This window comes from Rutilus rutilus (genome assembly GCF_951802725.1).
Source record: "Rutilus rutilus genome assembly, chromosome: 15".
Taxonomy (NCBI): Eukaryota; Metazoa; Chordata; class Actinopteri; order Cypriniformes; family Leuciscidae; genus Rutilus; species Rutilus rutilus.
Window position 1 is genome coordinate 27,490,376 of NC_140220.1, and position 144,179 is coordinate 27,634,554.

At 38.0% G+C, this 144,179-nt stretch overlaps 4 protein-coding genes and 1 long non-coding RNA gene across 16 annotated transcripts in view; 3 read left to right on the top strand and 2 right to left on the bottom strand.

The window, feature by feature from the left end:
- Positions 1-3,246: 3,246 nt before the first annotated feature.
- LOC311304765 (uncharacterized protein) lies at positions 3,247-13,131 on the bottom strand. The gene is made up of 14 exons (XM_084432001.1): positions 13,073-13,131; positions 11,458-11,611; positions 11,263-11,361; positions 10,745-10,843; positions 10,536-10,634; positions 10,338-10,401; positions 7,480-7,532; positions 7,129-7,227; positions 6,686-6,862; positions 6,487-6,585; positions 4,265-4,363; positions 4,091-4,189; positions 3,822-3,999; positions 3,247-3,482 (listed from the first exon to the last, which is right to left on the bottom strand). Exons 2-14 carry the CDS (start codon positions 11,587-11,589, stop codon positions 3,448-3,450), a joined length of 1,332 nt encoding a protein of 443 aa, XP_084288127.1. The 5' UTR covers positions 11,590-11,611; positions 13,073-13,131; the 3' UTR covers positions 3,247-3,447.
- A 2,444-nt stretch (positions 13,132-15,575) lies between these two features.
- Positions 15,576-18,263, top strand: LOC311304439. Its single transcript, XR_014629923.1, has 2 exons — positions 15,576-15,652; positions 18,045-18,263. It is a non-coding gene; the product is annotated as an uncharacterized lncRNA (long non-coding RNA).
- A 4,651-nt stretch (positions 18,264-22,914) lies between these two features.
- On the top strand, positions 22,915-41,302 carry l3hypdh (trans-L-3-hydroxyproline dehydratase). 8 transcript variants are annotated; one of them, XM_084431505.1, is made up of 8 exons: positions 22,944-23,010; positions 23,564-23,589; positions 24,566-25,054; positions 25,166-25,335; positions 26,416-26,538; positions 26,682-26,819; positions 26,970-27,128; positions 41,037-41,302. In XM_084431505.1, the coding sequence occupies exons 3-7, from the start codon at positions 24,574-24,576 to the stop codon at positions 27,093-27,095; spliced, it is 1,038 nt and encodes a 345-aa protein (XP_084287631.1). In that variant the 5' UTR covers positions 22,944-23,010; positions 23,564-23,589; positions 24,566-24,573; the 3' UTR covers positions 27,096-27,128; positions 41,037-41,302. The 8 variants fall into 8 exon arrangements, with proteins under 8 accessions (XP_084287626.1, XP_084287632.1, XP_084287628.1 ...); XM_084431502.1 differs by lacking the exon at positions 41,037-41,302 and having other exon boundaries at positions 22,929-23,010; positions 23,561-23,589; positions 26,970-27,234; XM_084431501.1 differs by lacking the exon at positions 41,037-41,302 and having other exon boundaries at positions 22,933-23,010; positions 26,970-27,234.
- daam1b (dishevelled associated activator of morphogenesis 1b) lies at positions 27,362-103,684 on the bottom strand. 4 transcript variants are annotated; one of them, XM_084431497.1, is made up of 26 exons: positions 103,505-103,684; positions 65,162-65,434; positions 58,390-58,479; positions 50,251-50,322; positions 49,836-49,930; positions 47,565-47,898; positions 47,363-47,473; positions 47,052-47,155; positions 46,881-46,947; positions 46,533-46,650; positions 45,699-45,837; positions 45,470-45,528; positions 44,531-44,718; positions 44,130-44,441; positions 43,416-43,523; positions 42,342-42,371; positions 41,197-41,294; positions 38,126-38,210; positions 37,198-37,304; positions 35,213-35,301; positions 34,450-34,618; positions 34,251-34,358; positions 32,490-32,550; positions 32,285-32,416; positions 29,846-30,016; positions 27,362-28,711 (listed from the first exon to the last, which is right to left on the bottom strand). In XM_084431497.1, the coding sequence occupies exons 2-26, from the start codon at positions 65,342-65,344 to the stop codon at positions 28,499-28,501; spliced, it is 3,243 nt and encodes a 1,080-aa protein (XP_084287623.1). In that variant the 5' UTR covers positions 65,345-65,434; positions 103,505-103,684; the 3' UTR covers positions 27,362-28,498. The 4 variants fall into 4 exon arrangements, with proteins under 4 accessions (XP_084287623.1, XP_084287622.1, XP_084287625.1 ...); XM_084431496.1 differs by lacking the exon at positions 103,505-103,684 and adding an exon at positions 78,146-78,461; XM_084431499.1 differs by lacking the exon at positions 42,342-42,371 and having other exon boundaries at positions 103,505-103,638.
- Positions 103,685-139,098: 35,414 nt separating this feature from the next.
- The window catches only part of nmu (neuromedin U), a gene marked incomplete at its 5' end in the record, with an annotated part of 12,200 nt that continues 7,119 nt past the window's right edge, over positions 139,099-144,179 (top strand). The window contains 5 exons of one of the 2 annotated variants that reach the window (XM_084431717.1): positions 139,099-139,272; positions 141,532-141,587; positions 142,007-142,054; positions 143,190-143,249; positions 143,667-143,696. In XM_084431717.1, the coding sequence (XP_084287843.1) occupies positions 139,158-139,272; positions 141,532-141,587; positions 142,007-142,054; positions 143,190-143,249; positions 143,667-143,696 (309 nt within the window). The remainder of the gene's footprint in view (positions 139,273-141,531; positions 141,588-142,006; positions 142,055-143,189; positions 143,250-143,666; positions 143,697-144,179) is intronic. The other variant, XM_084431716.1, reaches the window with a different exon arrangement.

Here is a 144,179-nt window from a genome sequence, read left to right on the forward strand (position 1 = left end):
CAAAACAGGAGACTCGCTTGATAATTCAAGATGCGCATTCCGCTCGATCTGAGGGGAGAAAGCGCTGTGTCCACACCCTTTGAAAAGGTGCGGGGGGCCAGGGCCAGGCCGAACGGAAGCACTGAATACTGATAAGCTGTGCCTTCGAAAGCAAATCTCAGGAAGTGCCTGTGGCGCGTCGCTATTTGAATATGAAAGTACGCGTCTTTTAGATCCACTGAGGCGAACCAGTCCCCGGGCCGTATCTGTGCCAAGATCTGTTTCAGTGTTGTCATTCTGAACGCGCGCTTGTTCCTGGAGGTCCACAGTCCTGCAGAGTTTAGTCCCAACCCTGCTCCAACACGCACACCTGTAGTTTTTAAAAAATCCTGAATGACTAGCTGTGAGGTGTTTAAATAGGGTTGAAGCTAAAATCTGCCGGACTGTGGCCCTCCAGGAACTGAGTTCTGTACCCCTGCCCTGTAGAATTGAAAATAATCCAAGATATTTTAAATGAACAAAGATATTTGCTTGACTGTTTTTCTACCCCCTCTTTCTACCACAGTGACCATTTGGAGTTCCCAAAGACACAGATAGTGATCAAGGCCTGTAGCCAAACTGTTTGTACTTTGGGGGTCGATGAATTGTCACACCTTTAGTACAGTGGTGGAAGTGTAATTATCTGATTGGTCAATTTGAATGTCTCACAATTGGGTTTTAGTCACATGGTCAGGGAAAGTATAAAAGAATATTGAAACTGTTGTTCTGGCTCTTGGATGCTCTGGCTCTCTTCTTCTCTGGGTCCCTTTCTTGGGGCTCTCTCCTTTTGCATCCTCTTTTCTTTGACTCTCTCTCTCTCAGGTAACATTTTTTCATATATGCTGGGTACAATTAATGGTATAAAATGGATAAAGTTATCATCATCTCATACATCTATTTTGTAACTATTTTAAGTGTAACCATAAAACCATATTTTGTCATTAAACCTTTTCAATTACAACTAACGTGCTAACTAGTTTTGATTTGGTATTGACTTTGAAGTGCTACCTATTGCAATGCAATATCGTCACTCTCTATAGCAACGCTCTCCCACAAATATTAAGCTATTGTAACTGCGCTTATTTCCGTCGTTGGTATAAGTGTCAGTGGGTGGAATAGACAAGAAATGTGCAGTTTTCTACCATCTTGCTAATAACATTTCTTTAGTCATTCGGCATTTCTTGCAGCTTGAACCACTGCAGGAATTCCACCCTTACAGCCCTCTTGTGGAAATCAATACACCACATCCACTCTTTAGGACAGGTCACAGGACCTCATTTTAAAGGTTTTACAGTTTTATGCAGAATGTGGGCAATTGACTGGCAGTGCACGGGTGAGCAGAAGCTCCAGGTATCCAATATGTCGGGCCAGACAGGTGCTAATGACCCATGCCCAGTTCCAACTTTCGCCCTCACGCCTGCTCCCAAAGTACACAACCACTGTGTAGAGATACAGAATATACACACATTCACTCATTCACAATACCTTTCAAGGGTTATTAATTTGATTTGATTTTGATAAATTAAGTTGGCTTGAGAGAGCCAACTTACTGAAATCCTATTTAAACTTAATATTATTATTATTCTTCTTACTAAAAAATCTGACTCAAACTCCTCCTAGAGCTTTAACTCTACATACTCCAAAATCGGCTCAGACACTCAAACAGATCTGACTCGGTGTGCTATATCTTTTCAGACTGATCGGACTTACGGTTTTCCTAAAAATGACGATCAAAACTCGGAAAAACTCCCATTGACTTACATTGGGGAGTTCTAAAAAATTCAAATCCAGATTCAAACTCACCAACCGACAAAAATTTAAATCTAAACACCTTGAAGACTAAACCAAACTGCCGTTCTATATATATTAGCCAATGAAACTCATTTAAACTAATAAACTCTAATCTCATACACTTATAAACTAATTAACTTAAATTTAATAACTAATTAACTAATAAACTCATGAATTCATAGACTTATGAACTCTTAAACTCATAAATTAATAAACTCTGAACTCTTAAACTCATTTAAACTTATAAACTCTAAACTCAAAAACTCATACACTTATAAACACATCAATTTATACACTTATAAACTCTGAACTCATAAACTCTGAGTGAGTGTGTGTGTGTCTGAGTGAGTGTGTGAGCGAGGTAGTCTGAGTGAGTGTGTGTGTGTGTGTGTGTGTGTGTATCTATATAACTTATTTATCTATCTATCTCTGTCATAAACTTCAAACTACTTTAAACTTTAAACCAATTTAAACTTCTTAAGTTTAAAGCTCCCAGCTCCCAAGCAACTCCATAGCAACCAAACTTGAGTACCCTAGCAACCGTTTTGCAAGACCTATATCTCTGTATCAGAACATCGTACAGAGATGAGGTTTGGCTCTTTTGACTCATGCTAGCAAACAGCACTTCCAACATGCTACACATGCTACCAGTGAATAGCTACATGCTAATAGCGATTAGTTAAGTGTTAAATCATGCCAAGATCATGCTAAGAACTCTATAAAAACTCCATAGTAACCATCTGTGACAACTACCAACCACCTAGTAACACCATATCAACCGCCCTGAATACCATAGCAACCCCCCAGAACACCCTAGCAACCGCCTAGCAACCACCCAGAACACCCTAGCAACCACCCAAAATACCCTAGCAACCGCCTAGCAACCACCCAAAAGACCCTAGCAACCACCCAAAATATCCTAGCAACCGCCTAGCAACCACCCAGAACACCCTAGTAACCACCCAAAATACCCTAGCAACACCCTAGCAACCACCCAAAACACCCTAGCAACCACCCAAAATACCCTAGCAACCGCCTAGCAACCACCCAAAAGACCCTAGCAACCGCCTAGCAACCACCCAGAATACCCTAGCAACCACCCAAAACAGCCTAGCAACCACCCAGAACACCCTAGCAATCGCCTAGCAACCACCCAGAATACCCTAGCAACCACCTAGAACACCCTAGCAACCACCCAAAAGACCTTAGCAACCAGCCAGGACACCCTAGCAACCACCTGGCAACCACCCAGAACACCCTAGCAACCGCCCAAAATACCCTAGCAACACCATAGCAACCACCCATAACATCCTTGCAACCGCCTAGCAAAAAACGTTCTGCTCCAAACTTTCTCAAGCCAACTTAAAGTTTGTCTCGACGAACTTTCGCATCTAGTTTTAATTTGATATCAATCATAACTTAATTATGACCAAAAGTACAGATTTTTTAAGAACTTATGTTGAAACACTGAATAATGGACCAGTTTTTCTTATGAAAGAACACATAAAGTAGTGCTAGGATGCTGAGAGAGATGGAGATAGCCAGCTTGGGATCCACAGTGAAGCCGAGCACAAGCGCTACAGAGCCGCACAGCAGGACAGATAATAACACAACCAGCCAGGAAAACTGGAACAACGACTACACCTGCTGATCTGCAAGTGTCTTCATCTCATCTGAGAAAGAAATATGAAGATTTATCCACTTCATTTTACTGCCAAAATGAATGACTCTGAGTCGGTTCTTTAAATGAACAGTTTAAAAAGATGAGTTAATGATTTGAATCAGTCTGAAACACTGCCGTGTATTTGCAGAGAGAGAATTTATATGCAAGCAAAATAAACATGATGACTGAAATAAACCCAAATGTATGAGAATTTAATCAAACACAGAATAAACTCAAATGAATAAGAATGGAATTAAATAGAATCTTGTGAATCAGAATGTAACTGAATCAGGAAATCTGTATTGATACCCATTCCGAATGATGAGTATTAATCTAGTCCCAGACTTACGGACTCCAAAATTCTGGGTGAGGATGCTCTTCTGGTAACGGCAGTCGATTTTGTAGGGTGTCTCTCCAACGTTGTTGGGCCTGTAGAGGAGATGGACATCTTTAGGGTTACGGAGAAGGAGCTCAGTCAGCCTGCGGCTCCGTCCACGTATGGCGAAATGAAGAGGGGTGTCCCCTTTCTGTAGCCAAAGAGAGCAGAGACTTAAAGTGCAATATAGTCTCATCATGTTAATGTAAATTATGTACATGAAATTGTGACTGATGTTTTACCTTGTCCACTGCAGAGACTTTGGCCCCTTTGTCCAGCAACAGCTCCACTATATCTCTGTTTCTCATCTTGGTGGCTTTAATTAGTGGTGTCTCAGAATCCTAAATACACAAAAATACAGACTCAACACTAGCTCATAACAGCAAAGCAATCTCTTGAACATGAGTCTTCTTTACTTTAGTGGTGATCTCTGTGTCTGGATTGCACTGCAGTATGTCTCTAACCATGGTTGCATTGCCTTTCTCTACTGCCCAATAGAGAGCAGTCTTATTCTTCTGTAAAAAAACAACAACAACAGTACAGTCATTTCAGTTTCCCATAACTTTTATACATCTCTCATTTGTTGTCTATACTATAGTAGGGCTGCACGATTAATCATTTAAATCCTGATCACAATTTCTGCTTTTCTCGATTAATTAAGCATAATCATTTGCGATACTGAACCGCTGGTAATGAGCAATTATCTTGCACTGGAACCAAGCCTACACAAGCTTTTAAACTTGGGGTTGCCAGATGTCAAATGTCTTAATCCCCCAATCAGGGCTTTTCACTTAAATGGATTATTGTACATTTTCCAAACAGTCTTTGATCATCTGAAACATCAACAAACAATTATGTTGGCGTTTACTGATCTCCACAGCAATATTCTGCTCAAATAAAAGTTTAATATAGTCAGTATTTCCTCACAAGGCCTCGACTACATAGTTTGCAAATGTGTTTGCTGAATAAATGCTCTTATGCATCCTCTGTGCTACAAAATAGTTTTTGTTGTCTTAATAATAAAGACATTAACATAGTTTGTAATTATTGGAATGAATAAAAAAAAAATGTAAAGAGTGTGTTAATGTTTATGATAAATATATTAAAGCAAATTAGATAAAATTAGAGATGTATTTGTCGTAATTGGAACTGGCCAGTTTTTGCTCCAAACACATGATCGGCAACCGGACAGGGCACTATACTTCAATACCTCACCACTATACTTCCTCGCTCCTGTCTCCGCCAAGAAGAATATCCTCATTCGCCTGGCGGTCATCGCCGACGCCTAGTAGGCTACGGTGCGTGTCCACTACAGCGGCAAAACTCCGCTCAGTGCACTGGCAACGCTGTAACGTCTCCGCTTTGGTTGCGAGTGTGTTTAATCCAAGTTTTTTTCAACACACGGACAGTATAATCATCAGTGATGCACGCGATTACATTTAGAAATAGACAAGATTTGTTTCCAAATGCACCAAGCAAAGATCATTTCAATTTTATAAACTTTTATAAACCCAGCCAATATAATCACAATGAACACATCCCAAATAAAATCTTTAACACATATATAACAACTGCAAAACCACTCAACTGACATCTGTCCATTTTGGATTTAGATTCATTTTCTGTAGCCGTTAAAAAAAAATGACACATTTGCATGTACTTGTTGTGGACCAACTCAACTCTGACAGATTGGGGAGGGGGGAGGGGGGAGGGAGGAGGGAGGGGGGGGGGGGGGGGAGGGGGGGGGGGGTGATAGTGGTCATGTAATCTTTATTTATTTATAATTTATTATTATTATTATTATTATTGTTAAATTAGTGTTCATAAACGAGTTATGTATGGTCTTTCAAGAATTTCAAGTTAATAATATAACAATTTACGAAAAATATTTTTAAAGCTTGTGTCATGTGGTGCCCCCCTAGTGGTTGTGAATGCTGGCCCAAGTGCCCTTATGGATAATCCGGCTCTGCAACCCGATCTCTGTTCCGGTCTGTTCCCTTTAATGTTAATAAAACAACCAAAAACAAAGAGAAAATCACTCACTGCTCTGAGAACTTTAATAGTAGCTTTAATAAGTATCAATGTATAATTTATACAGTGAAGTCTATGTAGTGTTTTGTTTGTATATTTGTTCATTTAATTTCTTTCTTGAATGCTTCTGTTAAATACACCTACTGTGGCTGAAAAAATAAAGCACTATTTATTTCATTTGTATATTATATGTTGTGTATATGTAATGTGTATTTTTGTTCTTATCTTTTAATAACAAAGAAAATAATGACAAAGATTTTTATCTTCGCCACTTTGGCCTAAATGTCTAAATAGGGGCTATGTTTAAATAGGGAAATTAGTTTGGCTGTGATGCTCAGTCACTTGCAAAGTAGTAAAACCAACATGAAAAAGAATTGTGATAAAATCATGAATCGTGATTTTCCTGAAAAAATTGTGATATGATATTTTTGCCATACTCTCTTGTTTTGTACTTTCATTAAAGTGCAATAATTCTGATGAAATGTAAAAGGAAATTTCTCAATAATCACGAATGATCATTTTTGAGCAAAATAATCGTGATTATCTGTTTAACCATGCAGCCCTAGTTTAAAGTATTTTAATGCATATGATGTAACAGGCATGTTACCTGGCCTCCAATGTCGATGTCTGTATACTTATGCAGTAGTTCCCTCACAATCTCAACATTCCCATCTCTCACAGCTCTAATCAGCACACTGTCTTCACTCTAGAGTTTTAAACACAACACACAATGAAAATACTTTCTCATCCAGTATATCCGTTTTACAAATATCCATTTGTACGGTTTATTGTGAGGCTCAACCCACCGTGCCGGCATCGAGCAGGTCCTGCACAATCTCGGTGTAGCCCTCTTTATCTGCGATCATGAGAGCTGTGGTTCCATCCTTATCAGTCAAGTTTACATTGGGGTTCCTCTTCAGAAGCTCTTCAACCACCTCTGTGTATCCTCCCTTCAAAGCTACGATCAGTGCCGTCATGGAGTTCTGAGTGGGAAAGATGAACAAAATAAGAAACAGTCCATTAGGCCACTGATGTAATGCTTCTAAATCAGCACAGCAGTACATCAGTTTTTCTAGTTAAAACAAAAGCTCAAATATTTTATACGGTAGAAATTAAGGGTAAGCAAAATATTTATGTATCCTTATCCAGTAAAATCACAAATTGGAAAAGTCATATGGCCTTTGAAAATGGTTGTGGACAAATCGGGAGCCCTAGAGACAAAAAGGCTGAGTGAATGATGAGCACATACCGCCCCCTGCCGGTCAACATCAGCTCCGTTTTCCAACAGGTGCATCACGCAGTCGTAGTGGCCCTTTCTAGCAGCCCAGATCAGTGGGGTGGTGCCAAACTAAAAGTACAAAAAGTACAAAAATGCTGGTTTAAAGTTAAATATGCTGGTCTTTACCTTTAATATTTTTACCAGTAACACAAGTTTAACTCAAATTAAATCTATCAACAGCAACTGTGGCATGCTGTCGATTACCAGAGAAAGTAATGTTGACTTCAGCTTGAAAAACAGAACAATGCACTTACAATGGAAGCTTGTTTTCAACTCAGAATATTCATTTAATCGCAGTTAGGCAGGATTGGTTTAGCTCACCTCATCAGAGCAGTTGACTTTAGCTCCATGCTCCAGCAAGAGTTTCACAATCTCTGAATTATGGAAGCAGATTAGTCTCAAATATAATTCACGCAAAAAACATGATTCACAAATGCGTAGACAATTTCACATGCATGAAACCTAATTCACGTGCGTGAAAAAAATATATATATTCACAAAAAGCAATTCACATGCGCAAAATAAAATTATATACTCAAAAAATACATTTCACAAATGCAAAACACAATTCGTAGGTATACAACTGTGCACAAAAACCTTTGAATGTTTAAAATGTACGAGTGTATCCTTGCATTTGAATGTGCAAATCGCCATTCACGTACGAATCGCCTTAGATATGTGTGTGTGTGTGTTTTTGAGACTTTCCTGGCAGCATAACACTCGTAACACAGAGCAGTCGTACTCTTTAGCCAATCAGATTTAAGCTTATCAATCGACCAATCAGTATCACGTGAGGGCGGGCCTACCTACATGTTACGTCATCAGCTTTCGACCAGTTCATGGCTAAGCAGAGGTAAGTGCAGTTAATCGTTAATTTCTGTGTTAACTTAAGTTAAAGAAGTTTGAGATCAGTTGAAGCAATACTTTAAGAACTATTAACTGATGTAAGCAAGTGCTGTTGTAATCAGATGTCCCATATCGTGTCAAAAATGAAGAAGAATGATGCTTGTTTTGTTGTATTTTAGCTGAAGGTACAGACAGCTCTCACAGCTACAATCACGCTAATGAGTGCAAAACAATCATCTGTGGTCAATACCCATCGAGATTGTTCTTTAAATAGTGAATAGACCTATTTTAATGAGGACCCAATGTTTTTTGCCATTTGTGTATGATGTTAAATTATTATTAACACTTGTTTCCCTGCATTTTATCAGGATTACTCACCTTTGGTGTGACATCTGGATAGCAGTCACGAACATCTTAATTCATGTTGTTTCTTTATTCTCTTTTATACTTTTTTTTTGTATTTATGTCTTAATTGGTAACACTTTATTAAAACGTTTCATTAGTTAACATGAACTAATAATGAACTGCACGTGAACAGCCTTTATTATTTTTTGTTAATGTTAACATTTACTAATACTTCATTAAAATCTTGTTAACATTAGTAAATGCACTGTAAACTAACAATGAACAGCTGTATTTTTAACTAACGTTAATAAAGATTAACAAACACAGCAACAAATGTATTGCTCATGGTTATTTAATACATGAACTAATGTTAACTAAGTTATTGTACCTTATTGTAGAGTGTTAGCAATATATTCAACATGCATTTCCTTATGTTTTGTGCTGTATTGTGATCTCAAGGTTTTTAAATAAGGTTTTTTATTGTCATCTTAAGGTCTCAGGACAATATTGTGAAGCATTAATTTTTCTTTGCCTAGTAAAATAGGCAAATCAGATTTTATGCTGATAAGACAAAGGTACTTATCATAGAGAGGCAATTAAGATTATGCGACTAAGATTACTTCGTAAACTCTATTCAAATACCATCACTTAATTTCCCACGTCCTCTGTCTGCACCTCTTGTACTATAGGGTTTTTAGTACTTTAAATATCAGGACAAAATCTTATATGTCCTAACAGAGAGGTCTACTGATGACCGGACTGAACACAATTCATTTGTTAACTTTTCACTTGATGTATTGCACTTATATTTATATACTCTAAAAGCAAAGTACACTCTGACTGGATCTCACAACTCCTGAAGAGACGTATATTTCTCTGTACTGAATATTGTGCTTCACAGTTTAGACTGTCAGTTCATGATCTTCATATGTAACAGGAACATTAATCATGATCAAGTCATTTTATATATTTTATTCCCAAAGGATTCAGAAACTTTCAAATTAATAAAACGTGTACATCAAATTGAACTGTCTGAATCTTTTAATTCTTACAAGAACATTTAATAATGCATGCATAGCAAGGCTTTATTCCTAAAGCGTGTACATATAGTCCGCAGGAGACAAATGAATACAGTAACAATGCATCACTTTCAACCACTTGTTGAAACAACTCAAAATGGATGGCTTGCAACATGACTGTTTTCAAAGAATTACAGTAGAAATGGTAAGATCACAGTACTGGTTGTCTGCAACTTCATACATCATCTGTCTTGGAAATCTGAAACAATAAAACTACATAATATATGCAGATCAAAACATGTCTCCTATATATGCACGTCATTACATACATTATCATAGGTTAAATGTGTGGTGGACAGGACATGAAAATCCATCAATACTAAAAATAAATGTTTATATTCACATGTGGACTAAACAGCAGTTAATAAACTATTGCTTCAAATGATCTCTAACTTCTGAACACAGAAATGAACGATTAACTGCACTTACCTCTGCTGCTCAGCCATGAACTGGTCGAAAGCTGATGACGTAACATGTAGGTAGGCCCGCCCTCACCTGATACTGATTGGTCGATTGATAAGCTTAAATCTGATTGGCTAAAGAGTACGACTGCTCTGTGTTATGAGTGTTATGCTGCCAGGAAAGTCTCAAAAACACACACACACATATCTAAGGCGATTCGTACGTGAATGACGATTTGCACATTCAAATGCAAGGATACACTCGTACATTTTAAACATTCAAAGGTTTTTGTGCACAGTTGTGTATCTAAGAATTGTGTTTTGCATTTGTGAAATGTATTTTATGAGTATATATAATTATATTTTGCCCATGTGAATTGCTTTTTGTGAATATATATTTTTTTCACGCACGTGGATTTTTTTTGTGTGTACGTGAATTAGGTTTCATGCATGTGAAATTGTCTACGCATTTGTGAATCATGTTTTTTGCGTGAATTATATTTGAGACTAATCTGCCTCCATACTGAATGGCCTCTACCGGCTGCCCAGATAATGGGGTAGACTCTGTATTGCTAAGGTAACCACATCAAAAGTATGATCAATTTTAATCAATGATTGCATATATTACATTTGGATTCATTGTATGATTTGTATGTCTGTGCTTCTCAAATGTGGAAAGGCAATTGATAAGTTTTTCCATCTTTACCACTCCAGTGGTGATTTGGTTTGCCCCAGTGTCCAGCAGGATCTTGGCCACCTCAACTCTATTTTTATATGACGCCCAAGTAAGGGCGGTCCAATTCCCCTGCACGACACAAAGCCACCTCATTAAGTTGATAAGGTAAGAATGTGTTCTTTTTTAAATGTGATTATGGTACTAGATAAAGTAGATGTATTCCTTTTTGATTTTCTCACCATGTCTCTGTGCTCAATATAGGCACTGTTTTCCAGCAGCTCTTTCACCACCTCCACATGCCCCTCTTTAGCTGCAGAGATCAGCGCGGACCAGCAGTCCTATCAGGGAAAGGCACAAAGATGGGCCGCTATGGAAACTATTGAACCACTGGCAATGTCGCCATGGGAACAGTGATGGAACTACACTACAAAAAACAGCCCTATGGCACAGTTATAATGGGCACTTCACCTTATACAGATTATAAATATATAACAAAGATAAGTCTGAAAATAAAATAAGGATATAAACAGGCTTCAGGATATTTCAGGATATTGAATAAATAATAAAGGGAAATGCTATGAAGATGACTGCTGGTGTCAATAAAGAAAAAAGGGACAAATTTTACCAAAGAAAATCAGAAATTCATGTGAATTTTTTATAAATATATAAATAATACATACATATAAATATAAATATAAATGTAAATATATATATATATATATATATATGTAAAGCAGTTATGTGGGCATTTTCTCACCTCATCTTCCAAGTTGACGTCTGCTCCCCTTCGGATGAGCTCTTGAACAATCTCAAGACTGCCCTGCTCCGAGGCCAACATCAGAGGAGTCTGTCCATTCTGTCAACGACACAACGAGAAAGACATATATTTGATATCTTAACAATTTAGCTGAACATCTTAAATCATGTTTGACTTTTTTCCGATGCAACTTACATCGCTTCGACCATCCACCACTTTGAACTTATCTAGATGGGCTTTTACAGCAGCCAGATTTTCTTCTTCCACGTAGCTGAAGAGGTTCTGGATGGCCAGAGTGGTCATCTTGATGGAGATTGGGATGTCCATGATTGCCAGTACCTAGGACACCCTGAGTAGAAACTCATTTAGTCACTTTCAGTACATACATTTTGTAAAGAGACCTAAACTGCATATCACAATAGGTTGTAACATTAATTTTGTCCAACATCTCCACAGACACACTCACAAATAGGTTTTCCCAGAGTTATGTTGAAAATCTAGGTACGCCTTTTGAGTTGCGGGTCAAATTTACCCTAATTGGTTTCCATGCAATTCACCCAAAATCAATGCTACCAACAAATATTTTTTAAATTTAAGAAATTTTTTTTATATTTTTTTACAAAATTGTAGCTTGTCGGTCAAAAATAATCTATAATGAACTTTAGGTTGCTATATAATGTTAAATCAGATAGAATACATGTGTACAATAACAATTTTCGGGAAAAAATAACATTACGGTGTCCAGAAATCAATTTCAGTACATTGGGTCATTTTGGGTACATTTGAGAATTTCTACGTGACTAAATCCATTGATACTTAATCCAAAAATCGTGTATTGTAATGGTGTAGTAGTGGTACAACTTTTGCCATGCGTGTCAGAGGTTCTGGGTTCTAATCCACACTTGTATATTTATTTTTTTCATCAAAACCGAATATGTTCATCAGTGGTTGTAGGCTATATCAAGCAGGGCTTTTGTGTGCATTTTGTTTTGTAAGATTTCAACGAATAGAAAGTCTCCGCAACGGCTATAGATTGAAGCGCGAAACTGCGCTGCTTTTAAGAGGACCAAATCTGAGGTGAACGAGAGAGCTCGTCCGTTGCGATACATGTGTTATAATGCGTTGCTATTGACGACTGTCATTATAAGGAAGGAAATGCCACAAAATATAATCTTGCTTAAAAAAGTGCATTGAGTTAAAACACATAAAATACATATTTATGACAGTAATATATATCTTATAATATAATAATAATATTATAATAATATAATATTATTTTAACAGACATGTTGATCTGCTTTATCAATGCAGAAATGTTCTCCATGAACACCTGCAATTGCTGATAAAGCACAAACCTAATTAAAGTCAAGGGTCAAGAGGCCAACTAAAGCAAACACTGATCCCCATAATGGTAACCTCAAATGAAACATTTTCAATAAGACATCAACATCTAAACCTCTGTTAATTCTCAATAAGAACTTCTATAGACGTGTGACAGAAATAAAGTCAGTCTGGTTAGTATTAAGTGAAGCTGGTAATGCTGTTTGTGGAGTTGTTTAATCAGATCTTGAGAGAGTTAATGTCTTTTATCTTCAGTTTATCTAAGGCTGTGTCTGAATATAGTTGCAGTTTGTGTTCTTATTACTCTTTAGAAAGATGATTGAAAGAATGTTTCAGGAACATCACACTAACCTTTAACATTAAAGACACTGGACATTTTAATGTTCTTGGAATGTTAGAAATCAACATTCCTATAATGTTGAATTTTAAATCAAAATTAAGTTGAAAGAACGTTTGAGGAACATTATACCTTTTAAAACACGTTCCTCTAACGTCAAGAAAACTGGACATTTTTCACGTTCCCAGAACCAACACTGAATATTTGGAGAACGTATAACAAAACTCTGTTAGATGCATGGGGCAAAGCTGAGATGTAGGATGACTGGTATGTATGACTTACAACAAGCAGATGGAAATCGAAGAAGCTGAAAAAGAGAGAAGAGAATAATTATTTTATAAATCATAAAAAGGTTCAAATGTATAAATTGTATAAGATCTGAAAATAAGAACAAATAAGCTATATGAGTTCACGTTCACCCATAAATGAAAATTATATCATCTACTGAATAATTGTGGTATAAATTCCAAAAGTTAATAAAGGCTCTTGAATCTAAAAATGCTTGAGAAGAATGCACCAATGCATCTGATGCGACTTTACAAATAAGAAACCATATTAAGTCAGTAAAATATATTTTCATTCTTGAAAATACTACTACTACTACTATTAATTAGTATTATTATTCTTAATACTGTTAACAGTAGGCTAATAATAAAATATAATAATAATAATAATAATAGTAATTATTATTATCATTATTATGAATAGTATTAATAATACTAATAACTTTTATTTGTATTTTATTTATTATTATTTCAGTTTATTTGTTATTAATAGTAGAAGTAGTAGTAATACTATTAATAATTATTATTATTAACACTGTTAACAATAATGATTGAAATAAAAATAATAATTATTAATATTATTGTTATCAAAAAACAATATTAATATTATTACATATTTAAATATTATTAAATGAAGTGGTATTAATAATATGAATAATATGAATGACGGATGGCCGATTTCATATCTGATCTCATCTTTACAAGCTTCCCAACCCAAACAAGAAGAGAACAAAAGGAGCGCCACGTTTGGGTGTTTGCAGATGAGACATTATACTGCAAATAATCAGTCAAGTAAGTATATCTTGATGCTTTTGTGACACCCCAAAGTATGTGCACATTTTGTGTAAAGTTGTTATACATTAAGCAGAAATTTATTTTCATTTATGTGAATTGTAAGAGATGTGAAAGTAAATCATTAACTTACAGGATTAGTGTAAGAATATAGTCTGTTGTTATGAGAAACCGGGACTCTTATTATGAAAACTGAAAGGAGGACTCTTATTTAGGAGGTGTGTGCGCCTGCGCCCTCACATCTGCTCTCTGCTGAGGATTTGGTGCGACATGACACAGTGGCTCCTGTCTTATCAATTTTTCCTGTTATTTTGCAGGTATACAACAACTTAATAATATGCACACGAGATCTGTAATGCAAATGTATATGCCGCAGATATTTCGAGTAATGACGGTCGGGTTGTGAATATGTCGATAACGTTATGCAGACTGTCCGCCATTTCGTGAAAGCTGTAACACGAGGTGATTGTGAAATGCGTTTAATTCGATTCAAATTGACTCCAGTTACAAGGTTATAGTGTGCATTATGAGTTTGCTTTAAAATTGTGTTTGGTTTATTAAGTTATGTATACATATAAAGATCGGATGCACTTTCTCAGTCAAATGTTTCAGACATACATTCAGCCGATGTAATACTGTGTTATTTCCTGCTGCTGCAGAAAGAAAAATTTATGTTAAATATGTATGGTTTACATATGTTTATATCCAACCGTCTCCATTGACTGCATTGCAAGAGCCTGCCTCCTTGTCATTTCTGACTTGTAACAAAAAACAAAACAATGTCGAAAAGCTGCTATGTGACAAGGTGTACAGCAAACAAGCTAAAAAATCCAGAAATAAGTTTTTATAATCTGTCGAACCCAAAAAACAAGCATTTAAGGACACAAAAGTGGAGCGCAAGGTGTCATATTACTCTGAGAACTACGTCGACTGGAGCATCGGCGACATTATAGCTTAGCTTACAAAAATATAATATATAAAACTGACATTTGGATATTTGACTTCCCAGTGACAAAATGTTTACTGCATTTTTTTAGTGCATACTGAGTGTCAGGATCCCAATTTACCCATTCGTTCCAGCCTGTACCCACTTTTGTGTCCTTAAACACTCATTTTTTGGGGTCGACAGATTGTAAAAACTTATTTCTGGGTTTTTTAGCTTGTTTGCTGTACACCTTGTCATACAGCAGCTTTTAGGCATTTTTCTGTCTTTTGTTGTAAGTCATAAATGACGAGGCAGCCTCTCGCAATGCAAAGTCAACGGAGATGGTTGGATTGTCCCACCCCGGTGGGCGTGGTCTTCAGATTATGACGTGTTGCGCTCTCTCTATTGCTGTGTCAACCGTGGTAAATAGCCAGTCAAATCCTTCATGAAGATGGCTATGTGCGGCGAGTTTAAAATTCAAGATTACCTTTCTCAGTTTGCATGGGTCTTGGGTTTGCATGGGTCATTTATCTATATTTGTGTAATTGATAGTTATGTTTAATTCCCTGTAAAGTAGCAATACAAATGTTCTCTATTTTTAATCACTTTAAGCCCAGTGTCAGTGAAGATGGCGTGGTCAGTGGAATCCTGGTGTTTGTGGGAATTAGAAGGAACCTTGCCCAGCACTATGATGTGACCCTGATGACTGAGGTAATTCATCACATCACACATTCATCAACAGTTAGCAGTCAAAAGTTTATGTACGCTTTGCAGAATAAACTGCTTCGTAAGGGTAGTACTAAATAAAAAGAGAACATATACATTTTTGTGATCCCTCTTATTGCTGAAATTAACATTTTGCAGATACTGCAAGGTGTATATAAACCTTAAAGCGCAACTGTATATCTATCACTTTCATTCATTTGAGCCAAATACAGTGGTGGTCAAAATTGATGGCACCCCTGATAAATATGATAAAAAATGGCTGTAAAAAATTAATTTTCATTGTTTATCCTTTTGATCTTTCATTCAAAAAATTCACAAAAATCTAACCTTTCATTGAAGTAAAAGAATTGAAAGTGGGGGGGTAAATCACATTATGAAATAAATGTTTTTCTCTAAAACACGCTGGCCATAATTGTTGGCACCCTGTTATTAAATACTTTTTGCAACCTCCTTTTGCCAAGATAACAGCTCTGAGTTTTCTTCTATAATGCCTGATGAGTTTGGAGAATAACTGACAAGAGATCAGAGACCGTTCCTCCATACAGAATCTCTCCAGATCCTTCAGATTCACAAGTTCATGTTGGTGCTTCTTCTCTTCAGTTCACTCCACTCATCAGGTCAGGGAACTGGGACGGTCATGGCAGAAGCTTCATTTTGTGCTCAGTTACACATTTTTGTGTTGATTTTGATGTTTGTTTTGGATCGTTGTCCTGATGGAAAATCCAACCACGGTCCATTATAAGATTTCTAGCAGAGGCCGTCAGGTTTTTGATTTTTTTTTTTATCTGTTTGTATTTGCTAGAATCCATAATACCATGTATCTGAACAAGATGTCCAGGACCTACAGCAAATAAATAGGCCTACAACATATAAGATCCAGCAGTATATTTAACCGTAGGCATGGGGGACTCTTCATCCCTGTTTGCACCAAACACATCTGCTGGGTTTGCTGCCAAAAAGCCCTTTTTTTCGTTTTATCTGACCACAGAATCCGGTCCCTTTTGAAGATCCAGTCGTGTCTGACAACTGAATATGCTGGAGTTTATTTTTGGAGGAGCGAGGAGGATTTTTCTTGAAACCCTCCCAAACAACATGTGGGGATGTAGGAAAAAAAATTTTTTTTTTTTAAGGCTTTCTGACCCCCAATACTCAAGTAATCTCTGCAATTCTCCATCTGTGATTATTGAAGAGTCTTTGGCCACTCAAACTTTCCTCCTCACCGTGCATTAAGACAATATAGACACGTCCTCTTCCTGGCAGATTCGTAACATCTTTAGTTGATTGGAACTTCTTAATTATTGCCCTGATGGTCAAAATGGGGATTTTCAATTCTTTAGATATTTTCTTACAGCCACTTTCTATTTTATGATGCTCAATCTTTTGCTGCACATCAGAACTATATTCTTTGGTTTTACTCATTGTGATGGATGATTCAGGGAATTTGGCCTTTGTGTTTCCTCATATTTAAAGGAGAACTTGGTAACTTTTTTAACTTAATAAAACTGTCTAGAAATCATTTGGATGGTTAAACAACCTGTTCTGGTGATATTGGTGACTTTTCCCGCTCCCCCCAGCGTTCCCAGGCGGAAAACCAACCTTGCAACTTGGGGACTACCGTCCCGGCAAGATAGAAATTGGAAGTCTCGTGAGAAGCGAGAACGAGAGCGAAACACGAATTGCTTTACGGCAATTTGACATAAACACAAACGCATGTATGATGTATTACCCATAGTTACCCACCTCGGTAGACATAGCTCCACACGATACAGTTGGCTTGCTCCGATCAAAACAAGCGCACATGAGCAGCGGTAGAGAGGGGGAGGAGGCCGCCGCAAGTGAGTTTTTTACCACCGTGTTGTGAAATATACGCCCCCCCACAGCTGTAGGGGGAGCTCGTGGGGAAAACATGCGACAACAAAAGGGAAAATCAGCGCAGAAGTGACTAGAGTTCGCTAGAGTTGCCGAGTTCTCCTTTAAACTCCTGTGAAACAAGAAGTCATAGCTAGACAATTTCATGTTCCTAGTCACCCTGGTGTGCTAAATAAAGGTAAATATTAATGGGAATATACTTCAGAGATATTTTTCTCATAAAAAAATTCTAGGGGTGCCAACAATTATGGCCAGTGTGTTTTGGAGAAAAACATTTATTTCATAATGTGATTTACCCCCCAATTTCAATTCTTTTACTTCAATGAAAGGTTAGACTTTTTTGAATGAAAGATCAAAAGGATAAACAATGCAGATTTATTTTTTACAGCCATTTTTTATCATATTTATTAGGGGTGCCATCAATTTTGACCACCACTGTATAATAATGGACTGGATCTGTTTTATAAACAAATGTTTTCCTTCTGTTTTTTTTTTCTTTTTTCTCAAGGTATTTTTTCTGACTTTCCTGTCTCTTTGGAACACTTCCATTCACATTTACTTTGGAGAGCACCTGGGACATTGACATAAACAGCACTTTCCAACAACTTGGCCTTTTGGATTTCTTCAGTTTTTGTTTTGTTTTTAGACAAACTTATATTCACTGTAATGCTCGTAAGCATTTTGTCCTGTTTAATGTTGGTGCTATGTAAAGGTTTAAGAGCTAAAATTAACAAGGTTTGGTAACACTTTAATTAGGTTTCATTTGTTAATATTAATTTATGTATTAGCTAACATGATCTAACAATGAGCATTTTTTTTACAGTATTTATTAATCTTTGTTAATATTAGTTAATTAAAATATAGTTTGTTAAAGTTAGTTAATACAATTTATAGTCATTGTTCATGTGAGTTCACAGTCAGTGCATTAACTAGCCTAATTGTAATACACAACTTTTGAATATAATAATACATTATTAAATGTTGAAATTAACATTAACTAAGACTAATAAATGCTTAAAGTATTATTCATTCTTAGTTCATGTTAACTGAAGTAATTAACTAATAATACCTTTTTGTAAAGTATTACCCGTGTGAATCTTAGTGTTGTACATGGAATGATACTTTTCTTCACATTTTGTTTGTATTAATTCATGGGGTGTGTGTTTGAGGTACTGTGTGTTTGCTTCTAAAATGATGTGTATACTGGTAATCCCTAGGTTATGGGGACCAAATTAACCCAAAAGTATAGTAATACCAGTAAATTACATGGAAACAATCTTATAAATCATACAGAATGATGTTTTCTGAAAATGTAAAAATGCTAAATGTTTTCTGTGATGGATAGGTTTAGGTACCTTTGTATGAGGGAGAAAATGATTGTGCATAATAAGCATCATTGTCCTCCAGACTCTTTCTAAATGAGTTAAAGGGATCAACATGTGGATTTACCGTGGAGCTGGACTTTTTCTCCTGTGGAGTGTGCTCTGTCATTTTTTGGCCCGTCTCCCAGTACACGGTGAAACGTTGCAGTATTCACGGGAATTTCTTCTCCTGCTCTGTAATGCAAGAGGTGGTTCCGTGGATCCAAATGTGGTCTTCCCTGAGGAGATCGTTCAACCGCCGGTTCCTATTCCCGTGGCTCAGAGCTGGATATTGCCTCGGGTGAGGAGGAAGAGAGGGAGACGTGGAGGTGTACGGCAAAGGCTTAAAAGACTTGGACATCGCAGAATCCCTCTTCCCTCCATATTGTTAGCGAATGTACAGTCTCTCCACAATAAAGTGGATGAAGTTCGAGCACACGTGAGGTTTTTGGAGGAGTATAGAGACGCGTGCATCCTCGCCTTCACAGAAACATGGCTCAAAAATCACGTCTCCCAGGACACTATGGAAATCGAGGGCTTTGGAGCACCCTTTCGTTTAGACAGAGACCCTGCGGTGACCGGTAAGTCACTGGGCGGAGGTTTATGTTTATACATCAATAAACGTTGGTGCAACACAGTCATCATTCGTGAGTCCTTGTGCACACCTGATATCGAGCTTTTAGCAGTGTCGCTACGGCCATTCTATTTGCCGAGGGAATTTCCCCAATTATTTGTGACTGTGGTTTATATACATCCCAGGGCTAATGCGGACATTGCAATACAATCCCTGACCAAAGCAGTGCAGAGTTTCCAAGCACGAGCGCCAGATGCTCCGATTTTTTTAATGGGAGATTTTAACCATTGTAAACCTGGGAAAGCGCTTGGTCACTTTTTTCAATATGTCACTTGCCCGACTCGGCATTCTAGGTGTCTTGATCTTTGTTTTGGGACAGTCAAAGGAGCTTACAAATCGCTCCCGAGAGCTCCTATCGGTGCGTCCGACCACAGTGTTGTTTATCTTGTCCCGGAATACAAAACTGTTCTGAAGAGGAACAAGCTTGAGAGAACTTTGGTGCCGGTCTGGTCGGATGAATCGGTGATGGATTTACAAGAATGTTTTGCAGACACTGACTGGGACGTTTTTAAGAACATCTCTACAGATATAAATGAACTAACAGAAACTGTTTCTAGTTATATTTCCTTTTGTGAGAACATAATTGTTCCCAAGCGATCCCGTTTGATTTATGCTAATAATAAACAATGGGTTACAAAATCCGTTAAGCAACTAATTAACCAAAGGAATATTGCTTTTAATCAAGGAGACATGCTAAAATACAGGGAGCTCTCTAAGCAAGTTAAGAGAGAACTTAAACTTGCAAAGTTTGCTTATAAAGATAAAGTTGTAAACTTATTGAGTGCAGGGAATGCATGCCCTGCTTGGGAAGGGGTAAAAAATATGATGGGTATGCCAACAAAGAAGAGCGTAGTTTCACTTAATGGGACAAATGACCTTCAACTTTCAAATGAATTTAATGTTTTTTTTAATCGTTATGATGAGCATACATTTTGTAATGAGGTGTCTGTTTTTAATGACTCTGCTTGTATTTCCCCTAATGTCCATATTGACAAATGTGCTGTTATCAAAGTATTTAGATCAGTTAAAGAGCGGAAAAGCCCTGGTCCTGATCTTATTGGAGGACGACTTCTTAAAAACTGTGCTGTGCAGCTGGCTGAAATTTTTACTTATATCTTTCAATTATCATTACAGTTGCATATGGTCCCCCGTCTCTGGAAGGACTCTATAATCGTTCCAGTCCCAAAAATAAAAGCCCCCAAGCTATTGAACGACTTTAGACCTATAGCACTCACTTCTTTGGTGATGAAATCATTTGAAAAACTTGTGAAGACTGCCATAATGAACTCTGTGCAGGACAAATTAGACCCTTTACAGTTTGCGTATAGGCCAGGTCGGGGTGTGGATGATGCTACAGGAACACTTTTAAACTTGGTTTTAAAACATCTTGAGGGGGCAGGTTCTCTGGTCCGTTTGCTCTTTGTTGATTTTTCTTCCGCGTTCAACTGTATTAAGCCTTATGTTTTAGCTGATAAACTAAAACAAAACTTTAATATCGATCCTGGCCTGATCAGTTGGCTGATGGACTTTTTAACAGAGCGGCCCCAGCGTGTTAGGGTGAACGGGGTCCATTCGGATGTTCTTTCATCATCAGTCGGATCTCCACAGGGCTGTGTCCTGTCACCGCTTTTATTTATTTTATACACTAATGACTGTCAGAGTAGCTACCCAGGTCATCATGTTGTTAAATTTGCAGATGACTCTGTCATCGTTTCACTTTTAAGTCAGAAAAACTTTGAGCACGGCCCTGTTTTATCAGACTTTGTTGAATGGTGTGAATCTTCCTTTCTCAAAATAAATGTAAACAAAACTAAAGAAATGCTTATTAACTTTGGTAGGTCATCTGTGCCTCTTACTCCAGCTCTTATTAACAGTCAAGTTGTGGAGCAGGTAGAGACCTACAAATACCTGGGGATAGTCATTGATAACAAGCTGCGCTTTGAGTCACAAGTAGATGCAGTTTGCAAAAAGGCTCATCAACGTATGTATTTTTTCCGTAAACTTAGAAATTTTAACTTGGATACTGTTTTTATGAAAATGTTCTACTCTTGTTTTATTGAATCAATTCTTACTTTTTCATTTATTTGTTGGTATGGTTCCCTCTTGGAGAAGCAAAAGAATAGCCTGACTGCTGTAGTCAAAGTGTGTAGGAAAATAGCTGGAACTGCCTTAAACGACCTCAGTGAGGTGTACAAGGTTAGATGTGTGAAGAAGGCTAAGGCTATTATCGCTGATCCTTCCCACCCCTTGTGTCAAGAGTTTTTAATGCTCAATTCTGGGCGCCGCTATAATGTTCCACGGTGTAAGACTAACAGATTTAAAAAGTCTATGATCCCAAGAGCAATTAGTTTTTTAAATGATTGAGTAAACATATTGTATTATTATGTGTTCTGTATGTTTTATGTAACTGCTGCTGTAAACCAAATTGCCCCATGGGGGACAATAAAGTTAAACGAACGAACGAACGAAAGGGATAGTTCACATTAATTCTGTCATCATACTCACCCTCAAGTTGTTTCAAACCTGTATGAATTTATTTCTTCTGCTTAACACAAAGGAAGATATTTTGAAAAATGTCAGTAACCAAACAGTTGGGACCAGTTAACTGGTTGGTTACTGACATTTTTCAAAATATCTTCCTTTGTGTTCAGCAGAAGAAATAAATTAATACAGGTTTGAAACAACTTGAGGGTGAGTATGATGACAGAATTTTCATTTTAAAGTGAACTATCCCTTTAAAGTGTTGTAACTGTTTGTTTATGTATAGTGTTCCTTTGGTTTTTCTTGTGCATCAACAGAAAGGTTTTTATGTATTTATTTTAGAGATTTCGTCAGTAAATGTACGTAGAGGGTTTTAAATTGATTTTTTGTTGATTGTAACTAGGTTAAGATATTTTTTTTATTCAAATTTGAAATAAATTGTAACTTTATTATTCATTTTAATTACAAATGTATTTAATTATATAATCGTGTACATGTATATTACATTAAAGTATATTTGAGTTCATATTAATTGCTTGTCAGTATATTTGGAAGTACACTTTTATCATATTTCAAAGTTCATATAAAAATTTATTAAAGTCCCACTTAAGTTGTTCCAAAAAATCACTCTTAATTTCAACTAATTGCATTTAATTTGAGATTAATATTTGATACATTATATGATGATACCTTGCGTTACCTTGTCAAAAAGTGATAAAAGTATAAGTCAAAATAATAAAATAAAGAGATCTAAGTTATATATATAAACTTTAGAAAATAAAAATATTAACTAAACTGGCAAGATTAACGAAATTAAAATGAATCAGTTGTGCAGTCAGTGTTGGATACCTGGAAGGGATGGGAAAATAATATACATAACATAATTTAATATTCAACAACCCATAGGTGGCGATATATGCGAGTCGCCAATAAGCCAATGCTGAAAGAGAAGAAACCACTCTGTTTTTCTCGATGCGTGGCATGCAAATGTTTGAGAGGTAAGTATATACTGTAGTATGTAATATGGAATAAGATGTGGAAATTTATGGTTTTATCATAGTATGATAATTTGTGGGATTGTGAGCGTTTAACTCCAGAGCTGTCTAACGCGATTTGCACGCGGCCCTGTTAAAGGAGGTTATAGGGCCCTATTATACATTATATATAATGTTGAAAATCTGTGAATGTAAGTCGAACATGTAAGAGAAGTGCAAGGTGCATTCATATGTAATCAGGTGTGAATGAAACCGTTTTCCTTACAAAAATAACCTACAGGAAACCTGCATTTTTTTTTTTTTTTTTTTTTTTTGCTGCAGGATATTTGCAAGTATATACATTTACAATATGAATACATTGACATTTCTACAGGTTTTAGAATTAACCCTTCAGTACAACAGAAAACATGCAGGGACATCCATAAAGAGCCACTGTACATTGAAATAAACAGTCGTAAATAAACAGTTTTTTTAATAAACAGTCGTAAAAACATAAAACATTAGATAATATTTCCGATGACGTGTTTACTAAACTTTCTGTCTTTCTCATAAGTAGCCTATCAACAGTGCAAAGCTGTGACGGTAAGATGCTGCTTCATATCTCAAATTATTTCAGTAAAACTAGCGCTGGACACAATTCTGACAACTGTGTTACTGTGTATTTCTGCATAAAGGCTTTAGGATTAGGGTACAATGGGGCTAAGTTCCCCTTTTAGGAAAATCTGTTTGTTTATGGTACCAAAAAAATCAAGAAGATTTTGGACAATGTGGACAATCCTTTTGTCCATGCATCAGTAATAGAGCTACAGTACTAAAAATCGTATGGCCTTCTTAGATCTCAGGGATTTTAATCATAGTACCATATTCCACTGACAGCTTTGATGTTACCAGAAAGACATAGCCTACATAAGGTTGAGTGTCAATGCAGATTCAAAGCATCGCAATAGCTTCTTGTTATATAGTTTGCCGAATGTAAAACTTTTACATTTGACCACTTTTGTCAATAATGGTCTGATATTAATGTAACTGTGATGATTGGACAACAGTTGTAGGAGGATTATTACTAAAATCACATTTAGCAGTTTGACAGTACAGTTTTGATTACTGTACGTTGAGAGTCCATTACAATGAACATCATAAAATCTTTTTGGTTAATGTACCTCTTCAGTATTATGAGTTATCTTTACAATGTCACCTGTCAGCTTTACTTTAACCAATTAATTTTTTTAAGCTAATAAACTATTTACGCATGTTTGAGCATTTTTATTGTTTATGTACAATTATGTCATATTTGAAGACTTTATTTAATTTACTTTACTTTGACTTTATTTATTAAGTTTTTTATATATACTTGGTGGCACAAAAAAATGTGCACTGTCTTTTGTCCTAAATTTCATGTGACAGTTCTCATTAGCATAAATCTGCAACATTTAAAAAATCATTGCATGTTAAATCAAAGTACCCTAAAAAAGATGGATCAGAAAGATACAGTTGTTTTGAGACTATTGCAAATCTGTTTTTCATTATTTATGTATTCATGAATTTTTTTTTTCTACAGCGTGATCTATGGAGTTCCCAAAGCTGCCCCCTCACTCCGGGTCTGTTTTATCAGTAGTGGACATGCACACAGGTGGAGAGCCGCTGCGCATTATCCTGAGCGGGTTTCCAGAAGTGAAGGGGGACACCATCCTTTCCAAACGACGTTATGTGAGAGAGCATCTCGATCATCTTCGCAAGGTCTTAATGTTTGAGCCCCGTGGTCACTATGATATGTACGGAGCCCTTCTGGTCAGAAGTGAGTTAGCAGAGGCTGATCTCGGCGTCTTGTTCATGCACAATGAAGGGTATAGCACTATGTGCGGCCACGCTGTCATTGCGCTCGGGCGCTATGCGGTGGATTATGGTTTGATTAAAGAGCCCACTTCACCCGAGACGCAGATAAACATACACTGCCCCTGTGGCTTAGTGAAGGCCTTTACACAATATTCCAATGGGAAAACCGGAGCTGTCAGATTTCTCAGTGTGCCAGCCTTTGCTTTCGCTACAGGTATAGACAACTATGACCAGAGCATGGCAATGCGATCATAAAAGAAATTGCACGTTTGAATTTTATTATTATATTAGTCAATTTAATTCTTTGCTATCTTTGTTTTTCTAGATGTGAGTGTCTCTGTACCAGGATATGAGTCCATCACTGTGGACATCAGTTATGGTGGAGCTCTTTATGCTTTTGTGAGTGCTGAGAAGTTTGGATTGGATGTCAACAAGTCCAAAACTAGAGATTTGGTGGATGCAGCCACTGCTGTGAGTGATGCTGTCAAATCCCAGGTAACTGACCCAGTGTTGTTATTCTTAACTAAGACTAAAAATATAAAAGTGGTTAATAAAGAGAACTGGTCAAATGAATCCAATCACATCAACGTGCAGGAGCTTTAGCCTATCATCATTACTATGCTGTGAAGCAGGGGAGTCTTAAGAGAAGCCAGGTTATGCCGGTATATTTTTCTGTTGATATAAAAAATCGGGCACATTTAGCAATATAGCGAGTTAATTATGTATAAGATTATGATGTTATAAACAATTTTACTTTCTCCACTGACGTTCTGAGTTGTTCAAAGCTTTAAGGATACTCATTTTTAGAAGGCAGCTGTCCAACTCTGAGATGGTGAACGGGAACATGGTTTTTGTAACATTAGCAACACATTATTATCTGTTTGACAACATAGTCAAGCCAAAGGTTAATCATATTAATTACTGTTATGTGTCCGACGTTGTAGAGAGCTGTACATAAATTGCATTACCATTCTGATACATCGATCGACTTGTAGACGAGCTTGTATAATTCACTCTTCCACTTCTTCTTCTGAATCTGGTTCTGGTTCAAACATATAGGGCTGGATTAAACCAGTATTTCCACTTGGTATTGTGCAGTGTTTACTACAGTAAAGTTGAGCGAGTGGATCTCTGAGCTGCTGCGAGTGAGTGGAGGCGGGACTAATTTGCGTATTCATGGATCTGCATGTTCTTAATGAAGCAATGGTGTGGAGTTACATTCAAGCTATTTGAAGGCATGAATAGAAATTTTCACAGGAAAAAAACATTAAAATGTAATTTTGGTGATCAAATCTTAGTTATAAAATTATTGACTACAAGGGGGACTTGTAAGAATCACCTTTTCTAACTAATCCCAATGGGATCAAACAAGATTAATCTATTAATTGAATATGGTGATACTGGATGAAAGTATTTATTTCGGTTTGGTTTCGAATAAGACCTTATTTGATTCTTTCATTAAAATGTAAGGGTTTTTTTTTCTAAAGAAAGAAACACAAACATACTTTATTCCACATTGTGTTTTATTAATCTATAATTCGCATAATTTAGTGGACTAATTATTGTTGACCCTAGGTAAAGCTGTACCATCCAGTCAGTGAGGATCTGGCCTTCCTCTATGGCACAATCCTTACTGACGGCAAAGATGGTTATTCTGAAGAGCCCACGACTAATGTGTGTGTGTTTGCTGACGCGCAGGTAAAACCAGCAGTGACCGGCTGACATGTTTATATCAATCCATAAACAGGAAGTTCTGCCCTTAAATACTGTTCCTCCTAAAATAATATCAACTCTTTTGCTCTTCAGTCTATGTGACAGATGTCTGTTATATGGGTTGTCAGGTGGATAGAAGCCCTACTGGGTCTGGTGTCACCGCTCGTATCGCTCTTCAGTACCATAAAGGCCTGATCGCACTGAACCAGGCCAGAAGCTTCCAGAGCGGAGCTACAGGATCAGTATTTACAGGAACAGCAGTAGAGGTACCTGTAGCAAATAAAAACAGATTTTCAAATCCGTTTATTGTTGTAAATAAGTGAGGTATTATATATATGTTACTAGTCCTAGAAATGTATTTTATATGCTTGATTCTTTAACAAAATCAGTCATTTGCAGCTGTTCTGTTGTTAAAGGAGACCATGTGTGGGGACTTCAAGGCTGTGGTAGTAGAGGTCAGAGGTCATGCTCACTACAGCGGTGTGGCCAGCTTCACCCAGGAGAGCGACGACCCCCTCTGTGGAGGCTTCCTTCTGCGCTGATTTAATCGTCTATCAATTTCTGCCTGATTTCAGGTACGGTTTCTGAGCGTGGGAGCACATCAATCTTCTGATGTAGATGTTTTGTAAAGGAAATCATGAAAACACTTTCAGACATTGAATAAACATTGTGCTGAGATCAGTTCTGGTTTAAATTATATTTTTGACATTGTTTGAACTGTGAATAATGGCCACCAGGAGGCATCGTCTGACTATATTTGATCCAGCAAAAACTGAATGAACAGTGTGGTGACAGTTTTTACAAAAAAATCATAAAATCCGATTGCAACTTAAATTGACAGCATGTAACAGTAAATACTTTTCAGATTCTTCCATTTATTCTCTTATGGTTCATCTTACAATGGAAGGCTGAGTTTTCCTTAAATTATAAAAGTCCAATGGAGGTATCTTGCACTTAAAAAGGAAACTTTGTCATACAACTAGGCTGATCATAAAAAAACCAGGAGAGACTCCAGACTGTAAGGGAAGAAGAGTATTGCCTTGATCTGATTACTTGCAGATCATTTTAAATATGACTACATTTCACATCCTCAAACAGAGAGTCCAACACTTGACATCAGAGAGTCATAGAGTCTGTACAATGACCGTCCACAGTGTTTAAGACACAACATGGGCACCAGAGGCCCCTAAAAATCACACCTTTAAAAAATCATTCCCAGTCAGCCTGTACCGGATATCACAATGCAGTTAACTTTCTGAAATAAGCAACCCACAGCCCTGGTTATTGATGTCAGTAATATTCCTTAAAAACACTCTATATGTATAAAAAAAAAACAAAAAAAAACACCCTTAGTAGAAAGGGCAAAACCCTCTCTTAAAGGGGTACAGTCACTTTACAGCTTTTCAGTGACCTATATACAGACACTTGTCATTAAACCTCTTTAAATAACCATCTGTTCCCACTTTGAGAGAAAAGCAGTCAGAAAAGCAAGAAATGGAGTAGTTCACATGGGTGCCAAGAGCCATTGACGCTTCTGACGATTTGTTTTGTTACAGTAAGAAAAAAGGGGTTGACAAGAATTGCAAGTTTATGTGGTCAAATGAACATAAGCTTCTGACTCATAACCAGTCAGTAAACTCACATTTATCAAAATCTCTGATAATAATCCTGGTGCTCCAGCACACTTGATGAAATGAATCATTAAATTAGGTTCATTTTGCAGCAATATTCTTAAGTTCTCTGCATGTAGACAGGTGGCCCATTACAGTCACATGACACAAGATAAACTGACTGTCTTTGGGTAAGCATGGTTTTCTCCGCTACCAGTGATGGTGTTTAATATGAGGAGAGGAGCTAATGAGTGTCCTCCAGACATTCACCACTGCAAGGAGGTTATTTGGTTGCAATGAAATGCGTCTCAGTGGTTGATCAGCATGACTGCCATTTAGAAGTTAAGTTTGGTAATTGGACGCTCCCTGCCGGTGTCTGATGTCTGGCTGTTTATGCGTTTGCGATTGCGCTTCATCTTTGACAGGTCTTTATCAAAAACCTCTCCAGAACGCAAAGCGGACACCAGATCGTCAAACTCCCCCCCGTCGTCCTCTCCGTTCTCTTTGGCTTTTCGAGCCTTCCTTTCTTTCTCCCTCTGCTCTTTGAGCTGAAAGACATAAAAAAAAAAAGAGGACATCATATTTAGCAGTAAATGGGTGAAGAATGAAGAGATGAGATATGGACCTGATGAGATGAGTTAAGCGGTTTGGCTTGAGCAGAGGCTGTCAGTTACTTAACTTTAAAAGTTAAATATATATACACACACAGGCTATTTTATTAGGTACACCTGTTCAACTGCCATTAACAATTTCACATGGCAGCAACTCAATGCATGTAGGTATGCAGGCATGGTCAAGACGATCTGCTGAAGTTCAAACTGGGCATCAGAATGGGGGAGAAATGTGATTTAAGTGACTTTGAACGTGACGTGGTTGTTGGTGCCAGACGGCCGGTCTGAGTATTTCAGAAACTGCTGATCTACTGGGATTGTCACGCACAACCATCTCTAGGGTTTACAGAGAATGGACTGGAAAAAAAGAAATATCCAGTGAGCGCCAGTTGTGGGCAAAAATGCCTTGTTGATGCCAGAGGTTAAAGGAGAATGGCCAGACTGGTTTGAGCTGATAAAAAAACAACAGTAACTCAAATATTATTATATCATTACAACCGAGGTCCGCAGAAGAGAATCTCTGAACGCACAACACGTCGAACCTTAAAGCAGATGGGCTACAGCAGCAGAAGACGCACCAGTGCCAACCCTGTCAGCTAGAAGATTGGAGAAAAAAAACAAAAACAAAAAACGTTGCAGTGTCTGATGAGTCTCGATTTCTACTGTTGGATATTCTGTTGGCACAATTTGGTCCAATTGAGCATCGCTGAAATGCCAAAGCCTACCTGGCTCAATCAGCTCAAGCTGGTTTCTTGAACATGACAATGAGTTCACTAAACTCAAATGGCCTCCACATTCACAAGATCTCAGTCCAATAAAGCACCTTTGGGATGTGGTGGAATGGGAAATTTAATTTGCATCATGAATGTGCAGCTGACAAATCTGCAGCAACTGCGTGATGTGATCATGTCAATATGGACCAAAATCTCTGAGGAATGTTTCCAGCATCTTGTTGAATATATGCCATGAAAATGAAGACAAAAGGGGTCCAACACTGTACTAGCAAGGTGCACCTAATAAAGTGGCCGGTGAGTATATTCATATAAAACTTCATGTATAAGGTTCACCGACCTGAGCCTCCATTCGTGCCCTGCGTTCCTCCTCCTCTTTGCGTCGGCGCATGTTCTCGTTCTCTTGACGGGCATCTGCAAACGACTGCAGGAACTGGTCGAATATCCCAAAGAACTCGTCAGGCTGCATCTTATCAGCATCCTCCGCAAAGTGCTTGACTACCTTTAAGAACTGGTGAACAGAAGCACTGGTCATATGAAAGCCATTTCCTGCTCTCTTTACATTCAGAGTAGTGACATGAACATGAATCCCTCAATAAAATCCTGAATAAACACTAAGCACAAACCTACTGTGGCACAACAATGGATTGCAACATACAGTATTTCTTTGCACTGTTTGTAAAATAATAGCTATAAATGACTAGCTTGTTTATAATTTCCAGACCATTAGTGGTTTCTGAGACTTGAAAGAAAATGAAATTGTGGTTACTGCTCCATAATGCAGAGACAATTTTCTAGTAAAAAAAAAAAAGTACCAAAAGTAGTATTTAGAGGAAAAATTGTAAAAGTAACATGTTAAATACACTTAAATAATTTACGTCACTGAATAATGTTGCTAAATAATGAACAGCACAGTTTAACAACAATATTCAATTTGTCACAAAAAGCCGTATTTTTACTTATGTCATAAAACCAATGAATGATGTAGTTGACAACAGAGTATTCAAATGGCAAACCCATCAATTTTTTTTATTTTTTTTACATTGCAAAAAAGGGCAAACCGAGAGGAAACACAAATTGCAGTGGAATGGGCAAACAGTAGCATAACAAACTGTGGGGGTCTAATGAAGTTCTAGTAAATGAACTGTGTGACGCGCTGCTAGTTATCCGGTCACCGGTAGCAAAGCATAAAGTGGTCTTGTTAACCAAGGTTTCTCCAGTGACTGATTACAGCCTAAACACAGGGGACTGGAGTCTTGCCATGGCACTGCTGTTGCCTCGTGCTGTCTCACCACAGGGGAGGAGGCCTAGCCTTCCCACAATGCCTTTGATGTGCCTTTATCACTGCCATATGGAACAGCTCCTCTTTGGGCCTGTACGTGCCTGAGAGCCAAGGGGCATATTTTTATTCCTCCTTTACCCTGCTTTTACATCTCTTCTTATCTGTCTCAGACTTCAGGCAGGAGGCCTAGGTTAGGTTGGAGGTAAAGATTTTCTGCTATAGAGTGCACACGGCATGTTATTGTGTATTTACATGCATGACCTTTATATCAAATGCAGTTCGTTCATAAGCATAAAAAAAAAAAAAAAAAAAAAAAAACTGTCATGATGGAATAATCAAGACAAAAGAAACTGTTTCATTGCTTATTAATATTTGAAACCCTTGAACTTTTGTCCGCTGTGACCAACATGCAGGGGAAAAAAACCCTAAAAACAAATCAGAAAATGATATCATAGACGACTCCTGCATACCCTCATGGCTGTGTATCAAGGTCAATAAGACTCTTAAAATGTCAAATGATTTGCAGTGTTGTTATTGTTAACTACAACTATTAATCATTTTTTTAAATGAATCTGAAATTAAAAAATAAATGATGAAAATTTTAAAACAAAAATGCAACCTTGGCAACTGACTGAAATAATTTAAATTAACTAAATTACTGAAATATTAAAAATATATGACAAAAACAGATACAATTACAAAAATTTAAACTAAAACTTAAACTAAACTTAAAACTAAATAATTGAAGAATAAGTCAATTCAAACGATGAATTATTACTCCAATAGTATATAAATAATACTAAAATAACAGAGTTATTATCCTGGTTAACATTTTAGTAATTTGACAATTTTTTGTCAAGGCAAGGTTAATTCAGGTTGTCATGTGGTGTGACTCCCCAAAAACTTGATGAAAATAATATCTATGCATTATTAGTTAATGATTATTGAAGAATATATATATATATATATATATAAAATAAAATAAAAGTAACCGTTCAGAATCAGATACCAACATGAATACAAATGGTTTGAGGTGGGCTGTCCCATTTATCCAAGATTTTTACATACAAAACATTCACAATCCTGTCATAAAAGCACAATACATCATGAATTTGCTGCATTTTGGCTTTCAAAAACCTTGACATTTCATATACTCGTTTCCTCTCACAGGACTGGAAGATAATATAAGGTGGGTGTGTGTGTGCCTCCCTCTGCACAGATGGGGCTTGCAAAAGCAGTAACAGTTGTATGTCCTTTTCCTCCTCGACGTCCTGTAGGGCCCCCAGGGCCAGTGAAAGTGCCAGGGTCACTACATAGGAAGCGTTCACAGTAAGAGGTTGAAGGTCAGCTCAGGCGTGCAGCAGGACATCCAGGGTAACTGCAGCCTGTTTCTCCAGCTGGCCTTTGAAAGAAGCTCAGCGAGCACCAGGATGTGCACCTTAAAGATAAACACACAAACAAACACATGCAGTCCGGCACACACGCGCACACACTCACCAGATCTTTGGCCTCACCGAGGGAGTCCTCGACATCAGAGAAGCTGAAACTGGCCACTGTGATGAACTGGCTGACTACAGACACAAACTTATCCCCAAACTGCTGAGGACTCTTCTTCTGGTATTCTAACTCCTGCATGAGAGAGAGCCAGTGTAGATGATTTGCTTTTAAGCTTGTGAACAAAGAGGATTCATGCAGCACTTACACTCTCTACGCTCTTCAAGCCACTGCGAAGATTGTTGATCTCCTTCTCCAGTTCAGTCATGCTAGAAAAAAAACAAAAAAACACCACAATCATTTTATTTTATGTGTAGTCAAGAATATCCTCTAAGGGGAGAGTGGGGTAAGCTGTGCCACTTTTGACTTAACTTGTTCTCTAGGTAAGGAAAATTAGATGTAAACTAATATTTTAGTTAGGATGTCTGCTATAAACTGAAATATATATATCTAAAATAGCGGGCATGATATATGATGGTATATTAAAAAAGATATAATTAGGGGTTAATATATAACTAATTAGGGGTTAGTTGTGGTCAAGTGGATTGAATAATTGAGGAAAATGTGAACAATATCATTCTAAATGCCCAATCCCATTCCAAAGTCTTATTTTGCAGCACATTTTTCATATTTTCAGTAAAATAAGTTCAATACTAATAATAGATGTGTTGTGAAACAGTTTCCAAACTTTAAAATTTAAACAGTTATATTAAATATGAATTAACATATTCTAAACGTTTTATATATATTTTTTAAATAAAACCATTTAAAAAATATTTTATACAAATGTGGCGTTTTGTATTTCAATATTTTTCATATGTACATCTCTCAATCATAGTCAGCTGCATATGATGGGCCCTTTTTAAATATATGGTCATGTAACAGAAACAATTCAAAGTTTGCTATATTAAGTGGTGACACATCTTACCCCATTCACCCCTATGCCATTTAACACAATTATATCCATATGCCATACAGGCTACCCTTCAAACTGTTCCAAGTTCCAAACCGGTCACACTGATAAGAAGCACAGATATATATATATATATAACAGCCATTCATCTGAACTTCAACCCTTGTGATAGCACTAAAGTGACTCCATTAATAATATAATGTGTGTGAAAGGCTCTGTTTTGAGCTGAGCTATTCATAGCTTCAGAAATGACCTCTCTGTGGGACTGATAGCTGCTTGTCTTCAATCTGTGCCGCCTTTATTCCTCCCTACACACAACAGACTGAACTATCAAAGTACACAGAGACATACTTGTGTGGTTATGGAAAAACCTGTCCACTCATTGTAGCTTGTGACCCTTTCAGCATATTTTTCATTTGTAGTCTGAATAAATGACACTGACTGATTTGCCTGAGGCAAACAGAGTTCTTCATTTAATTCTTTCTACCCCGTCAAATGAGATCACAGGCAGAATTTGTCTTGTGACTTCACTTGTGGACCGATCATGATCACATTAGTCTCGCTGGCGCGACTAAAAAGTAGTTTAGTGGACATCCTACTGTACATTTGGACGGTCCCTTTAAGGCAAAGTAATGAGGAATGACTCAAAATTAGAAACTATCTTCCAAGGGGGAAAGTGTCACAAGTGTATCACTCACATCTTGGCCCATATTTGTTGGCACGCAGAACTCGAGAGGTCATGGAGTGGAGCTGTATTCACACTCTCTCTGCTATGGTGGCCATGTATCTCTCTTCCACTTATATATTTCAGCACCTAGAGCCAGGAGAGCCGAGGGCCCCATTTCTTCCGACTATAACTTAGGGTTTTCCTCTGCATATGCGAGTAACCAAAAGCTTGTATGACCCACAGCATGGATTTAAGCCCAGTGGTGGGCGGGAGTGACACCGCAAAAACTATTTCCAAAATCCATTTAGCACAAGTAGACCCTACAGGCCTGTAAATCGTAAAGCTGACGAAAGAAGCGCACGCTATAGCCCATCCGCAGCTATACCTACTTGACTTTTGCAGCTTCCGGCACATTCTGCAGCTCCTCTGAGAAGAGCATGACTTTTGAGTACTTCTTTTCCAGAATAGTGATCAGGTAGTGTAGGAGAGTGATATTCCTGCAACGGGACAAAGGCAACAATAAAAGTTTGAATATAAATCACTGTGTGTTCTTTATTCTTCTATAAACACAAAGATAGATTTTCTCACTTGTCAATGCTGGACTTGGTGTCTGCAATCTTGTTGAGCGAAGAGATTTTGAAGCCATATGCGTTGCCTCTCTGTCCTTTGTTCATGTAGTTGCCAAACGCCAGCACCACCTCCAGCAGCTGCTTGAGATTTCGACTGTGCAGCACCTCTTTTGAGGCCTTGATCAGTGCTGCAAAGTGAAATACAAATAGTCACGCAAGGAAAAAAAAATTAAATCCTAAATGTTTCATGTTCATGAACTATACTGTAAATAATATTTATCAGCATTATATATATATATATATATATATCTATATATATATATCTATATATCTATATCTGTATATACAATAAATGTATACATAATTATAATAGATTTATTTTATATATATTATATATATACATACACACATACACTATACATGTATACATCTATTTTATAATTTTAATAGATTTGTATTACAAATGTAATTTATGATAATACCTATTTGACAAGCATTTTATGATAATACTTTGATAATATTTCACAATAAACTGAAACTAAAAATAATAAGATGCATGAAACGTAATTTTTCATCACCTTATTTTTTAACATTATAATTTACATATATTACGGTATTATTATTCTTAATAATTAATTAATATTCTTCATTTGAATACAGTATTTTCTTAAGCTAAAAATGGGACCGTTTAAAATAAACTTTAGAAAATGTAATCTACTAACAGCCCTATTTTTTGCAATGCAAATGCATTTACCATTTAATGCAAGAGCACATGAACACACCTTCAACTTTAGGTTTAATTTCTGCAATCCTTTCAGCAAACTTCTTCTTGAAGTACAAAGACTGTAACCTCTGCTGATAATGGTTTATTCTGTTGGAAGGACATAGAAAAGGATTGGGTCAGGGAAAAAGGGAGAATACATCAAATATAAAAGAAAGGCCCATTAAAAAGACTGCACACTACATCACCCATAATAGATTCTAAATGAGCTGTAGAACTTTATTGTCCCGCTCAGGACACGATAAAACGGATATGATCTGTATACACAGCATTAATGGTTCCACTGAATAAAGAACTGAATCTGAAACTGACGCTGCTGTGTTACATTCAGCACACTTGTGCCGGGGACAATAACCTTGGTGACCGCACTTGCCGAGGGCCCAAACACAGCCTAGGGACTAAAATCTGACGACCAAGTTGATTCTTTGAAAGATTTCTCCTTCCACCCTCTATATACTAAAAACATCAGCCACAGCGGAGTGAAAAATTCACCAGGGAAAAAGCAAGCCAAGGCACCTGTGCTTTGTTTGGCTCAGCTCCTCTGTTAGAAAGTGTAAGGCAGCTGCATAGCTACGATGAGATAGTACTTATTTAGTTACAGCAAATATTGATGCTGAATAGGATTCTCAGCCTGACCAGATCAATGTGTCACCCAGGATTCATAACCCTTTTCCTTCCTTCCTGCAGGAAATCGCATTTGCTCCTGACACTGTGTGTGTTTGTGTGGAAAAAACTAAACAGATCTGAATAAGTCACTGTACAGTGGTGGGTGGCCTTCATGGATCAGATACTCCTCACACACAACGTACTAGACCAACATCATGAAAGAATCCATGCCAATCAGCAAAGGGGCCCTTCTGGGTATCGGCCACTTCATGCATTTTTTTTTTATTATGGGATAGCTATCAATTTTTTTAATCTCTTCCATTTATACATGACCACATAAATGTGTCACAAAACGAATATAAACCCGATCTTCAATTCCAGCGCTATATGCAAATTTAACAGAGTATAACCAAAGGACTTTTTGATTGGTAAAGTCATCTCGTCACTGCAGCTGCAGTTAGAAGCTCCGGTTCTGATAGAAACAGTCAGACTGCGCATTGTGCACTAGCGTGTGTAGAAACAAAATGAGACAGTTGTTGTCAGATTTCATTGGTAATTTCAAATATGAAATTTAATCGTTAGCTTGGCGAACAGTTTTGGAGAATTTGATGTTTCCCCAAAAGGGAAAGGAGCTGCACTTGCATGGCCGAGAGGAATTTCAAAGATGGCCGCTGAATTAAACGACTTGTCTTAAAGGGGCTTTGCTACAAGTCAATGAAAGCAACAAATATGAGCTGCAATTAATTTATCATCAACTAATTTCAAAGACCACAACAGGAGAGACAGCAGCATCAGCACTGGCAAGATAATTTAGTCTCGCTACTTTTAAAGAAGAGGACTGTGTGCTGAGCTTCAGGATGTGCCGACGAACTCATTTGCGGCAGTTTGCGCGTCAGCTTGCTGAAGAGAAAGGCTACTTTTCTGTGGCAGGTTATGTCTGTATTACAGTAGCGCTGTCATATGTGACTACCGGGAGCCTGTAGCCTATAACATGCTCTCACACATTTATTTATTTTTTACCATTTTGGGAGGAGTCAAATTTGCATATGTGGCTTCAACAGCCATATGTATTTACATTTGTCCAGTTTTATCTGAAATTAAACTATTCACACTTGCCACACATGTTTTTTTACTTATTTTTACTCAAGGTGCATCGTAACGGTCAAAGACGTCCAACTAGTGTATGTTTACATATACCAACAAGGACCAGTTGCATAAACATAGCCACAATGTTAAGACTGTGTCTTAAGAACTAGTCCAACCAACTAGCAGTTGGGTAATCAGTCATACTTTTCAGATTCAAATTAGACCAATATATGAACGGGACATTAACTGTCACAATGACCTGTGAAAACCCCCATGTTTGATTAACTGTCATACCTGCTCATTTCATAGAGGAAACGATCTGCCTTTGCCATGCGGTCCAACTCATGTTTGTGCTCCTCTAATAGGTCCACATCACTCTTCTCTGGGACAAACTTCAGCATCTGGAGCAGTGAAGAAACACCATTAATTACAACAGAACTAATAATAGAGAATAATCCTCCACCAGTCTCGTGACATTATTTTGAAAGGCCGTTTCTGTTTCAGAGTATTAAAAAAAGGAACTGTAACTTAGTTTCATAGAATTACATAATTTATCTCATAAATGCGACTTTATATCTCACAATATGACTGTTTTCTGTAATTATAAAATTGTTTATTTTCCATAATTGCAATTTTACAGTATATCTCACAATTACATTTAGGACTTTATAGCTCACAATTGCAACTGTCATCCATAATTGCGACTTTATTCCTCACAAGAGCAACTTTATATTTCACAAATGCAACTTTATATCTAACAAAATAGCGACTATTTCTCACAAGTGCAACTTTGTATCTCACAATTCCAAATTTATATCTCACAAATGCGACTTTTTTCCTTAATTGAAAATTCATCTCACAATTGTCAATTTAAAAAAATCTCACAAGTGCAACTTTTTTCTCTTTGCAAATCTCACAATTCCAAATTCAAAAAGTTTCCCTAATTGTGACTTCACATCTCACAAATGCAACTTTTTTTCTATTGCTCACAAGTGCAACTTTATCTTACAAATGCAACTATATCTTGTAATTGTGACTTTTCCGTAATTGTTTATTCCCATAATTGTGACTTGCAGATCTCACAGTTGACTTGACGTGACAGTTTTTCCATAACTGTGACTTTATATCTCATAATGTGACGTTATTTCTCATTTTAAACTCAGTGTCACTATGCTTTTCCTTTTGTCCCTCACATTGCAGTCTGCTCACACTTGCCACTTACCTGCTCCAGCATGTCTTTGGGCAGGTCTTCCTGTTCATCCATGGTCAGAATGGCTCTCTTTATTTCCTCATTGGAAAGTTTCAACCTGAAACACAAGCACAGGATATACAGATCAAGCAACCTGGGACAAATAAATTCATTTGAAATGAATTCACAAATTAAATTTGAGTGATAGATCCACATCAGCACAGAACTCAGTGAACTCAAATTAATCACATAGAGAAAAGGAAATTGCTAGGGAATTTCCTCCGCTTGCATCAATTTTCCTTTGGCATACAGTATAAATAAATTAGTGTATGTTATTTAGAAGAGCTATTAATCTTGCGGCCCGATGTTGAACCCGTGTGTTTGTTCCAGTTACCAGGAATTTCCTGGCTAACACTATATATCATTACTGGAGTGAAGAAGTGATATTATAGCATGACTCATATAAGTTAACCCAGCATTTGCCTGCTTTAAATAATCTGTGATCATCACTGGTTACGTCTCGACAGTAACATTACATTTGTGGTCAGTTTGTCGTATATGAGTTCCTGCTCTTTCCACCAATTTGTTTGAACTATTTATGAGAAGTATGCTGTTAAAACATGTTGAAAATCTAAGGAAGATAAATATCTTTCTCCTATAATTTGCAGATCTTTTTAATAGCCCTCCAACAGAGACGGTCAAAACAGCCCAGGGGAAAATCCACCAGTCAAGCCCATCATCCTAGATAACAAATTAATGATAGAGAGATGCATCTAATCCAGGGATAGCTATGTTCGGACTTTAGGCCAAGAAGAACAGGTGTTTGACGGGTCTGAGATCAGCGCTGGAGAGCAGCCTTCGTTCCCCTGCCAGGATCCAGAGAGACTGCAAACCACAGCGCTGACGTGAAACACGGCCAGAGCACTTTCCATGTTTGAGTCTAGGTGTTTGTGCCAAGCAGAGCTTCCAATTCCTAGCATTCTGTGCTACTAAGTTCTTTCTAACAAAAGTTCACATGCTTACAGGAGTCAGTGAAGTTGAACTCAGGAAGGAAAATAATGAAATAATGGCAGCCTCAGTTCATTCAGAGGCAACCCAACGTCATTATTAGGAGGTCATTAGCGTAACCGCAGGACTCCCTGGTTTATTATTTAATCAGCAAATAATAAGCCGGAGACACAGTCGTGGAAAAATCTTGCAGAGGACGTTCCATTTCTTGTGGACACAGATACTTTAACAGGATTGCGAGATGCCATTATGCAACCCAATGAAATCAAAATCAAAGCTTTTTAACCTTTAGTCCATGCGTGTTGGCTTTTGAGGCCATCTGTATGCTAGTGACGGTGCTGACAAAATTCACTTTTAGCAGATATATAGGCATTTTCCTCATCCAGGAAAACAGACAAAAGTATTTATGACTCATCTTGCACAACATACTATAGATTTTTGTCCAATGAAATGCTCTCTAGAATGAGAATGATGCTCTAATTCCACGTGCAATCACAAATGAAAGTTATTGGCTATCTAAAATAAAAAGACATAAGTTTCAATAGCATACATCAGATTTGTCAAGAAGTGTCCTTTAATGGTGGAAAATATTTTTGTTATTTACAAACCAAAAACCTGACTACTTGAGTTTTTTGATTGGTCTCTTTTGAATTGTTTTCTATTCTCAGGCTGCATGTATACAACAATACAGTAAAACAGTAATATTGTCAAATATTATTACAAATTAAAATAGCTGGTTTCCATTGTGATATATTTTAAAATGTAATTTATTCCTGTCACGACAAAACCGAATTTTTAGTGTACAGTCCTTTCTGACCTATTCCTGTACAACTGGCTTAGTAGGTTTCAATTCCTCCTCTAAATGAAAACGTTCGACACTGAGTTGATTAATATGAACTGAGCTCTAATTAACAATTATTGAACATATGTTACTCCTCAGTATCATCTCCCTCTATTTCCAGACCACCATCTCACCCTCCGCCGCCTCGTCGTCCAGCACCACATTTACCATTCCCAAACCAACACTAATGACTCTACAGGCTACAAGCGAAACTATTTAAATCCCTGTGAATCTCAGCTTGGGTGGTCCGTTCGGTGGCTGTACAATGGATTACACCCCAATCTCTGCTTGTGGAGAATCCTAAGAGACCATTTAGGGAGGATGAGAGTGTAATAGAACCAGAGGCCGTGATCTACAGATGGTGCTGAAGACAGCTGTTAATGTGCGCTAAAGAGGGTCTCAATGTCAGTTATTCACAAACTGTCATTAATACAAGTTTGCAGTGGGGATTTCTTTTATTTAAAAAAATGTTTGAGTGAATCTAGAGACTTTTTATTTTCATGTAGTTTGAAGTTTCGTTTTACGAGAACCTTTGGTGTTTGGGTCCAATGCCAAACCACAGTCAGTCAGTGAGACGTCATATATCCGAGACCGTCTGGATTGGCAGCTGTCACCAACTGTTACAGTTTGCTTTGTGGGATTCGTTTCATACTAAAAGGGCAGTCCTGAGGTAAAAAACTGATATTTTAACCTAAAATAAGAATTTGATCCTCTAGTAAAACTATGTACAAAGACAACATCACCACTGAGAAGAGAAACTCAGTTGGAACCCTGGATAATTAAAGTGTTAAGCTCTCTTTTCATACTTCAGTCACATACTGTACGTATAAAGCTATAAATGATAATCTGCGGAGCTTCTGCAAGCACAGAATCCTTGGGGATTCCTTGTGTGTAAGTCAAATATCCTTCCTGGCATTGACAACCATGTTTTCAAGAGTGAAAACATATTTTTTAAATGATTTAAAACTTTAATTAATGAGGAATGGTTCCTGTAAATGTTTAGAGACACACACTGCATTGATTTATAAAGAATTCAAGGAAGCCACCTCCAACATATATGAAGAAACTAAAGAGTGGTATTTCTTTCATTGATAGGAAATACAATAACCAAGGTGGAGGTTACAGTACCAAACCAGGACAGAGGAACCACAAGGTTTAACCCACAGGATATGACATTACATCTGGAGGTCAGTGAGTCCCACACACACTTGGCAGCCAGTGGTGAACTCAAAGCCGGGTCAGACACATCACTCACCGTGAGAGAAGGATGTTGCAGTTTTGAGCCCGGCGGCCATCGATCACAGAGAGCTCCTTGACTTTCTTGGAGCTCAACACATCTTCCTCAGTCTCTTTCTGCAGTCAAAAAGGAGAAACATTTCACTCAAGAACAACTTTAAAGATCAGAATTCAAATAAAATAATCAACACACTCAGACTCTTCCGAAATCTGAATTTTAAACTTACATGGAAAATTTATATGAACTCTACCAGTAAAGTCACATTAGATTGATTTGGAACAAAAGAAAAACAATTTCCACATTTATATACCATCTAGATACTATGGAAGCTTGATTCTGGAAGAAAAAATTAATTAAATTTGTAATGCTAAAATTTGTAATACAATTTTAAAAGTTACTAGCGACTTCTTATTTCACAATTTTTTTCCTCATTATTGCAAGCTTACCTGTATATTTTGTAACTCTGACATTATTTCTCGCAATAGCGGGATCTAAACTCGCAATTGTCTGAGTTGTGAGTTTCAAACTCACAATAATGAGGAAAAAAATTGTGAGATAAGAAGTTGCAATGGAAAGTTTATATTAACTAGTCATAATTCATATAAAGTAGTCACATTAGATTGATTTGGAACAAAATAAAAACAATTTCCACATTTATATATTGTCTAGATACTATAGAAGCTTGTTTCTGCCATGAAGAAAAAAAAAAGTTAATTGCAACTTCTTATCTCACTATTTTTTCTCTACACAATTGTGAGTTTATATCTTGCAATTCTGACTTTCCTCGCAATTACAAGATCTAAGTTGTGAGCTATAAACTCACAATGGCGATGAAGTCAGATTTGTGAATTTATATCTCACAATTGCGAGTTTATAACTCACAATTTCTGACTTTTTTCTCAGAATTGTGAGATATAAACTCGCAATAGCAAGTTATATTCCAAATTGCAAAAAATAAACTTTTTTTAGTTTAGCAATTACCGGTACCCAGAAATATCATCCAGTTTAAAGTCACATGTTGTAAGTCAGATGGTATATTTTGTTCATTATTAAACTTTGAATCTAAAGTAAATAATGCATCGAGAATGCAAAATGAATGACACAGAAAGAGTGAGAGGGGTAGAGATGATGCAAAGACTATTAAGATCTGTTCAACCACTTACCTGCTTGCTGTTATTGACCATAAAGAAGTCCTAAAATGCAGGCAAGAAGCAAGGAAGATGCAGCACATGTTAGAGAGACAGAGTAGTCTAGTGAATTCAGCCAAGACAAACTCAAACAGGCATGATATGCATAATGATGACATTACATGGGTGGTGAATGGTGAGCGTGAGGGAGCATCAAAACAGAGCCTTAGGGGAGGTCTGTAAATGCAGTGTAAATGTGTGTGTGCACTATAAGATGCATGCTAGTTGATCATGAATGAAAGGTTAAAGCTTAACATCACAAGTTACTGTACCTCTCCAATTCCACCTTGACAAGTGTATCAAATCTACATGCTCCGCAATGGTAGCAGTAATTATGCGAAATAGCCACTACTGAAGGAAATAAAATCATAGTTACAACAAAGTATCGTGATTGTGAGATATAGTCACATAAAGTTAGAAAGAAAATAAATTTGATATCATTTGATACATAAAGATAAGAAATAAAGTTGCAATTGCGAGAAATAAAAATGCAATTACAATTAGATATAAATCACAATTATCTTTTAATTTCTTTTACTGTGAGAAATACACTTCCATACCATAATGCTTCAAAAGTCAATTAAATCTATAAAGTTGTGAGAATTTGATGAAATTGGAGAGGTATAATGAATATACATTTTATTGTATTAAGCATGCCTTCAAAAAGTTCTTTTAAAAGCAGCTTACAGTACTTAATGCATTGTTTAAAATTACGGTTATGATTATACAAACCCAATGAGGTCCCAACCTCCCCTCTAATTTGACTGTAAAGCCATAAGAAATGAATGTAATCGCTTTATAACTAAGTGTGTGGTTTACCAGGCGTAATGAGGACGGTTTGCCAATGTCTGCTTTTCATAGAAAGCTGCTGGTGATATCAATGCATTTTACAGTCTGCTAATTCAAACCCCATGCTCTGTGATGCAAAATTACCATGGGTAAACGTATGAATACCATGCATGAGAAACAGTAAATGCTTTGTGAGATCATCCTGGATAGAAAAAAAAAATAAAATAATGAAAACCAGAGAAAGAAGCATTGTTTAGTGACCTGTTGCCTCTGATAGGCAGAGAAGGTCTTCTCAATGTCCACCAAGTCTAGGATTTTAAAAACTTTGCTGTCGTCAACGTCTGTCCAGACTGTCCCCTCAAGCTTGTTCTGTTGGAGAGATTTTAACTCAATCACCATCCACTTTAAAGTCACTTGTTGTAAGTCACATGGTATATTTTGTTCGTTGTTAAACTAAATCTAAAGTAAATAATGCATTGAGAAGTTCAAAAATAAATCTAAAATGAAGACGAAAAAAAAAAATGCATATTAATAATCAGGAAAATAAATAAATCAACATTTTATTAAATGCTAAAATGTATAGAAAAAAAACAGATTCATGAAATTTTAAATAAATAAACTTTTTCGATGCTAAAATGTATAGATAAAACTAGATGCGTTAATTTTTTTTAAGCATTTTATTCAATGCTAAAGTAGTATAGATAAATATAGTTTCATGATATTTAAATAAATAAATAAATAAACACTAAAAAGTATATAGAAATATACATCATGAAATATACTTTTTTCATTTAACATACTATTTTTAAATCTAGTCCACTACAATCTATGACAAATGCTGAAAATTTAGGACAATTTTAACACTAATTTGTGTCACTGGACTTCCAAAAGTGTTTCTTGATTAAAAGCAGAGGCTTAAGAAACAAGATTTTCTTCTCTGACCCAGTCTGCTCCTGTAAACCATGCCAGTCTCACCTCAGAGAGCTTAGCCCAGTTGAAGGACTTGAGTGGATTGGACGGCTGAGGAATATTTTTCTTCTTCAGGGATGGTCCCATGGGACCTCCTGGCGGAGGCGGAGCTCCACCGAAAGGAGGGCGTCCAGGGGGTGGCGGGGGGCCGCCTGGGGGCGGTGGTGGAGGTGGCGGCATCGTAGCGCTGCCCGGTGGAGGAGGTGGTGGAGGAGGCATCATGCCACCAGGTGGAGGTGGAGGAGGCGGAGGGGGTAGCAGAGGTCCACCTGGAGGGCCAGGGATGGGAGGACCTCCAGGAACACTGGCTATCTGTCTCTAGATATGCAAAAAGTGATGTCTTAATTAATGTTTGCTTCTGTAAAAAGACATTTATATTGTTTTGTTTTGTGACATCATCAGCCTACCGTGCTGAGGTCATGTAGTCTGGCAGTCATTTCCGTCACCTGCTGCTTGACTAGTTTATGTTCGCCCATTTCTCTCTCTAACTTCTCTTTCATCTTATTGAGCGTCTGCATCATCTCCTCCTTCTCCTGTGTTTTCGCGTCACACTCTCGCTCCTTCTTCTCCATCTTCTGTTGAAGCTCATGGTGGTCTGCAGGACAAAGAGGTCAACGGTCAAAATTTTTGGTCACATGTCTCTACAATGAAGACGCTGCTTTCCAGCCAACTGAATCTATAAATAGGCTGCATTCAGGCGGTGTCAGAATTACCATAATTATGAGATGACATCTCAAGAGAATCAATTCGGAGCTGATGACACTCTTATTTTCAGTTAGTATTATTTAATATGGCAACGCTTACAAAGCCAAATAGATCCCATATGCATGTTGTTGTTAGAGTTTTACATTAATTCACTACATGCTGGTACGTTTTGCATGTTGTCATGATGGCGAAGGCATACAAATTACAATAAAATTTAAGTTTTAATTTATACATTTCACAAAGACGTTTTCTATTGTTGTTAAATCAAAATGGTAATTCCTAAATTAATTTATGAAAACAAGAAAGCAATGTATATAAATAATCAGCTAAATAAATAAATAAGCAAAAACAAATTATTAAACATTTTATTCAATGTAAAAAAAGTATAGATAAAAATAGTTTCATGAAATTAAAAATATAAACAAATAAATAAACATTTCATTCAATGCTAAAAAGTATATTTAAAAATAGTTTCATGATGTAATTGCAATTTATAGGTTTAACAGACATTTTCCATTATTGTTCAGTTAGAATGGTAATTCCTACATGATGTGAACGCACCAATAGTTACAGAGCAATAAATCTGGATGCAAAAACAGCCTGCTGTAAAAGAAACATCAATGTGTAGAACATATGCTGACCTTTACGCATTTTTTCCGCCTGTTCCTTCCACTGTTTCACCTCATTTTCGTTGACAAGCCTGAAGGAGGGTAAGCGATGTGATTAAAGGAAAAACTCATTATTCCAGTACAGATAATCTTGGTTTATTTGGCGCAGACTTAATGAGGGTATTAAAAAAAGCACGCTTCCTATAAATACACCACAGCAACATTTTAAAAAAAGTTGTCTGAAACAAAAAAACAAACTCACATTCGAACCACATTCTTTACATTGAAGTTTTCTAATGGCGTGACGTCAGGGTCGTGACCTTTGTCATTCTGCAGGACCATCTGTTGGACGATGCGGTCCAGGAGCAGCCAATACTGCACTGTGTTCCCACTTCTCTTATCTAAAACAAAGTGCATATTCAAACATTCCTGCATGCAGAACACTTAATGGAACACACAGACTTTTTGGGACTTTAGCTTATTCACTGTATCCCCCAGAGTTAGATAAGTCCATACATACCATTTTCATCTCTGTGCGTGCCGTAACTCTGTCTGACGCACCCACAGCTAGCCTAGCTTAGCACAAAGACTGGAGGTAAATGGCTCCAGCTAGCATACTGCTCCCAAAATAGTGCGTCAGACAGAGTTACGGCACGCACGGAGATGAAAAGGGTATGTATGGACTTATCTAACTCTGGGGGATACAGTGAATAAGCTAAAGTCCCAAAAAGTCAGCATGTTCCTTTAAAATCATTTGAACAATATTTAAAACAATGGTTAAATATATACTTGATTCTTATTGGTCAATTGTGGCATTCCGCGGTCAAATACTGTAATTTTGTACCAAAAACCAAACCGTTTTTGCATCAATGACGAGCTGTACATTATCCTATATGATATCATTTAATATTTGGTGGAAAAAGTCTGTATAGCTTATTGTTTCACTTATAAACTAAAGTCTAAACAATAAATTCCCAGCAAGAAAGAGTGGGTAAGCTATAGGACCTATTTGAAAAATATAGGATGAAAGACAGATGCGGTCACTATGTCACAATGGGGAAAGAGATGATATTAGGAGGGACAGGTAGGCACTCACGAGGCATGAGCAGGCAATGATGAAGAATAGACATAAAGTGCGGATATGCATCTGTGTGGGCCAGCTTCTTCCGTACAAGCTCAAAAACCTGTGTTGCACTTTTTGTGTCTATATGCATCTGGAAAAAAAAATAGACAAATTTCATACAATAATGTTAAGTCACAGGATATTTTATTTTAAATATACATCTTTTAATTAAAATAATACATAATTATTAAAAATAATTATATTATAGAAATATAAAAATGATCATATTTATACATAATATATAATAAAACAAATTATTATATATATATTTTTTTATATATATATATATTTTTATGTTACGTTATGTTTTGATCTACTCACAGACTCAAAGCGCCTGGATAACGTGAGCTCATCATCATTTCTCAGCATCTCAAAGTAATCCAAATGCCTAAGGACACACACAAAAAAAGAGATGCAGCAAAGTCAAAAAGCTCAAATTTGCTGGATAAGACTCAACAACAAATGTAAATTTAGCAGCAATGTGGACTTTACCTGTCTAATGTGGAGTTTTCATGTGACCTGAGTTTATCAATGATGGGCTGAATCCCCAACATGAGGAACTCGTATCGCAAATGAACCCGGAACTCAAGGCTGGCCTACAGGATAATTGAAGAACCACTTGATGAACTTGGGTTTTTATACACAACACGTTCTTAAAGGTGAACTATTGGGTGAAATATTCCTTTAAGAACAAATAGGAGTTATTTCGGTAGATGTTTACAGTGGAAAGCACAGATCTGGTCAAAGAGTAAATTAAGATGTGTTCAAAACTGGCGAGTGTGAAAACAGCCTAAATGTCTTACTTCTCCAGCTCCTTGGCTTAACACAGCGTTGATGAAGGACATAATGGCCGTTTTCAGGCTGACCTCGTCCCTATACCGCCCTGTACTCTTGTCCAGATCATTCAGCAATGTCTGTGACAAAAAAGACATAATTGGATTAGCATTTATCCTGATACGTACTCTCTTGATACTTGGCTTTTAGGTTGTAAACAAAATAGCCCACCTGAAATCGTGTGCGCTCACAAGAGAACTTCTGATAGTGCAACATGGCCTCCAGAATCTTCTTGTGGCCTCCCGGCACTAAACACACAGCACCCATGATCTCCAGCACCGCCACTTTGGTCTTGATGTTCTCGGTGGCCAGACTCTGAGCGATGATGTTGATGCTCTCGGTGTGAGAGAGCACGTGTGCGCGACCCTGGGAGTTGTTCATTAGGGCTTTGATGCAGCCGATGAGGGAAGTGTGGATCTGTGACTCGGTGGTCTCGTAATCCATGCTCTTCAAAAAGTTCAGGATGCACGTCAGGCCGTCCAGATCAATGAACCTTGTTACAAACCTATGAGGAATACATTCAGCTGTTCGTTAAGGATCTTTCTCACTCATATTAAATTGTATAAGCAATGACAAAAAAGCGCTTTCATTTTAAAGGTGTCATATCATACATGTTTTCAAAATGTATTTATTTTCCCAGATGTCAACTTATGTTTTCAATTTATAATATTTTCAAAAGTTAATCATGTTTTTTAATTTATAATGTTTTTTACTTATAAAAGATCTATGAACAACAAGCAGTGACCAAAATTGACATCTTCACCCTATATGGTGATATTGCGTAGTTGTGCTTGGAGTCAATTGTTTTGTTTGTGATATTACAATGAAACATGCTAAACTGTACAGACTTCATTTTTGGCAAGGCAAAGAAATTATTAACACATGGAAAAACAACAGAGAAACAACAAAATATTAATACCTGATAATTGTGCTCTAGTCAATGTATGCTTTTTCCTGTGAGCTTTTAGTTTTTCTATGCATTTTTTGCACAGTACAAAAAAACCTGTAGCTGTAGTTTGCCCCTTTATTGCCAAATAACTTTGTCAGATAAATACCTTATTAAAGTTTAGTGTTTTGTTCCTCCCTCATAATTAAAATATTTAAAAAATAATAACTATTTTCCTCATATGGTTGATGGTTTAATCAAGCTTGTAGGGTCATTAAAAACAAATCTCTAAACCAATCCCCTCTGGACTTCATTTTTGGCCACTACTGTATATACAAAAAAATTAGATGGTAATTTCTGAAAACGTTATATCAAAAGAACAGTAAAAATAATAATAGTCTCTGTAATCTCTGTATTTTTGTTTATAAGCAAAAGTAAAGAGATATGATGGGGAGAAGATGGTGCAATGGCATTGCCACACGACATGGGCTGGATTCAAACCCTCATTAAATTTGCAACATGAACACCACAACTCAATGTGACTGGAGTATGTGTGCTAACCGCTAGGCCATGTCTTCGAAAACAATTAGTACATGTGAAAATGATCAACTCCACAGGGAGGTGACGAATGCGAAAAAATATATCACATCAGTAACTAGACTGATTTATGGCCCCTATAAAACACTTGACTTTAAATACAATTGCCAAAACTGTGAAAGGAATGACTTGATATGTAGCCTGAACGTTATTAGGCACAAAGAGGGTCGGAGTGTTTTGACCCGAGCCCTGCAGAGGTCAGTGCTGATGACCTGACCTCAGGATCAAATGGGCAGAGCAGGACCCACTGATCAAACGCAAGTGCCTGTGAGCATGTGTGTTTGATGAAAGTAATCTCATTTGCATAATGAGAACCAAAACACCATAAGGGAAGCGTTTGTTTAATAAGAGAGTGAGGTACTTGCCAATGGAAAAGTTAATGACGTGTTAAATAAAACATTGCCTTAAGACAGCTGTGCATAGCTTCAAGTCAATAATGTCAAAAAAAAAAAAAAAATTTGAAATTGAATATGGACCATTTAAGATATAAAGTGGACAAAAATATATGTTTACACATCTGTTCAAAATGTGGGGTTTGTAAGATTTTTTTAATGTTTTTGAAAGAAAGGCTGCATTTATTGGATCAAAATTGCATTACATTAAAAACAGTAATATTGTGAAATATTATTACAATTAAAAATAACGATTTTCTATTTCAATATATTTTAAAATGTAATTTATTTCTGCTAAATCTAAATGCTAAATCTGAATTACTCCAGTCTTCACTGTCACATGATCCTTCAGAAATCATTCTAACATGCTGCATTTCTTATTGTTATCAAAATTGAAAACAGCACTTTGTAACATTTTATCTTTAATGTACTTTTTGACCAATTTAATGCATCCTTGCTGAATAAAAAGTATTCATTCTTTCAGACCCCACACTTTTAAACCATAGTGTTACACTTAAAACCATATTTACACATAAATGTCTTGACATTATAAAAAACATAGCAGACCTCATGGGTTGTGTTCGCAGTGCCGTTTTAAGGCTTTCAATGGTCTTGTTGCGTTCCTCCTCTTCTTCCTTCTCCAAGGCCAACAGAGTCTTCCTCTGCACAATAAAATGAGAAGCCATGCTCACACTAGAAGCGCATGTTAGCCAGCTAAGATGTACATCTCTAAGCACTGATACATGTCATGTATTTTAACGCCACAATGCAGAATTGGAATGTAACATGTATAATATATAGTTAGGCTGTGTGTCCACCAAAGTATATATATATATATTTATTTTTTTCAAGGCTAGCATATTTTTTTGTTTTCGAGCTGGTTAAAACACTTTAGTGGACACACAGCCTAAGGGTAACCACTAAGAGCTCCAATAACCATTGTTTAAAAAAAAGAAAAAGTCTTCAAAAATGACATACTTACAGCTGCCATTGAATTGAGCTGGTCAATGTAGTACTCTGGCCAGCTAGTAGCACCTTTATTCTCCTCTGTTTCCTGAGAGAGAAATACAAATGTATTAAAAAGGCACAGAAATAACTAACTTTACCTTTAAATTATGTCTTCAAAACATTTATCTAAGCATGTCAGCATGAGTTTATTGAAAAACAACGTCAACACGGCTCTTGTTTTCACTTCCAGCACACACCATTAATCCACACTGTCTTCTGCATGATGCCTATCAGAGTGCACACAACAGGAACATGACACTGGGAATAGAGGAATGTGAAACAACATATCGGGAATGAGCTGGGAAGGAAAACGTGGTTTCGGAATGTTATTGGGAATGACATAATTTGGACGCTTCAGTGGGAATGAGACGTTCCTAACTCTGCGGCAATGAAAAATTATCTTTATCTTGAAAATGATCTTATTTTGATACCGGCCAGTTGAGTGAAACCAAATATTCAGCTGACAAAAGTGTGAATTGGCTTATCTGCGAGGCATTTATTTAGTCGTTGCTATTTTTTTCCCTTTTTTCAATGGCAATACCTTTTATTTCTTTATTTCTTTGGTTTTCTTTTCTTTTTCTTTGCATAATTTCTCTTTGTAGTTTGAAGCTGGTATTTAACCAAAGTATCTGTATATTCATTGCTTACTATTATATGTAACCAAAGCAGATAAAAAATGCAATAAGATTCACACAGCATATATTCCCAGGTGAACCTCACCTCCCCCCGACACGTACACACTTTCCCAAACATACCGACTCAGAAAAAGCAGATCTGAAACAGAACATCACGCTCAAAGCACTGGCAGAAATAGCACAGGCTTTAAGTAGGCCAGCAGAGATTCACAGACGCTAGAGAACAGATTGAGCCAATGCCACATTAGCTGAAAACGCAGTAAGATTCAGAAGAAAAGCAGGAAAGCAGAAAGCTACGCAGGGAGTAATGAATCAAAAACGAGTGGAACTTGTGAAGTGTGACAGCTTCCCTCTCAAAACAAGCACGGGCTGCCCGCACAGCCACTAATAAGTAGTTTAATTGTATATCGTGTTCACCGAACACACTGGAAAGGAAAAAAATCTGGCATAGCAATGAGCTTCTTGCAGCAACTGCGTGGGATGTTTCACACCCGGCTCTGCCAAGCCTTTTGGGAGATGATGGCACCTCACAAACGGGCATCTGTCGGGATAAACGGGGAGTCTTGAATGCCGGCCTGGAGACCGGTGAACTTCCACCGTCCTGCATATTTCTCCTCAACTCCCCACTCACCATTTGGCCTTAATGAGCAAAGCATTAACGTGGATCTTTGGCAGGACTCCTTCTCATGCTGTGAAGGACTTCCCTCTGCCCTCTTCCCATGAGCACTTCATTCTCAGACAGACATGTCATAATGACTGTGATATTGTTGGCTGAGGTCGGTTCGGAGAGGCGCTCTTTCTAAGAACCATCGATGCTTCAATGTGTTCAGTTCACATAATTACTATCTCACGAAATCTGTTAAGAGGAAGATGAATCAGCGTAAAGATCTGCAAATATCAACAGATAAAAATGATCAACAAACTGAGTGAGATTGCATTTAAACTGCATTGCTAAAAATAAGCACCAACAATTACCTGAACAAGAATTGTTCAATTGTCGCATAGCTTTCAAGTGAGAATTTCCAGGTTGTTATCTGCATATATTTTGGGATATCACATAAATATGCTGGATAAAAACAGCAAAAAAAAAAGTCCTGTTCCCACCAAAATTTATGTTCTGCATGAAAATTCGGTCAGATTTTTGCATGAAATTTGTCTGTTCAGATCAATGTGTACAAAATTCAGCAGACCGGCGGTATTTCACTCTCTGACAGTAGGTGGCGCTTTTAAAAAAGTAGAAATACCCCGACTGCCCCTGTGCACAGAGCAGCGCCATTTCTGACACTCATAGAGAGGAAAGGAAGTAAAACAGTATTTACATGTTTTCAAGCAGTTTATATATTTTTTTTATTCACTACGGTGTTCCTCAAACAACACCAAATACAACATTATAGAGACAAGAGAGTCAGATCGGGATTCTTCCTCTGCTATTTACTGTCACTTAAAAAAAAAGTCTGTCCGTGAGCGCCACCAAGTTGTAGTTTTATGTAACAGCAGCAGTAGTGTGTGCATGTGACTAAAAGCGTAAATCTTATTGGCTGGCCAGATTTTTCACAGTGTGTTGAAAAGAGATTAGGACATCTGAAGAAAAAAAACAGCGCACAAATGTCGACAAATATAAATACATATTTTATTCAATGATAATAAGACATGCATATATATGCAAATGTGTGTGTGAATTAAAATGGAAATTTTGATAGAAATGCTGCTTTGTTGGTAAATAAATGTTTGCAATATTCTGATTTGTTGATTAAATTCACAAATCGGAGGGAAACTGTCAATGTTGACTTCAGCCCTACAGGTCTAATCTTTCACATCTGCCAGACAGCGATGGGTCAGAGATTAACTCTGCTCATTTGAACCCACTTGTCTATGTATTTGTTGGATCACCGCCCAAGGAACTCAGGCGAAAAGCTTGATAGCCCCTGACTTAGAAAAAACAAAACAAGATCAAGACTCTTCCTCTTCTGTCCATCCACCATTAACTATTTTTTTTTATAAAAACACTGAATGCTTCAGCAAAGAGAGAGTAAGATTACAACGGCATCCATTTATTTTGTAGTGATCAGAAAGCTCTGATTACAAATGTTTATTTCTCCACAATGGGGACAATTGAGGCAACTCGGATTAATATCTACACTGACTATTCTTAATGATCCTTTGCCAGGAGCAGGACAGCTGATACTGTACCTGGAGCTTTTGTCTTGAGCCAGGAGAGCTTGCACACCTGAGTGCATTGAGACATTTAGATCAGGGCGCAGGTGAATAATCACTGTGCTCAACACACCGTACAGAAGGAGATGTCAGCAAAACAGTTTGGGAATCAAAGTTAAAATAGTCCTCGCCCTTCACAGGGGTTATAAGAGCCCTATACTTCTGTTACCCTTCCCTTCCAGAAGCACTAAGAGACAAAAAAAATTACTTTCATGACTTAGAGGCCATTTTGTACACATTTTTAGTTATAAATTTTGTGTTTTCCTTGAAGTGCACAGTCATAGATTTGCACGGCCATTTTTAAGCCATCCCTCTGACCTTCAGAATTGAATACGTTTGAAACCATTTGCTACTTTGACACCAAGCTTTTGAATGATGGTGTATCTTTAAGACTACATGTAAATGATCTCTGATGTTGCCGGGAGATTTTTGTGTCATAATTTGGTTTTTCATTCTCAACCTGCCACTTAGAATTACTTTTTGTTTGTTTTGTAATGAGCAACTGCACACGTATGCTCTCTGGCCTGGAATGCAGGTTTGCTGTCTTGACAAAAATGTGTTTTTTTTTACAGCCCCGTCCTGCAATTACTGCCTATTCTTCAATGTTCACTTTTATCTAACCAGATCAAAGAAAATACGAATCCTCATTATGACACCTTTATAAAATAATGTTTTAACTTTAGAACTCAGATGAAAGCAATTCAGGCGAGTTTGGGGGATGTCAGTTTTAGAGGTTAGCATTCTCTGGTCAAGTAATAACACATTTTCTGGTTTGTGCTCCGTCACGTCATTTGATATCATATGAGAGATGTCAGACAGTCACCTTTGACTCACCTTGTTAAGCTCAGTGTTGAACCTGTGATCAGATTGCAACCGGTTTAGCAGCTCTGGCTGATAACTACCAATCAACGTCCTATACAGTATGAGCTTATGGACTGTCAAACAAGTCAAATATTTCAAAAATTGCTGTTTTTTCTTCTTCTATTAATCAAAGAATCCTGAAGAATATATATTATGGTTTAAAAAAAATTAAGCAGCACAACTGTTTTCAACATTGCTAAAAATAAGAAATGTTTCTTGAGGACCAAATCTTCTGAAAGATCATGTTGTTACACTGAATTACTGGAGAAATGTCATTTAGCTTTGCCACCACAGGAATAAATTACATTTTAAATAGAAAAGTCATTTTAAATTGTAATAATGTTTCACAATACTACTGGATCTTTGATCAAATAAATGCAGCCTTGTGTAAATTAACACTAATATGGAATAAAGCTGGTATATATTTATTGATTTTAATATTAATATCATTACTTGATGAGAAAAAAAATGATACTAAGATGATTTAAAGATTAAATTATTTTCTATAAATTAATTGTTTATTATGGAATTAACTGCATAAATTAATATTTAAAGTCCCTGTAAAGTCAAAATTAAGTATGTGTTCTGAGTTTGTCATACCACCGAAAAATGTGTTATTAGCCACCCAGCCCAATTTCAATGATTAAAAAAGCCGCCAAGTAAATAAAATAAGCTATCAAAATCTCGAAAAAATGAGCAGTAGTCTCAGCTCTCAAACGCTGGGGGCGTGTCCGCTGGCTGCGCTGAAACCACGCCCACTCGCGGGAAATATGACTCGCGCACAGCTCGTGCATGTCGGCGCGACGGGAGGATGAAGGCCGAAGCGGACAGCGGGAGATAGTCGGTTCGGCCCCATTCACCAGTAACAGCGGATTATCAGTGAATTCCAGTTGTCTCCAACGAAAGTAAACTATCCTGATCTCTACAGAGGCGGTGTGGTGGTGATCATCAGCTCTCCATCAAGGTAACGTTAGCTCTTCTCAAGATAAATCCACCTCCTCTTGATATGATCATTTTTCGGAAATTTAAATAAGGACACCGATCTGTTTTCTAAGTGATTGCATCCAGTGAATACGCATTTACATGACGAAGGCATAGCCAGAGCCGTGGGCATAGTAGCTAGCAAACTGTAGGCTGTCTGATAGTAACTCGCGATTGAGCGATAGGCTTAGTGACTCCGTGCGTCATCAAGTAGGGGCCCAATCAAGCTCAGGGGGTCGCAGTGCGTCATCGAGCCCCCGTTTTAGCCCCGCCCAAAAAATCCGGCTCACAGCAAGGGTGAAAAACTGTTAAACGGTCTAACTCCACAATTTAGTACTTCACAGTTCTCAGTCTTTGTAACATGTTTTAGCAATACATTTCTAGCACTTATAATGTGTTTAGAATTTTTTTGTAGAATTGCCTTTACAGGGACTTTAAGATATGAGTCATGTATTAACACATTAAAATTACATCTTGTTTGTGTCAAAATCAAGATGTCCACACCTTATTGATACATGGAAAGAGAAGGTAATGAAAGAGATGACTGGTGTGAATTTCCCAGGGTTGACAGACCCATCAAAAGCTCCCGGCTCTTGCAGATAACATAATCTGCACCTGCAAATGGAGGCCTTCCTGTTTGCTTTGGACCAACCACGGCTTCCCTTATCCGTCCACCCTCCTATCCCAGACCGAAGCCCTAGGGAAGAGCGCCAAGTCCCTGTTTTACTAGTCCCAGACTGGGCACTGTGCTGAGTCTGCATGAATGCTGCTGCACAGCCACGGGCAGTCTCACGACAGACATATTCTTCCTTAATCTCATCCATCCGCTCACCGTCTTAAATCTTTTTCATTAGTTCCATGTGTTGGATCGTGGAGCATGACCTCCTGATGCAAGTAGAGCTAAATCAAATGTGGCTGACAGACACTTATCAAAACACAGAAACGGCATCCCAATCGGGCCAACTGCTGCGCTTCCAAAAAACAGGATCAGAAAGCAGGTCATTTACAAAACATTTATAAAAATCCTTCTCGTCACTTAATAACTAGAAGTCAAAAGACAATTTTGAGCGCCCTACTTCACGTCATGGCCTCTTTCGGCTCAGTGTCCCATGACAATGAGGAATTAGGTCTGTAATTGGGACACAGCATATGTGGCTATACAGGAATAGATGTAATGGCCAGACAGATGGTCAACCTGTAACCAATACCAGCTTTTGAACCACTACAATTCATAGATAAGGACGTCTAAGAAAAATCCCAGTGGGGCACTTTCTTTTAATGCATCATATGGTTTATTGAAGCAAAAAAGAAAAAGAAAAAAACTCTCCACATCACATATCCAGAGAATAGAAAAAAATCATGCACATAGTAGAATTACAGCATTACAATAAATGTCCAGATTGTTCAACCCAATATTTAATCTTCTTGATGCTGCTCTTCGGCGCTCCATTACACACTGCTCTATTTGTTGTTTGGATGGGAAAAAAAAAGTTTTAAAAGTAGGTTGATGATTGAGATTGACAAGTTGACAACCAGCTCAAACGAGGGGCCTTACTGTTCACAGAAGACGAGTGTGAATTCCAACGCAATGCTTTAGTTTTAGCAGTGCATGGTAAGATGCAAGTAGCCAAACATTTAATAAATTGATTTCTTCACGACTACAATTAGACCTAGAATTATTACTTTTTTTCATCCCTTAAATTTAATTCCTTTAAATAAATCTACACTTGTGCACATCTGACCAACACTGTACTATCCAAGTTGAGGTGTCATATTTGTCATGTGACCTACAATGTCGTCAGCCACATTGCTGTTCATTGAAATTTAAAATGCCAGCATGAACACAGTGCGTCCTAAGTGTATTCATTACACATGCATAATTAAAGAACAGATGTTAGAGACAGTTTTATTAAATACAGCACAAAATAGCCCGTTTCAAATGCAGCTACAGTCTGCTTACTGAGTTGCAATGGGTCTTTACGCTTCAGTGTGAACATTTAACTTAGAACAAACAGTTTATAGACCTGCAGGATTTCGCCACTTCAGTGTGCTTTCTATCACCCTGACTGTATTGCTGTCACATCACTGGCAGGTAACCACTGACCACCCACTGTCTTTGGCTGTGTATGTGCGCCAGGTTTCAGTGCTCATGCTGTCTTCAGTTAAACACATGGATTCACATCAGAAGAACAGGCTGGCAGGACTTATGTTTGTGGCATCATGGAGGGTTTGATGTCATTTTAAACACCACCCACCCCTCCAGCGTTTCTCTGCTCTCTGAGCTCCATTAGGTCATGGAGGATAAATGGTATGACTTGGCCTCACCGTATCAAGCATTCCTAAACACGCAGCGATGTCCAGTATAAATGAATAAGTGTGATTTCATAAAATAGGATTTGCTTTTTAACAAAACATTAGCTGACAGAATCAAGCGGTGGGAACAGCAGATCCATGTGATGACCTCGTCTATGGCAAATGTTCAAAATACAACAAGGACATAGTAAATTCCTCCATTCCCATCACAAACTAATCAAGTCTAACGCCTTTTCTTGAAGTTGGTGAACTCATCTTGCATGGCTTAACAGTATGGCATAGGGCCAATGTCTAATGTTAACCATAACCATAGTTATCTATTAACATAGCAGAATAAAATGTCCAGCTATTATTGCAAATCAAAAACCTAATAGTATTTGTTCTAACTTTATTTTATAAAGAAGGCTTGGCATTTAATAAAAAAGGCTAATAAATGTAAATAACATTTGAGAAAAGAAAGTTAAATGAAATGCATGTTTATCTAAAATGCAAATTGTGGTAGCTTTACTGGCCAAACCAGGCTAACAAAAAAAAACAACCCAAAAAACAGTATTTCTCAAGCAGAAAATACCTCCTCATTTACCTTAAAAAAATCTCGTCTCATCTCGTGAGTCACCATTTTTTTTAGTTCTCAGATGATGAAAGTAACGCCTAAAGAAACAGACTGACACACTGCCAAATTCTCTCCGCAGTAACAAACTGGATATCCTGAAGTGCAGCATGTACTTTGTTTCAGGTCGCTTTGGTAAGAAAGAATCTGCTAAGAACATAATGTAAGAGAAAGTCTCTTCATCTTGTCTTTAAGAAGTCTAAATGTCCACTTATCCTAAAGTTCTGCTGGCAAGTAATTAATAATGAAGAGATAAATGGAAACATTTAATAGATTAGCCATTTTTAAAGCAGGGAAAGTGAAGATAATGGGCATTAAGTCAGAATCCTTTCTCTTTCAGACAGAGGGGTGATTACGTCAAGCTATTTGATATATGAGATGTTTAAACACCGTTCTGACAGGATGACAGTGTAATCTGGTGCACTGAACTTTCAACTGAGGATGATAGGGAAAACACCCACACACACACAAAAAAAAGGCCTAATGTTGGAAGTCTAACCTTCTTCTTGCTGCAGTATATCTGCCATTTCTTTTCTGCTGGTAAGGCAAACATGGCCTCTCTGTGCTTCTCTGTGAGGTCCAGCTCATCCTGAATGAAAGAAAAAGACAGAAAGAAGACAGATTAGATATTTTTGAACCTGGACATGGCAAAAACAAACTGTAAATCCCTTGAGGCAGGGTCAATATCCACCCACAAACCAATGATAACAGCATGTGGAAACCACAGAATGTTTTTTTTTTTAAACTTTCTCCCTACCCACAAATACTTTCTTCCCATCCTCCAGCAGAGAGGACACAGAGGAAACTGACAGAAAAAGAAGAAAACGTCTGTGATAGAAGACTAAGTGGTGATTTGCACTGCAGACCTGGTGAAATGACATTTCTTTCCACTGTATACTTGTATATGGTTGGAATGATAATAAATCAAAGTTGACTTGAACTTTGCTTGACTTGAGTTTGAAAAACACAAAGGATATGTATCATATGGATTACACTGGATATATCTCAGTTAATAGAAGTTTTTTCTAAACTAATGAAAATGTCAATGCTTGTTTTAGAATCAAATTATATATATTCATGCATGCCAGGGTTGTGTGAGTCATTTGTACACACACTAACGTCTCTTTTTGTTGTTGTGAAAAAAATGAATCACCGTTTCCATAAAAATATTAAGCAACACAACTGTTTTCAACTGATAATAATTACAAATTCTTTAGCAGCAAATCATCATATTAGAATGATTTCTGAAGGATGATGTGACACTGAAGAATGGAGTAATGATGCTGAAAATTCAGCCTTGCCGTCAAATTACATGTTAATACATATTTTAATAGAAAACAATTATTTTAAATTGTAATAATATTTCACAATATTAGATTTTGTTGAATTTATGTCAATTGTAATTCAGTAAATCCCTCTGTCACTGACTCTGATTTCATTCAAATTCATCAAAATTCATTGTGAATTCTGCTCAATCCTGTTGGAAACACTAAAGGACTGACGAGTGAACAATCAACGGCTTTGGCAATGAAAGTACTACATATAAACTTCTGCCACTTGTAATTTCCTTTTTGTTTCGTCCTTGAAATAGCAGTACACCACAACAATCACTGTGTTGTGGTTTGTCCTCCACAGTTGGTGTAGGTTTCCACAAAGAAAGCCCTGGTTTGTTTGTTAGCTGCTCTCGACATGGGAGTCCCATGCGAACTAACGATTCCACTGTGATTTTCCACTTGCACACACACAAACAAAAATATTCATATTACAATGTATACAGAACAGCAATCCATTCACTGAAACATGCAACTGAATCAGTGTACAATCAGACACTTTCATGACATGAGGGTGTTTCCATCATAAAGCACCATTCTCTTGTCCTCCAGGGACACAAAATGGCAAGATTTTCCCATAGTCTCCTATAGTGAATGTAAAATAATTGTTAAAGGTTATATGTAAACAATTACTGCATTCATGTTTTTGAAAAAAGTCTGTTATATTCACCAAGGTTGCATTTATTTGATCAAAAATACAGTAAGAACGGTAATATCGTATATATTTTAAAATAACCCCAGTGTAAAATGTATCTGAAATACTTTATTTTATGCTAAGTATACTACAAATACATTTCATATTTATGTACTTATTATAAATACCCTGCAATTGTACTCTTGGTATACTAAATTGATATACTTAAAGTCTGCTAAATTGGAACAACTAATTTTGTATTTAATGCACTTTAGATTTCCGGAAATAGTGCCATAACTAAAGATTTACTTAAGTATATTTGTTTGTGCTAAAGTGGAACTAGTGCAAGTAGCACTTTAGGTTCACTTTAAATATCTTGCATTTAAAGACTAATATTATGCATTGATCAAACTGTCCTTATGATATTAAACACATTTTAAGGCTTAATATTAAGAAATGTAAAGTTTTCAAGTCTCAGAGATATGTCAGTAAATATGTTAATGGTTTGTAGTCTACTTAGTATGAAATAAATGTATTTTACTAATAATGATATGCTCACTGAATATAAACCCAATAGATCACTCAGATCATTAGGATCATATCAGCTAGAAATACCAAGGGTTCACTCTAAGCATGGCGAATCTGCTTTTAGCTACTATGCCAGCCGCAGCTGGAACCAGCTTCCAGAGGAGATCAGACGTGCTCCTACAGTAATCACATTCAAATCCAGACTCAAAACACTTCTGTTTAGCTATGCATTTACTGAATGAGCACTGTGCCGCTGTTCGTCCGACTGTTTGTACTGTACTGTACTGTATTTTATTTTTCTAAACTGTTTTAATTATTCTTATTCCTTTTTATTATTTAAATTTCTTCTATGTAAAGCACTTTGAATTGCCATTGTGTATGAAATGTGCTATATAAATAAACTTGCCTTGCCTTGCCTATCACACATCAACAACTGCACACATTATAGTGGAAAAGGACATAGCTTCAACAGTCAAAGTTGATTGAATTTGAGCTCTCCAATCTGAAGTGGACCATATTCAAGGAACAGATCCACCATCGATCAGTCCATTTCAGCAGCAGAAGCTAATAAAGAGTCTGCTCAGCGGACATCTCTCACTGTAAATCCCTGCATGTAATGCTACTCAGAGATCTGCCTGCCAAAACTGGTAATGGCTTCCTGTCTGGCAGCTCTTGGTGACAGTGATGTCCCTGATGCTCCACAGGGATGCAGGAGAGAGGAAGAGCTGCTGTTCCTCTCATCCGGCCTGGTGTCTCTTCTATCTCTCGTGTTCCTGAGAATCCCCCTGCTTTTAACGGAAACGAGCTGCACAGTCAGCAGAAGTCTAGACATCCCCGGCACATAAGCATGAAGAAAATACGCATACAGTGTCTCATTACAGTCAAGGGCAGCCAGACTATAACCAGGATGTTCCATTCATGCAGAAAACCACACCTTGCCTTATCTGAACCCAACACGCCACATCAAGCCCCAGCATCCAGTCACAGAACAAACATTAAAGCCTGGGCCACGTGCATCAATCCATCAATGCTCTATACCAATCCTTTCAGCACTCAAAATTAGGAAAATGTCCACTGTAGAACAGGAACTCTCTAGTGTAGACTATACAGTAAGTCATTGAGCTGTCAAATCAACTCTTGATTAAAATAAACTTGCACTATAATGGAGAATACAGTAGGATAACTCTCAGATTACACCAATGAAAAGAGTTTAAGTAAAAGGGGTCATTTATTATACAATTTACACTATAATGGTGTATTAAAGCCATAAACCGCATTATCTGTCTTCATGGTTTAAACAGATGTTAAAGGGATAGTTCAACTGAAAATGAAAGGTCTGTCATTATTTACGCTCCAAACCTGTATGATGGATCTTTCTTGGATCCAAAGAACACAAAAGTAGAAATTTGGAAAAATGTGCTGGTCCCTCTTTTCCATGCAATTACACAAGCTGAGTCCATACACTTATTTTTACGCATATTTTGGGATATCGATTCCTTGAGATGGAAACGGTGCTTTTTCGCAAATGCGAATGTTTACATGTTTGCATTTTTCGTACATTGAGACAATTCGCAACTTTGGATGGAATAATAATTGTATGGAAAAGAGCTACCATTAGGCTACATTCTGTTAAAATTCTTTTTTTTTGTTCAGAAGAAAGTAAGTCATGCAGGTTTAGAAAAACTTGAGAATGAGTAAATGATGACAGAATTTTCATTTTTGGGTGAACTATCCCTTTAATGGACCGCTCACATAATCCTTGCCAGGTGGGTTGGGTGGTGGGATGGACCCCTATTTATAAGCTATTGCTTTTTGGGAGTCCATTTTTTTACTTTGAACTGTGGTGTGTACTATAGTAGTAGCTGCAGCTGAAATGTAATGTGTTTTGTACTGCATAATTTATACTGCTTCGAAAATGTAGCTGAGTAACTGAGTAACTACTTTCAATTGCTTAACACCTTTGGCAAGATATGGACTGAAATGGTAGTGATGCCACAGAGCCGGGGTGCAGTCAAAGATTTCCTTTTCCCCATTCTCTCGTGTTTTGTTTTGACGTTGGCTATAAGCTCCTGCAGATCTTGTACAACAGTATCCAGCTTGAGTTGGCACGCTGCATCTTATTTGTTTGTAACTCAAGTTACTTGAATTGTGATGACTGATATATTACCATATTTTGTGTGGGTAATGTGTTGTAGTCCTTGGCTGCTGAAAAAGTAATATATTTTGTAACTTGTTACTCTTGTAATATGCTACCCCCAACAATTGTTTCTGATGTAGCAACAAATGCAATGTGTGAAATTGTGGAAATAAACTAAACTAAACTAAACTAAACTTAAAGGGTTAGTTCACCCAAAAATGAAAATTCTGTCAGTAATTACTCACCCTCATGTTGTTCCAACCATGTAAGTCTTTCGTTCATCTTCGGAACACAAATTAAGATATTTTTGATGAAATCTGACAGAATTTTGACTCCTCCATAGGCTTCCAGTGTGACCGAAACTCACCGGCCCAGAATAGTTATTAAAACATCGTTAAAATAGTCCAAGTAACTACAGTGGCACTACATTAAGTTTATCATGCGACGAGAATACTTTTTGTGCGCAAAAACAAACAAAAATAACGACTTTATTCCACTTTTCATTTCCTTCTCTCTGGGCCTCGTAGTGTTTTTGCGCTGCGCGTCTGTGTTGCACGTCATCACGCAACACACACATGACCGGCGTCGGCCAATAGTGAGCCTACGTGGTGACGTGTAACACAGACGCGCTGCGCAAAAACACTACGCAAACCAACTAGACATCCAGAGAGAAGGAAATGAATAGTGGAATAAAGTCGTTATTTTTGTTTGTTTTTGCGCACAAAAAGTATTCTCGTCGCTTGATATACTTAAGATTGAGCCACTGGAGTCACTTGGACTATATTAACGATCTCTTTAATAACTTTTCTGGGCCAGCAAGTTTCGGTCACACTGGAAGCCTATGGAGGAGTGAAACATGGCTCAGATTTCATCAAAAATATCTTAATTTGTGTTCCGAAGATGAACGAAGGTCTTACGCGGTTGGAACAACATGAGGGTGAGTAATTACTGACAGAATTTTAATTTTTGGGTGAACTAACCCTTTAATTCTATGTCATAAAAGGATTATAATGCAAGATTTTTGGATGAGACTCAAATGATGTATCTGGGGCCAATTCTAACACAACAGACCTAATCTAATCTCCTGAAAAAAGACACATATCATAGCTAAATCGCATGGAAACTCCCTCCATGTACCTCATTATTTTCACTTTATCCTGAAAAGCCCCTTTGTTCTGAGTGTATTTTTGTAATTCTAATGTCCTCAGTGGGCTGAATATGATAAATTTGTAAGAAGACTTCGCCAAGCTCTGACATGAAGCAAAATTTGCATAATAACCTCCAAAAAAAACCAGAATAAATGTCAGCTATAGTACTTCAGATAATTAGCCAGGTATCTTCTACTAAAACATAATATTACTTTCATGCAAAACTATGTGAATAAGCAGGCAGGTTGCCACTTACGCAACAACGGTTTACAAATTCGACAATAACTTGCCAGAACGGCACGTGCTGAGAGCATGAAATCTTTCTGTGAGGGCTGTGAAAAAAAGAGCAACTGCTGCTGCTTTGTGTTGTACATCAGTTCGAACCCAAGTACAGGGAAAGAGAGGTTAAGAATGGGTCAGACCAAAAACAAGCAATTACTCTGCAGTGCAGTCCAAGACACAAGGCCGCTCAATGGGGCCCATTGATGTGCAAAGTGGAAGCTGGCAGAGATGAAGAGACGAGAGAGAGAGAGAGAGAGAGAGAGAGAGAGAGAGAGAGAGAGAGAGAGAGAGAGAGAGAGAGAGAGAGAGAGAGAGAGAGAGAGAGAGAGAGGCAGAGTCTGAAGCATGCCACAGTGCTGCGATTTCTATTCAAGCATGGATTAAAGACAACACTTTTCATTAATCAATTACAGCTCTTTAGTTACCCTAAATTAGAGAGCAAACAAAGAAGGACTGAGTATATGGAAAATAATGGTTTGTTTCTTCATTAATTAGCTATACTTGCAACATATAAAAATGATATCCATAGCAGCTTAAATAAATAAATATTATTATTATTATTAATGGGACAATAATATAATTTAATATAATATATCTTATTTTTTACAATACTTTAAAACAAAAATCTTTTATTCAGCAAGGATACATTAATTGTTTAAAAGTGAAAGTAAAGACAAAGATTTCTATTTCAAATAAATGCTGTTCTTTTGAACTTTGAAATTTTAGACTTTGTTAGCTCAGAATTGGTCCAATAAAAAAAATACTATCAGATACAACTTTTGAATTTAATTATGTATTAGTAAATAAATACTGAAATGACCATAAACTAAGATTAATAAATGCTTAAGATGTATTATTCATTGTTAGTTCACTAATTAAGTTAATTAAAGTTAACAAATGGAGCCATTTTATACAGAGTTCTCGGTTTATTTTAATTTGAATATTTTACAAAAAAAATTTAGCTGTATTTTTGATCAGATAAATGCAGCCTTGCAGAGCTTAAGAGACGTCTTTCAAAAACCAAAAAAATGGTAATATAATATAATATATAAATGATAAGTTCTGGCAGATTAATAAACAAGTTTTTTGTTATTAAGGTTTGTTAAAGTTTGTTATTATAATTATCAAATGTCAGATTCACTGGTCTTCACTGACAGAAATCTGAAGAGAAAAAAAAAAACTGTACAGAAATGTTAAAGGTTTACACCTACCACCAGCTCTGAGAACATGGCGTCCAGCTCGTCATAGTTGGGGATGGGCAGCGCGGGCTCCATGGCCTGCAGGGCGAAGTCCTCCCGCAGACGGTAGGTGATCTCTGGGTGGTCACTGCTCTGGAAGCAGCAGAAGAAGAAGGACGCGCCATGCCCTCCGCCTCCGCGTTTCCGTGGCGCCATGGCTGCTTCAGAGCGGGGGATTAAGGGATGATGGGAATGAGGGAGTGCTGGTCCTCCCCCAGGTGAGAGCAAAGCGTGGGTCACTCAGCCCTGTAAGAAGACAAAAAGAGAAACTTCGGTCAAGCCATGAGATCTTTTCTCAGTACAAAGACTTTCATTAGCCCTGATAAAAAGTCCAGGCAACAAACCAATGATCTAACAGTTCAGCTTAATCTAAAACTCTGAATGAAGACGTCAGCACAGAATGATTCCACTATGCCTAGTCAACACCACAAGTAGTCTCATAACGTGCATGTAATCATCTGATTGCCTCATTCCAACTAACCACATCACAGGAGTGACTATGGACCACAATGCATCACTCCCTACATTGGATTATAGAGGCTGTGCAAATTAACACATCTTGCATCCACATGTGTAGGGCCACATCTAAATTTAGGACAATAGAAAGCAATCCTGGGCTTTTCATAAAAAGCTTTTCATAAGATCCAAACTTGACAAATAAGAGGATAAAGACGGGGAGTCAATGGGTGTTTACAATAAATAATATGAAGGGAAAAAAAGTGTTAAAAGATGTAAAATATCTTGGAAATGCAATCTTTGTATCATTTTGTAAAAAAATAAAATAAAATAAAAAGATTTATTATAATATATTAAATTGTTATGACATATTTTCCATGTTATTGCCTGTTTGTCGGAGCACATGACTTTGTATGACAACCTTTTTATGTCAAATTTATAATATATTTTCCAAATATTAATAAGGAATTGAAAAAAATATATAATAATAATAATAATAGTCTATTGATAATAATAAACTATTATGACAAATTATTCATTATGGTTTTCTTTTTAAAAATGTAAATTAACAACCTTTCTTTTTCATTATGATATCAGGACAGTTGTAGCCTACCATATGTATCATTCTGACATTTTGATTTTATGCTAGGGATGCACCGATATGAAAATTTTGGCCGATACCGATAACTGATAATTCTTTATATTTGAAAGCCGATAACTGATGTATTGGCCGATAAATCTAAATCCAATTTTGTATATAATTTTTGAGAGCCTGATTACAAAAACAAAAGTCTCACCTCTCTTTATATTATACTCTCAGAATAAAAGTATATAGCCTATATGACAGCACATGTTGCACTTAACTGTATTTTCCTTTTTGGAAGTGATTCCAATAATTTTTAAAGCAATTTAAAACCATCATGGCAAACAGTGTGCATCTGAAGTGTCTCAGCTCAAGGAAATAATCCACTATTTATCGGCTTTAATATATTGGCAAAATTTTCTTATTGGGCCGATAACGATAACATTAAAAATGAACATATATCAGCCGATACAGATATGGTGGCCAATATATCGTGCATCACTATTTTATACCCCCCAAAAATGTAATTCATTTTAATTCAGAACATGCTCATCAAAGAAGAGGTGTATTCAAGCCATATATGTACACAGCATGAGTAACATATGTATGTACTTAAATACATTGATAAATTTCTTTCTCAAAAAAGACTTTCATATTATTGACCCTATTGCCATTCTATAATAAACTCAATAATCCAAGACTAGCCTCTCATGTTTGACATACTTTCCAAAAATGCAGTATGAACAACTGCTATAAGAACAGTGCGTGTACGACAGAATCCACTAGTAACATCTGCCACTCAAGCCCAGCAGCAGAAGGGCCATCAGCTGTCCTAACGGCTTTGCATTTGTGGAAACATAAACAACACATGGTTTGAACAACGAATACACAACGCTCACAACTTTGAATCTGCTAAACCAGCAAGACTCTCTGCCTTCGAGAGGCGTACAGGCGTGCAGGTGTGTGCAAACACCTGTGAGGCATTTCAGCGCAGATAAAGTGAGTTTGCCCTGTGGCTGTGAGCCAGGGAAGATGATTCTGATCACAGATGGCTGCCCTGAGGTCACTGCGAAATGCATTGTGGGAAAACGGTCCAGCAATTCCAGATAAAAACCTGACAGAAGATTTAGTATTATTCTAGGAAAAAATAAGAAACGAGGAATGAGGAACTTAGGAGAAAAATTAAAGCGAATGAGAGAAAGTGTTTTCAAATAACTTCGGTGGAGATATAGATGCTCCTAGCCAAGTCTTCCATTGAGTGGGCGAGTCTGGCACCGATGCCCCTTCACCGCCTGTCGGTCACCAATATAAATCGACACAGCTGGAGTACAGCTGAACATAACGCCCCTCCGCCAGTCCGTTGCCACAGTGGAATTCCCAGCTGCCCCTCCCTGGAATTAGCGTTGCTCCAATCCCAACTACAACTTAAATCTCTATGGGTTTTACATGTTAATACTGTATGTTTCGTCTTTAGCAATGCAACGGAGGTAAACATGCAAGATGCACTTTGAAGAAGAAGAAATTAATACTTCTCGCAAGGATGCATTAAATTGTTCAAAAGTGACATATGAATCTGGATATGGATCATGTGACACTGAAGACTGGAGTAATGGCTGCTGAAAATTCAGCTTTGCCATCACAGAAATAAATGGCATTTTATAATATATTAAAATAAAAAAATTATATTGAAATAATATTTCACAACATTACTGTTCTTACTGTATTTTTGATCAGATAAATGCAGCCTTGGCGAGCATTAGACTTCTTTCAAAAACATAAAAAAAAAAATCTTACTGACCAACCATGAACATCATCAGCTCATCCAGCTGATCCGTTACTCGCCTCACCCAGCAGTCAACGTCTGGTTGCACTTACTAACATCCTGCATACCAACAGGAGCGATCTGGTTGGGTGAACTCTGAGATCATCCCTCACTCCATGAAAGACCCCGCATTCCTTCCCCTCTGTGGTGTGATATCACAACATGTGCCCTGTGGTAGAAACCTGTGGCCCTGGAGTACACCGAGACTCCTTTAACCTGCTGTCCGGAAACTCGATGCTACAACGCTAGCTCAGATTCTTGTCTAACCTCTGGCTGACTCCAAAGCTGATAATAAAATAACCTTTAACAGCATTCGACCATAAGGTTAGCATCAAAACAATTTGGACTCGTGAGTAATCAGTGTCTCTGATAAGAGGAATGCCATCGAGGCGCAGTTATCGACATGGTTTGTGTTCACACACAAAGTAATTTTGTATTTTTTCCAGTATTTCTGAGAATGTTTTTTATTAATATTCATTTTTATTATAGTTTAATTACGCTTATTTTTTTTCTTACCACAGCAACATTGTTTTTCTTGTTCAAACAGAATCTAGCTTCATGCAATGAGGGTTATGTGTATTTTTAGTTGTTGTTTACTTCTCAAATTTCATCAAGACATTACTAAAGAAATTATAAATATAAAAAATATTAAATATTTTTAAAAAGTATCATAAAATATTACATTTATTTAATTGATTATGCTATTAAAATAATTAAAATATTAAAATAAATATTAAATATTACTTTCTACAAAAATACTGATTAGAATTTATTTATTTATTGCTCTGTAAAATGAGAAGAGAGGTGTGCCATAACTCTAAAAAGGCCGGTAGACATAGCGGCGAAAAAGTTGCACTTGAACACCGCAAAAACTATAACCGACGGCCAAAAGCATGTACATTCTGCACCTGTGTGAATGATAATAACTGTCCACAACAGCAGATGACAGTAGTCTGTGTTCATCTTTCAAAAAAGGGAATTTGAACTAGGAATGCAAATATACAAACCATAAAAAAAGCAGCGCTCATTTACCATTTTGAATATAAATCCTGCTGATCAGTTTGTCTTATAATATTTAGGCTACATATGACCATGTTGTTGTTATGAAAATATTTGCGTATTGGAATGCTCCGAAAAGATGAAGATGTAGGTCAATTTATAAGTGCCTTCTTTGTGTGCCCTCGTCTTTGTCATTTGCTTGCTTTGTCACTTTTTCTTTTTCTTTTCATGCACTGGTTTACAAAGCTGACAGCCAATCAGAGTGATCTCTTTTCCCGACGGTCCAACGCCGATTCAACATGCTCAATCAGCCAACCAGCGCTCACCGACTGCCCGATGTTGGCTAATGGCCGACTGTCGGCTTGGTGTGTCCCGACCCTAAGGGTCTGTGTGTACTGTGGTGTGTTGTAGGTCAACACAGACTGGGTGGATTTTGAATTTGCGAGTCAGATATGGCCAATCCAGCCTGTCTTTGTTTTTTGTCTTGCCCAGTCTTTGGAAATCTATGCTGTGGTTTATTCCAAAGTGGTGATTGGAGAATTGCACTGCAATTGGCCCTGACCAGAGAAAGGTAGTTATGGCTGGAACTGCAACAGTAAGAGACAATGAAATGAATGAGGATTCAATGCACATACAAATTACCTTCATTTTCACCAAAGTGGAATAGATAACCGTTACAAAGTCTGACATTCTCACAGTCATCAGACAAGCACTAAGACAAACGTTTTTTAACATACTAAAAATGCAATACTACTACTTAGGAAATGTTTATTGCAACATTATTTCTTGGTAATCCATGTTTCTAGTTCTATCAGTGCAAAGTCACAAACTATTAAGAAAACTGACAGAAACAAGCAGAGAGCTTATATGCTTTTTATGCTAGATTACTGTAAATAAAGAAACAAACCATCTAACCTAGAGGCTATAACCTGTCATCATACATCCTAATATGATATTTGATTCCATCACTGTTTAACATTTGGCATCCATTTAAGCAGCCCAAATTTCACAGTCCAGATTACAAACTGAAACCGAAGGAGTTATGACTTGACACACAATATGATCTCTTCTTTCTTCCTATTTAGCTGACACAACAAACAGAGGCGATCATGTGACCTGACTGCTTTGCATAAAACAAAAAACAAACCACCATTCCGCCACGTGACTGCCACAGGGGTCGCCGCTTAATCTTTTACAGGCGGATAATGATTAAGCAATAAGTAATTACTGCTGATGCAATAGACTAAAAACGCGATAAAGGCTGCATTTATGTGCCTATAGTATGTGCCTGATGCATTAGAATGAAATACAGTAGGGTCAAGAGTTTACTGTAAATCACTTCCTTGTCCTGTTGTTTTCATAGAGGTGCAAGGTGTACTTAGCTGGAAGACATATGAGCAGGAACAAGCAGTCTGAAGAATTTACTGAGACATATTTGAGACTTCACACAGGTACTATCAGGAGAATCAGAAATGATCTACTGACTGACTCTAATTGTTCCATTTAGTAATCTTAAAACACATAGCTCAAACAGAAATATGATCAAAATCTGATTACCTTGTTACCTTGTTGTTATGTCTCAAACTAAATGGAAAGAATGTCAACAATAAAAGAGCCACCAGAAAAAATTAGTCAGTCCAAAGAAGATAAACAGGAAGTCGGTGAAGAGAGAAAAACACTTTTATGACATGTCACAGCTCTCTGAACCTTAGTTTGAGGAGTAACTACAGCTAAAAGTATACCGTTATTACTGCTAGACTATTTTTAAATGAGCGTAGCTACTGTCATGTTCCAGATATTTATTGCTTTTCCAAGTTACCTTTTCACTGTTTTTCATCATGCACACATTGCAAGGCTAAGCACAGCTAGGCTAAACAGCACTCGGAATCGGTTTGTTTCTTAACAAGAAAAGGGTTCAAATAAATGATTCACCAATTCAATTCCCGAGTCCCTGTGCACTGCCTACATGTTCTTTGAAGTGTAATATTTTGCTAAGTGCTGTCTGACAATTTGGTTTAGTAATAAAAAAGTGCCTGTCCATTTTACAATGGAAAAAGTATTTTTTGTTTCCGAGTTATAAGCCATGTATTAAACCAACACATTAAATTAGGTGAATCACATTACTTTGATTTGAAGCAAAATTATTATTTTTTTTTTTACAAATTAGACAAAAAGACAAAAGTACAGAGCTGTGTTCTTAACGGCTTTAATGAGGGAAAGAACTATCCATGCTACAGTCCCATTAAGCACTGTGAATGACACTGGGAATGCTAGTTGAGATTCTCTGATAATTGGAGATTTCTCTGCAGACTCATGGGTAATGTAGTGTTTCTGCAAGAATTTCCACTGTTGAACACAATTATAAAAATACAAAAAAGTAGAAATAATCAAGGCTGATGGCTTCAACAAAAGCATACACCATCGATTTAACAACCTCGTAGCTCACAGTAAGCGAGCCTTTTAAGGTTTAAAAGTTATTGCTCAAAATCAATTGCCCTATGGAGAAAACGAATGAGATTTTAACTTTCGGAACACGACTGTTGTACTCCACTTACATTTAATCATTTAGCAGACGCTTTTATCCAAAGCGATTTACAAATAAGGAGAACAATATAAGAAATCAAACCATCAATATGGCGACAATAAGTGCTGTTACAAGTCCCAGTTGGTCTAGCACAGTTCACGTAGCAAGCAAGGTGTGTTTTTTTTTTTATAAATACATATAGTAAGTGTTAGTATCAATGGTTGAAGTGTTGACGAAAAAGTTTCTTGAAAATGGACTCAGCAGCTGGGGTTGAGTTAGACCAGCATGGAACAGTCAAGGTAAAGTTCTGTGAATGAAAGTGACACATAGCTCATAGCTTGCGAGGTTACAGTTTCACAGTAGCTTCCCCAACTCTTGACAACACTGTCCAGAGAAGGAAGTTTAAGCATTTCACGAGTACTTGAATTACTGATCTAACAAATATAATTTTCTTTGTCATCATCAAAAAGCACATTTTCATGTATGTATGAGTATGTGTGATGTTACTAAGCATTTTTCACAAGAATTAAGACCTTTTGTTTGTTCAAAATGGGGAGTGGTAATGTCAAGGGATTTATACAAAGGAGTTTAGTGTTGATCGCCACTGTAAGCCCACTGGTGTACGGAATACAGTAACTGCATTTATCTTCCAACTCGGATCACCTTTGGCCCTGCTGAGGGTTTAACTTCCCCGTGGGCCTGTCCTGACAGGCCACATTCCGCACATTGTCAGCCGAACTCAGCACAGCGCCACTGCCATCTCATCATGCACACTCTTGTCACTCTTCCTGTGTCCTCAGGGCACTAATGGTAATTGGGTTCAAGCCTGCGCTCGAATCAAACACCCATTAGACTGCTTCTGTTGTTTTCATGTCACATCTTCCTTGTAAAAGACAATACTGTTTTAACAAAGGCTGTTTCACGCCACACGCACAAGTAGAACAGCAACAGAAAGTTTACTTTGCACTTTCTATGAAAAAATATATATATTTTGGCTATTACATTGAGTCTGAACTGCCATAAATAAAAAATGGTTATCAGGAATGCCCATTGAGAATTATTTTCTCTAATTTACATGAGGAAGGAGATTGCATGTACATACATACACATGACATTTAATCTACACAAAATAGAATCTAGCTGTAAACAGCTTAAATCATCTGGGTTCAGTCAGATTTACTGAAAAGGGCTGTTTTTGTGCCACAAGCCTCTTATTTGTATGTATCCGTTTACATATTTCATTACATACTGCTGTATGTATTGTGACTCAACTTAAAGAGATTATCACACACACCCAAGTCATTCTAAACCAACTATAGCAACACTACACCTGCAGACAAAGGGAGGAGATACAGTGACATTTAGTGTCTGTTGTTGGTTTGGAGATCAACATTAACATCCTTCCAGTCAGCCAGGTCATCAGGATTAAAGGGAAATGAAAGAAAAAAAGTTGAATGACAGGAATGAGAGCCATGTGTCAGGACATATCAGGTGTTAATTTATCCACTGTGACAGGCTGGATTGTCTTCCCCTCATCAGGAAGGCCTGTACAAAACAAAAGCATTTCTGTCCCACTGTTTCAGCATTCTATTTTCTCTCTCTCTCCATCCATCTTTTCGTTTATTTTCTCACCTCCTACTCAGCAAAAACTAAGTGTACTTTATCAGATAACTTGGCTGGAGTGATGCCCAGATTAGCTAGGGAAGACTTTATATCATACACAAAGGATGCAGTAGAGGACGCGTCTGTCACAATTTACAGTTCTTATAAAATAAGAATCATTAAAAAAAAAAAAAAAAAAAGAGTAAATATTAACTACACACTGCAACAACTGCCGCAGTGGCAGTTAAAGCACAATACGCACTTGCAATTCCAGTCCAACAGTGTCTGCACCAATTCACAGATGTGAATTATTGTAGGCAATGTTTACATTCAGTTGCCTGGATGCTGTACATCACTGTATCCAACGTATAGTCAACAAGATCATTTCTGGGGTGCAGATATCACTGTGTCCTGGCCTGGGACAGTTCTGAGAGTGACTAGCAAGTAGCAAATCAGATTTTCTCTCAGAATGCTGACACCAGGGCATCCAGGGTTATAGCAGCTTTTTACTATGTACTGGCCATGTGTTAATCTATTTTATGGCTGTAAGAATGCCAATTCACTTGTCTGAAGCATTTAGTTTTTATTAATGTAACTAAAGAGTTTATTCTATAACTAAAGAGTATTCACACTGATTAAATCGCAAAGGTCACAGGATCGCTATACAGTTGGTTGCTAGCAGGAGTTGCTACTCAATTTCTGATTTCATTGCCACCGATAGTCGCTGCATTCATTGGCCATTTGCATAAAGTTATCCTCCGCTCAACTTAGATGCATTGTCAATGGTTGATGTTGCTAATGTCACTACAAATCACCCACTGTCATTGATAAAGAATAGCTTCCGCTCAATTTGATGCTGCAAATCGATTTAAGTGTGAACAGCCATTAAGTAATGGCCACTATGCCTTGATATTATTGAGCAGCAAATTGAGCAGTGATACCTCGTTGATAAAAGCTTTTGTGGTCAATAAATAGTGTACAAAACTCTCAATTAAAAGAAAAGAGGTCAAACCAAGCCCAGAAATCGAGAAATAATGGACATGTCCCAAATTACACTGTCAGTTCTTGCCATCCTCCAAGTCTACACTATGATGAATGGGATTGCTGGGTAATATTCCGCTGTGAAATCCACAAAAGTTAGCAAAAGGGTCACAATGGAGCACTTTTCTGAAAGATAAAATGACAAATGGAACAGACTACGGTCTTGTGTATTTCACGAATGAGCAAAAGTGAAGGTCACGAAGCCAGTCCACATCAAGTGTGTCATTTGGGATGTGGAAAACGTTTCTCAGTCCAACACACATCTCACACACCGATAAGTTCGTAATGCTGATCGCACCTAAAATAGCTTCTTAAAATCAACATTGTGGAGAGGAGCACTGGGGACTGGCATTGAGTGCTTCCCCAGCATGAGGACTCTCAGACCTGAGAGTGAGATATAGACTGAAGCTTTCTAAAGAGGTGTTGAGTAACTACGTTTGTGAGAAAAGCCCTTTATTAATCATGAGGGGGGTGGTAGCTATCAGGCTAACCGCTATGTCTCCCCCTCATGTTTTAATAAACACGGTATCTGGACGGAAGAGCGGAGAGAGCTTCATGGCGTTGGCCAGGCAGGGATTCCTTCGAATTGAACCCAAAGCTGGGGTTCAGATTCCACACTCCCTCCTGTCAGGGGTAATTTAGAAGGAAAAACAGGAGGAGAAGATGAAGAGGTTGAATAGCTGCTCCCCCTTGCAGACAGCCTGTCAAACATGTTCTACAGACAATGAGACCACCATCCCCCCTCTCGACACTTGCACAAACGGCATACACAAGAACGCACACACACACACACAACAATCAAAAGCATGAGCATTCCTCTCCACACCGACACTCCCATCTGAGAGACCAGGCTAAACTGGGTTTAACAGAATGGTGATCATTCTATCAGGGGTTCTCTATCTATACCCTGGCCAAAAACCAATCCTAAACCATGTAAAACCAGTTAAATTCAATGTACTGGCATCTAGGTCGTATTAATTTAGATATTTATTTTTCCTCGGCATGCACAATTTCTGTTATTGGCCAAAATTAAAGTTTTTTTTATTTATTTATTGGTTTTGGATAAACTATATTGGATTTAAAATGTATGCTGTAGGGCTACACGATTAATCGCAATTTACATGTAATCACATTTAAACCGATTTGGCTTATCGCAATTTTGAAATTGCAAAGGCTGTGATTATTTTTTATGCGCAGCTTGTCATTGACGTACGATTCTGTAAACGCTGCTCCATCTGAAAGCACTGTGAGTTTGAGTCACTTATAACGTGCATTTGAAAAAGCAACACGCGTCTAACATCTTTCCAAACATGAGAAGCATTTATAAACCTCTTGTCCAACAAACGACAATATCTAATAAACTCCAAACACACTTCATAACGACAGTTGAGCATCCTTCTGTGAGATGATGTGGCTTCTTATATAGAATAAGGCAGTTGTGTGTTTATTAGTCATGTTTAATCAAATCGTTTCAATCTTCTGTTTATTCAGCTACAGATAGTATGATGCCCAATAGGGATTTCTTGGAATGATGTGCGTTTATCGTACTTCTGCAGCGGGGCATATTTGGTGTGTCTGTGCGAGAGCGCTCTCTGGTGTTCAGATGGAGCAGCGTTTACTACCGATCAGCCGCGCTGCACTGACAAGCTGCGCATAAAATAATCACAGCCTTTGCCAAATCGTGTGCGGTTTCATTGTGATTAATTGTGCAGCCCTAATATGCTGATACTCAATATTTGATGTATGCTTATTTCTCCTATCTTACCATTTAGATAACTGTCATGTAAAGGTGGTTAAAGTTAATCTTAAAGGATTAGACCAAATTAAATCTGTTCATCATATAAAGTGATTGTGTCTCTTCAGAAAATTTGGACTAAATTCAAATGGATTCGTTTTACGATCTCTTTATGAACTTTTTGAATCGTCAAATTGGTAGTTGCATAGACTGTCAATGGAGGGACAGAATATCTCATATTTCATTAAAATATCTTCATTTGTGTTCCAAAGTTCCGAAGCCTTACGGGTTTGGAACGACATGAGGGCGAGTAATTGATGATAAAATTTTCATTTTTGGGTGAACTAACCCTATAAGTTACATACTTAAAGTTAAAACACTAATAATTGAATAACTCAAGATCTCAGATCTCAAAACAAATACATTTTTCATACTTCACAATTAATTTTTTGTGTGTTTTATTTTTAATTCACTTATTAGTTATAAGCAGCATTTTAGATCAAATACTGTGATACTTTTTAGCACTTTTGTTGGTACCCCACCTTGATAGGCCTATGCCCCACCTTGCATTTTCGAGAAATTCAGATTTTATGTTTCACTGTTCTGGTTTAAACGCATAAAACCCTGAAATGGTGAGTCAATGTAAACCACAATGAGCTCAACAACAGCAGGCAATATGTTTGCAGATGGAAGTCTGAACTTGCCTCGGCCTGGGGGCCATGAGAGTTGCGTTGGTCCTGGATAAGAGAAGGAAGGAGTTCAGCAGAGAGATACCGGTGAACTCTGAGACACTGAATGACAGGAAATGACACCTGACTCAGATGTATGGCGGCTCGCTGACTCCATTGACCACTGTGAATGTTAATTTGATCCTAGTACACTTCCCTCAAGACTAGAGACATCCTTAACGAAACACAATTTTTCGCTGAAACAGATGAGTTAAGCACTCTGATATATGATGAGAAAAATGTTTTATGCCATCTTCTTCCATTTGCCAAAGACTAAATCACTATATGCTTTCAACATAAATACAACACAAGACAGACACAAAATAATCATAAATTTAGTAATGACAAAGAATTATGTTACAGAGCTGACACGTGTAACAAACATTGCGCTGAGGATGCTATCCGTCCCTCCCTTGCCCTGCTGTTGCCATGGCAACCAGCACATGTATTACCGGCCGGCATTAAACCCTCTTTTTCTTGCACTAATCCAAGGACAACCACAAAAAATTCTGAATTTACATTTGATGACTTCTACCTAGCAATGTTCATATGAGCCAGTGAAATAAGAATCTGTCATCTTAATTAAACGAGATCCAGCAATCCCTAGGGTGAGCCACACCTTCTTATTAAAAACCATTTAATATTTAAACGAGCCATTAGCATATGAGATTGAGACAGTTGATAGGTCAGCAGAAATCAGCCCGAATGTTCACATTAATTACGAACGACACCTCTCAGATCTCTACAGCCAAAAGATGGCAATTTATCAATGAATAAAAAGGTGAAAGAAAGGACGAGAGAGAAAGCTTCAGAGGCTGCTGCATTGAAACCATAATCTTAGCCTCCTCAACCTTAACCTAGATACCTCTGAGGGTGGGGTAGTGCTCCAAACAGAATTTTAAACCAAAAGATACAGTAAAAATGTATCACTTATGCTGTACTAAAGCAAAAAAACCAACTGGTTCTCCTTTCAGCACAACCCTTGAGAGAGAACGTAGCCAGACACACTCAAGACAAGCAATACAGTGAGGAAATCTCAACAATTTGTGATAAGGTGACGAGAGCAGTTTGCTTTCAAGGTGATCTCTGTTCTCACCAATCTCCTTATCTCCGCTCACCCAGTCCAGTCACATTAAAATGGATGCCTACGACCCTCATTTATTATTTTTATGCATAATTTGCATGATTAAAGGACAGCATGACATGCCTTGTCACATCAGCCAGAGCTCAAGGGCTGAAGCCGGTGGACAACCTAGCATGTTATCAGCACTGCAGAGCCGTCCACGTCCACACCGCTCAGTGAGCAATACGCACACCTGCCCTTCAAGGCTTTACGAGCCATTAAAACAGCTCAGCTGCCGTCACAGCTAAAGAACAACACAGGGAAATAAAAATCACAAAAATCAAACCACAATCGTTCATTCAGAATGTCATGAGACGGAAAGACCTCTGCTTGTGTTAACTTACCCTTTATGCCTTCGCTTACGGTCCGTTTAATGTTACATCCCTCAAGAGGAAACAAGACTGGCTCCAGGAGAGCAAAGGATCTTCTCTAAAAGGCTTGAAAAGCATGTAAATTCAAGGTTGTCACTTTGGTAACCGGAGTCATTCTGAACATAAACGTGCTGTAGATCAGTCCCAGAATGCCTCCATATCAGACAGCGAGAGCGATCCTCCTCGGCTCACCGGTAAACACACATGCGGCGTCTCCCTGCTGTTCAACAGCCTATCTCATACAAATGCTCCACCACCCCCTTGTCTTTCTCTCTCTCTCTCTCTCTCTGAGAACACAGGCACAGATGTTACTATCAACAAGCCATGCCTCTTTTCAACACCCAGGCCTCTCATAGGACACAGAGTTTAGACTCCACCCACTGCTTTTCACTTCTTCCCCCCTCTTTCTATCTCTCCTTGTGTTCTGCTGCAGCACTGTTTACAGTTTGTTTAGAGAAGGGCTGTGAAATGGACAACCCAGGTGTGTGTGTGTGCCTACTTAGAGTTTTCTGTCAGGGTTAGGGATAGGTTATATATAGTATTACTATTTATAACTAGTTCTATATAAAAAAGATAGACAATATAGCTTGTTTGTTGTGTGTGTGTGAGTGTCTCAGGTAAATCCTAAGTTATGGAGACATAATATCCCCAAAAAGATGATAATATCCAAAATCCTTGTGGGGACATTTTTTGGTCCCCATGAGAAAAAAAGCTTATAAATCATACCAAGTGATGATTTTTGAAAATGTAAAAATGCGTTAAGTTTTGTGTGATGGGTAGGTTTAGGGGTAGGGTTAGCGTAAGGGGATAGAATATACAGATTGTACAGTATAAAAATCATTATGTCTATGTAAAGTCCCCATAAAACATGAAAACACAACGTGTGTGTGAGAGAGAGTGTGAGTGTGAGTGTGTGTGTGTGTGTGTGTGTGTGTGTGTGTTACGTCCAAGGATGTATTCATTTATTTATTTATTATTATTATTATGATGATTATTTTCTTCTGAACTTCTTTGATTTACTTTACTTCTGAAAGGGTGGACGTGGTTGTGTGCCTGTGTTTTTGTTTGCTTGCGGTCTCTCTTTCTCTCTCAGGCCTAATCATCAGCACCTGTAACTGGTTTGTGAGTGTGCCTGAGACTAGAGTATAATGGAGCAGTCCAGTGTTTGCAGCAGTGAGACGCACTTCTCCTCTGCTCCAGATTGACCTCTGTTGTGAAATGTTTGCTTCTGACATTCAGTTGTGAGTTAGCGGTGGCTAACTGAGTTTAGCAGTGACCTGTGTTATAAGTGATCTTGATCTCACTTCAACTAAAAATTAAGCAGAAGGTATTGTGTTCTTGTTAACCTGTTTAGTATACTGTTGTGAGGTAAGCTGGTGAGTGCCTTTTTATTTTATTACTGTTTTTGTCCCTGTTTTTGTATAGCAAGGGAGTTGAGGGAAGTTTGTTGTTTATTTCTTTTTAACTTTTCTTAGGTTAGTTAGGACTCCTCCCAAAATTAGTTAGTGGGCTGTTTTGTTTGTTATTTTAGACCTTGTTCTCCCCTGAGCCATTGCTCCCTAATAACATAATGTTCTGTCCTTTTTTTGTAAATAAAATCCTTTCTTTGATATATATCATCTGTCGTCTTCACTCTGGGACAGAGGATTGAACTGTGCTCTCGCCTTCCTTTTTAACGTTATGTTTTTTTTTTCCTTTGTTACCTCCCCTCCCGACCCCTAGATGGTTAGGGGAACGTAACAGTGTGAGAGAGAGTCTATGTGGGGGTCTGGGGGAGCGGTTTAAGAGAGAGTGAAAGAGTCAATGAATCTGTGGTTTTAGCAGGCTGAGCATCATCTTAACTCTTTTGTTCAGAGTATGTTAACAGATGTGTCCAGAGGACTCAAGCTAAAGGGGAAAAAATAGAGAACTGACAAAAACATTCTGTAGGGGAAAAGTATCAATTAATCAATCTCTTCAAGAGAAAGGGACCAAAAATAGGGAGTAGGGGAAATATCAATGTCCCCTCCCCCTAATACCACCTGCCACTGCATTAGCAAGTTGCATCTTGGTTTCCTGTGGCTGTGTCGTACTGGACTGGAGCAAAACAAAATAAAAACAAACTTATTTTTATATATATATATATATTTATATATACACACATATACACACACAGGTACACACATAAAAAACATTTAGTCCTGGTCCGTTTAGCGTTCACATTGGCATTTTAACACCGAACCGAATGAAAGGCATACGATATGTTCACAACCTGGGGCCTGTACCATGAAGCCGGATTAGGTGGCTAGCCGGCTATGTTTCAGCTTAGTTTCCGCCAACCCTGGGTTTTAGGTACTATGAAAGTAGCTCGGCTTTAATCGGTGTTCGTTGCCATGGTATCTTACGCTGCACGGCTAACCTGCTCCGGGGCAGGTTATGTTCTGGATTCGAGATCTCAGACTGAAGTTTGACCAATCAGCTGAGAGCAAAGAAACATATAGGTGACGTAACTTATTCCAAGTGTTTGTTGCAATGACTTCACCTTTTCTTCCAAATCCGGTGGACATCTCAGCGCAAATTGTTAGACGAGCACTTTGTAAAGAAAGAGTTTTTAGCCTGACAAAATCCCCTTGCCTTTCCTGATAGTTACTTGTATGAAAGATACAGATTTTCCGCGGAAGGAATGTCTTATTTTGCGAACTTCTTGAGCCGCACATAAATAATTTAACACGTCGAATTCATGCACTTACTGTACCGCAAATATTGCGTTGTGTTTTTTTGCAAGTGGTACATACTGCACGGTGGGTGATGCACAGAAGCTGGGGGAAAACATGGTTTGTCGAACCATTCGCAAGGTGGTCCTTGCTCTGCAGGAGTACATGAATAGTTTCATTAATATTGTTCCCCGGACATTTATCGACTATGTCCATAAAAGAGGGCTTTTATAAAATTGCCGGTAAGATATAGGTATTGATAGGGAACACTTTTTTTTCTTTTTTTTCAAAAAGCACATTTCACAAATGTACTATACAATATAATACATGTTAAGAATTATTTTAAATCTTTATTATTATTCTGTTAATCTTATGATAGGATTCCCTATAGTCTATTGCTCCAGTCTTCACTGCTCTAAGAGAACATGAGGCAGATGTTAATAGGAAATCCTATCACTTCAGTTAGAGATGTGAATTTGTGAGATGATTATTTTCTGTGAGATGAATCTTTAAATTAGTAACATTAACAGATATAAAAATGATCTACTAAACATTTCATCTGCTGATGACTTGTGGTCATGAACGTATGATCACAAGTTTGGATGCTAAATGGCCTGGCTCCAGTGCTTGACTCACAAATTTTGAGTCTGTGTTGTGTCAGCGCTTTGAGGAAAGCAAGTTAAATTTGGTACAGTACAAAACAGTTAATTTGAACTGAGATAGAAAAACCTACACAATAACCCCCTATCATGACCCTCAGATAGGGCCACAGCACCGCTTCAATGTGGCCCTCAGTAAAACCAGAGTGAAGATCGAGATGACCTTTGGCATCCTAAAGGCACGTTTCAACGGTGTTCAGTGCTTAAGAGTCACCAGAGCGGGCATCAGAGATAGTGGCTGCATGCATGTGCCATTCTGCACATTATAGCCACCAGTAGAACAGAGCGAGAACCACCACAAAACCAGCTTCTCCCTGATGAAACTGACCCGATCACACTTGACCACTCAGCTGGTGCAGATGTAGATGCAATCACCATAAAATATTACACTTAATAAAAGCACATTGAAACTGCAGATAAGTCTCAAACTGTTTTATTGGTTTTGTGGGATGAGAGGGAGAAAGAGAGCAAGAGAAAGTTGCATTAATAAATATTAATACTAAAGTGTTACTTGGTTAAATAAGTTCACATACTGAGATCAGTTTTATTCAGCTGTTTGATCTCCATTTTTTTTTCTCAGCTCACAGTCAGCTCCTAGTGAACAGTCTAGTTCAAGTCTCCTTTAGTGTGCAGTCTAGTTCAAGTCTCCTTTAGTGTGCAGTCTAGTTCAAGTCTCCTTTAGTGTGCAGTCTAGTTCAAGTCTCCTTTAGTGTGCAGTCTAGTTCAAGACTCCTTTAGTGTGCAGTCTAGTTCAAGACTCCTTTAGTGTGCAGTCTAGTTCAAGACTCCTTTAGTGTGCAGTCTAGTTCAAGACTCCTTTAGTGTGCAGTCTAGTTCAAGACTCCTTTAGTGTGCAGTCTAGTTCGAGACTCCTTTAGTGTGCAGTCTAGTTCAAGTCTCCTTTTGTACAGGGCCCTGACTGAGTCTGTTTCCACCTGAAACATAATTCCACCACAAACATGATCATTACAAGTTTTCTGGAGGCTCATCAAAATCACAAAAAGTTCCTTGACTTCCTACAAACACAGGACTGACTGTAATTTATGTCAAGGGTTTTAAATCCTTACACATTTCTTCTGAAGCCCATTGAGGTAGAGGCCTCAGTTTCTGGGGCAGGTTGTGAAAAATCCTACAATAAAAGAGATGTGTAAGGGCCAGTCCCTTTTTTATGCCACACATTCAAATGTTTGCCATAATAAAAAGCCCAGTGCATTCACATCAGCAACTGTCTGAGAACACACCACCAGAGTGTCTTCATTTCCTCCACCCTATAGGCCAATGTAAAGCATAACTGTTGTAAAGCAGGTTATGTTTCTGGTGTTCTGTCTGCTGCATACTGACCTCTGTGTGGGAGACTGTGTGTGTATGTGTGCTGGCTTCAACAGGGACACTGTATTTCTCTCTACTGCAGAACATACAGTCAGCCATATTTACAACTTAAAAGTAGTAATGTATTGCACACGTACCCAGTGTTACTTGCTTAGAGGAGCCAGCACTAGGGTCAGATTGTACAGCACCTGTAATCCCATCCATAATCGGCCGTCCCTTATTGCCTACTCAGAGCCAACTCCTCCGCCAGTGTATTCTGGTTTTCTGAATTTAACTCTTTATTTCTGTTTGCTGCAAACAAGTGTTTGTGATAAAATGTTCACAAAAGTAATAAAAGGTTGTGGTAAATACTCACCACTTTGAATTATATTTTTATATTTTGTCTTTATCTGCTGCCAAGAACATTTGGAGTTGGGGTTGCATCTAAAAATCAAGGAATATTAATCTTTCTTAGTACATACATGTACATTTTTTATATATTATACAAATAGGCTATAGGGTATAGTAAACATATAGGCTACACATACATATACATAATTTTACATAAATATAGAACGTATTTGTTTAACTTACACATTAACAATGTGCAATCGTTCTCCAACAGTCTTCTCTTGCTTTGGCAGCAGAGACCGTATATTGTTTCGAGCTTGAAATACATATTTAAATTCATCGTAATTCTGAATAATTATCTCTTGCTCCTCCGCGGAAAAATATAACGCTCTCGCTCTACTATCCGCGATTGGTTGTTCAGTGTCGACGTCACTCTTTTATGTGCACGCGCGCGTGGAGTAATCATAGCTTAAAGATCAAAGCCTGAGTTGACAGAGAAAGTTGATGAGCTGCATCATGGTACCAATAAAGCCTGATCGCAACGGTTTGGATTTGTCAACTCAAAACCAATCCTGTAACCCCGAGTTTGTTCAGCTACCTTCATGGTACAGGCCCCGGATTGGGCGGCTTTTATTATTTATATTTCGTGATGGAACTTGCCGAACATCCAAAACCATGCTGTGTGCTGGGCTAAATGTGCTCATTGTATGTGCATAGCATACATGATGGTATTTCAACCAGCTGAGAACTTGTGAAGAGCTTATAAAATGTGTAAAGGAGTCAACGAAGATCTGCTGTGAGACGACGCGGTTCTGAGGCCTGTACCGAAATGTGATGGGCAACATCGCTACTATGATGAGAAAAACATCACATCTTGTGACATCATGTCCCGATTTTGGTTCATTAACATGTCTTTGGTCCATGTTGCGTTCATATTTCATTCGAACTGCACCAGAGTTCTTTTGGAAGCGGACTGAGATCCATTTCTTCAGCAGTCTTGGTCCACTTGTTTGGTGCACACCAGGGTTCAGATGGCAGCGTTTACACTGATTCAAATTAACCGCACTAACAGAGCAATCGCTCTGAATTTCAAGTTCTCCGTCAAACCAAATTTTTCTCCCCCTTGCATTTGAATTTTTGTGAACTTCATCATGTCTAGCATCCATTATTGACCGGACTTGTCCTACTTTGCAGCTTAATGCCAAACGCTTAAAGAATTTTCTTCTTCAATAAGCAGAAAATTGAATTAATAGCTTAAATAACAAATTGGGGAAAATCTGATGGGAGGGGGTGTAATATCTTTTGTTGGTGTTTGGCAGAGAAGACCATGTGGCAGCTGCAAACATACTAAACGTGGAGAGCAGGGAACAAAACACTGAAGCCACCCTCCCATGGAGCTTGTGGAAAGCTTGTCTGGAAGTACCCACAACCTCTGCTGACCCTCGATAATCAACTGACGACAGCCTGTAAAACGAGTGTTGTAGCTGTCAATCAACTAATAATTAAGATCGCGCGCTCTACCCGTCTGTGCTAGTACTGTTTTTACGGCAGTTAAGCATGACATGTTCAGGAGTCTCTAAGCTAGAAATTCACAAACACACACTGCTAAACAATATAACTTGCAGACATACATGGCTTTGGAAGTGTAGACAGCCTACTTTATATGATTGTATTTGGTCCCTCCGGCAAAGCTTTTACTCTACTGTTTATTTCCACTTCATAAGGCTTGGTTAATAACTGACAAAGTGTAAGGAATATGCTAATAGCTAGACTCAGTTCACCTGTTTAATCAACTATACACGGTAACATGGCAGGCATCTGCTTCCCTCGCAAAAGTACTGCCGGCAGCTGCAATAACAGACGAACCCCATTCCCATCGGAATAGCCATGAGAGAGACTGGAAGAAAGCTTGACGAGGAGAGGATGGGCTATCGGGCTGGTTGCTTTTGAGCCAGGGTGCAGATCTTTTAATGTGGAAGTGATGTATGAATGGACATATGAACTGAACAAAACACAGGGCTTAAATACAGATGACAACTAATCAATGAAATGAATGACAGGTGCAATGACTCAAACAATCAATGAAAAACCATGGAAACAGAACTAAAACACATGACAAACCCACCCAAAACAGAATACAATATTGGCCAATACAGATATCTAGGGATGCACCATTATTACAAATTCTGCTTAATAAAAATAAGCCATTATTGTGTGTAAAAAAATAAAATAAAATAAAGTACTAAAATCCAAAATTAATAATTTTACAATGAATTTGGGCAACACAACATTATATTGTACCAGTAAATGTTGTACATGTAAATTTTTTTTAATTGAAATAGAGCTTAAATAAAATTATATATATATATATATATATATATATATATATATATATAACATTTTAGATGAAAATCAAAAAAAATTATAATAATATTGTCTTAGCAACTAACTTAAATAAGTTTAATTTGAAGTACTAAAATTACTAACTAAAATAAGTTTAATTTTAATAAGTGAAATAAAATAAATTAAAACCATTTAGAAACACTTTTAAAAACAAATAAAATAAAATGTATTAAAAAAAAAAACAGTAACTAAAATTGAAAACCTGAAAATATAAAATAAAAGCTCATTTAAAATGAATAAAAATGTAATATTAATATACATAATACTAAAATAAAAATGGATATTAATGTTACGATTTGTAAAAGATTCCATTTAACCTGAACCTAAAGATTCCATTTTTTACTTTTTATAACAAATAAAAGTTATTAATTTTTACAATAAATATGATCACAAAATTTTTTATCTAATATTGTCCATTAACCAATGTGGTTACACTGTGCATCCAATAGTGGAAAATTATTTTATAGATGAAAACTGTAATGTCTAAATCGAGCCACTGAAATAAGCAGGAAGCTGCCCATTTTAAGCTACTTTAGAATATTATCTGTTATTGTGGCTATGAAAAGGATTTGTATTTGGAAATCTGCTTAAATCAGCCAACCAAGAGAAGGGCAACTTGCACTTGATGCCTGTGCATGCCTCCAAGCTCCATCTGATATGATGATGAGGCTCTCGTTGCAGAACCACTTCACAATACATTTTATGTGACCGACATGGTTGACTACACTGTTATCATCGATGACAAAACACATCATCATGATAACCTCAAACAGCTGGATTGCTGTCTTGTTCAGATGAAGTCATTGTACCTCATAAAAATTCAGCATGTGATTCAGGATAACGCTTTAACTCAAAATATCTAGGAGAAATAGCCATGGTTCTTTTGGAATTCAGGTTTAAAGAGCTGTGGCCAATTTAATTGTCGTACATGTTGTGTAGTGGAACACCTCCAGAAAATTTTACAAGATACTTTCGACAGGTAGAAAAACTACAAATAGTAACATGCACCACAGTCAATTTAGTGTAGCGAAAAGGATCATTTAGCTCAGTTCCTGATGCACAATTCGCTGCCAAAATCAGTGGCATGTTTTGCCAAATTTTCTGCCGAACAGGCTCTGAGACTTGCCGTCAAAGCTGTAACGAGATCTCAATCTCCTCTCTCAGAGATAGACATCTCCTGAACACCCCGCACGCCTGCAGCACAATGCCATGTCTGGGCCGCAGCTGTGCAGACACAGAGGGGTCGTTCGGTTTCACTTTTATGGAGTTGTTTCCGCCTGTAAGTGAGCTGAATAAAAGTTATCTGATGGAGCTGTGCACAAACTTTTTTTTACCCTGTCTGGTAATCCCTTGTGACCTCTGGGAGTAATATACTTCATAAGGTGGTAAAACCATTTAAATGTGGTTGCATGTGACAGATAAAGGCCTATTCACTATTCACAGACACAGCTATGTTTTCACAAAATGTGAAACAAATGGATAACGAAAGGCTATCATACCAGTTATTTTAGCACCAAAGGGATATTTCACCGCTGGAAAGATGAATGTGTATTTAAATTGGGTCATTTATGTAGTAGAAATGTGAAATTATTTTAGAAGATGGTGCCTTCTAGACTGGGAAAAGCCAGAAAATGTATTTTTGGCTCATGTGGATGAAAGACAACAACTCCCAGAATGCACTTGCTTCGCTGCCCTACGAGGCCACTCCCAAGCCACGCCTACCGGTTACAGAGGGCAGTATCGGAAGAAATGATACAACTAGGCTACTAGTTGACTGGAAACTGAAAAGACGCCGTTTTATTGTGAGATCCCACCCCCTATGGGCGGGTTGAAAACATGCGGAACTAGCTCCTACTACTGGCTGTAGTCTCTCGCCTCTGGCCAAAAAAGCCTCAGATGACGAAAAAAATTACGATTTTTGCGTCATCTGAGTTTTTTTCCAGACACACAATGCAGAAATCTCTCATCTCAGGGGGACATGAGGGAGGGAAGCACGGTCATTCGAAAATACTACCGGGTTTCTACTGATACAAAGCTTTAGGCTAATCGGTGAAGTATCCCTTTAAGATACTATTCGTTTTCATTAATATTTAAAATTAGTTTTCTTTTTCATTTTAATTTCAGTAATTTTGTTGCATGTTTTTTGGCGTTTTTCACTCCGTTTTTTAAAAATGTGTATAGTTTTTATTCATTTTATTTCAGTTTCAGTTTCAGTTTTAGTTATTTTATCACGTCAAGTTAAAATAAACGAAGACAAATGTTTCCTTGGCAACTAGTTGAAATAAGTTTAATTTAATTTGTTATTTCAACTTCTTTTAGCTCAACTCTCACAGAATGAAAAGTACAGGATTGTGGGATGTCAAAGGCAGCGAAGACTGCCTACATCTATGCACCTATGCTTGCTTTAAAAAAAAATATTAATGAAGGTATTGCAGGAAACAGGAAGTGAAGCTATCATTGGATTCGGACATGCCTTGATGCCTTCCTACATTGGAATGGAGCCTCGGAAGGCAGCATTTTTAAGCTTTCGGACACAGCCTCTACTACCACCACTAAAAACCTGTTAAACAAAAAACCTAAAAACAAAACCTAAAACTCATGACTTGATATTTGAAAACTGTTCTAAAATAACAAGCTCCAAGAACAGAATGTTTTTTTTTTGTACTGTGAATGTTTAACGTGGCATTTTTAAAATATTTTATGCCGCAAATCTGAATACATTTTAGTATATCTAAACTCTAAGAAAAACTGTGCATGCATGCTGCTGTTTCAGCCCACCAATTACACTCACACAGGACAACCACATCTTCTAGAGGCATGACGAATGTGCAATTCCCACAGACGCCGCAGATCCACTTCTCCCTGCCTTGAGAGACCCCTTCATATCACAAATTAAATGTTTGGAGAAAGGCTCTACCCACCCTCAACAAGCTTCTAATTACTTGTGGCATCATCAGATCAGCCTCTCATGGACTGTTCTCGATCACTCAGTCCTGTAATCTTCTGTCCTCCAGTCCTACTACAAGAACTCAGAAAAAAAGCATCACTCTCACTCACCAGAACAAGGGAATAGTTTTAAAATTGAGCTACCACACAAATTTTAGTCAGAATACGCAATGATATGGATATCAAGGCAGTGACAGAGTGCAGCAGAAATGGGTCCTAAAACCTGGAATCAAGTTAGCATTTTAGCACTTTCGGTTCCATTATCCTAAAGTTGATTGGTTTTTTAAAGCGGGGCTCAGTAACTTCGGGATTTCTTCGCTGTATTCTCGCTTTTCGCTCGCAGGTTTCTCTCTAGAGCTCCCCCCACAGCTTCGGAATAGATATTTGACAACACTGTTGTAAAAACTCGTAGGCAATTCTCGGACACCAGAGGCTAGTAGATCAACGACATCAAAGCAGATGGGGCATTCTTTAAAACGTCTTCTTCATTCGGGTTCAAACAGCGTGAGGGAGCGCCATAATGACAGCATTTTAGCAGATTTCTTTTGGCCATAAAGCAATTGTTTACATCGCGAGACCTGATATCACGCGGCCCGCCGGCTCAAAGTTGCAAGTGCGTATTTTCCGCTCACGGGCACCAGGGGGGTGCGAAACTACCACCATTCAACCCGAAATAAGTAATGTAACCATTCCAATGACTCCGAAGCTGTTCAGTTAAGGTAAAAAAGTTACTTAGTTCACCTTTAAATGGGGTTTTTGGTTAAATGTCTGAAATAAGGTCTGTGGTGAACACAAGCTCAAGAAATGTTCATGTTATATTCAATGACATAAAATTCATCATTAATACTCCTTATGTTTTTTTTGTGTACATGATTTTTTTTTTTTTTTACACGAGACTCAGTTCTTAGGGACATTAAACGTCATGATTCCAAACAGATAAAGTCATCTAGTTTGCTTTTACAGCACGTTGTATTTACGCTCTTGCAAAATATTCAAAATATCCAACTTGTAGACTTGTTGACAACCTGACAGTTGTCGGAAGCTTAGTGATGGTGACATTGAAGTCATGCGACCGTGGTGTGGTTCATTTATAGTATCTAACTTTAGATTTTTACTTCTGTCAGTTTAATCTTAGGCTTCAAAGATCATAAAAGTTGTGTTCATTAGTGAAGTAAATTATGGATAAATTCATATCATTATGAATAAAACATGTAAGAGTCATAAACTTTTGTTGCTCTCAGAGCTTATTCTCTGCAATTATACAAAAGCCATTGGAAAAAAAACTTTTTTTGAGGGAACACTGTGATGCTAACTTTCAGACTGGCCTACAAAAATACGTCATCCTTGCAGGACTCTATAGTCAAATTCAAGATGGCGAGATAATTGCTCATTTTTTATTAATTACTGAGAAGTATCAATTAAATTAGTTTGTGTAACTTAAATTGTTTGTTTTACCCAATATTTGTGTGCTTTTTTTTTGTTGCTTAGCAATATGCTAACCTTAAACTATTGCCAACTTTGAAATAACGAAATGGGCCAGTTTTGCCGCAACAAAACTCAGAACATATGCGAGTATGTACAGTTAGAAAAACTGGCCTATGCACGTGCAGATTACAAAATTCCCATCACGCACCGTATGCATACACTAGCAACCATACACGTAAAAACCAAAGCATAATTTGGGTTCAAGCACTTCACTAAGCTCCGGTCTGCTAGGTTTACAAGGGACAGGCATTTTCCAATGTGCATTCCAAGCCAATGACGTTGACCCAAGCTTGTTTCTGCTATCTGGAAAGCGCTTGGCATTATCATCATTACTCTAAATCGCCTATGGGTACTGTTTAAAAACAATAAAAAACCAGACCAGAATCAGTTTAGGTCTAAGTTAAGAACAGTGCTTTAAAAGGGTTAATGATAAACTATCAAAAGAACTTATAGCCTACTCAAATGGTGCCAAATTCTGGAACTTTGAACTCTTCGCTGCACTGCTCTGCAGCTGTTGTGAAAGCTGGAATCATGCTTACGCCAGATTACTGGAATCTGAAGGTTAACAACTCTGGTTTAACTTGTTGATCCCAGATGTGTGCTGTTCTTTTTGACGGTGAAACCTTACCGCAGCAATCTCACGCGCCCCTGGTGTTCTCGTGCTGGGAACAGGCCTGCTAAAGGCTCAGTCATGCTACGTTATCCTCAGATAGGACTGAGAGCCAATAAAAGGCTGTGCTGATGAGGGGATCAGAGGTTTCTTATTCTGCCATCCATGTGAAACATCAGCATCAGTATTCCCAACACTGTCCTGCATTTTTCATAAAGCCTGAAACATCCCAGGATTGTGGTAGGCTTGGACGGGTGACGACAAACGGTGATGGGAAGTCCATTAGCACTCGCATGTCCAATCTCAAACCAGACCCGCATGCTTCTGATTGTGTGTTGTTAAGAGCGCTGAGAGACATAGTGCGGCAAAAAAAAGAATCATGTGACTGTTGGGAGAAAGACAACTAACCCAGACATATTAGCCACCGCTGACTCACAAAGTGCTGCCTAATCCGGTTATCCTCTTACGCGTTTAAAACCTGCTCAGCTGCACATGGTTAACTCAAAACATGGAGAAAAAACACCTCTGAATACACACAAATTAGTAGGTAAATGCAGCAATAACAATTTGTAATGATATATTAACAGGCGTGGTGGTAAACCCAGGTGAGACGAGTGAACAACGCAGATGCTCCTCCACCCATCTGCTGAGTAAGATGATCAGCCTTCAGCTAGTCATGATTACTGTCAAGAAATGTCATGTGATGTTATTTAGACTTAAGTGTGACTTAATCACTTATGCTTCACAGTGTTGTAGCCTATACCAACAAAAGCACACACAAAAAAAAAAATATATATATATTTTTTTGCAATTACATTAAATATATTAAAATAAAATTAAACATGTCTTAAGACATTTATTTTAAAATTATTTTATTTTAAGAAATAAATGTAGCCTATTTAAAATATTTCTTAAAATAAAAGAAATATTTCTAAAATTAAATGAAATTTCTCAAATTAAATAAAGTAAAAAAAAAAAAAAAAGAAAGTTTTTAAATTAAATTATCCTACAATTAAAGATACCAATTTTTTTATATATATATTTTTTACATTTACCGTTTTAAAGATTTAATTCAAGGTAGAAAATGACCTATTATATGTCCCTTTTTTGTATTAACATCAAAGCAAATCAGCTCATTCAAGACCACCTACTGAACATGACCTGCGGACTGAACTTGGCTGCAGTGCAGAGCAAAGCACAGCAGGAGAGAATCTTCCTCTGCCATATCAACATGCCTGAACAAGCTGACCTGTTTGTGAGAAACAGGACATTTTGTTTTCTTATAGGTACGCACATTAAAACAAGAAACACACATAACCATGCCTGCTCACTCTAAACCAGACCAGACCCGCTGCACAAAGCCAAGTACACAAGCCGGGGTCTTTAGAAGAGTCTAAGTCAGACTAACATGGTGAAGCCAGCCAAAGTAGAGTAGAGAAAACACGCTCAAGCTGATAATAACTGCAGCGTCGCCCTTTCTAAATATGGTTTCACTTAATTAGAGGCAGTATTGCTTGTACAGGTTTCAACCATCTCCACCTTGTTCATTAAGCACACAAAGTAATATAGAACCAGCCCAACTTGACAAGTCTGGAGAACCTTGGCTAAGAAATGTTTTTCCAACCCTATATTATTTTATTTATGCCACGAAACATAAATAAGATGTTAGGCAGAATGTAGTATGGAAAAAATACACATTACAAAGTAGAATAACTGGCTTTAGCACTGTTTTTCGGAGAAACAAGTAAAAAAAGTAATTAAAAAAAATACATACAGCACCTTTAAAGTGAAATCACATGTGACGCAATCAGAGTCAACCAGTCCAGAACATAATTAATGTTTGATATAAAATTATGTGGAGCAGGATTTGGGACCAATAAGATTCCACAGTGGGCAGGGCTACACAGTGTGACGCAGTGGAAGTACAGTAAGCCAAGACTTGGCTACCAAGTGATAAACAAAATGTCATGCAGCTCCTTGTGGTTCTTAATTGCATATAAAAATAGAATTCATTGTTTGCTTTATCGATGTAGTGTATTGCATCTGGTTAGGATATGGTTTTAGCAGTGCTGTTTGGAGATTGAGGAAAATAGGTCATTGCTTGTCATTGGGCAGAAAGCAAAGAGGTTGGTCCCCAAAGTCTTAAATTTAAACACACAAGTAGATCTAAAGATTTTGCTCGCATTCATTTAATTAGAAAAGGGCTTAAACACATTGTGGAAGGAAGTGGATAAAACAAAAGCAGGATTTGACAAAAACATTGAACAGACCCTTGGAAAACTTGCAAACACGTTGGCGTCTTTTTAATGAACAAGCATGCCAAAGACCTAGTCCTTCAAAGTCCTTATTCTAAACAACTTGCATTGCAGATGCTTGGAGTGAAACCTCAGAAAATGGCCTTATTTTGAAGAACTAGAACAGGCAGTGCTGACACTCCAGGGGACATCAGCAATGAGTTCCATCCAGCACAGATTCTGGGTCAGAAGCAACCCAGTTCTGCATCTGTATTAGAAGTTAGGAGAAAGACACAGAACTTTTGCGTACACCTGGGTCTGAAGACGTTCATTTTCAGTGAAGGTGAGGTAAACACCACAACTGCAAAAACAGGTACTTACCACAAGACAGTTTATAAAATACATGCACATACATGTCAAACCTGGAATGGCTATGCAAACAGCATGTAATCATGAGAGAGAAGATATTGCTCCTGATGGTCGAATATGCAAATCTGTTAAATTTGTGTTATTATCATTCATTTGTAAACTTATCATTTTTCTAAGACCATAAGGAGGCTGGTACCTTCAAAACATTTTCAGACCTAAAGGTTGTGATTAAGGATCTGAATATGAATATGCTTATTATAATATAAGAATATGACATGCTGTAATGTGATATTCTTATAAGAATATGAATATACTTTTGCAAGTCACTGTACAAGCACAGCCCTATCCAGGCTCCATAAGGGAAGTTTATATAAAATATAAATATTATATGAAAAAAAAAAACTTAGATTAGAAAATGTAGCCTTGGGAACTAACTGAAATGCATATAAGTTGAAGTACTAAAATGAAATAAAAAAGAAAATAAAGCTAAATTAGAAATATTAGAAAAGCTAATAAAATGGAAAACACACAAAACCTTAAATGAAAACTGAAAAAGCAAATTAAAATTGTTAACTAATTCTATAAGTATATAAATAATACTAAAATGACACTGCGATTGACTGTGATACAAGATTTTTGAGATGTTCCAGTGAATAACAACTTAAATTTTGGTCTGTTCTCAAAGCTATTGTATGACTTCAGAACACTTAGAAAACCATAGTCATAGAGTCTAATCAATAGTCATAGACTCATTTTATGGTGATTTTTTCCCCTTTCTGTAGCTTCAAAGCCCATGGTCACCATTCGCTTACATTGTATGGTGGAACATGAGTGTATGTAAATTTAAATGATGACATACCACATTGTTGGGGTAACTAGCCCTTTAAGATTGGGATTATGGTCTACTTTTTCACTTCACCATAACACATTCTTTGAGTTAAGGAGACATAATGACAATTTACGAGCCTATATTGACCCTAAAACGTCCCTTTAATCACCCTTAGGGAGCTCTAAATATTCGAGTTCACCCCAGCACTGCATCATTTAGGAAAAGACACCATGGTGCCACAAATATCTCGATACATTTCTTTCTACACATCTTCTGAAAGCTTCTCAGATACACCACTCTAGAGTTTGTCTTTGCTTCTACCCCACACCACTATGGATGGTTTTTCTGTTTTTTATTTAGTACACACGTAAGCCTTTTAAGACAATACTCCTGATGTTCTTTTTTTCTGCAGCAATACTATTGTTGTAGCCCACCCACTATCAGCACACCTGGAGCGTCAGCTGTTCTTTGCCTCCAAATCAAGCCACATCATGGAAAAAGGGATGACTGTGCAGGTAACAAAAGAGCGTGTATGAACGGCAGCATGTTAAAAACAGAAATTTAGCCTCTCTGATGAATGAGGAGGATGTGTTTTTCAGACAGGACGATGATGGAATCTAACAAGAACAAAATACTTAATTGAAGCCCTTTCAGTGGTTCTGACACAGGGAATGGAATGGAAGTGTGTGGCAAGTCTTGCTGTTTTTCCTTAAATATTCAGTCATTAAGGTCCGTGCACCGGTGTTTGACGCGCCGCATTAAAAACTGGCCGACCAATGAGATTGCCGCTTTAGTTCACATGCTTGGAGCTGCTGAAGTTACAGTACTTGGTGGCGCTCAAGCACAAAACGGTTTTGTTGATAGACATTGATAGAAGAAGAGGAAGTAAGTAGACGAAGAAGAAGAAGCAACGGGGCAAGATGAATGTAGAGCTGCTGGTCTCTTTGGTGTCTGAACACAAAGAACTTTATGACAACAAAAACACAGCGACTACAAAAATATGTTAGCAAAAAGTGTGTGAATGGTTTTGGCTATTGACATAAATACTGTCTCTCTTCTTCTGTGTGACAAGCGAGTGTCAGAAGCGTAAAGTTGGGCAGCGCCACCTTGTGTACCGAGGTATTTCTGTTTTTCAATAAGCGACATCTACTTTCAGGGAGTGAATTTGCACGTTCACTGAAAATCACTTGGATATGAACACAAAGACGCGTCGAAAAATGTTGGCAATAAGCACGCGCGATAATCATCCCGATGTGCACGAGGCTTAAGATTACTTTACAAACACAACTGTCAGGGATATGCCACACTTTCTTTGTTAATTCAAAACAAAACAAAAAAGTTAGCTATAATCAATGATAACTGAGGTTGTCAAGCTCCAAAATGACAAGTACCACCTGAAAGTGGTCCATATATGACTTGTGCGCTATTACACGTCTTCTGGAGAAATAACAGCGTTGTGTTTGGAACAGACTGATATTTAAGTCATAAACTCTTGTGAACAAGTTCATTCGATTTATTGAAAAAATCTGGCTCCAAAATTATTCATTCATAAATTACACATCAAAACTACAGCCCCATGGCAAAATCACATTTTACCCTAGTTTGCAGTCTGAATTGAAAGTAATGACATAAAAAAGGCCATGCACCACAAAATATTGGCAAGAAAACACATAATTCTATTGATTTGTCCTCATGGGCTGCATGCAAAAACATACAGCACAACCAGTGTAGTTACAAACTCATCTGTTAAACGAATAGCAATTGAACTGTATAGTTTGGGGTTTGTTGTTAAATTTAAAAAAATTATATTTTCATTATGTGCCAAGTTGGAAGGCTCTCTGGATAATTTACTGCAATAGCCGAGAGAACATTTCTTTCGTAAGTAAAATTAATAACTGAAATATACCCAAATGAATCAGAAAGGAATAATTTCAGGAACGTGTTCCAACTCCAAGACCTAACAAATGACAAGTTGCATTTTGTTGCACTACTCTACCTAACAAAAGTTACATTTTGGTCTGTTCTTCATACAAAGCTAACGTATGACTTCAGAAGATGTGGAATGTGGTGTTAAATAATATGTTGGATCACAAATGTGTAAATAATGACAGAATGTTCAGTTTTCAACTCACTATCCCTTTAAGAAAGGCAGCGCACTTAACTTACACAAGAAGTTCACGAAAGGAGCTCTTTGTGGAAGGAATGCTAACCAAGTAACTTTACAACTCAGGTGTCGCCAGCAGGCTGTCTGCGTTAATCATACCTGTGTAATAAACATGTTTCTATCCTCTGCCCCCATTCTCAATCTCTTTACATCTCAAATGATTATAAGGGGGGCCAGAACACCCTCAGCCACACTTCACCTCCCTAAAGAGTCGTGAGGGAGGATGATGCTAAGGTTTGTTTTGGCTTGTTGGCCTTGTTTTATTGTTCCAGCCAGCAGTGTGGGGGCGAGGAAGCACCATGTCTATATGCCTTCCCCACAGTTAGATTGTGACTCTCAGATTACAGTGCATTGAAGACAGCAAGAGCAACATCAACGCTGTAGAGAGAGCACACACCGCCACTTAAACCACAGGCCCAAACATAGACACTGCTGGACATCTCTGCAACAAATCAAACTGCTTTAGGGAGGTCAAACAGCGGGAAACTATCAAACGAGGAAACTTGTTGTAGACAACTGCATTTATATAAATGCCGAGCTCACCAAAGAACAAAAAACACGGTTCTTATTTACACAAAATCTTGATCCTTACGCATGTGCGATTTTCCATGTGAGGCTAAATGTATATGGCAGCAATTAAAAAAAGTGCACATTTCTTAAGGGTGTGAGGCACTTGGTGTAATGTTACTAAAATATTTACTTTACTAGGAAGCCACAGAATTCAGAGAATTGCTGAGTTATTGAAAGGATATGAAAAGGGCATTTCAACGTTGACCACCTGTCTACACCCAGTCTGTGTAACAACACCAGAATTCATAGAACTCAACGACAAGTCCTGTGAGCTGCCAACTTTATATAATAACATCAACAATAAATTCAAGAGGAGTGGATTTAAACATCTGACAATTTTTGCTTTTTTAAAGAAAAGGAGGGACCAGGTGAAATCATTTTTGTGGTTATCAATATTATCCCACAAATGCTGGTGATTGAGATTGACTTGTTGATGCCGGAATATTCCTTTAACTTAAAAAGAGCTCTTTTTGAGAATGTCAGTGAACTTAGGACACGCTTTCTTGTCTCAGCAAGAGTTAATAAAACACCAACCAACCGTCCAGATTCTCAATATCCTGGGAGCAAAGTTCTGGAATGCACCAGCAACCCTCAATGAATTAAGAAAACTACAACTATTCAAAGGCACCCTGAGGATGACCTGTTCCTTAACCCAGGGGGAATAAAGAAGGTCAAGGGGCCCTTCAAGAGGAGAAAGACCTCATGGCTCTGAGGCCCTGAAGAAAGGACACTGAATTTACCTCAGCAAAATCTCTCACCTAGAGTTCAAGTATGTTAAAAGCTTCCAGAAAGTCAATCTCTTAAAGGGATTGTTTACCCAAAAATTGTAATTCTCTCATCATTTACTCACGTCACCCTGAATTTTTTGGAACGCAAAACACGATTTTGCCTATACAGTGAAAGTCAACAGGGTTTAGTGTTGTTTTGGACCCTATTGACTTTCACTGTATGGACAAAAAAAGAAAAAACATTCTACAAAATATCTTCTTTTTTCTGTGTTCTGCAGAAGAAAGCCATACAGGTTTGGAACAACATGAGTTTTCATTTTCAGTGAACTTTTTCCCTTAAACTCACCAGGCCTGAATACGGCAAGTGATTGTGCTTAAAGGGACACTTCACCCATTTGCATTAAGCTTTGCATTGTTAGAAACCCAGTCATACTATTGAATGGTTGTGCAACACTCTCATTTTCCCCTGAGACGGGAGAAATCCGTTATTTACCTCTTACACTTCCTCCTACAATGACGCAAAAATCGTCATTTCGATTTCTGTTGAGACTACAAGCACTCGTTCCTCATCTTTCCCAGGGGGCGGGACCCGCTCACGCTACAGACCTATTACAGATCAGTGGGTGGGACTTTACTCTCTGAAACTGAAAGCAATATCCTCCATCTTGTTTGAAGCTAAGCTAACAGGCGCTGTGGAGACAGATGTAAAGTTATGACAATAGCGGAGGAGAGTACTCAATATGATATAGACTAGAGGAAGAGGATTTCGGAAGTCTGATGCTTGAATCAGGTGTTTGTGGCTACCTTTACAAGCCGCATTATAGCGAAGAAGAGCAGCCGAGGCAGAAGACCTGCCTGCCGCGGACGAGGAGCCCGGACTGGCTCGGGTTAGGGCGGACTGGTGGCGCCGGTGATCTCACTATGCAACTACGAACCGCTACGAACACAGAGATAGAGTCCGTCTGTGGCAAAGATTTTCAACGATGACAATTTCTCCTGGACGAAATCTCTGAATCAGACGAGGACACGGACGTTTGTGTTGTGAACTAGTTTCCTAGTTTCGCACCGCATATGTTCTGACTGAACATCCAGGTACCATGCAATAATTCACCTTTTCGAAAGAAATACAAACGAGGAGTAATGCACTAATGAGTTCGCCAACTAACTAGACATTTTGTGTGAATGTGAAATTAATTTCAAGCTCTGGTGGTAGCTAGACTTGTAGACGGAAGAGTGATTTCTCTTATAGGCAGATATGCGCTTTCTGGATTAGTGGGAGTGGCTTGCGGAGCTGTGCAATGTGGTGCATTGTGGGAGTTGTTGTCTTTCATACAAATGCGTCCTGAAGTTATTTTTTGTCTTTTCTCGGTCACAAAGGCACCAAATTCTAAATTTCTTTTACATTTCGACTACATATATGACCCACTTTAAATAAAAAACAATGTTCAAATGGGTGAAATGCCCCTTTAAGGTTTTAGTGAAATTTGTTTGGTTGCCTGGAAAGCGGCTTTATATGGATCATGGAGAAGAGTAAGAGATCTATCAGGTAGGTTTAACCCTACACTAACCAACCAAGAACAGCATGTAAAGTCCTAATCTGTGCAAAGTAGGGTTTAGGGCAGAAAGAGTGAGAAGCACAAAAGAAAACCGAGGGGAATGAAAGTGAAGCACGGAAGAGATCAAAAGTAATTACAGTCACCCTACTATTCACATAATCTTCTTTGAATCAAGATAAAGGACAGCTTGAGGATACAAACTGGATTATACCTGACTTGAGTGGCAAAAAGACAATAAGAGCTCATATTACAAGCGAACTCAAGTCATTTCCATTTTAGCGTGGCTGACAACAGAACAAACAAATCTCAGATCCAAAATTGCTGAAGGTGTGTAGATGCAGCACAATTGGTTCAGAACGGAGCGAACAGGAGTGGCCTAGTGACATGCAGGGCCTCTGGAAATAAACGATGCAAAGTGAAGCCATTGTCTAATCCAAGTGAACCACACCACTCGGAGAATAGGACATTCAAACGGTCACACAGGCCCATTGTTACGGCCAAGTTGAGTGGGGTCCAATCTCACAAGGTCTGGCCGGAGCCGAAAGGCTCGTAGAGCATTGCCATGCTGCGATCTCTCTCGAGCCCCATTAACCAAGTGTTCATCCAATTCTGCAAAAGACCACAGAGATCCAAGTTGTGTGCAATACATTTCTGAATGCTGAGATTTAGCACTGAGCTTGAGCACCTCAGCTGTGAATTTATATAAAGAGACAAATTTGAAGGTTTTATTTGTCACATAAATTATCTGGCATGATGGTAGCTAAATGTTTTTAGTATTTTACAAATCTTCTGAAGTGCAGCAACCTTGCATTTAAGTTCTAGTTCTTGGACTGTTAGCATGTTTATATGCCAAAATATGGAGAACAGAAGGATGGGAAGGGGACTAGAAAGTGCTGAAAGTTTGAAGCAAACTGGTTTTGATGCATGACAAAAATGACAGAAAAAACTTCAAAATTTATGACCCAACTTTGAGGAAGAAACACTGGGAGGGAAGCCAGAAATGTAGACTGCAGTGCAGACTATGTTTAGACCTGCATCAGATGCGGTTTGCAACAAGACTGCAGCAGTTAGAATATTTATAAATGGATTTTTTATATGGACATTATTATAAAACAACTCAACAAATTTCACTGCGTTAATTCATAGGTGTTGTGCACTACCGTTTTTTTTTTTTTTGTAAATACTTACTTTTATTCAGCAAGGATGCATTAAATTGACAGGACAGAACAGACATTTATAATGTTTCACAAGATTTAAATTTTTAGATAAAGGCTGTTCTTTTAAAGTTTCTTTTTATCAAAGAATCCTGAAAAATAAGTATCCTGGTTTAAATGATGAAGCACAACTGTTTTCAACATTGATAATAACATTTCTTTAGTTCCAATTCAGCATATTATTCCTTTGCTATCACAGGAAATAATCACATTTTAAAATATGAATATGATAAAAGAGAAAACGGTTATTTTAAATTGTAATAATCTTTTATGACCTTTGACCCAATAAATGCAGCCTTGGTTGAGCAAAAGTGACTTCTTTCAAAAACATTATAAAATCTTACCAATTCCAAACTTTTGAGTGGTAGTGTTTATAAATGGCAACACTGATCTGCATTGTGCATTAGAGTAACACAGTCTAGTGTGATGTGCAGTGCTGGTGTGGGGTAACCCCCAGCTGTCCCGGGACCACCCTTTTACCAGCGGAAACAATTACGACTCCCAGCTGTGTCTCAGCTTTCTACTCATTAACAAACATGAGCTGTGGAGGAAACAGCAGCCGCAATCATCTGATTGGCTGGCTGGAGTAACCCTGCGCCAAACACCACACACACACACACACACACCCTTCACCTGCACCCAGGCACGTGGCTCTGCAAAAGAGGCGGTTTGTTGATGGCACAGTCAGACAAAAGGGAACACATGCCACACACACCGACCCATGAATACCATAAACAGAAGGACAGAGCACGGCTTAACACACGTCTTGTTTATTATCCCTCAATGTCTGTGCCATTTCCCAGCCTGATCTCGAACTAAATAAAGAAATGCTTCATTCATAATACAGCACAAAGAGAAAGTCAAACCTTTCACTCGTGTGGTTACTAAGGGTACACATCACATGAGTGACAGTCCTGTAAACCTGACTGGACTCAAGGGCCGTACAGCCAAAACAAATGTACACTGTCAGTGATAAAATACAAATGAAATGAAGCACTGGAAGGCACTTATTCTCTTAAAACAGTCTGGTTTTATGCACTAAAGACAATTACTGAATGTTCACTGAGAGCTCAATAGACTTAATAATGGGAACTTTATCGCTAGACTCTATTTACCCGGAATTGTGTTCATTCAATCCCAGGCAATATAACTCCTATTCTTAAATCACAAAGCTCTTTAAAAATTAAACATAACAAACAAATACATTAATGTTTAAGTTCAACTTACAAAACCTAACAATCTACAATCTGAGACTTCATTTTAAGTTGTTTATTTAGTTCACCCAAAAATATTCTATCATCATTTACTCACCCTCATGTCATTCCAAACCTTGTATGACTTTCTTTTGTCTGTGGAACATAAACAAGAATAGTTTGAAGAACGTTGGTTACCAAAAAGTTTTGGTAACCGTTGCCTTCTATTATATGGACCAAAAAATGTTCCACACTAGAAATAAGGTCATGATGACAGAATTTTCAATTTTGTGTGAACTATCCATTTAGTTTGATCCAAGCAGCATGTAGCTTGTCATAGTGTGCAGTTGCTAAGACCCCAGAGTTGGGTGATCCCCAAATCACAAGATGGTTCTCGTGAGGCTGAATTCATTGTCATGGTTATGATATCTGAATAAAATCAGGAAAGAATATTAATAGCAAAAGTTCAGGTTCACCTCAGTCTTAAAGGGATACCTAACATGACTAATACAACAATCTCAGTTACAGTATCATAAAATACAAACAAGGCTTTGTTTGTTAGGGAAATCATGCACAACTGTTGTTGAAGTTTTTCACAACACCTTATATTAAGAGTCAAAGCAGGACCTCTACCCCATATGAGGGCACAATATGCTCAGTCTGAGAGGAAAACAAGTCGAGTCAAGTGTGGAAATCCATCACTCATGATGCCCCCGCAGTGCACACAGGGTATATTGCCCTAGTAATAGAGAACCGGCCGAGACTGATGAAAATGTGGAGTGACATGGGCTTTCGAACTCAAGAGAACTGAGTATGTGTACTCAGTACATGGTTGTCAGCTGATGGACAAATAAAAAAAGGCTTTTAGGTCTAGTTTGCACTTGAATGCATGATTAGTGAAAGACAGGGACCAAACAATAGACTGCAGCCTCATTTCCTCAATATCCATCATCAGCATTATCAGGTAGGATTGGAAGGATAGTCCACCCAAAAATGAAAATGCTCTCATCATTTACTCACCCTCATGCCGTCCCAGATGTAGTATAACTTACTTCAGATGAATACAAATATTTTTAGACAAAAATATATATATCTATGTGAGTCCATAATATAATATGCAAGGGTACAGAAACCCATAAGTTGATGCTTCAAAAAGCGATCACAATGATAACCTATATGACTCTATGATGAGTCCCATATGATCTAAGCACATTGTATAGCTGAAGAAAAAAAAAAGCATATCTGCATGCCATGATGAGGATTTTCATTTTTATATAGAAAATATTCTCAAAAAAAAAAAAAAACCTAAACACAAAGAATTTACTTCAAGTTCGTAATTATAACTAAGTGGTCCAGGGCCCAGTAGGGGGCCTCATGATTACTTAAAATAAGTTACATTAAAATACTCTACCGTTATTCATTAAAATCTGCCATAAATAATGATGTAGAATATAAATAAAGAATTGCAAAAAGCTTTATGCCTTAAATGGTTTTGTCTATAGCTAGACAATTAATGGCTCTGAAGAAGCACTGACGGTGAAACATTGTTGGGAAGCCGGTTACATGAACGCGCGCACACTGTGCTCTGGACTATCAAGCACAAGTGACATGACACAAAACACAACCGGCTTCATTATTTAAGAGGAAAGAACATCACAAGCAAATAATATGCAAATCGTTCGTTTTAATCCTCGAAGCTAAGCAACGAAAAAAAAAAAAATCAAATAAAAGCACATGCAAAAGTGTGTGCAACTCTTTGTTTCGCATTAGTTTTAAAGATCTGCCGGTCTGTGCGATCAGCCATTGATTCCTATTACAGCTCCATCCCTGTCTTGTATGACACTGGGTCATTTGAATAAACAGTTTACCGTACATACAACCATCAGTCACCATTACCCTTCCGTACACTGATCGGACAGCGGTGATAATACGCATCTCGTGTCACAACGTAATCCATAAGCACGCGCGTATGCGCAATTTACACATTCATCAACAAAGTCCGCTGAAAGTCTGTTCTTACCTCGTATGTGGTCTCATTATTCATTCAAACTCCACTGTTCTGTTTGGGTAGACTGGACATGGAAATGCGCTTGATCTCAGCATTGCACAGACCATATAGTCAGTTGACGTCATCATTTATTTCCACTCGACCAGAGCGAGCGAGTGCGCATGATCACACAAGGTAAACGTACTGATGTCTAACGGGAGATGTAGGCTATGGGTGATGTCAGGTACTACGAGTCAGATGAGTTTGGTTGGAGTGTGTAAACGTTTAGTTTTCGTATATGGTTTATATATTCATAGGAAACAATTGAAAACGTAAAACTATAATGAATGATATCTTAATGGTCTCTATGACAAAAATAATGAAATCAAACATTTTTAAAAAAGGCTAACTTTTTTATTTGAATCTTTTAAAAGTTACTGTTATATAGCAGTATTATTATATTATAATGTATTATAATATCAGATGATAAAAAACAACAAAATACAAAAAAAATGAAAGGCTATCTTTGTGATGTAGCCTATATCTATATCAGAAAAATGTAGGCCTACTTATAAATTTCATTAAACGTTTCCATTCCATTTCCAGTCATTGTTTACATCACTCTATGCTTAATCTTTTTAAGAAGTAGCATACAGGACGGTTACTGTCATAGCCAATGAGGAAGACATGCTCAATGGGAAATAAATATTCAGATTAGGGTCAATCAGTATGGCTTTTCGATAATCGATTTTTTAACATTTATATTCTGAATATTTGGTTACATTCTTTAGAGCATATTCTATGAGCAAAGGTCAGAAACAAGCTCTTTTTTGTCATTTGTTATTAAATTATGCCTCTCTTCTTTCCCTGGCTGTTTCTTAACTACAAGATTACCTTGTTTGCCATGGCTTTCCTTCCTGCTGCTCTGCCTCTTCCTTCACCATATTAAATTAAGGGGTGAAGTTGTGGGTATTTTCAGCTGGAAGGGAGCTGTTGTTTCTCAGGGTCACAAGACACTATAGGGTGAATCACTGGATGCAGTAAGAAGATGGTCTCTCTCACATGCATTGTACAAAGCAGATGCTTGAGGCACTTTCATATCATTCACAGTTTGGTGTGTAAGTAATGTGACACTTTAAATAGTTTTTCTTATTTTCTGTGTTCTTTATGGCCAGAAGGATAATGGCTCCCAGACATGCAGGCACCCAGAGCTTCAACGCATCCCAGCCTTTGTGCATTCAGGACAGGATAAATCCATGAAGAAGACACGTGGGAGCCAGGGGTTTTCCACATATTAAAAGAAGGACACCGAGGAGACAGTGAATGTCTTCAGCTTTTTCTTAAAATACAAACATTAAAGGAGGGCCTTCATGAAAAGTTCAAGGAGAGATTTTATCAGGTTAATGGTCTTTGATAATGAGTTAATGAAGTGAATCAGTCAGTTAGAGGCTATCATGTTTATTTGATTTATAAATCCCAGATCAGATCAAGCATCATGGCTTGTGGACCTGGTTTCTCTTGAACAGCACATGAAGTATAAAAGGGAATGAAAAACAATGCATATGGAGATGGTAAAGTAAAAGTCAGAGTAAAGATGTAGAGTAAAGATTTGTTGCTGATATTTTAGCATTATCATGTGGAATTTAGCCCTTAAAACCGTCCCATTTAGCCATCAGCTATTGCCATTTTCAAGACAACTAAAAAAAAACGTACAAATCATAAGAGAGTATTACTGTTGTATTTTATGTCATAGAATAAAACATGAAAATACTGTATATTGGGTATAGACGTTCAAACTCATATTTACAGTGGAATGGTTCAGAGTTCTGACTGAGAGGAGGAGGGATGGGACTAAATTTATGATTTCTTGGGAGCGGCTCCATTACCAAAAGTCAGCTGTTTAGGGCACTACTTTAAATCGTCAATTGAGGAGTTACATGGATCCACATTTAAAGAGGATGTGTATCTTTTGTTGCCGTCCACTTGACAGCTCAGACCGCTGAGCAGCTGTGTTTACCTCCTTTAGTGGAATTTAATATAGAGAGAAGGAAAAGACCTACCTGCCTTTAAATGGACCAGATCCCCCCTGAGGTTGTTCCAACAGTTAAGTGTTTCCCCATCAGCATCAAGCAGAGTCACACCGGGTCTCACGTTGGGTCTCAAAAGCCCGTGTTTGTCAAATCCCAGAAGAACTGAGGTTGAGAGGTCAAGAAGTTGTTGTAATAAATCACAATGTATTAGCAGTGACAGTTTAACATCATACATTGAATGATTTATGGCTTGGCCTCTATAGGTGGCATGACACTTTTGTAAGGTTTATTGGTCAAATCTTTGACTAAACACAAAACCAAAACTTTTACAACAGCGTGAGGCCTGGGAAATAGCTAATAACTCACAAACACCAGATGGGATTTGTTGATTCAGGTTTATTAAATTATGATGAGTTTAGTAATAGCCTGTAATCTTGAGGCAAATAATGTATTAGCTGTTCAGACAGCACTGTTGCCTCATTGTTCATTTTATTTAAATTATTAACAGAACTCGGTAGAATAGACATAGAATAGCCTAAATATTATTTGTCTCAAAGAATTGAGGCATGTTTATGTGAAACCAGCCGTGCTTCTGTCAGTAAAACTATTTCAGCAGACACATCTGTGCGGCAGAACACCTGTCTGAGAGATCAAAGAGTAGGATCTCACTACAGAACCAAAGCCATCATCTCACAGCGCTGTGGACAGGTGTTTGCGCACAGCAGAGACGAAGAAAAAAACAAGATTAGTGCACATAAATACTATCATCAGGAATGCTGGGTTGAAATTGTGCTTACCACTATCACAAACTTACCTGTCCTCCTTCCCTGCCACACTCCCTCACTCACACTCTGGACTACACTTCCCAGCATCCCTCCTGGTTCTCACCTGCCCTCATTCAGCCATCAACCACACCTGCCATTGGTCATCAAAACATCAAGACACACATATAAGCTAACACCTCGCCTACCCTCACGTATAACTGCATTCCCAAAGCTTCTGTGTTTCTCCTCTCCTCCTTAGGCTACGTCTACATTAATCCGGATACATTTGAAAACGGCGTTTTCGTTTATAAATGCTCTGCGTCCACACTAGCGTTTTCAGACGTTTTCGGACGGTTCAGTGTGGATAAAAAACGCCAAATTCACCTTTACTGCGCATGCGTAAAACCCCAAAAAAGATCACTGATATGATTCAGATGGAAAAATAAATAATGAAGTTATCGTGCAATTCTTCTGACAGGATAATTTTATTTAGTAAAATATCTCACCATTCACTGATGCGGTCCACGTCGCACACAGTCACCATATGTTTGGTCTAAAGCGCAACTGCTCTTATGTAGCCTATTGCCACAGCCACAGGACAGCAAATGTGAGTGAATTCTGTCATCTTTTCAGGACTGTGATATGAAGAGTGTGCAATGTAGAATATTTTTAGCAACAGTGTGAAAGTGAATAGCACAATACTGGTATAGCCTAAACATGAATGGTACAATATGCGTCACATGACTAAATTTACGTCGTCATCGTTTTTAAATACCACCGGTTTCACAGTCCACACTACATTCCACCGAATGGATGACATTTGCTTGTTGTAACTCTTCAAAATTAAACTTTAATTTAAAAAAAAAATGTCGACACTGAATCTAATACTCAAATATTTAACTATTCAAAATGTGTATTGGTCAATCTCAGGCAACTTTATTTAATTTTTTACAAGGTCTCTAAGCAGAAGATGGACGCATGTTTTCTCAGTCCTGTTAACGAAACTCATGTGCCATTTAAAAAGCATGTTTAAAAGCATGTCAATTAATTCATTTGTTTTCCCCACAAGAAAGTGTTTATTTTAAAGAAATTGTTGGTTATATGTTCAAATAACTGATATTTGTGACAAAAAAAATCGCTATATTAAAGGGACAATGTGTAGTGTTTTAGGTATTTTATTATCTAAAATCAATATTTTTATTCTTAAATATGTCCTCAATGGTGTACAAATACCTCTGCCAATGATCTGACTTATCCTCGTAAACGAAGAATTTATTATCTTTTATATACATGGGACGGGTAGTTCCGCCATCTTGAAAAACTATAATAGCAGAGAGGGACAAAAAGTACTAGGCCAACGCGTTTCCACGCGTTTTCGTTCAGAGCCAGCGTCACGTGATTGAAACCAGCAGAAGCGGAGGAGCAGAGCAGTGAGAGGCGCTTGTCACTGCCGCGGCAAGTTTAAAAGGCTGCACTGTACGGTTAGTCACAGGATAAGGAGTCCTCGTCGTCGAAAAAGTTCAAAGTAGACCGTAAAAACGAAACGTGACCGGAGATTACAAAAAACAAGGGTTAATGTCGGGATAGCTTTTTCCAGGTGGAAAGAGCTAATGCAGGAGAAAGCTTTCAAAAGGGACGCTGAATTTGCCTGCTTTCTTCTCGACAGGTAAGTCAATGTTACGGTCTTAATTACAAGCTTTTTTTCATTGCTTGGTTGTGTACTTTATTATATAGACAGACAGTATAACTCGAGGAAGTGCTATTAAAAGACATCGCTTTATGGTACGTAACGGCTACCGTAGATGCAACACGCATTTGAAAAAGCGAGGCGCTGGAGAGCACTATTCGTTTGAATGCAAAATACAATTTCACGATTAGATGGGAGAAATTCCTACACATTGTCCCTTTAAGGCAAAGTGTATTTTAATAAAAAACACAACGCCATTTTTTCATTTTAAAGAAGACCGAAGCCGCAAGTTTATATATTTTTTCATAATTTAATTTATTAAACAATTGTATAAATGATGGACCAAACAAAACTGATAAAAACAGTGGTTTAACATTTTTTTAGAAAATAAATAAATAGTAACAGGAATGAACACTTGGTAACAGGAATGAACTATTTCATAACAGGAATGAGGAACAGGAAACAGGAATGAGTGTCCATATGTGTGTGCATGAGAGAGAGTGTACATGACTGTGTGTGCATAAGATTTCTATGCTGAAGTGATGTACTATATGCTAGTAGTACTTCACAGCAAAGGAGGTGGAAAGAGAAATAAGGAGAGAGAGAGGGAGGGAGAAAGAGGGAAGGTAAGACAAAAAAGGGAGAAAAGAGAGGGTTGTGGGTGTGTTTTGCTCCTTCCATTGCAATATGCCATAGGTGGGTGTTTCTGGCACCTGCATAGTATGGGTTTTCTCCGTCTTCTACAAAATATAAGGAAGACAAAGACAAAACGGTCGAGTCACTTTGTGGTGGACTGGCTTCCTGGAAGTACAGTGTTCACATTGTAAAACTAATGCTAATGTCTACAATATAAGTAATTGCAACCTTAAAACTCATAATTCAGGTGAATAGTATTATATCAACTAATATTTACAGTATTAAATCAACAAAACAGAGGACTCTATTCACTTAAGCAAAAAGTTATCAAATACATGACATATGGCCACATAGCATACATGCTAATAGCATGAGGACACTGATTCTAGTAACTTAATAAAAGTTAATATTTTTAAAATAAACAAATAAATTCTAAGAAATAATTTAGGTAACAGGACAGTATGTTGAGATTGACCTTCTCAGTCATAGTTACAATGTCATCAAATTTACAGAAATTAAAATAAGAGGACTTACTTATGGTCTTCCCATTGCCTTTAAAAGATCAAGATGATGCAACTTCCTGTTGAAAATGTGTCTTGTGGAGTATTCCAAGTTTTTCAGAGGGGGGAATGTGTTAGGGTAACAGGACTGAGTGAAAACCCGGGGACATGACTAAAATGTGTATTTTATCTAAAATATTAGATACAATATTTTTTTCTCATAAAAACAAACAAACATTTTAAATAGATTGGTTATAAAGTCACACAACAATCCCCATACTTAAGATTTCTGAAGGATTTTAATCATTATATTTCATGGCAAAGTTTAGAGACAGAGAGTGGCGACATGCAGAAAATGCTTTTTTTTGTGTGTGTGTTCTATGTAGTTTTTATTAATGTTTTTAATTATACATTTTTAAATTTGTAGTTAGCTTAATATGCAAGACATTTTGCTTAATAATAAAATGTATTTTAGAGTTAATTTTCATGCAATTTTATACATATGATGTTCTGGGGACAGAAATGTCACCCATTCGGTGGAATGGCTCACAACGCGAAAACGGCGTTTTCAAATTTATCCACTTTGGAGAGCGTTTGTTTTCAAAAAAGCTTTGTTTTCATTGATAAAAATGCCGTCTCAGTGTCGACGGAAGGCCAAAACTGAGAGAAAAATATACGTTTTCAAACAAAAACGTATTAGTGTGGACATGGCCTAGTGTCTTCAGTTTGTTCATTTGTGTGAGCCAATAGATTACAAGTCACCGTCATCAAGAGGAGGTGTGTGCTATATTGGACAACTCTCTCATCTTCCACGATCTTTACCATCACCTTCAATACAGTCAGATCTATTACCATCTAATTATCTTCACCAACTGCTATATTCTGAATTGCTTGCCTGTTTTTACAATCTGCTGCAGTAAAGTTTATTGATATTTCCACTAGCCATCCATCTGAGTCTGATATGTCATAACCACGAGACAAGCCACTATTAATTCCAAGGTGAAATTAAACTTGACCCATATTACTACTTTTATTTAATGTTTATTGCACTTATTCATCAGTGCATATTTTAAAGAAGAAATATTTCCTTCTGTGTAATCGTTAATCATAAATAATAAAAGTCGCATGAAACAAACCTGACCCATATCACTCAAAATATGAATTGATATTGTATGTTTACCATTGTAAATCAGAGTAAGGCAAGACCACAGATTTTACTACTGTAGCTCAATATTTGAATTTTGTACATATCAATGAAATACGTCTGCAGTTCATTTATATATGTATAATACTATTTTACAAATATTATGTTTGAAAACCCATTCATTAAAGCAGTGATTGCCATAATGTGATTTATAAACATCCAATCTCTTAAATGTCCTTTTGTCTTTGCAAACACTGAGTTGTTGTAACCTGCTGGTAATCGGATATACAGTGTGTGTGTTTTTTTTTGTTTTTTTGCCAATGTCCAAAATAACTAGAGTCCAAACTGAACCACTCAGTCTCATTGAACGTGCCATTTCATGTGTTTAAACCACACCTTGTGTTCTCAAAGAGTGTTGGACACATACTTAACATACCGTTCCATGTGTTGTATTTCTCCATGAACGTTTTAGTCTTGTGCAATAGCTTGTGTGAGAGGTCACTGATAAGAGGGGTTGTGGGAGACAGAGAGAGACCTTTCCACCTCTGCTGGACTGAGTTATCATTCACTCACCAATGAGGAGGACACTCGTGTGTGTGTGTGTGTGTGTGTGTGTGTGTGTGTGTGTGCATTTGGATTGGTGATCTGCATTCTGTCAGTTCTCAGACTGAGCTGAGGATTTGGACTCATTTCTCACATGTCTTAAACACAACTCTCCCTAGTTCTTATCCCTTCACGGTTTTCAAACTATATAGCCTACTAAGCTGTAAAAAAAAATAAAAAAAAATAATTGTGTTCACTTAATTGTGAATGACCTTAATTTATCTTTAAAAAGTGAAAGTATTAAACTACTTAAAGTAGCCTACTTGTATAATTTATAGTGAAAATGCAATACATTACATTATACATTAAATATTTATAACTAGAATATATCCAATTGTCATTCATCATTCAGAGAATTTTGGAATTTTTTCACCTTAATTTTAAGAATTCTTTTTTTTTTTATGTACTATGGGATGTTTTGACACTTCTATGTGTATTTACTGCATTATTTTTGTGTCATTTGTGTAAGCCTGGTGAGTTGTCAATATATATATATATATATATATATATTGTTTATGTGTTTATGTTGATATAACATTATTAGTTAATTATATACTGTATATAATTGTGTAAAATATACAGGTGCCAAAAACATCCTGTGAAATATTATATTAATATTGTTATTTAATATATTTTTACAATTTCTTTTTTTATTTTTTTTTATTGATTTTTATAGTGCACAACTCAATATTCACTTCTGTCATATTACTATAAATTAAAGATGAATTAGGATTACACTTCTGTATTATTTCTCTGCTATAACTGTGATGTAACCTAATTGCACGGCGTCTACACTAATATTAGTCTCTCTGTTTATCCCGAGGTTTACCGCAGTCCGCCGGATCCAAGCCGTATCCAGATCTGATGAAGGACCTGCGCCTGGACACGACAAGTTCAGTTCTCCCCTGTGAAGGCTTCCTTCCCTTCCCTTTACCTCTGTACAGATAAAAATGTTGTCAAAATGATTCCGGTTCACATGTATACACGGAAGCGACAAATTATGAATTTTTAAAGCCAGACAAGTAATTTGGTGAGGTCAATTTGTAAAGAAAGACAACACGCTTGCGCACATATATTCAAAGGCGCATACTCATAGACTAAACACGTAATTTGCATGTGCACGCAGTCAGCGTTTTCACAGATTTGCGTTTTTGAAGTTTACACGGAGATAATAATGTTTTAAAAAAAAATGTCAATGCTTGTGCTGTTCTTGTGCGAATGAGCGGGCTGGAGAGAATTAAGGGTTTTCTTTTAGAACGTTGTCATGTAAGCGGCCCAGCCCTTAAGTTAATAATGATCTTTGCAATGGAGGTGAATCAATCAAAATGAACTTTAGCTGGACAATAACTTTATTCTAGAGCTGCTGTAAAGGCAAAACAATCTATGTGACTTAAATTTCCTATTATCACTGTAAAGCTGTTTTGAAATCTATATTGTTAAAAGCACTATATAAATGAAGGTGACTTGACTTGCACTATAGCAAAGAGTTTCTGCAGGATTTAATGCACTGCCCTGCATGCTTTTAAGGAGGGCTGGGGGGATTCGCAGCATGATTGTACAATTACAACTCACCAGACCGTTTACTAGTTTGCAGCCCAGGGCGCTTTCCGTGATTGAGGTGTGGCTGATTGCCGATGGGTGTAATGTGAATCTCTATGAGATGCACAACAAAGACACTGCCCTGTTCACCAGCTGCTGATCGCCCAGCCTGCATGGTCATTCCTGGGAAATTGATGTTTCAGGCTAGCCTGGGTGCCAGCCCGAACCCCGCCCACAACATTTTTTGGTCGGGAAGTTCGGTCTGGACTCGATCCATTGAGGAGTAATTATGCTCGGCTCCTAGAAGGCCGAGCCAATCAAATTGCCAGGGCGGGCTTTAATCGATGATGGACAGATGGTCTGCGGTTACGTCACCAAAGAGCGCTTGATTTGAATTAGTTTACAACAAAGACGACTGCAGCTGGAGAATTGAGATTTCACGAGTTCACATTTACAAATAAGTCAGATAGAATAAATGCGTAGGCTGAGATGTCATGAGTTCACACAAATAAGTAAGATAGAATAAATGCGTATATGACGTGCTGTCCGAGAGGGCTGTGGGCTCGGTAGCCATACTCCCCCCGTGTTCCTGGTTGTGAGAGAACAAGACAAGAGTGAGGATTCGGGGTGGTGGAGGGACCGAGGGATGCTGAAAAACTGTCAAGGAGTGTTAGGTAAGTTGACAGAGTGAATATGCTTCCTCGGTAACGTTAGACATGGTATTGTTTGATGACAAGTTGATATTGGATTCATTATTTGTACGTGCTCCTCCCGAACTTTGTTTATGAAACATCATGTGTAGATTCCGCCATCGCGTCTGTTATAGAAGATATCGACAGCGCATTCATTTTAAAAGAGGAACAGAGAGCCGCGCCCGCGACATTTTGTTGGTTGAAAATATGAATGAAGGACATGCGTCATTTACTCCGTTGCTCTGATTGGTTGTAGGTCTATCCAATTGAGTGCAGAGGTTTTTTTTTCCCTAGTTCGGTTGAGACACGCCCCATAATCAAATCTCTATGGAGCGGTATCAGATTCTGACTAGAATATGAGTATGACGAAGTCAGGCTAGTTTCAGGCGGTCCATGACCTGGAATGCTCACAAATGCAGTTCAAGCCCCGCTGCTCCGTTATAGTGAGCTGCCATGCGAAAAGAGTATTTTAAAGCAACAAAAGCTCCATTATGTTATGAAACACAAATAGTAATGGTACTTTTAAAATTGTAATAATGAATCACAATATTACTGATTTAACTTTATTACGGATTTTTTTTTTTTTTTTTATCAAATAAATGCAGCCTTGGTGAGCATACGAGACTTATTAGCATTGTTGGGTAAGTTACTCTAAAAAAAGTAATTAATTACTAGCTACTAATTACATCTTCAATGGTCTTATTATATTACTGTACGAATTGATCTCTCTAAAAAGTAATGCATTACTTATTACTAATTACTTTCTAAATCCCATTTCAACCTCGACCAATTGAACAATATAAGGATACATGAACCTGCTCTTTTAATTCTTTCAAATAAAATTGCATCAGTTATTCTTAAACTGACTAAATTATTTAAAGGGAGAAGGTTACTTTAAAAACATACATTTTTATCATTAAATGTAACATTTTGATGTTATATCCACATTGTTTTATGTAGAATTGTTCTATAGTCTATACAATAATCAATATAATTACATCAGAAGTAGCTAACTATAATTAAATTGCAGAAAGTTTTTGAGTAATCCCTTACTTTTCAAGGCAAAGGTGATTCAATTACTGTAATTAATGCATTACACCAAAAACTGCTTATTAGGAGACAAAAATATTTAAAAAATCCAAAATAGTGGATGTAATAAATTGGTTTGCTCAAATATCATTTGTATTTTCTTACTCTATACTATTTTGTTACACCTAAATTGACTTTCAGCAGTATCTCTTCAGATTTTCCCCTCAAATTCAACCCCCTCTTTACATATTAGTAAACCTCTGAGGCTCATGAAGATGGGGCCATCTGGAGGGATGGCCATGGACTGGTGGGGAAGCACATTTACTCTCTCCCTACAGCTGTCGCTCTGCCCCACACCCCCTTGCTGGACATCCCACCCTGGAGAAATCATTCATCTGCCTTCTCCATCCCTCTGAAGCGCAACATTCAATGATGAGTACGGCAAGATTTGGTTACACCCAGCATATGGTTATTTTCTTTTAAATCTCAAAAACAGATGCTTAATTGATGAAATTAATTGGAATAAATGTATAGAATGTTTGTACTCTCTAGCACACACTGGATCTGTCCATTAAAGGGGACTTATTCTGTCCATTTTACAAGATGTAATATAAGTCTTAAAGGGGACATATCATGCTAAATCCACCTTTTTAGCCCTTAAATGCATTTTGTTGTGTATTTGGAGTGTTTAGAAGTACAGAAAAGTTGAAATTAGTCTCTTCAGGTGCTTGATATCTTTATGTTCTGTTTTGGTCATATTTTGCATCCTGTTCCGATTTTTCTATTCTCTATTACGTTTTTTTTAACAATAACGTCACAGTATTTGCAGCGGAACTGCCAAATAAGGACATCGACTCCTGGCCCAACACTTCGAGCAATCCGTCATATTTATTTCTCACTGCGATTTTGTAGTCCAAGCTCAAGGATGCAGAAGTTACGAGAGGGTAAGTCAAAATGTTCGGTTGTCGGATGTAGTAACCCACACGCTTCATTACACCGTCTCCCAGCATCAGAACCTCTTCGAAGTGCCTGGTTGAGTTTTATTTTTCACGGAAATGTACCCACATCTGTGGGTATTCTGGGTAAAATAATTTTTGTGTGCGTGAAGCACTTAATTTTTTTTGTCCCGACAAAGTCTTATTTGATCGGTGAGTAATGTAGATGAACTGCCATGCTTGTGACAGGGCGCATGTTTAACTGAAAAAACGAGCAGAGACCCGGTCGCGCGCGCGCGCGCGCACTCTCTCTTCGGACTCGGAGCCAGGCGAAAGTGTAAACAAGACTTCACCGTCTCCAAACTAGGCGCTGTTTTGCCATGTGTCTTGCTCTCTCTCCCTCACACGTATTAATCAAAATAAATCGACATGGTGGTAAAAGGTCGGAAGACCAAAGTTTCATGTGGAGCATTCGGAGATTTTTTTTTCCCTGAATTACCGTGTGAATTGTGCTAAATAAGTTGCCTTATCTTTTCTGAAAAGCGTTCCGGGCATTAAGCTGACATAAAACAACACTTTAATAAAACGAAAAAACTATCCAATGATGAAATGTTTTCTGTGTTGACACAAATCTTGGATGTCCATGTCCTAACTGCTGGGATAATCACACAGCGCGCATGACACGTCCAATTCGTGAACTAATGACTCCTTTGAACCGATTAATTTTAAATGAATGGTTAAAACAACTGATCTTTCCAACAGTGAACTCATGTGACGTCTGAATCGGTGTATAACTAATCAGTAACACTTAACGTGTGAATAAAAAGTTTCTGTGCCGCTAGATAATCGTGTCTCTGCTATCAAACTACAAAAATGGCCGAACGGGGTGGAGTTGAACCGAGTATCACCAGAGCCCGTCTACGGAGAGCCTTGGCACTTCCTATTAGCCCCATTGTATCGATCTTGGTTGCAGTTCCATTAGAATTCCACTGGAGGTGATCGCGGGCGAGTGCAGACTGAATGGGAGTCTATGGGGCTAGATGGCTAAATGTGTCTCTTTCACCCGATTGCCGTTGAGAAATCTCAGATTTTATTGTAGGTTTTGCAAGTTCAACATGGGTTATAGGTCGAAAGTTGAATGAACGAGTACTTATTTCTTTTCGATTTCTTACAGGTTGAGTTGTTGTTGCCCATAACACGCTAGCATTCTGCTAATGACGTCAGAAAGTCATTGACATTTTAAAAGACTTTTTAAACCAAATAAGTGGCTCTAAAAAATCTAACACCCAGCAATGTGTAATTTCTTGGCATCTCCTTTCGAATACAACATTCAAATTACTAGACAAAAAATTATATCCTGAGAAAAGTGGATTTTGAGGGTTTTTCGCCATAGACCTCCATTCATTCTGCACTCGCCTGCGAGCGCCCCCGCATGGACAGAGACGTGTTACTGCAGCCAGTCCAGAAACCGGAAGTAAGCAGAGAGTGCAAATTCTCTTCCTATTAGACATTCTCTGGTATCACCCATCACCTCTGCAACCTGGAGAGGGGGCGGGCTATGAAGTGTCTCATTTGCATTTAAAGAGACCGCACCAAAACAAGTTGCTCTCAGAAAAGGGGTAGAAAAGGGGCCCGTGGAGCTATAATAATGAGGAATTCAGACCCAAGCATTGCAGTTCCGCTTTATATAGACCACAAATGTATGATTTATATGTAAAAAGGAACGATTTAAAAGCATGATATGTCTCCTTTAAGTGTCCCCAGAATGTGTCTGTAAAGTTTCAGCTCAAAATACCCCACAGATCATTTATTATACCATGTATAATATGTGTTTGCTTTTTGTATCCTTAAAAGCAAATTAATTGCTGCTCCTCACACCGCTTTCCAGATACTCTGCTTGTTTTAAAGCCATATCATTCTAAACTTCTGATAAATCATTTTCTGAGCGCACACATCTGAAGTATGAGCACAGCCTAAGACGGCGCATCCCATGAGTATTAAACGAAGTTCTCTTTCATGTCTTATTGCACTTAAACTGTCAAAAACACACAAGGTTATGTCAAAAGTTCACAAACACAGTCGGTTATGTCCGTAAACAGTAAGTAAAGAAATTGCATTTGTATATTAGATCTGTGTATTAAAGTGAAAGCAGCATAAAATACAGTACCTACTGCTATGCTTTTAATATGAATCAAACAGCAAACGAAAAACAGAAAATCACTCACTGCTCTTGACTGAATTAACTTTAGCAGCTTTAATAAGTATACATTTCTTACTTGAATGCTGTTGTTAAATGCTCTGGTGAGGAGATAAAAATAGCGGACTGTGTACAGCTCACTCAGGGCTCAAAGTCTGTCAGCAGGCATGGGTGGAGCCTAAGCATTTGTGACGTCGAAAAAGCTACAATCCGCAAATGGCTTGTTCTGAGACACTGCTGCTTATGATATATGGCAAAAAAAAAAAAAAAAAGGAGTGGGTAGATTTTTACCATTTTAGGGTGGTTGTGTACACACACTGCTGACACACATTGATGTTCAAACACCATGTAAAAGTGTAATTTGCATAATGGGTCCCCTTTAAGGAAAGTCCCATCCTTCCCGATGCCCAGTTCCCCACATACAAGATCTAGGGCCTATTTTAAAGATATAAGCACAAGGGTCTAACGGCGTGTTCGAATCCACTTTTGCTAGTTTAACAACAGGAAAAATGGTCGGTTGTCCCTATTCTTTTGTAGGGTATAGTAGCCTAATTGGTGTGTTTTGGGCGTAATGTGCAACAAACCAATCAGAGTCTCATCTCCCATTCCCTTTAAAAAGCCAGTTGCGCTCGCGTCCATGGTGGATTGCTATGTATTTACATTGGCAGAATTTGCAAGCGGAAAGACTGAACGCTTCTCCAGGGAGGAAACGGATCTGCTCATGCTTAAAGCGCGCAAGCAGACCATCTAAGGGACAAGCCGGATTCCATCATATATTGATGTACACAATAATAATCTTTTACATTGTAATCCTTTTACTTTTATTATTTGGCATGTTTGTGTGCTGCCCTGTGTGTGTAATAAGCTGAGTGTACATGCGTTGTGCAACCGCCTATAGGCGCATATTACTAATGCGCCCTTTAAAAAAAAAATTATAATATTGCGCCATTGACTTTAGACCAGGTTTCAGTTGGTTGATGGCGCAGTATATTTCAGTTGCCTCAAAATAGCAACGCACCAACAATGCGCCTGAACACACATCGGTTTCAGACCAGCACGCCCATGGGCACACAAATGGGCACAAATGTATTTGCTATTTAAACATGTGGCGAAGGACGTGAAAATGATAACTGCGTCAGGCTGAAACTAGCAAAAAACACTTGCGTCGTGCCGCATTGTGCAGGGTATATGACAGGGCCCCCAGACTTCCACACCTTCCACTGGAATGCTTTTTTTTTTTTTTTTTTTACAAATAAATTACAAAAAGCATATGCTCACTTAACTTATTTATAAAGACAAATGTACATATTGGGAATAGTGCTATTCATTTCTAATGGAGATCTGAATATCTTAAGGAAAAGTTCTCCCAAAAATGAAAATTCTGTCATAATTTTATGACTCTCATGACATCCAAAACCTGTATGCTGTTATTTTTCCCCATGGAAAATAGTCCATGTTCCCCAGAATGGTTTTGTGCTTTTTTGGAGCATGATGGCCCTTGGTCATTATGAACTATGACTCTAGGCCTATGGCAAGATCTCCATAATAATCCTTCTAAAATAGTTGCTTTACACAGAAAAATACAGAATATGGGTTTGAAAAGGCATATAATGACATAAGCATAATTTGGGAGAAATTCTGCTTCTGAAGACCAGCTCGTGTTTCTAAGCAACTTCCTTTCTCTATCAAGCTGTAATGAATTGTGCTTTATTGCACTCTTGTGGTCATATTGGGTACTGCATGACCTGGAATGTCTGTCACATACTGTAGCATGTTAAAGTGCTCCTATATTATGCTAAAGTTTAAAAGTTTAAACTTTTCATTTTTGGGTGAACTATCCCTTTAAGGACAAGTGGCAGCATGTTTACCATTAGGCACTGTCACTTAAGACCGGCACACATACACGCATATGACACGCACCCCATTTTCTCTCAAATATTTGCATCACTTTAGACAACCAACTGTGTTTATGTAAACCTTGTGTGTATTTGACAGTATTAACCCAATAAGACTCGAAAGATAACTTAGTCCAGTAACCAGGTGCTGTTTGAGAGGCCTTTAAGTGCATGTGCGCTCACAAAAGCCCATGTTAGAACAGCATCAACACGCAAATGAAAATTGTAACCGGCAAGGCTTTAAAACACATGCAAATAATGAACTTTTGTGAATTGCAGTATCCCGTGAGTGTAACTCGACCGTGATGTGAATGTACGTTGCATTGTGCAGTATGTTGGGACGGAGGCGCCAGAACTACAACGGATAGAATGCACTGTAGCACGACACTATACAACATTTCTTCTAAAGCAGATCGTGGAGACATTTTAATCGCCCACGATCAAAAATTGTTATATCGCACAGCCCTACCTCATTGGTTCTTGTGGAAGCTCAAACGTGCTGCGTAACACGAGAATAAACCTCATTGGTGCTCACACGTCAAGCTTACCACAACTGATGTGTGAGTTGATAAATGTTTATGTGAATAAAAGCCTAAATTTAATCTGTTCATCAAAGCGATCAGGTCTCTTCAGAGAATTTGGACAAAACAGCTCAATTCATTCATATGGATTAGTTTTGCGATCTCTTTATGAACATTTTCAAGCGTCAAAGTTTCAGTTGCGTAGCAGTCAATGAAGGGACAGAAATATCTCAATTTCATTCTGAGATCTTCATTTGTGTTCCGAAGATGAACGAAAGTCTTACAGGTTTGAAATGACATGAGGGTAAGAAATTGATGACAGAATTTTTGGGTGAACTAACCCTTTAAGTGAGTATGTAGCTGGAAGAACCAAACTAGAGAGAGAGAAATATTCCTATTTGTTTCAGAAAAGGGCAAGAGACTTAAAAATGTGTGGTGTTTTTTGTGTCTATTATCTACCAACTAAGTTATGGTTACACGATCTTTACAGATATGGAGGATTTAACCATCAGTATCTTATCAATAAGTAGCCTATAACACCATTTGCGAGCTAGCCGAATTCCCATCGTTACAACGTTATGAACACTTTCTTGATGGCAGCAGATTACTTTTAAGTATACAACTTTAAGTATCCTTTAATTTCATCTTGAACTAAATAAACAGTTAAAAACTGATTTCTAGTGAATATAGTGCGTCTGACTATTCTCTGGTGATTCGTTTGGTCTCCACATGATCTGAAAACATCTTATTTGCGAACTCTTGCTGTACATTTCTTCAACCACTAAGAGGCGCCATTTAGCAGCTACTGTTATAATTCAATCATTTACTCTTGTGCCCGGTTTCACAGACTAAAATGCATGTTGTTTGAGTTGTCTTAACTGAAACTGAACTTCCTCTAACATATCTTAAAATGTGTCAGTGCCATTGTTTTGTCTCAAGATGCACACCAGTAATGTTTTTTTTCTTCTCTAAGGCACATTTATAAAAGCAACGTAAATGTATTAATTAACTAAGGCCTATACCCACGGCTTAATCTAAGCCCTGTCTGTGAAACCAGGCCCTGGTGTTTTTACTATTATGCCACTTTTAATATTTCATAATATACAATGCAATATAAAATATTTTAACGTTTACATGTGTTCATGTAGCATGCTTCTTCTTTTTTTTTTTTTTTTTTTGCCCACATTATTAACTTAATGTCTTCCTTCCATTTTCATTTTACTTAGCTTATTTTCATGCTTTGTACTATGTCCACATTTGTAGACAGATCATAAGTTAATAGCTGTTTTTAGCTGTTTTGTCACAGCCCATGAAAACATTTATCTTATTATGCAGATGGCTACAATAGTTGAATATAATATCCAGGTTATTTGCGTAGGAAAATGAAGAGTCATTTAACTAACATATAATGAGGCTGGGTCAGTTAGATAATGTTATAACCATTGAAAAGGCTTGTATTACAAAGCTGACCATCTCTTCTTATGAACAAATTAGCAAATGTTACAAGCACACAATTGATGAAAAGAAGGCTCAACAAATTTGTAGTTGTACAGCCTGAATCTTTCAATTTTTGGGTGCTCCCTTGAGTCCTTGTTGATGTTCAGATGACAACAATTGTTGTACAGGCAAATGTAGATGTAACCGTATTGTATAGTTTGTTGTTTGCATATGTGTTTAGACAGCATTCTTTCTTTTTTTCATGTATGAAGAATGACCACATTGTTAATATTAATTAACTGGAACCTCTTACTTCTATGGATAAAATATAGCTTTTAAATTAATAAAATGTTATACATATTAAATATTACTGTATTTAATAATGTCGCTTAATTTCTTACACAGCAAAACTAAGCACAGAAGATTTTAAACTGATGCTCAAGATGTAGGTGCTTTTATTGTTATAAAAGTTTTTTTTTATGATTATGCTAAATAAGATTGTTGTTCATGATCTATCAAATTTCTTCTAACCACTGTTCTGCCTGTTTTCATATGTCCTAAAATGAACATCAGATTTCGCATTTGAAGACATAAATCAGTTTTCATGGTTTCAAAGTTTTTTTCGCCATGGTTTTGTTTTTATATATTGTGTTTTTCTTCAGTGTACCGTATCGCCGTTCTCCACAGGTTAAGAGACAGAAAATGGTTGTTGAGTGAATTTATTGAGTTTATTTATTGAATGAGTTATTTTACCATATGCATGTGACTGTGGGTAACTGCGGAGGCATACCTGCTTATAAACTCTCGAACTATGAAATAACTGTCTTTAAAAATGACAGATATTTTTGCAGCTTAATACTGTTCTCCCTTGGACTGTTTATGAGAACATAAGCTGGATATTAAAAGTCATATTCACACACCAACACCATGTCAATGGAGTTGAAAAAGTGAGGTAAAAAATCCAAGCGCAAACACTCTTTACTGCAATCGATATAGCATCACCTGCCCTTGGGCAAGTAAACATATTGCTTATATACCTTGACTTGCTTTTGGTAGTTGGGATATTATAAATAATAAAAAAAGAAACATTCAAATTAACACTCAAAAAAACTGTTCCGGTGAGGAGTCTACAGGCCAAAAATGAAAAGGTGTCAGACCATACGACATCATCTTCCCAAATGGCTTTTCACACTGGAATATGTGCATCATAGAGGATTGAAAGTGTCTTCATAATGCATGCTGACATTTGTACCGTTGATGACAGAGGCAACAAAATATTGACACTGGATAAATCAGATTTTTTTGACAAAGTGTCATGAGATGAGTCCGTGAATGTAAGGCATGCTATGAGATTGACAGTATATTATCATGAACACATCAATGATTTATATTTTTATCTGTAATCTGTCATGACTCCCAATATAGGGCTTATATTTTTTTTAAAGGAGGAAATCTCATCACTGTTGACCAGGAATGGCCTTACCATTTCAGAGATACTCTGACCCAGTCGCATTCCCATAACAATTTGGCCCTTGTCAAAGTCATTCAGATCTTTATTCCTTCCCATTTCTCCTGCATCCAACACATTGTTTACGAGAACTGATTGAATGCTTGCCATCTAATCTACCCAGACCTTAATATGTGGCCTTAAGAGAATATCTATGATGTTCGCTTCACCCATGACTGGTCATAATGTTTTGGCTCATCAGTGTTCATGTAAAAAAACACTATATGGACAAAAGTATTGGGACACACCTCTTAATTATTGAATTCAGGTTTTTCAATCAGACCCATTGCCACAGGTGTATAAAATCCAGCACCTAACCATGCAGTCTGCATTTACAAAGTTTTGTGGAAAAAATGGGTCGTTCTATACAGCTCAGTGAATTCAAGCATGGTATGCACATCATTATTTTTTTTATTCATGTGCCCTTGTAATTTTTAATCAAAATAACTTACCCTCCCTCTTGCAGTGACATATCTTGTCTTCTCTGATGACGTGTTTAATGGTCACATGAGATCACACTTATGGCAAACCACAATAATCCAATCATCCAGTCAATTTCTGATGGAAATAAAGTCCTGTCCTACTGAACCTTTTTTATTGTTCAAGAAGCCGTTTCACCTTGATATGCATCACAATAGGCAAGAAAAGACTATCACAACTTTTAGTGATCGCTATGACCCCTTAAAGGGTGCCTAGTATGCAAAATTCACTTGAGCATAAATTTGTGTTGGCAGTGTACACAACCACCCTATAATGATAAAAATCCACCAAGTGCTTTTTTTTAAATCCCCATAAATCATAAGCACTGTCTCAGAACAAGCCGTTCACAGATTCTGGGCAAAGTGATGTCACTTTGTACAGGCCCCTCCCACGACTGCTGATGGACACTGCCGTTTTTAGACCCGCCCTGAGTGAGCTGTACACAGTCCGCCATTGTTTCAACGCCAGAGCAGTGGATTAATATTATTTTTGTAGGGAATGCGTCCCCTTATAAACATTTATGTTTGCGCAAAGTTGCTTTGTGAATGAGGGTCAATACAAATACAAAACAGATTTTGCTAAAAAGATATCCCACTCAAGGATGGATCAGTGCAAAATGTTTATGATCCAGCTTACAGTCTCCGGAGTGATAGGCCTAACGTTACTGGTCACGGCAGTAATGAAAGAGAGAGCGCGCATTTTATTACAGTTCATCAGAGTTGTTTTACGTAAATAAAGTTTACCAGTTTATTAAGCACCCCCGAAAAGACATAAAGTCTGTATATATTTGCGAACTGTTAGTTGTAACGAGTGTTTTTGTGTAATTCGCTGTGTATAGTATATGTTGATGATAATAAAAGGGAGAGAGAGAGTTTTTGGATAAGACTTTATTGCACACTTCTTGTACTGTTTTATTCAGCTCTTACGGTGATTTTCTGGAGTGAAAATGGACGCTTCATATTTTGTGCGATGTACAATAAACTTTATAAAACTCATCAGTAAAGTTTTGACCATCATCGGATAGGGTCTGCTACAACAGGCTTGTAGTGGATAAAAGCAAGGTGACAACGTAAGTTATAACCGGAATTAAACTAAACTATACCTGTTCTATCTCCATGCAGCATAAATTATCTGGCTCTGTAGGCATTATTGTCCAACTCCGGTTCGAACTGAACACTGCTGACATTTCAGTGCATGAGATTGTCCTGTTTGTTTGTTGCATGAGCTTCTGAAGCCCCGCCCTCTTCTTGAAAGGGGGCCGGAGGCAGCAGCTCATTTGCATTTAAAGCAGCACTCAGTAGCTTTGGGATTTCTTCGCTGTATTCTCGCTTTTTGCTCGCAGGTTTCTCTCTAGAGCTCCCCCCACAGCTTCGGAATAGATATTTGACAACACTGTTGTAAAAACTCGTTGGTGATTCTCAGACACCAGAGGCTATAGATCAACGACATCAAAGCAGATGGGACATTCTTTTAAACGTCTTCTTCATTCGGGTTCGGACAGCGTGAGGGAGCGCAATAATGACAGCATTTTAGCAGATTTCTTTTGGCCGTAAAGCAATTGTTTACATCGCGAGACCTGATATCACGCGAGACTTCCTGACGCGGCGGCCGGCGACCCGCCGCCTCAAAGTTGCAAGTGCGTATTTTCCGCTCACGGGCACCAGGGGGGTGCGAAACGACCACCATTCAACCCGAAATAAGTAATATAACCATTCCGATGACTCCGAAGCTGTTCAGTTAAGGTAAAAAAAAGTTACTTAGTTCACCTTTAAAGGGACACACACAAAAACAGTGTGTTTTTGCTCATCCTCAAATGGCAATTTTAACATTCTATAAAAATATCTGTGGGGAATTTTGTGCTAAAACATACACATACACACTCTGGGGACATCAAATACTTATTTTACATCTTGTAAAAAGGGTCATAATAGGTGCCCTTTAATCTTGTCACATTTGTAATATTTTAGTTACTTGGACTATCGTGTTATGTAGGGAGCTCTTATTGAAAACTGTGTTGTTGTTTTTTTTTTTGGAAAGAAGGGATGACTTTGCCATCGAAGAAGTAGAGGAGCTAAATAACAATTAGACATTTGACCAGAATTATCATAGTAACATAAATTGCTTTCACTAATTGATGACATCATACCCTCGGGCGGCAAGCACAGCAGATTCCGCCATAGTCATTGCCTGTATTGCATAGCATATATGTGAATGTGGGGGTGGAGGCATCAACATAGGGGGTGAGATCCTTTTGGGTAGGGGCATGTTTGTTTTGGTGAATACAAAATTCAATAGTGTTTACTGCACCTTTAACTAATAACACAAACAACCTTTTGCTAGTTCAGTTTGAGATGGACACTCACCTATAACAAAATATTATCTTATCTAATTTTTGACAGGTCTTCTACCAAGTAGTGCCATTTTAAAAGCTATTTCAGATTTATTTTGGAAGGAAGTTTGGTCACTGACAGGATATTAGACTTTTGTGTACCACTGTTGTGGCTTGCAGCTATTTTCATTTATGTGGCTTAAAGAAAGTGTAACATATCTGGATGAGACCTACAGTACACAGCAGCTTATGAATATATATATTTTACATTTCAGACTAAACTGAGAACACTTTATTTTCACAATCATTAAGAAAACAGATGTGGGGTTTTTCCTACAAAAACCTCATGGTGAAAGATGTGAAGTAGCCACTTGGGAAATAAGTGACAACATTCGTTTTAATGGCTAACACTGTGACACTTGTCACATTGAGTAAGTTATGCAATTTCAAAGAAAGCCCCTGGGCTCAGCTTGACTGATGAAATGTTGAAAAAGACACTGAGAGAATCATAACCACTTGTACTGCTGGATAATAACTTTAATGACTGGGTTATTTTCCCTACTTTGTAACTTGTACTCCTCTAATGCATTATCATAAGCAAAGCTAACATGTAAAACCCTCTACATTTTCATGTCTGGTAAAAATGAAAACTGAGGTGAGTGGTAAACAGAAAATGAATGAGGAAGAGGAAAAGCAATTCGTAGAGACTAAAATCAGATCAAAATTGCACACAGCAAAAATGGGCACTAGTGTAATTATTGTGTGCATTAGTGACCACAGGATGATTAGAGAGGAATTCTGTATGCCTTATAATAATAATTATACATGGAACAACAAGCTCTGCAGTATGGCAGAAATTTTAACTATGAAAAATGACTTTTATAAATAAGCAAATTCTCTGCTTCAGGCTGTAATGATATGCAGACTCAGAGAGGACAACGGGAGAATAGTTAAACACGAGTTTATTGATGCAGCAGAGAGTCAAAACAGGCAGTTTGGCCCTGAGGGCCGAGGACCCCGACGACGAGGCGGCCGGCCTCTTCCATGGGGGGGCTGGACGATCTGGATGTGAGGTATGGAAAGACGTGAGTAGAGCGGGATCTAAAATGTCTTCTCTATGTACCAGGAACATTGTTCTGGTCCATAGCCCTCCCAATCGACTAGGCACTCCAGTTGTCCGCCACGCCATCGGGAGTCCAGTATTTCTCGCACCACGTAGATGGTGCCTTGCTCGATGATCATAGGAAGGGGGGGATTCTCCACGGAGAGGGAGACACAGGTGAGTGATGTGGTTTTAATGTGGGGTGAATCCTGTAGTGTGAAGGTAACTTAAGTTCGTAGGTGACCGGGTTGACCTCACTGATGGTGAAGGGACCAATGTACCTGGGACTCATCTTCCTACATGGCAGTCAAAAACTGATGTCTCTAGTGGAGAGCCATACATTCTGCCCAGGCTGGTAGATGGGAGCTCCGGTCGACCGGGCATCGGCATGGCTCTTCTGGCGTCAGACTGCCCGTATATGAGTCCCAGACTCTCTCACTCTCCCGGAACCAGTAATCGACTTCTGGGACGTCCGAATGTTCCCCAGACCACGGGAACAGAGGTGGCTGGAAGTCGAATATGCATTGAAAAGGTATAAGGTCATTGGTGGGTTGTCTGGTGGATTTCTGGGCGTACTCTGCCCAGGCGAGGAACCGGTTCCAGGCGTTCTGGTGGCCGTGACAGAAGGTACTCAGGAAGCTACCAATCTCTTGTATCTTCTTCTCTGTCTGCCCGTTGGTCTGGAATCCAGAGGAGAGGCTGACAGTTACACCTAGGAGGGAGAAGGATTTCCAGACACGGGAGATGAACTGAGGGCCTCGGTCTGATACAATATCTTCAGGTAGGCCAAAGTTGTGAAACACATGGTTAAACATAATTTCAGCAGTTTCCATGGCCGTGGGAAGTTTCTTCAACAATATAAACTGGCATGCCTTGAAAATTTTTGGGGTTTTGAGTGGTGGTGAAACCAACTGTTTTTGTGTGCAGATCTCAGAGCCTAGGCTGCCTACAGAGACGCGTTTTTTGACGGCATGCTTATGGGGCGGGCAGCAAGCGGATCGTTAGGAAAGATTAGATGAATGTGATCATTTATGTTTGGGCCTGAAATCGCTGATACAACCTTTAACAATATTTATCCACTGAGCCACTGATGGGGTTATGTCAGTTATCCATTGTAACAAAATGCTTTTACGGGCACAATGTAATAATATTTGCAAGAGATGATCACCCTTAAAACCATGAGGGAGTTCCTCTGTAAATCCCAGTAAACAGATTTTAGGCTCTAATTGTAAAGAACAGGAAAAGATTTTACCCACTTCTAGACAAACCCCCACCCAGAATTGCTGAACCTTAAAACATCCCCAGAAGCAGTGCATAAGGGTTCCCTCTGCAATCTTGCATTTATTGCATAGGCTGGATAAATTGGGGTTCATTTTGTGTCTGCGAACCGGAATGATATGTAATCTGTGCAGTATTTTAAACTGCATTTCCCAGGATGCATTGTCTGCTAAATAAGGTAAATACACATACCATTCCCCAGTCCGCTTTGTGTATTTCTACCCCAAGATCAGTTTCCCATAGTCTCCTAACTTTATCTGAATTATCCTTGTTCGAACTTGTGAGAATATTATAAAAATGGCTAAGTACTGATTGAGAAGATGACAGTTTGTTAAGCTGTTCTTCTATTGTAGACCGACCAAGTCCGCCTGGATGGTCCTTTAGCTTTTTTGACGCAAAGATATGTATTTGGTTATATGTAAAGAAGTGCTTCCTGTCAATATTATACTTTGAAACAATCTGATCAAAGGTCATCAACTTATTGTTTTCCATTACATCACCTATAACACAAATCCCTTGGTTTCCCTTGTGTTAGCCCATCACTCAACCCAGGTGGGAAATCTGGATTATTGTGAATAGGTGTGTATGGCGAGAGGTGTGTAGCATAACCCTCTGTTTTGCGAGCCATCCGCCACACTTTAATCATATTATTGAGAATTATGTTGCCTTTGATTAAAACAGACAACTTTGTAGATGACATGTATAATAAATTGCGAAGAGGGATAGAACTAATACCTGCCGCTTCTGCACTGACCCAGGTCGAGTTTGGGTCGTCTAGATGCCATTCCAGTATATATTTTAATTGATATAATTCAAATAATTACAAATAATTGATATAATTCAAATAAGGGAGCTGCCAAACCTCCAGATCTACTAGGGAGAGAGAGAAAGCTATACCTAAGTCTAGGCCTTTTTTTTTCACCAAATAAAAGATATAATTGAACCTCGTAGTTGTCTTAGAGCTTTACTAGGAAGCAGAATGGGAAGCATCTGGAAGACGTATAACAGAAGTGGAAGGCTATAATTATTTTGACAAGGTGAATACGCCCTATCAATGATAATGGTAAACTGCACCATCTATCCAGATCATTAATAATGGATTTGATTGTCGGGGTAAAATTTTATTTGTAAAGGCAGTCCAAATTAGGTGAAATCTTTATACCTAGATATGTCAGCCCAGAAGGAGACCACTTAAACGGCAAGGAGACTTCCAAGCCCACAGAGTGAGTTTTGTATAACGGCATAGCCTCCGATTTTGCTAAATGTATCTTATATCCAGAGAAGGCACCAAATTCAGAGATCCAATCAACTAATTTAGTAGCAGAGTTCTGCGGTGAGTCTAGACAGATTAAGACATCATCCGCATAAAGTGAGATTTTATGGATCTTTTTCCCTAAACCGAGACCTTTAATATCAGAGTCTTCTCTGATGGCAATCGCTAATGGCTCAATAGCCATTACAAATAATAATGTTTACAACGGACACCCCTGTCTAGTGCCTCTAGATAAGAGAAATTTATATGATTGGACGCCATTTGTGACTAGAGGAAGTTGGGAGTGTATATAAAATCTTGACCCATTTAGCAAAAGTATTCCCCAAGTTAAAACGATCTAACACCGAAAATATATATGGCCACTCAACCCTATCGAATGCCTTCTCGGCATATAATGAAATGACTACACCCCCTTTTGCGCAGAAATTTGAGCGGTTAATAATATTAAGTAACCGTCTAATATTATGGGATGACAATCTCCCCTTAATCTCCCCGCCCGTCTGATCTATATTAATAATAGTGGGAAGCACCAGCTCGAGTCGAGTAGCAAAACATTTTGCTAGTATTTTAAAATCTACATTTAGTAAAGAGATAGGACGATAAGATCCACATTCTTCAGGGGTTTGCCTTTCTTTAAAAGCACACAAATATTAGCTTCCAACAAAGAACTAGGCAGATTGCCAGACTCATTGGAATACTGTATCATATCATGCATAGAATTAACCAAAGATTCTTTTAACTTTTTTAAAAATTTGGCTGTGAAGCCATCCGGCCCCGGTGCTTTGGCACTAGCCAGTCCCCTTGTACAATTGAGAATTTCACTAATTTCAATAGGTCTATTAAGAACTTGCCGTTGCTCCTCAGACCATGTCGGAACAGATAAATTAGCAAAGAACTTAGTTAGTAATTCACCCGGATCTGACTCCAACTGAGAAGTGTAGAGTTCTCTATAGAATTCCCTAAAAACTCTATTAATTGCTTCATTATCGTGACATAAATTTCCAGCATTGTCTTTGATAGTGGAGATGATTTGATCCAGAGACCGCCAGCGTAAAAGGTTGGGCAGATATTTATTTTGTTTATTCGCAAATTCATACATCCGTTGCTTTGCGAAAAATAATGATTTCTCCGCCTTCTTTGTAATAGCTTCAAGAGAAGTTTGTACAGTTTCAGTTTCTGCCAGTAACTCATCTGAAGGGGATGTATTGTTTCTAACTCGAAGATCGTGGAGCTTAACTTCAAGCTTTCTTTGATCTACTTTGATCTACTTGGGAGATACCCTAGGGGTTTTATAGAAAAATAGTTTAGTTTGTTCCTTAAGATAACATTCAAAGTTTGGGTCATGTGCAGGCCAAGAAGGAAACCTCCACGCACCCCGATGATGATCCATAAATGATGTTTAACATTAGAGAGAGATAAATTAAGGAATACGGCCGCATGATCAGATATTACAATATTACCTATCTCGCAATTCAATATATTATGAAGGGAAGCTTTAGGTGAAAAAATATAATCTATTCTACTACTGGTTTTGAGTAGCCTACTCCAGAAAAGAAAGTATATTCCCTCTCCCCAGGATGTAGAGCCCGCCATGTATCTATTAAACCGATTTCCTGACATGCATCCAGGGCGCAAACCCAGCTAGATCGCCTGTCCTTTGACGAGGAAGATTTATCTAAATCAGGTGAAAGAACACAATTAAAATCACCAGCAATAACACTGTGCTCGCACTGTAGTTCTGCAAATTTACAAAAAAATTGTGTAATAAAATCATTAGATTGAATGAGGGGTACATATACGTTCATTAAAGTAAAAGTTTCTATCAAACGAAAAAGCACATGAAAAGCACATATCAATCTGCGGAATCAGCCTGGGGTGCGTTTCCCGAAAGCATCGTTGGCCAACTATGGTCGCAAGTTCCGTCGTTACCAATAGAGTTCAATGGACATTGCGATGAACTTGCGACCATAGTTGGCCAACGATGCTTTCGGGAAACGCACCCCTGAACACTTGCCCAGATGTTTGTGAATGAGAATGGCCACACCCCTGCTTTTACTAGTAAAGGAAAAGTAAAACACTTGCCCCACCCAGTCAAGTTTTAACTTGGTGTGTTCATTTGCCGTCAAGTGCGTCTCCTGCAGAAATGCAATATGAACTTGTTCTTTTTTCAAATAACTCAGGATCTTTTTTCTTTTGATAGGATTTTGAACCCGCCTTACATTCCAGCTACAAAGTTTCAATTTGAAGTTATTACAAACATAATAGCGGTATAAAAGGTTAATAGCACACATTTTTCCTTGTGTATAAAGTACCTTTAAATTAGCCAGTAATATTGTGACAAGCCAAGAACATAACGCAATCTGATCCATGAGGGTTAAAGGAGGCTGGGTTCAGAAGAAAATAAAAATCCATAAATGGATAGGTAAAGACATAAAACAAAATCAAATTACCCTGAATGCCAAACAAAAAATTAGAACTATTCACACTCTTCAAGACAAGCAATTATGTCCATCAAAAGGTGAAGCCTGGCGCCGGTCAGTTTCATATATGAGATCCACGGGTAGCCTACACAGTCCCATGCTCAACAGAAACTTCACAGGACCAGTAAAAACAACAGATGGCCTGGACAAGTGTTAAAAGATACACAAGTAAGACACATACAGGTTGTGCAGTCATAGATGTTCAAAAGAACCACAACTGCGGTGAGCCCCAACGTAACAGTTAACCCTTTAAAGGTAGCCTATACAAAACATTCTTAGTCAGCCTTGAGACGAAGTACAATAAAAGTAAAAAAAATCTTCCTTCTCCTTGACACCTCTTAATCCCCCCATCGCCAGTATGCAACTCTTGTAGAACGAGAAATAATCACCTTGCTGTCCACACGTAATATCAATTGAGACGATTTGAAATATAAAGCAATAAAGAACACAAATAATCAACCCCAACCACCTGTCACAAAAGTGGATGCCTCTGAGAGTCTGTAAATATCCATTCCTTGTTTCCACAGAAAGTCAAACTTGCTTAGGAGCAAAACCTTCGGATCCTTTTTGAAAAACGTTGACCCGGTTTTAAAGTCATTCAACCGCATCGGGACGGGATGTGTCAGGCTGGTGGACAGGAGTAGAGGCGGGCAGGTTAGACAGGAAATCCTCCACGTCACTCGGTTGTTTGAAGAGCTTGGCGCCATCATACTGCACTCTAAGGACCGCCGGGTAAATCATGGCAAAGGCCACTCCCTTCTCGCAGAGACGTTTTTTAACTGCACCGAATGCCTGTCTTTTCCTGATGATTGCAGCCGAAAAATCCTCGTAGATGGAAATGGTATGTTGCTTGTACAGCAGCCTTCCGGCAATTCGAGCAGCCTGTAAAATTCAGACTTTATCCTGAAAATTGCTTCAGGATCACGGCACGGGGTCTCTCTCCTGGGATAGGTTGGCGCATTGAAATCCGGTGCGCGCATTCTATTTTAATCTGGCCATGCTTAACGTTGATATTCAGCAAATTTGGCAGACATGATCTGAGAAACAGAACGGGGTTAGTGCCTTCCTCGCCCTCGGGTAGGCCGATTATTCTGATGTTGCATCTCCTGCTTCTGTTTTCCATGTCATGTATTTTGTCAAGAGCTGCTTCAAGGGTCGCCTTCATCTTGACCAGATCTGCGTTGTCTCTGGCAATGGTGTCTTCCATCGTTGATATGCATGTCTCAGCTCCAGACCGATACGCGGTCTTCAACCTCAGCAACATGCGCCGTTACCAAGGAGAGCTTCTCCATCAATGGACCGATTTTGTTTTCGAGTGCTATATACACTCCTGCGAGGTGATATGCTTAGCTAGCGCGTCCATTTCGCCAGCGTTTAGTGACACATCCACCATTTCAGGTGTATGGGCGGGAGTCTGTAATTTCGGTTGTTTTTCGTCTTCTGAGCGTGTAATTTACATTTAATCTTCTCTCTGACATACCTTGCATCAGCAACGCCCAGAATATCACCGACTGAGGAAGGCTTATCAGACTGAAAAAGTTCAAATTAAAGGGCTCCACAGCAGCTCGGCAAAAACACGACTACTCCGCCATCTTGCGTCACGTGACTCCCGCCTCTGTCCTTCTTGACCATGAAGAAAAAACTTGAAACAGCAGGGGAGGTAGAGAACGGATGTAACCCTGTTGAAGTGCCTCCTGTATATACTCCTCCATGGCCTTCTGTTCAAGGATGGAGAGAGGATATATTTTGCCACTGGGAACTGGCTCACCCGGTGTGAGTTCTATGGCGCAGTCCCCTGGTATTGGGAGGCCTAGCTTGGGCAAAATACGTCACTGAAGGGGGCATAATCGGCAGGATTATCCACAGATTGTTTCTCTAGGGAGACTTTCAATCGAGGTGGACAGGACTTGTACGTGTTTGACTAGCTGGCATGCTGAGCTGGGTAGTTCAGGGATACATGAAGAGAAACATTTCTCACGCCACTTCAGGACTTCGCCTGTGGCCCAAGACAAAACCGGTTCATGTTGGATGAGCCAGGGGCGTCCAAGGACATTGTTGGCGGTGGAATTCTCCAGAACCAGGAGTTCGATGTTCTCGATATGAAGGAGACCTACTTGTAGTTGTACTGGTCCAACACAATGGCGAACTCTTCCCCGGCTGAGCGGTTTTCCTGTTATTGACTGGATCTTGTAGCAGACCTCTGTGCATTTCTTCTTGAGCTTGAGGTGATTGCAGAGCTTCCAGGAAATGAAATTGCCGGCTGATCCACTGTCGATGAGGGCATTGATTGAAATGGAGATGTCAGAGGCTGTAAGACATACAATGGAGGTAAGTGGTGATAACTTGGAATTAATATTGTTTACCAAACTCACCACTGGGCGCGGACAACGAATGGGGCAGTGATTGATAACATGGCCCTTAGCACCACAATACAGGCAGAGCCCTTGGGTCAGCCGACGTTGCCGCTCAGCCGGGGTTAGACGGGTGGTCTCAACTTGCATGTAATCCACATCTGGTTTTGGAGAGCCGACATACTCTGGTTGGAGGGGAGATGAGAAGAACTGACCCTGTTGGTGTTCCATACATCCTTGCATACGATGAGCGACTCTGATGGAGATCTTGACAAATTTTTCTAGACCCATGGCATCATTATATACAGCAAGATGCAGCCACAGCTTAGGCATGAGCCCTTGGCGGTAAGTAGTGAGGAGCGAACGCTCATTCCATCCGCTTGCAGCAGCTAAAGTACGGAAACATAAGGCACAATCGTTAATAGAGCTATTTCCTTGTTTCAGGTGATACAATTGCTTACCAACACTTAAATCTCCCACAGGTTTGCCGAAGACTTCACTAAAATGGGTCAAGAAAGTATCTGAGGATTGGGTAACGGGACCATTTTGGTGCCATATTGTTTTCGCCATTGGAGCCGTATCGGGAGTCGAGCTGCTCATGCTGCTTGTGAGATGTTATGGTCTGTTCTTCGGTAATGATATGCAGACTCAGAGAGTACATTTAAACAAGTTTATTGATGCAGCAGAGAGTGAATCAAAACAGGCAGGTATCAGGATGAAACAGAGCAATGAGCTATGATGGTATGGAGAATGAAAGTAACAGTCTTTTCTTGAATATAGCTGAGTGAGGAATGAACGAAGGTAATGGATGGTATGCACACACCTCAGTTGCCGCTGACAGGGGAGAATCCACGGAGACGGGAAGTTCACGGAGTCGAAGGAGGGAGACGTTGGAGATGAAGGAAACGGAGTGGAGATCGTGGAGCGCTGGAGTAGGAACTGGAATCTTAGATTAGTCATACACAGACAAGTAGAGCATAGAGCATTAGTCTTGTATCAGCTTGGGAGAACAGACAATGTATTTGACTGAGGTGTGTGCTTAAGTAGTCCATGACCATGGCTGATGGGCTGATGGGCTGATGAGTGACAGGTGCAGGTGATTAGTACTCGGGTGATCATTGTGAGGGAGTGATAATGGAACCTGGTGTATCCGTGACACAGGCGATATGTGTCTTGATTTAAATCATCTACAAACTAGCTGGAATGGGGTGTTGTTTCGATAATTAATGGAACGTGATTCTCCCTGTTACGGCGATAGCCATTTTGTGTGTCTGGGCAGCATACGCTTCAGTTTCTCCTGAGGCGGCGGCACCTGATCTAGTTTTTCCCAAGGCGTCGGCGCCCGCTCATGAACTCTCTGTCTGCTTTGATACGACAGAGGTTGTCCCCGAGTTTCCCGTCTGCCCTGATGCGACCACGGAGGTCGTTAGTGAACTCTCTGCTTGTCCTGACACGATCATGGAGGTCGTCTTCGAGTTGCCTGTTTGGCCCGATACAACCTTGGAGGTTGTCCCTGAGCTGTGACCACGGAGGTAGTCCCTGAACTTCCTGTCCGCCTTGATATGGCCTCGGAGGCCATTATTGAATTACCTGCCAGTTTCTTCCTGGCCAGAGAGGCTGTTTTGAGTTCTAGTGTCTCGGCCGAGTAGGCCGTGATGAAAGACACTGCCTGCCTTGCCAGCCCTGTTATGGCTACGGAGACTGTAACGGAACCCTCTAACTATTTTGAGTTACGGCCCCTAACCTCTCTGTACTCTTTGTAACAGTTTTGCCTGATAAGCCATGGTGGTATCCGGTTCCACCAGATCTGCCCTGGGGTCTTCAACTCTGCCGTTGTTGTCATCAGTTCCGCCTGCTCCAACTTGGTGGTCCTCAGCTATGCTGTGGTGGCCTTCAACTTCACTAAGGTGGTCATGGGGATCTTCAGTCCCGTCTACGCTGCAGTGGATGTCATCTGCTCCACCGTTGGAATCTACAGTGCTCTCTGCTATGTTTTGGTGGTCTTTTGCTCCGCCATGGGGATCTTCAGTCCTGTCAGCTCTGTTGTGGTGGTCTTCTGCTCTGCTGTGGAGGTCTTCAGTTCCATCTGCTCTACTGTGGTGGTCATCTGCTCTGCCGTGGTTGCCGTAAGCTCTGCAGAAATTGTCTTCAGCCCTGTCAGCTCTGCCCTGGCCTCCTGCCTGGCCTGCTCCGCTCTGGCCTCCTGCACTAACTCCAACTTCACTCCTTCCTCGACTCAAAGGACCTGGCCCTCCATCCCCCCTGGTTCCGCCTCCGCTCCACCTCCCTCTTGGACTTCTGTGACCCTTTGAGGAGCGTCTGGTGCTTTTTTCTTTTTTTATATGTTGTAAGTGTGTCCCATTGGGTAATCAAAAAGTTATACACACAATTGCAGTCTTCACACCCACTTGAACACTTAGATGTACAAGAATACAAATAGAAGAAATACGTGACGTAAGTAGTACTGTGTGTCCAGAACCGGAATGGTTTGTTGCTTTGATTCTGTGTCTATCGCATGTCTTTTCTTTAGAGCTCACTGTAGACCCTGATAAACTCTTCATCCCTCTGAAAGACAACATGCCCTCTATAATTAGTGCTCTGAAATATCAGTGTTTATTCCCTCAGCCTGGAGTTCCCTCTCTAATGCCCGCGGCCATACTCAGCGGAAGCATTAATTACATAGTGGCTTATCTGATGCTGCTACATTGTGTGCAGCTGCTCGCTACCCATTGATTTTCCAAGATTGCTGTGAAGTCAATGACCTAATGTCAGTATCTTGCCATATTGATAAGGTTAATTTCCCAGCCTCTTTTCACTGTAAACAAGGCAGAGGAGTAAAAAAAACACCACCATTTTCACATTAAAGTAAGTGACTGTTGACATTTATAAATGGATGTTTATGGGTATGAGTATGTTCACCATGGATTGTATAGCGTAAATTACTTCCAAAACATTCAGGTTATAAAAACTGGACATGTTTGTCATTTAGGTCATCTGACTCATTTTGAAAGACATTTTTCAGTATAAAGAGCATTTGAGAAACATTTTAAACTGTTCGAAAAACAACAACCTGACCCAGTTTGTTTTAGAGAGTTAATTTAGAGAGTGATGATAAAGAATCCGAACATGTGTTATATAATAACTGCACATAAGAGCTCTTTATGTACTGTATATTAAGAGTCAGGAACAACATCTACTCTCCAGATGGCAAATTACTCTGATGCTACATGTTTGACATTATGTGTCCCCAGTGATCCAACAGACATAACTTTATGTGCAAACTAAAAACTGTTGGGGAAATGGATTTGGGAGGGTGTAGGTGGTTTATATAAGAATGGGTGGGGGAATGAGTGGATGTTAGGACAGCAGAGATTATCGCTAATAAACTTGTTGTGTGAGTCATGCGTAAATCACCTATAGGTCAGCTTGAATCTGAATCACATTTTTTCCCATGATGCTCCTGGGTCACAGAGACCCAAAGTTACCCAACTGCCCAATAAGTAATTTGGTATAAGCCAGTACTGTAAATCCCCCTGTCCATTAAACTAAAGCCAACACACTTTGCACTTTCCTGACACAATAGTGTCAATAAATGGCTTCATAAAACTTACAGACTTGTGGTACCCTGAAGGTTTGGGGATTAACAGTTACAATCCCCATCCTCTCATCCTTCATCCATTTTCTTTCTTTTTTTTCTTTTTTTTTTTTGGTCCTATAATAATATAGGCTACATTTGGATCTTAAGGTCAAGTAAATTATTTTATTTTTATTTTTTGGTGAATGTAACCTTTAAAAGTGCATTTGTTTTGCTGACTGTCATGCATGAATAATTTATTCTGAAACCAAAAGTGTTTGATAATGGGACAAAAAGTCATTTTTTCAACAAAACCATAAAAAAATAAACCATTTATAAAATAAAGCTGTTTTTGTTATTAAACAGAAAAAGTGACAAAAAGCCCAAATAAAAAATGAGGCTTTTAATAAACTAATATTGTTGGTGCCTTTGTTAAATTGGTATTAAATTGAGTGGTTTCCTTATTTTAAGAGGTTTAGAGAAAAGCATCAGTTTGAATCTTTTTTGGGGAAAAAGTATCAACATTTAGAAACAGATGATCAGATTATGGTATATATATATGTTAGTGTGAAAAATGTGGTGTAACTAAGGGCAGTCATATAATATATGTATATATGTGGTGATTTGGAGAGCAACTGTTGCTCATGCTACTTCTAAATAGTAATTCTGCTAATGTGCATTATATGTGTTTCCATCTCACCTATCCGTTTTAACTCTGCAGTGTGTTTTTCTCCGTGTTTTTTTATTAATCCTCTTAATTTCATTCCTACCTTATTCCTTTTCTGTCCCTCTTGCCGAATAAATTATCTCTTTAACCTGTGCGAAAGCTCTCATTGTATTTATTTCAGTCCCGCTGAAGGTACTCAGTCATCCAGTCCCAATCCTCCAAAACTCCAGCAATAACCCTCTTGTAAAGGATATTCACTGATTATTTATTCACTTTGATATTTAGCTGATATTTCCCAGTGGCGCTATGCTTAGCTGTGAATCAAATCTCACTCTCCCGTGTGCGTCATGATGTGCGGCGGTACGCACTCAAACTCAGCACACCTCCCCCCTACGCATGCTCAACCACTGGCTTCATTTTACCTAGCCAGGTGGACACATTGTCTAGGCATGTTTTGACTCAAACAAATGAATATCAACAATCCCATTGTTCAATTACACACATACAGACACATACATTCGAAAATGCCCGGAAATGTGAGGCCATATCCCAATGCTGAGAATCTTACTCTAGAGCCCATGACACCACTTCTTGACATTTTCGTAATGAGGAGATATTAAACAGACATTGATGCAATCTTATTATCTGTATCTACATCCCACTCAAAGGAGCTATAGCCACACGTTTTGTCATTCAACAGGCAATATAAAAAATATATAAAAAAGAATACATATGTAAAAGCCAAATGCATTTTACGTTAACACAAATAACCGTGTGTATACACAGTACACTAAAATGTGCAGTTGAAGATTAAATATTTTACATTGATTACTCATTGCGTTGACCACTCATATCACATCATCGTTTGTGTAAATTAATCACGTGCCGGGGCTCATTCATCGTGACGTACTTTGCAAGTCGATTTACGAAGAGGGTGTAACTCCGAGAGTTCATAATGTTTGGCTGGCAAGTCAGACGGAGAGAGCACCACAAGAACCGTCGCAAGCTGACTGACTGACGCGCACGAGACGAGAGCATGAGGAACAGCAGTCAGTGTGAACGCGAAGCAGCTCAGAGCGCGATGAGCCCAGCACACAACTCCACCCTGATGTTCGCGGTCCTCTTCATCTCCTTCATACCCATCACCACAAGTAAGTCTTCCACATACATCTCTCCTTTTACTTATTTAGTGATGTTAGAATAACTTAGTTGAAGAAGTTAGGTGGCCTAGTACTTTATCTCTCCAATGAGAAAGATTATTCAGTTGAGCAATTCTCTCCCCCAAAACTAAACCATCTAAATGAATGCCTGTTCCAAGCAGCAACATGATGATGATAATTAAAATAATATAATATGAATTAACTCACTTTATTTAAAAATGTAGTCTATAAGTTTATCTGCTAAAATGCTTTTTTTTTAATCATCATCATGCTTTTATATCTTTATATATTTTTTAGCATCATAATCTTTTGTATATATATATATATATTTACCAAATCAAGGGGAGGTTTTCCAGCTGTACAGTCATAGAGGTACAGTGTTGTTATATTACTGAGGGATCAAAACAAAAGAGTCAGAATACTCTCAGTATTTATTTAATATCTCAAACAACTGTTGCCTCAAAATAGTTGATGAAAGTTTGATAAATATGTGAAGCCAAGGGGGATGTTTTGATGACTCAAAATAAATGCAACTGTTACAATTATATATATAGCCTATATATAATTATATAAACAAAATATATGAATCAAATCAAGAACAACTGACAGACTCTACTGTGACAAATTAAATAGATGGAATACAAATAAATATTGCTACAGGTATTAAAAAACAAGTGCTTTGCTGTCCTCATCTAAACCTTCTGTCTTTGCCTTGCATTTGGATTGACTGATTTCATTCTTGTATATGATTTTGATATATACTGAAGGCTTAGTCAAACTTAGTTCTCTTGCTTATCACAGCGTGCTGCATTAGTTTTTCTGTAGATATTGAGCAGGAATGCGTCATTGTGACGCATTAACTAAAGGGCTTATACTGTTAGGCAGGGCAGTGAATTCTGTGCATTCACTGTAAAACATTTTTAAATGATCAATAAGTTATGAAAACATGTTTTTACATTGCTTTAACACATCGAAATAGGTTAAGCAATTTTTCAACTTTTTACCTTTTAAGGTATACTAGATTCAACTCATTTTTTAAGTTTTAAGTTGAAATGACTTAAACATCCAAGTTGATTGTACATACAAATTTAAGGCAGCAACTTTTTTTTTTTATTACAGCCTTGTTAGTTCGAGACCAATTATTAGAACAGTACAAATGTTGTACGTTTTTCAATAAACCTGGAAAATTATGCTAGAGTAAACAGTGTTATGTGCCAGATTCATTTTGTTAATTATAATCATAACACCACAATCTTGATAATCTCCAAGCAATAAAGCATTCAGTCTTTATACCAAGAGCTATTTACCGTCAAATTGGATTCAGTCATGTAACTGCTAATTATGATGTCACTGAGAGAAAAAATAGTGTTATTGTACAGCAGAGAGCTTGACAATTTTGACAGCAGTGATGTCACAAGCATTTGAATAATATAATGGCAGTATAAGAAATGCCATGAGAGATGTTGTCAGATTAGACAAATGTGACTCATTCACTGATACACAGATAGAATTATGCCATCACAACTGATTGTTAAATGTCATAAGAGATGGATGAAAGTTTACAATAACAAACTTTCTTTTTTAACTGCACAAGTATTTTCTTTTTGGTATTGTATTGGTTTCTTCCCTAAACTACTACTGTTTTTTTTTTGTTTGTTTTTTTTACTAGGAATATGTAATTACAGCCTAATGATTAACCTATTCTAAGACTTAAATCAGACCACAAATAAGACCACAAAATCAATCATGGAAAACACTTTTTGACAGCAGTGGTTTATAAAGAAAATCCAGATTGAAAGACCCACACAGTAGATCAATAAACAAACTCAATTAGACTGAACTAACTTAATCAAACTCAGCCAAATTAGAGCTTATTCCATTGAGGGAAGAGGGCAAAATCACCAAAACAAGAAATATTAATTTCCGAACCAAACCTCACAAGGATTACAGATTGATTTCATTGGCAATTTTGTGATGCAACTGCAAGAAACCTCTTGACAATGAAGATTGCTTTAGAATATAGACAGGTAGATGTCATAAGATTTGAGATTTACCAAATAATTGTGAGTCGTGACCAATTGAAATACAAACACCACAGTATGCTGTGTAGAACTCAATGTGTCAATATAACAATTATTTCTCTGTCATATTCCAATCAAAATTCATACAATGTTTTCATATGATTAAAATTCACTTTGCTTGTAACACTAAATAATATATATGTAATAATGATTTCTGCATAAATTGCAGGTGCTCCAGTGCTCTTGAATCCATCTTCAATAGAGCATGAGCAGTTACTAACCCAGGTGTGTATGATTTACTAAGTGTCAATACTTATGAGTCCTTTCCTTTTTACTCTTCCAACAAATCACTTATAATGCATCCAAGTTATATAGAAATTTCCTCAGAGACAAAAGTTAATCACAAATGACTTATCCCATATTTGTTCAGTTTCAGTACGCTAACTTAAGTGATGATTTCACCTCTGCTTTGTTTACATGTTCTAACTGTGTGTACATGAGCAATTACATGGGTAAAGCTGGGGATCTAAAGGCTGGGATATGAAAGCACAGAATAATATGTGTTTTTGGGCATTTGGAGAAATGATAAACAAAACATCAAAAAAAGAGACATGATTAATTTTGAGTTGGAACTTTTTATTAGTTCTTTGAATCTTGTTTATACAAGCTGCCAAATTGCAACTGCATTTTTGTCTTTTTCTTAGATAACTGATCTTTGCTCATTCTACCTCTACGCAGACCCATCCTTTAGAGTGAGTAATGGTGCCCTATCTTGCACCCAGCGCAAATGACTTTGTACACTGACGCATGTATCATTTCCCTCCACAGACGCACGTCGCCGGTAAATTAGGGAATGAACTTGCGCTCTCCTCAGCGAAAAGAGGAAGCGTGTTCCGGCGCAAACGTTCCCTGGCGCTATTTTGCAGTTTCAGAAAACAATTCCGCCACAGACCAGGAAAAACCTAGTCTAAAGTCAGTGGCGTGTTATTCAGATGCTATTTTAAGGGCGCATGCTTGGCCATAATGTAGCGTGTGCACAACGCGCATACACTTTGCCTCTCTCATCTACACAGATGCAGGCAGCAGTTTTTGCAAACCATACATAATTACAAGGAAAGATATTACCACACGAGGGAAATCATTGTGGTGTCCATGAAGATGTGAAAAAATAGGCATGAAATCTAGCTTACACATTTACCCAAATAATTTTACGCCTGTTTAACCGAAGATGATTTGGGTAGGTTTCTCCATCCCCATACAATGTCACTTCTCTGTCTTTTACGGCCCTGACGAGAACGTCGGTCTCCTCGGCTGTGAACCGCACCTGGCGTGCGCTAATAGCAATCCGCCATGGAACAAGCGCCTGCGCCTGGGAATGTGAGATGACACTCTGATTGGTTTATTTCACGTTACGCCCAAACCACACCTATGAGTAATGTAGCTACTTCAGACCAACCCATTTTAGATTTGCGTCGGGCGCAAGAGTCATTTATCCCGCCGGTATAATAGCAACAGCGTCCGAGATCCGCCCACAAAGTTACTTGCGTTTCGCGTTTGATACTTGTGTTTCAGATCGTTAAAATAGGGCCCATTGAGTATTGTTGCCATTTGCAATACAGCTACTTATGTGTGTGTTTTTGAAGCAAACCGTAAGTGAATTATGGTATGTAAAATTATAGAGACATATAAAAAACTTTGTATATATAACAGTCGGTTTACTGCGCTGTGAACCCCCAATTAATTGTGCTCTTAACATTTCCTGTAGAAATTCACTTGAAAATGGACACTTCCAGCACATCATTTAGTTACTTGAATCATTTGGCTCAGGCTCAGGCATTTAAACTGTCCATAATCCATTTTGTTTTCTTTTCTTTTAACCTTTGCCAGACATCTGATGTCCTGGAGGACCTGTGTTTCCTAATGCTGGGATCACTGCAAAAATCGAAGGTGAATTTTATTCATGCCCACACGGAATCAGCATGCGTAGAACTATGAAGATATTCTACACATCGCTGCCAACCTTTGAATGTTTGTTTATTAAATAGGCCTAGTTTCAGCTACCAGTAAGCATGTAGCACTCTTAACAGATTTCCCCCCTAAAATCACTGCATAATATATATATATATATATATATATATATATATATATATATATATATATATATATATATATATATATATATATATATATATATATATATAACATCCACAGATTCGGTCTGGGTCTCAGCTACTGAACCAATTTTAATGTATTCTAATACACACACAAAAAAATGTAAGTTATTTGTAAAGCCTGTAATCTATAGATTAATAAAAGGACGATTCATTTTTATGATTTTTTAATGTTTGCTTTTTGTATATGCAGGAGATCACAGCTCGAGAGATCAGCAAAAGGGTGAGCATGTGACATTTGAGGTCTAATTTGAGGTCGCTTTTTCAAACACATTCAGTGCAATGACTATTCAATGACATCATAACATCATGATGTCTTTTTATGGATTATGGTGTTATTATTTATTTTATGAATGTTTTTCATGTTTTTGTTTGTTTTGATTTTGGTGTCTTTGCCTTTCTGCGTATATGTTTGTGTATGTTCTGTGTTTGTGTATATGGTTTTGTATTTGTGTGTCTATACATGTATGTATAGTTCTTATTTCATTACACTAAACCGAATGGTGCAGGATTTACAGATGGGACGGTAGGTTTCCTCAAGAGTTGTTTAGTGTCTGTTGCTTTCAGCACTCAGCCACTGTTGCTACGCTGCACTGTCTTCAGTAACACTCGACTGCAAATTGCAATCTGTGATCTAATACTCGGGAATTAAATAAAGCTCACATAAATTAAAAAATATTTAGGCCACTGCACAGTTCCCTTTTGG

Excerpts from the sequence above, each read along its gene's own strand:
- l3hypdh (XM_084431500.1), top strand. The coding sequence starts at position 24,574 with ATGGAGTTCCCAAAGCTGCCCCCTCACTCCGGGTCTGTTTTATCAGTA. Across the intron at positions 25,055-25,165 it reads AGCCTTTGCTTTCGCTACAG|ATGTGAGTGTCTCTGTACCA; the intron begins GTATAGACAACT and ends TTGTTTTTCTAG. Across the intron at positions 26,539-26,681 it reads GTGTGTTTGCTGACGCGCAG|GTGGATAGAAGCCCTACTGG; the intron begins GTAAAACCAGCA and ends ATGGGTTGTCAG.
- LOC311304765 (XM_084432001.1), bottom strand. The coding sequence starts at position 11,589 with ATGGACATCCCAATCTCCATCAAGATGACCACTCTGGCCATCCAGAAC. Across the intron at positions 10,635-10,744 it reads ATATTGAGCACAGAGACATG|GGGAATTGGACCGCCCTTAC; the intron begins GTGAGAAAATCA and ends TGTGTCGTGCAG. Across the intron at positions 7,533-10,337 it reads TTCAGTATGGAGGCAGATTA|AGATTGTGAAACTCTTGCTG; the intron begins GTCTCAAATATA and ends TCCATAATTCAG.
- daam1b (XM_084431497.1), bottom strand. The coding sequence starts at position 65,344 with ATGGCGCCACGGAAACGCGGAGGCGGAGGGCATGGCGCGTCCTTCTTC. Across the intron at positions 50,323-58,389 it reads TATACTGCAGCAAGAAGAAG|GAAACAGAGGAGAATAAAGG; the intron begins GTTAGACTTCCA and ends TTTCTCTCTCAG. Across the intron at positions 47,474-47,564 it reads GTGAGCGCACACGATTTCAG|ACATTGCTGAATGATCTGGA; the intron begins GTGGGCTATTTT and ends TTTTTGTCACAG.